The sequence below is a fragment of the Syngnathoides biaculeatus genome, chromosome 3 (genome assembly GCF_019802595.1).
Source record: "Syngnathoides biaculeatus isolate LvHL_M chromosome 3, ASM1980259v1, whole genome shotgun sequence".
NCBI lineage: Eukaryota > Metazoa > Chordata > Actinopteri > Syngnathiformes > Syngnathidae > Syngnathoides > Syngnathoides biaculeatus.
In genome coordinates this window covers 18,724,172-18,868,350 of record NC_084642.1, presented here as the reverse complement: position 1 = coordinate 18,868,350, position 144,179 = coordinate 18,724,172, and the positions used below count along the sequence as shown (strand labels likewise).

The 144,179-nt window shown below is 40.4% G+C and overlaps 1 protein-coding gene and 1 long non-coding RNA gene across 2 annotated transcripts; both read right to left on the bottom strand.

Annotated features, from left to right (window-relative positions):
- Positions 1-47,406: 47,406 nt before the first annotated feature.
- Positions 47,407-126,788, bottom strand: LOC133498142 (uncharacterized). Its single transcript, XR_009794215.1, has 3 exons — positions 126,574-126,788; positions 100,678-100,834; positions 47,407-47,761 (listed from the first exon to the last, which is right to left on the bottom strand). It is a non-coding gene; the product is annotated as an uncharacterized LOC133498142 (long non-coding RNA).
- A 12,768-nt stretch (positions 126,789-139,556) lies between these two features.
- LOC133497961 (profilin-2-like) lies at positions 139,557-140,533 on the bottom strand. The gene has a single exon (XM_061814259.1). It carries the CDS (start codon positions 140,384-140,386, stop codon positions 139,967-139,969), a length of 420 nt encoding a protein of 139 aa, XP_061670243.1. The 5' UTR covers positions 140,387-140,533; the 3' UTR covers positions 139,557-139,966.
- Positions 140,534-144,179: the final 3,646 nt, after the last annotated feature.

Below are 144,179 nucleotides of genomic sequence, written 5' to 3'. Positions count from 1 at the left end.
CAATAAAGACTGCTAAATAAAGAGTAATATAACACTTTGCAATGATTACCTGATGCATACCTGAAGCTGTTTGGCTTCTTTTGAACTACATTCCTTAAACCTGATATTCTCAAATTTAGGTCCCTAGACCCCTGGAGATATTCAAATGGTCTATTAGGTGTATACAAAATAACTTGAAATGGATTATTATGACATTTTATTTAAAATGTGCTCAGCTACACTACATATGGGACCCCATGACAATAAAACAAATTGACATGATTGCGATCTATCACATATATCTGGCATCCCTGACTGAGAAACGTAGTCTGCTTTTTTAAGAAACTGAACGTACTGTACAGCTTCATGTACGCAACTGTCTGAGAATTTTGTAGTGATTAGAGTCGGATCTCATGGCTACTCTGATGATCATCATTTAGTTCATTATTGAAGTTACAACCATTCCCAAGGATTTTGAGTAGTGCATTTCCATGTGTTTGTCCCATCACGCAACTTTCTGTTCAGTCACATTAACGTACAATGTATCTCAGACATCACTGTTACATACAAACATAGATAAATGAGGGAATAGCTAGTATTCTATGAACTGGTGGGACTCTATTCTATTTGCTCGTCACATCATGCAAGTGTCCATTCACACTACCTGTCTTAAAAGACCTTTTTGTCATTTGTTGTTATTCACTTTAGTTAAGTCCAAATTGTTCCTAAGGATCTCGCACACAGTAAGGTTCCATTTGTTTGTTGCATTGCACAACAGTCTTTCTATTCACACGAACATCTGTCAAAAATGTGTCAATGTGTCTGTGCACCAGTGCGATTTCTTTGCGTCTTAATAAAGGCGACTGTTCATAAAAGTGGCACCATTCACGCTCACTTTCTCCGTCGTCTCTGCGGCTGTGAATGCAAACCGCATGAAAATGAACTATTAATCTGTTCCCCTAAAGGAATTCCGCTCGCCACACAGAAGCTTGACAGCCGCAATTGGACGGCGCTTGTCTGGTCAACAAACAATTTCACTGGGCTTCACTGCCTTTCAAAAGCCACTGTTTTCCTTCCCCCCCCCCCTCGCTCTCTCCAAGCAGGGCCCTGATCATGTGAAAAAATGTCAAAAGCTTTTCTTCAGATGTCAGCTGGAGAGAGTTAGAATTTCCAAACATGTTAATCCGCGCCAGCGTTCAAAAAAAAATAAAAAAACTTTCAGCATGCTGAAAAGTCTGACTTTGAGTGCGGCCTGCCATAAGGTTTCCAGCACCCACAAGGCTGTAGTAGCAAATAGTTCCGTCATGACACTCATCATACAGACTATTGCTTTATGATGCAGATTAGCATTACTAGATAAATGCGTGTTTAAAAAAAAAAAAAAACTTTCATACTGTAGGTGCACCTGCATCATCTCATGAGATCCAATACAAGAGCTGCCTTTACAAAGATGGACTTGAAAGCCACTTGGAGCACAAAACTGGACTGTGGTCTTGATGTAAACACAAAGGATTTCTGGCATAGAACAGGTCAAAACAAATCTTTTTATACACAAGGTCGTGTGTGTGTGTGTGTGTGTGCATTAACTAGAAAAAGTAACAAAGGGACTCTGCCATGTTACAAGGAGGCTTTAAAAAAGGTATGACCAACACTATATTGCCCCTATCTAAGCTGCTCACAGTAACTACCTGAAAATACTACAAAACGAGGTTGTGATAAAATAAGTTAACGATGGAAAATACCAGAAAACGTAAATAACTCAGTAACTGCAAATAATGCAACCCTGCCAAGTCACAAGGAGGGTTATGAAATGCCATTAGTGTAAAATATAACTAAAACAAAATACCTGAAAGTGTATAAATTAAGAAAAAGAAATTCTAGATGCCTGCCGAGTCTCAAAGACGGTTCTAAAATAACGTAAAAGCAACTCAAAATAACTGAAAAAAAGCAACTGAAATAAGGTACTACGTGTATTGAAATAAGGTACAAAGTGTATTAATTATGGGAAATAAAAAACCCTCTGAAGGGAAGAAGCAATAATAATAAAATTATGATAAAACTCAAACCAAGGAGATACAATAATCGGTTAAAAATGATGTATGGAATAGAAAAGTGGCGGTGTGTGCCAAGTCTGGGGGGCGGGGGGGGGGGAATTATGAAATAAATTAATTGCCAAAGGGAAATACCCTTAACTGAAGCTGTCAACATTAAATATACATATTTTTTCTTTTTCCTTTTGTATTATTTTACAGGTCAGCGAGGATTAAAAAGATGGGCCACCCCTGAACACCAAACCCTTCCTCTCTCACCTCTCATACTCATAATCATCATCGGCGCTCTTTTCCTGTCATCACACTCACATTCCCTGTCACGGCGCTGGCTGACGGGTGAGGTGGCATTTGATCATGGCCATCAACTCTTTCCCTGCCATTAGATAGCTTCAGCGTTGTCTTATTACAGCGATGGTGAGTGTGGAGCGGGTGGGGGGATTACAAGACCCCGGGCAGATGGACGGCTTCCTCCCCACCCAGATATGGCCGTTCTATGAAAAACAGTACCTGGTCGCTTTTATCCATCAGATGTAGGAGAATTTCACTGACAAACTGCACTTCTGTTCTCATTGGAAAGTCACAATGAGAAATGGTTCTTGTTATATTTATGGAAATAAATGTGCTCATCACGTGCAAAGCTGTAACTTCAGCTCGCAGACCGGCCAATCACATCCGTGCACATAACGGCGGTCAGAGACTTCAAAGATGATCCATTGATACATGACTTGATGGGTGGTGACAAATGCGACCAAGACTGCAGCGTAGAACAGAATATTTGACTGACTTACTTTTTCTACTGCAGCATGTAAAAGCAGTACACCAGCGTCTCTGTACGAAACGCGAAGCACAATAATGCAATAAAAGCTTTTATATAATGTGCTTTTAATGTAAAGTGACTCGCCTCCTGAGCAGTCATACTCCCTTAACTCATTCCGTGACCCAACTATTCACCCATTTTCTAGACTGCTTCTCATCATTACGATCGCGGGTGTTCTGGAGCCCATCCGAGCTGACTTTGGGCGTGAGGCAGGATACACCCTGGACTGGTCACCAACTAATTACAGCATATGTAGACAAAGAAGTATTCACACAATCACACCTAAGGATAAATTAGTCTTCAGTTAACCTAAGACACGTTTTTGATATGTGGAGAGCGGATTTGAACCCATGACCTCTGAACTGCGACGTGGATGTGCTAACTAGTTGCCCACTGTGCCACCCCAATTTGTGACTTATTGCTTTTATTTTGTATGAAAGTTCATATTGTTCTACTGGAAAAACTAAACCACTGAGTTAAAAAAAGACTTCATCATGGTGACAGTTTAACCTGAAAACAGCCGATTTCCTGTGGGAGAATTTTTTTTTAAATCACAACCAAATAGAGGTCAACGAATGTTCTTTTTTCAGTTAGCCTATCTGCAGGCAAGCAAGTGAATTATGAGCGTTTGGGTTATCTATGATGTTTCTTCATTTTTTGTTTGCTTCCCCCCCCCACCCCCCCTTCTAAACAAATTCCAGCCAGAAGGTGAGCCACTGAAAAGCAAAAGCAAAGCATAGTGAGAGCCTTGCGTGGCTGGATAAGCGGCACACAAAAGGAAGAATGAGAATATGTGCGCTCTTAAATTGAATTATGGGATTGATGCGAGCGGGCGTCCCCTCCTCTTACAGATGGCTGGCGATCCCGCTGCCTGTATAATTGTATAGCTAATAAGGAGTAAAGCCAATTAGGCATTTAAGTGCGCTATAATCACTGGGGATTGCACAAATGAAGAAAGGAGGAAGAAAATCAGGCCAAAGGACAAATGAATAGGCTTTCCACTTGTTAGCCCCCCAAACTGGAAAAACACACACACACACACATAATTGTACATATACAACTCAAAACTCCACTATTGATGTATCTATTCATGTATTGTCCTCCGTTGCAGTGTGTAATGCTGCATAGCAGGAGCACAACACGACAGCTGTATCGAAAATAATTAAATAATAATGACATTCTTGCCTCCTTGCTTCATGGATACTGTAATCCAGTATGTAAAACAAATAGTATTTGTTTTTACCCCAAATCATACATAACAGTATTACCAGACAGAAACTGTCTGGTACTAATCCTCACTTCAAACCAAGTTTTCCTCCATTGGGGAAACATTTCACTGTAAAATCTCTTGATAATTTCCTCTTTTGATGGCATCTGTGGTACAGTCACAATATCAAGTACCGGATTTTTTCAAGTAGCCCCACAGTATTATGGATCTTCCACCATCTAAACATTCTACTTTGTCTGCATTCGCACAAATCTCTATTTTTGCTCCATCTGTCTGTAAAATGTTATCATTTGCACTTTTCTTTTAAGAAATTCCCCATTTTTTTCTCCATTCATTGTCTTGAGGAGATATTTTACATTTAGTACTTAAACTTCATGGGTGCTAATAATCATAAACACGACTGTACGAGGACAAGCATGTGTCACAGATTTCGACTCAACACCAAATGCTTCTCAATTCTCGCAGAGCAAGGATTTCCATGTACTGCATAACACCAAAACAGCATCCATCTTTTAATGAGCACAATTTGGAATATCTGCAATCGTCCCCTGCAGCTGTGAGTTTTGCTACAATTGTTTGCCAAAAGTGTGAGGAACACACAGATTCTGGAAGATGTAGCAAGCTTATTTAAAAAATGGCAAAATGTAATGCGGCTTCAATTGTTGGATCGGGCTGCGTCTGTGTAGCTACCATGTCATTAAATAAAAGAAATTAAAAAAGCTCCAGACAAGCTGTCTGTCACAACAATTGTTTGCCAGATTTTCCTTTGGGACAATAAAAGTTCATCAAACCCTCCAACTGCGCTGAAATATGTTCACTTTCAGTGGAAGGAAAAAAAAAGGACGATTGCGATGGAGATTTTCTTCAGGAGGTGAGGATATGGGCTTCCTGTTGGGGAATTATGAAGTCGTGAAAGATTGAGGAAAAAGAGAGGATAAAAAGAGTTGGTCAAAGGGGGGTAAGGATGAGGAGGAAGGGGGGGTGGGCAATCTTTAAAGAAAAAGGTCATGAGTGGCAGCCTCGGCCACCTAACAAAGCGCCTTGACATCATCAGGTATTGAAGGGAACGTAGAAGAGTTCTTTTCAAGGCGCAGGGGCCGTAATTACGTTTGCGCTAAAACATGCCCAAGTGGGCTGGGGTGGGGTAGGGTCATTCTCAGAGGTGGGGGTTGAATTAATAAGCACTGTTTGCCTGGAGAAGAAAAAACTGAGCTGAACGTATGTCCCTGAAATGCAATTTGACTCCATTTCTGTGAACAACCAAGGCTGAAACTTGTGAATTGCCTTATACATTTGATTTTGGGGTATGAGGAAGTCTGCCAATGTTCTAAACTCCAACTTCGGCTATTTTTTTGTACAGAGAATATGGGAGAAGGAAAGGTTCAAGAGCCTCTACACAGACAAATTCAAGTCCCCTGGGGCCCCACTCATCGAGCGTACTTATGCTCAGACGTTTTTGTTAAACTTGCATATAAACATTTTGATGCAAAGTATGTGATTTATGAAGTTGTGCATTAATTTACCCACAGCTCTGACCTTGCGTGGAGAAAACTTGATGGGGGGGACACAAATAAGAGTCACCAAAGGCGTCCGAGTGGGCAAGCAGCTCCTGTCGACGCTGGGGTTTTGGGCCAACGGGACACATATGCGGCATTTCACAACTAACACTAAACTCACTCAAGCCAGCAGTGTTTGATGTAAATATTACCCTGCCCCACTTTCCATCTACTTCCCATAGCGATATCACCAACAAGCTGAAATCCAAAAAGGGTTTCCCAACCTTAGTTGGTCCAATAGATTGTGCCCACATTTCAATGAAAGCACCATCACAACAATCAATTCAGCTACGTGAACACAAAAGGATTTCACTCAATGTAAAAATACTCTGTGATCCACATCATCTGGAGGAACACACAAACACGTTATTTCTTCAGAGTAGCCAAGCAACAGTTGATGAGGATGGCTAGCAGCACGTAATGACATCTCCTCAATAATGCTTGCGATATGCGTAGCCATAACTTAGCTTGTCCTTCTCCAGTTAAGCAAAAACAATCCTCATCTGTGGGTTGTGACACATTTTTGGGGGCATTTAGTTTGATGTCAAACCATTTATTTTTATTTCAGAGATGGCCCGTTTCTCTGATCATTAGAATTTGTCGCAGCGACTAAATTATAAATAAATAATTATTTTTATTTTGTTGGTAACACCTGCATTGTTTCAAAAAGTATTTTCTGATTTTCCATCTGTTCGGAGAGAGAAGTAGTCCTTTCGGGCATTTTAAAGAGATCGCCACTACCATTTATGGTCAACTGATGGGGTTTCCCAGAGAGAATAAGGCGAGACGTGTGGGAGCGTGGCAGGTGGGCAGTATCAACATGCATTACGCGTGAACAGGTTTGGTAAATTTGCTTTTTTTTTTGTGCTTAGCATATTCTAAATTTCAGTCCAAAGAACATACATAGAACCTGTTCTACGCAATCTTTGATAAATGAAGCTCAAAATGCCTGCTTCACCTGACTTTCTGGTCAATTTCAGGATTTTTTTTTTTTTTTAATTCACACAGACACATAATTTCATGTCAATGGGACAAACTGGTAAACTGTTGAAGCCCCCTCTCCAAAAAAAGGTAATACATTTGTTGAAAGAATAATAATTTAAGCTGCAAGCAGTGATGACTTCATCCTCACATCCCTGTTTTTATGGTGAATCCTCAAAATAATCATCAAAATTTGGTCCAATACTCTCTTTCAAGCAAAAAAAAAAAAAAAAAAGCTTCACAATTTAATTTTAATGTAAGTGCCCATCTGTCTCGTATACATTTCCTGTGTTTTTCTGTAAAACTGGTTGATTGTAACTCCACAGTGCATTATTGAGTGAGTTTTGGGTGGTCCTGCCAAGAGTTCTCACCAGGATACAAATGCTTGCAAAAATTGGTAAGGGTACCAGAATTGTATTCATTTGTCAGAATAAATAGCCATTCCAAGTGAGCCCTTGCCCAGTACTCAGTTCATCATGGATTTAGACTTTGCTCTTGGGATATATTATAATCAATTAATGGACCATTAACAATTCTTTCTCTTCTAGTCTATTGTGAGGAGTTGATTGTCAATTAATCACATTTTGAAACAACGGAGGCAAAATGGAGAGCTGAATCTGTTTGCACGTTCCTTTGGGAATTTGGGGTGTGTTCTCCCCCTGTGCTTGAGTGGCTTTTCTCTGGGCACTCCAGTTCCAAAAACATGGATGCCAGATTAATTAAGACTTTAAATTGCCGATAGGTAGGAATGTCCATGATTGTATGTCTATTTAAGCCCTGTGATTGATTGTCGACCAGTCTTGCCCGTGAAAAACCCAGCTCACCCAAGACTTACATGAGAAAATTGATTGATAGGAAACTGGAACAGGTGTTCAGAACATTCAGAGATTCTTTCATCCCATTACAAAACTCTTAAAATTATTTTAAAAAAACATGTTTCCCATTAAACAATGAAATATAGTTAAATGTCCATTGTCAGCACATTTTACATAAGAAATACAGGATCAACACCTCTAATAGGTCTGGTGCTTTGGAATGCAAGCATTATCACAATCTGTTTGGGAAGACTGCTCTCTTTCGCTATATTTGACAGCAACTCACACACACACCAACTCACACAAACACACCAACATGCATGCGCACATACACAGTATTACATCTCTTTGTGTAGACATGGTGCTTTGGAATTCAAGCACGACCACAATGAATCTGCTTGGGGAGACTACAACCCAAAAAAAAAAAAAAACAACAACATGACTAGCGGGATAAATAACTCTTTAGTTCTGCCTGCCTGTTCCTCGCCCATTTACAACTGCTTCAGCCCACGGCTCGGGACATCCGCAACGCTTCCACAGTTAGCTGCGCCACTTGCAGCACAGCGGAGATAAACTGCCGCAAGATTACTGACACAGAGGTTAAGCCGTGTTCTTAGAGGCGAGGCGATATAAATCACACGCTTGTAGCGGGTTTCGCGGCATGACAGGAGGGTGACAAATTCACCAGTCATATGATATTTGCTGCCTTTCGGGACGCTCCTTGACAGGCCGCAGCTCGTCGCGTTGGGTCGTCATTATCCCTGACATGAACTCTCCGTGGTCGAGGAGCGCTCAGCCAGCAAATCCAATTAGTGTTCCCACGATGACGCCGTTCTGCCGCCGCAGCCTGCGCGTGCGCATTATAATATGATGTTATTATACACACAAGATTCAGTCCATTTCCTGCGCGAGGCCTGTGTCAAGAATAGTACAGCAAAGCGTTAAGTCCTAGCTGACGGCACATTCTCTCATTTAAACTGGAGATTGGCATTTACGGACCCAGATGAGTAATTTTCAAGGAACTACGTACTTAGAACGTAATGGTCCCCATTGGATCACATACTAACTACTTGCCATTGTATTGTCCTGCTGAGGCTTTTTTTTTAAACTGGCAGAGCTGAGATAGTATTGAAAACTATTGAACACACGCAAGTATAACCTAAATTTCCCTTCTGGGGAATCGATAAATCATCTCTTATCTTATAATGATCATCCATCCATCCATCCATCCATTTTCTGAGCCACTTCTCCTCACGAGGTTCGCGGGAGTGCCGGAGCCGATCCCAGCTAGCATCGGGCAGGAGGCAGGGTACAACCTGAACTGGCACATGGAGACCACACTCACAATCAGACCTAGGGGTAATGTAGAGTCTCCAATGAATGCATGTTTTGGGGATGTGGAAGGAAACCAGAGTTCCCGGAGAACACCCACGCAGGCATAGGGAGAACATGCAAACTCCACACACGCGGGTCCGGGATTGAACCTGGGACGTCAGAACTGTGAGGCCAACGATGGGCACTGTTTCCATAAAGGAATGAAGTCTGAGCCCTTTTACCAATGCGTCTGGCAGTTTGTTCAGCCTTCACACTTCAAACTACTCACACCCTCACTTACAAGCTAACGTGCTCCCACAGCGAGCTAAACATTAGCTCGAGATCCATCAATGATTCCCCAATTGAACTGATGGATCGTCAATTTCTTTGGCTCAAGCCCATGATCTATTTTATGGACGTTCCACAGACATGGCCCGCCATCGATGGCCTCCTCGTTTTTATTTCTCCAAGGAGTGAGAACACCTGTCTGCTTTAATCCCGTAGCCGTTCCCTCCTTTCAGGAATGCTGAACGGAGCTGCTGCGTGACATTGATGGAAACGAGATGCTATAGATTGGCGTTTGGCGACTAAAGACCCGCAGAGTGAGGCACCCCCCCAACCTGATATGTGACTCACAAACACACACACACACACACATCATAAATGAGCAGGAGAGGGTGAATAGAATCATATTTTCATGAGTCATGGCACTTATGAGTGGGGGTCATACTGATGACACATGGAATTTTCCCAGAAGCTGAACTGGTCATTAACCAGCAAACTGTAATACAGTGGTACCATAGATCCTTTTGAGCATTTTTTCTTTTTTTTTGGTTGTGTGTGTGTGTGTGTGTGTGTGCATGTGTGTGTGTGAACAAAGCATTTCAACTTAGCTCTTCTGTGATTGGTGTTTTGCATTTGAGCCCATCTGTTTGACAAGAAAGGGCACAAAGTAAAGATCCAGACTGCTATGTCAGCTTCTTGGTTTGATAGAAATCTAAGCCACAATCTAAACAGCTTTTTGTGAACTTTGTGACTTTAAGTTGGATCTTTTGAGTAGTGGAATGCCTTTGAGTCCACGCATTTGTCTGCTTGCTTGATTTGACAAGGTGAATGTCAACTACAGGCTAGTCTTCTTTTGATTCAGTGGCAATGAAATGGTAGCATGTTTCTAGAAGTTTAATAAGTCAGGCGCCAACATGACCTCTTACAGTGCCTTGATGGTTCACAACATTAGACTTTCTTAAGTTTAAACCTAAAAAAATGATGAGAGTGTCAATGAGGGGTGTCAAAATGCATTGCTTAGTATTTCTGACCTTGCAGAGCAGTAACTTTGGCCACAAATTCCCAGGCTGAATATGAGACCCTGTACATCGCTGACTGCTGCATTAGCTTCTTGCACGAGTGTATGTTTCAGTACATGATCTTTTGATAACACTGTTTTTGCCATTATAGAACTGAGAATCTTTATTACATAATTAGTGGGGGGGGGCACTTTAATTTGGATCTTTTGGGATTAGTGACGCATTTGAGTCCATCTGTTATGCTATTTGATAAGAAGAAGCTGAGGATGTAAGTCAGACTAAAGTTGTACTGTAGGCTGCTGTATTAGCTTTTTGCTCAAGTAATCAGAAGTGATGCTGGGTGGGCAGTGTTTAGCACTGTTATTGTTTTTTATTTTGGCAGGTTTCTACTTCCTGGTTTTGTTCCCACTCCTGTTATTCTGATCAGAATTCAAGTCGAATGTTGTGCTCATTTTTGTGGGTAAATTACTTTCATTTTGATCTTTTGTACACCCGTTTGTGCTGTTCAAGAGAAAGGAGCATTGACTAAAGATGTGCAGTGCTACCTTAGCTTCTTGTGCTATCTGCTGCTAATTCAGCTGCCAGCTGCTTGTACTTTTGGATCTTTTGTGCATCCTGTGTTTTAACACTGGACATTACATGGTTTGATTTCATGTCTTTTCGTTAACAACACTGCATGACTCATTAATCACACACACAGTGTTGTTATTCTTTCTGTGATATGACATCACTTCAGGAAGTGACTGCCCCCTCTTACAGCCCACCTCTTTCTCATTCAAGGGAATGAATTCCCAGAGGTTAACCTTTTTTGTCCCGGCAGGACCTTGGGCAGCAATGAAACAATCTGTCAAGCAAGGTTAAACTATATGACACTTCTCCGGATAAACAAGTCTTATGGCCTAATTGAAGAGGAGCCAACTACTCAGCTAGGTCTCCATCCGTTTTTTTTTTTTCCTACTAAATGCAAATAATGAGTCAAGTTTGCTCAGCTATGAACGAATGGGTCTATCAGTTCTTCATGGAAAACAATTTGGCCTTGAACGCACAATGTTTGTACCCATGGTCTTTTATGAAAGGTCCCATTTACAATTTCACATGACCCCTCCAACCCTTCCCCTGACAATCCACCCCCACCACCTCAGTGGAAGATAAGGGCAGGAGTGTAATCAATATCTCAAAACACACACGCACAAAGCTGGAGATAGTGTGTCATTACAGTGGCCAAGTGAACATTTTCACATCATCAACAAAAATGGCCGGCATTGCTATCTGTGTTAAAGTTCACATCTTTTATGGAAATGTCAACAGTTAAAACTGACTCAACCAATACACAGTTACTCACTTTTCTTTTTTTTTTTAACCTCTGAGTGTGTCCTAGTCAAAATGTACGGATTTTAGGAGTCTTGGACATCCCATTGCTTCACCAAAAACTCACTCACAAGCACTACCTGTAAAGTTGAAAATATATTGGCCCCAACAACATTTCCTCACACGAAGTGGTCTTCCATAAAGGGATCCATGAAGAAGTCAAGAGACCCATGCAGAGACCCATGCATGGAACTGAATAGGAAGTGAGCCATCTCTGACTGAAACAAAGATTTGGGGTAAATTTCAAGGCTGGTATTCTTGCAAACGTCTACTTGGGAATTCACCCAAATCACTTCGATTTGGAAGCAGGTATCCAAAAATACCAAAAATATTTTGAGATACATCCTCTATTGAAATAAGAGTTAATGAAAGCAGAATGAGCGTATTTTTCTACCTTGTGGGAAAGTGGGAAAATGACAGCAGTTATTGAGGCCTTATAAAGCTGTGGGAAAACCTAAATGATTCAAAATTTAAGACAATGACATCATCATATCGAGTCCTGCTGAGAAGACACAATATGGACAGACTGCCTTTTAAAACTGTTATGTGTTCTGCAGTGTTGCACAATTCCGTGAATTTTCAAAGCTTATCAGCAATCCAAAAAAAAAAACCCAACAACAACGGGTTCATTGCACTTTATGTGAAAGTAATGTACAGTATTGCAATATACCAAAGTACAGCTAAATGAAAAGTCCAAGTCCACTTCTACCTGAATGACACATTTCACCATTTTGAGAAAATGGATGGCTCCTTGACCATCTCTATCTTCTTTACATGAGCTCGACTTCAAAAAGGGATTTTTGTGTCAGTGCGAGCATGTTTGTCCAGCAAACAGCTTCATCTCTGTCTCTACTGGTCACTTCTGTACTCAAATCTGCTTATAGATTTCTTTTGCTGTGTGGCCTGAAATGGGTCAGGAGGTCAGGGCCTAGCATGGCACTGTGGGAGTGATTGTTCTCCAAAGGCCTTGGGTGCTGGATTCCGATCCATCATCGTTAATGCACCAGTCCGCTCTTGTTAACCGGATGGCCAAACATGATGGAGAAGGTATGGGGAAGGCCTTTTTTTAAATTGGGGATCAAATCCTTCATTTCGTCTCATAATTGGCCTAAATGAGATGACGTGAAATGAGATTGAACTGTGCAGATTGCCAGTTTTTCACTGATATTTTTTGTGATTAAAATTAAACAGGTAAATGTTGTTGATCTGTCCAGTAAATGTGGTTCAAATTTGAATGCAACTGGGCAAACTCTCTGGGAGGACTTTTAAGGATTTGAAACAGCCAAAGATCTCCTAAAATGGTCTCTTCCAAACCAGCATGCCAAACATCCTGTGATTTTTACAGTCATGGTCTTTTTTTTGGGTGATACATGTTAATATCTTTGTGTTAAATGAAACGTGCTTCAGGGATCAGATTTTCAAAATACTTGGAGGGGCTTAACTGAGCCAATTTTGGATGAACATACCTGCCAAGTAAATGTATTTTGAGTAGGGGCAAGCCCTCAAATGGCAATTTATCAGGCCTCAGAAAAATAATTTCCATCAGACACTTAAAAAAAGGCCTATAAAATGGGTCATTTGTAAAAGAAGGACCATCTCCTGCGTGACGCCAGCATGGACCATTAGTATGGCTGCCCCACAGCTGCGCATCTTCACATTTGACGACATCAATTAAAGGCGTACGTCCATCGACATGTTTACTCAAAGATCGTGAACCTGCCCGAGATATTGCGACCCGTCGCTAACATTAGCGGTCCTTTATCAACCTGACCTATTAAAAGTGTCCACATGATATAGATGAGAGGATCCAGCTGCTAAGGTTCCACCGAAAACTGAGGTCCAAAAGCAAACAATTCCCCCTTGCCCCGCTGTTTGATCCTTGATGCGGTTTAACCTTTGAACCCGAATGAGAAGCTAACTAATGAATTCCATATTTCCCGATGGCATAGAAAACAGGATTGGCTGTTGGTGACCATCAATCAAAGGCGACAGAGTAGGATGGTCACAGGTTGAACCAAAGCACACACCCCATGTTTGAAGCCCCCCCCCCCCACACACACACACACACACAATCACAAACATGCATTGGTCATTAAGTAAACACAAAATTAAGTGTGATTTGAATTTTCTTTGGCTTCTTTTGAGATGCTAGAACAGATGGGTAAGGAAGACACACACAAGGAAAAATGCGATGAAATGGAACGTATTGTGGCATTGAGCAATTGGCCTGTGGTTCAAACCCAAAACCCTAGAACTGTCAGACAGACCTGCAAACCACTAGTCACTGTTCCATGTTACTATTAGTTTCTAGAGAGGAAAAAAAAAAGTTTTACCATCCCAACTTCATCCCTGAACTAATTATACTTCACCTTAGGGTGTTATTTTGTACTATATATAGATTTAATATTATAATATCCACCCATCCATCCATTTTTGCCAATCTGAACTGTATCCCTATACTGCCGTATTTTCTGCACTGGACCCTTATAAAGCGGAGTCTCAATTAGCAGATTTTCTTTCTGTACTTAACACATACATAATGCACACTGTATTACAGGGTGCATACTAAAATATACGGTCTACGGAATGCAAAACTGAGCTTGATTCAACTTTATTCTACTGTTTAACAAGATGGATTATTTTTTAATCAAATTTTTCTTTGTAATCTGCTGGAAGTTGCTGCACCACATTAGTCCTTGGAGAAATAAAGGTGAGTGCAGATATTTTCTCCCGGCTGTTATTTGTTCAATAATCCATTGTTCATGTATGTCTTCTAACTGTGGCCACCTCGCTTTGTTCCCACGGAAACTCTGCTTTGTCTTCTTAATTTGGCAGAGTTAATTTTCTTAATTCCTCCACTTCCGAACCGTAGATTCAATGATGTCGAATTATTTTGCGGCTGCTCTATTACCATTTGTAAGCGTGTAACTGATAGCCTTTAGTTTGTGCCTCGTAAGCATGTCTCTTCGGTGATGCCATTTTTGGGATTTTTAAGACAAAGAAATGTTGTTTTGCAGCATACCGGTATCATACCTCTCAGAGCGTGGCGGAGGTAAACATACGTTCTTGTACGCAATACAAAATGTTGCCTGATTGGTTTATCACTGCCAGCGTACGTAGTGTGCGTATTACGTCCGTGTCAGCGGAAAATGGTCCAACAGTCAAACAAGCAGAGCGCTTACAAAAGTCGGACAACAACATTTTTACATCTTTTGGAATTTAATGAACACATCAGGTGCACCGGATTTAAAGGAGCACCTTTGATTTTGATAAAATTGAAAGGCTTTTAAGTGTGCCGTATAGTGCATAAAATATGGTAATTATGTTTTTTGACCTTAGCGGTTCCTCAGTTCCTCTGTTTTGGGTCTGCCTTGAATTTGTCCAACTTTGCTTTTCATGTTTCCTTTTGATTAGGGTGTGAAACTTTAGTTTGGGCCTTTGATGAGTATTACGTAAACAGCAGAACAGGAAATAAGTTGGTGAAAGGTGACAAGTGGTCATGGGTTGCTTCGCTGAGGTGGGAATGGCAGGTGTGTGCTTTCCCTTCACAGCAACAGGCAGAAAAAAAAAATGTTCCGAAACTATTGCGGCAGATAAGGAGCGTGTGAAAAATCGATGGGGGAGCTCAGTTGCGACGTGGTGACTAACTCTTGGAGGAGCGAGATGCTGCGGGAAAGGAGGCTTTTAAAGGACGCCTACAGGAGATAAACCAGCCTTCACATGGGAACAGCAGTAGTCCCGTTTCCTAAAGTCACCAAATCTTTTTGAGTTAAGCACTTTGAACGATGGGAAAAAATAAAGAGTGTCTACTCCTAAGCCTTTGCCTATTTATCACGGAGGTAATGATAAGAATCAGATTTTGGGGGGAAAAAAGGTGAACCCTGAGATCGGGCAGAGCCTCGCGTAGGGCGGTAACACGATCTGCAGGAGACTGCTGATAACCCTGGACAATACCAGAGGGGGATGCCTGGCAGATAAATAAAACAAACAGTGCTATAAAAGTGGGAGGAGGGTGGGGGGTCCACACGTGGTGCCGGCAACATCAGTCCTAAGAATAGGAGCACAATGATGGCGAGAGGAGGAGGAAGGAGAGGGATGCTAGGGACGAGATAAAGGCAGGGGGAGGACTAATTTGGAGGAGGCCTGGAGATGGATTGGAACAAAGTGATTGACAAATAAAGTCAGCTAGCCTTCGTGGAACATGAATGGTACAAAGTGCTCTACCTACACTTTTTCCCATAGGAAATTATAGAAATAGAAAAAAATCAATTGCCAGATTTACCTGTCGCCTTTACTCACGGCACAGGCAATATTTTAAATCACATTTTATCTGGCATACAAGGGTAAAAATAAGTTAACCATGGGCAATACTCAATAAAACGGTCTTAACTGTATGGACAAATGAATTGGTCAAGGTGATCACGTTAAAAAAATGCTCTTGATTGTCATTCAACAGTAAAAAAACAAAAAAGGTTAACAGTAACACATGACAAAAGATGTGTGAAATAACATTGTCAAGTGCAAAATAAGTTACCGTGGATTCTCCTGTATGATGCACAACCTTTTATATTGATTTTGCTTCTATCCATATGATCAAAACATGAATACTTATTTCAATTTCAATGCAATGTGGATACCAGAGAGTGCCACGAGTGGTACGTCAGCACACTTAAAACATGAAATACATTCAAACATATTACAATGAACCGTGGAGCTATGCATTCAACCTGTTGAAGCTTTGTTATATGCAGTATAGATATCCATCCATTTTCTGAGACGCTCATCCTCACAAGGTTCGCGGGAGTGCTAGAAACGATCCCAGCTATCTTCAGCCAGGAGGCACGGTACACGTTGAACTGGTTGCCATCTAATCGCAGGATACATAGAAACAAACAACCATTGAAATCCACATCTTCACTCAGGGGCAATTTAAGTATTTTTTATTTTTCTATGTGGAACTTGTAAAAAGTTTGAGAATCATTTAAATAGACCTTGACGAATGACTGAATGAGTAAGGTATAATGCATGAAAGGATGATGATGATGATGATGATGAACTGTGTGCCACATTGTCATTGTAAGCGAAAACTGGTTCTCAATTGACCTACCTGGTTAAATAAAAATCGAAGTTCATATCTTGTCATGAGAAAATGACGCCTCTAAATTTTTGCAAAATGGCTTTTAACATTTGTATGAAAGCTAAGAAATGCAACAAAAAATGCTTTTTAAAATTGCTATTAAAAATTCAGCGGTGGCAACCGTTTACCCTGTGAATTTCCATTCCCCCTTTTTTCACTTTAAATACAACTCCTCAATTCTCATGAGAACGTGGCGATATGATTTCCGCATCCCAGGTTTGCCGTCTCGGGCAGACCTCGTGACCACCTGATGTCGCTCGATGGCCCTCTGGGGCCGTCTGGTGAACAACAGCTCGGACTGCTGGGGGGGATCTTCCTTCTCCCGCGCGCATGTAAGTGAAGTCATGTTTTCCAAAGACCCCATTCTCCAGTTGCCAGGCACACGCTATCAACAAGCTTTGTGAAAATACGGCCAGGCAGACACAAGAGCATCCTGTGCCATCGAGAGAGCCAACAATGGACGAAAAACAAGCCACTGATACTGTACGAGCTGGTCCCTCAGGGAGATAAAAAAGCTGCCTCCCACGTGCAAGTGGATTAATGGCGGGCGCCGCCGTGTTGAGATGACTGATGACTTTAGAGCTTTGAAAGCCCCCCTCAACCCCTCGCTGTCACTCCGCTGTCTCCGGCAGTGTCGCTGGACGGCGTCACCTCGCTCTTACAGGAGATAAAGGTGACAAGATGATGTCTCGCAGGCCCTGCTGTCAATCGATGGATCATTAAAAAACAAAGCACCTGCAGGGATTTACATTCCTTTCCCTTACAGCAAAGGGTCCCCCCCCCCCAATTTAATCAAACAAAGCCACAAAACAGGAAGTCTATCATAACATTTCTGTTTCCTGCTTTGAACAATGTCTAAAACATGAGGTACTCAATGTTCCATTGATAAATTTCACCCAAATAAAGATTACGCGTAGCACTACCAGCAGTAGGGGTGGTAGCTTGAATGGTGCCCTGTGCAAGACACCTCGATGATACACCCATCGTCTCCCTTCTCATCATTATTGCTAATGATAGTGTATGTGTGTGTGTGTGCGTGTGTGTGTGTGTGTGTGGTGCGCATGCACACACATACACTAACACACGCAACCTGGTACAATAGGAGGTACACTTTGTGAGCTTCAAAAACATACTATATTTCTGTCTATAAAAGACTAGAATGCTCAGTTTTGATTGTCACTGCAAGAGTGTGAAGCAAATAATATCCATCCATCCATCCATTTTCTTTGCCGCCTATCCTCGCGAGGGTCGCAGGGAGTGCTGGAGCCTATCCCAGCTGTTAATGGGCAGGAGGCACGGTACCCCCTGAACTGGTTGCCAGCCAATCGCAGGGCACATGGAGACAAACAGCTGCACTCACAATTACACCTAGGGGCAATTTAGAGTGTTCCATTCATGTTGGAATGCAAATTCCACAGAGGTGGGGCCGGGAATGAACCCGAGACCTCAGAAGTGTGAGGCCAACGCTTTGCCAGCTGCTTCACCGTGCCACCACAAATCACAATATGATGATGATTATTATGATGGTTTTTACTTGTGAATCAATAATGGTGTAGTGGTACATTCGCCTAAACTCTGGTGCACGCAGCGTAGGTTCCGTTCAGACTCAGTGACGGTGTCGATATGTGCCTTGTGACTGACTGGTGACCAGTTCAGGGTGCAGTTTGCCTTTTGCTCGAAATTGGCCGGGACAGGTTCCAGCACTCCCCCGGGACTTGTAAGGATAAGCGGCTTGTAAAATGGATGGATGGATGTTTTAGCTCCCACGGCAGTCTTAGTAAGAGCCCTCCTTAATATTTTGACCCTCCCCCGTCGCGACTGAGATGACTCTTCGTCCTGGTGTCATTGAAACACATAATTATGACACCACCCCGACGCGCCTGCACATGACTACAAACATTCGTATGATGATTTAGATGTGAATCATGCTACATTTATGGATTTTATTACCTGAGCCAAAGATGTTGTTTATCATTTCGGAAATGAAAAACACAGCTGACAGTCTCGCAGATTCTGGAATGAATCACCGCAGCAAATGTTCTACTGATCTTGCTGTATCATTTATATTGCTTCATAGTGGACACACTATTCATTTTGAATTATAGCAGACAGCTCTGCGATTGGCTGGCGACTAGTCGAGCGTGTATAGTGATTCTTGCCCAAAGTCACCTGGGATAGGCTCCAACTCACCCGTGACCCTAACAAGGATAAGCAGTTTAGGAAATCGATGGATAGATTATAGCGGACATAAAATGCAGACTAGATAGAATTAAGTTCAAGCGCTGGGGTCAATTCGTAATATTAGCCGCTGCTTCAACCGGTTATCATTCGGATTGCAAAACTCTTTCCAAATTTCCAAAGCTGGCAAAACTTTTCATGGGAATTAATGATTATCAAAATATAAGAGGAATTGAAATTTAAAATTTCCTCTTATTAGATTCTTAAATATCATTATGTCAAATATATATTAGGAAGAACCTGAACAACCCACACAAAAAAAGAGATGTCATGCAAGTACAGTGATACCATAATGTACACATTTTTTGAATAATGAGACGTTACCCAGTTAGATTTCTTGCTTTGTGTCGTGAGCTAAAATCCGAGGATCAAGGATTAAACATTGCAATGCTTGATCATGTTGATATTGGTGGGGATTACCTTTTTTTTTTTAAACCTAGTCAGAGAGTACTTGACGAAGATAAAAGAAAATGAAAAAAGATCTATTGAGGAAAGCCCATCTTTCATACTGTACACATTCTCTGGAAAATTAAGAATTTTATTAGGACGACGTTCCCATGAATTGGCAAGGCAATAAAAACTCAACCAGATAAAAGACAAGAAGGCGAGGATTAGGAAAGGGATAAAAGCTGTAAAGTTTTCCATATTAACTTGTGAAAAGCCGTGTTCTCTGCTCACTCCCATTACAGTTTTACCTTCATTACACTGAAGGACACAAAGAAACGTGCAGCCAAAGGGATCTTTTTCACGTTTTTGATGTTGCATTTGTGGCGAGGAAAAAGCAGTAAATTAGGGACGTTGTGTGATTCACCCTCCCTCCCCTCTGTTCTCAAAAGCCTCACCCTCTGCCTTCCCTTTTTGCGTGTCTAAGAAACTCTCCGCAGTTTGTGCAGACTCATAAAAGCGATGGCGTAGAGACGTCGACATATCTAAAGCTTGCAAAGATAAACACACTCAGGTATTCATTACACATTTTATAGGCTGGGCCAAGAAAAAAAAAAAAAAAAAAAAAAAAACATTCTATCCTCTGTAGACTTTTTTTTTTGTTTTAAAAACTTCAACTGAAGTGCTGGAGATCAATTCATGCATTAAAAAGCCAGCAAAGTTTCTTCTTATGCAGGAAGGTTACAGTATCTATCTATCTATCTATCTATCTATCTATCTATCTATCTATCTATCTATCTATCTATCTATCTATCTATCTATCTATCTATCTATCTATCTATCTATCTATCTATCTATCTATCTATCTATCTATCTATCTATCTATCTATCTATCTATCTATCTATCTATCTATCTATCTATCTATCTATCTATCTATCTATCTATCTGTCTGTCTGTCTGTCTGTCACAGTCAACTTCACTATTATAGTATAGACTATACTGTACCGATTGATCTGATCTATAACACATTGCCTGTTTTGGGGACTTAATTGTTTGCCAATTTATTGCAGTGGCTTTGTGTCATGTTACTAAATCTACTCAAAATTGCTTGTTTTTCACTCTCAGAAAGAGCTCTGTATTTTAATGCTGGTTACATATCTAACTCGTATAAACGTAAACTGACCATAGATACACAGCGCAATTTATTGTTTGACTCGCTTCCCGTCATCTGTGAGCTACATAATCATTTGTTTTTCTCATCCACAGAACGCTCTCTGGTTTTTGTGCTGCTTACATATTTAACTTGTATGAATCTATTCTTCATGACCAAAATCCAAATCTTAAACTGAGTTTACACGCTTAGAGGTTGTAAGTTTTTGAGTAAGTTTCAATCATCTTCTAAATTCACAATTGCTAGTTTTTTTTTTTTTTTTGGTCCCCAGACAGTGGTACAGTTTTTGTGTCAGTCACACTTCTTTCCTTTGCACAATTGACATTGCACTAGTCTATATAGGTCATGCACCTACGTCACCATAGTCACGTGACTGGCCATACTTCTGGGTAAGCAAAGCATTTCTCAATGCTAAGTTGGTTGGAGACGACATGAAAACATGTCTTAGAGCACGACACCCAGAGTTTTGTCCGATACAGTTAAACATTTAGAAGGTGATAATAAACAAAGGTATATGGAAAAATGAGAGACACTTGGCAAAGATGACCCATATTTAATGCCGAAGTCAATGTTTTCGCCGATAAGAAATTGGACTGTTAACCTGCTTCCGCTTGTCTTGGACAACTGGATCTACACATGGATCTGGTGAGTAAGTTGTCGAGATTTACACGGAAGAGTTTGAAAGTGTAGAAAAGTCTGGACGTATACAAATACTTTGTTGCTGGATCTGTTCTCAACGGGGAGACGGCACATGAACGCAGAAGTGGGTTCGGCTACACGTCAACCTTTGCCGAAATCCATTGATCTTTTCTCGTCTCTTCAGTTTTTGTCAATATCCTGCCGCTCCAGCACGAGCTGTGCGGGTGCCCGCGCGGGTGCGCTGATTGGGAGGTGCACACCTGCGCCTCATGCAGCCTGATTATGCTGTGGATTTATATGACCGCGATGACAACTGGCCGGCGCCAGTTCGTTTGATTGTTCTCCTGTGTACCGACTCCTGCCTGCCCGCTCACCTGCTCTCTTCGCCCGACGTCCCAACTCCCGCTGCTGCACCGGACTGCCTGCTCGATCCCCTACCTCTGCATATAATAAACATTTCTCCTTGAACTACCTTGCATCTTCCGAGTCCTGCATTTGGGTCCTACTCCCGTTCCGATTATTCTACAGAATGACCTCTTTGAATATCTGTCTTGACTGTTGTAACAACCAACACCACAACAAGTCTCAGGCATTGTGAATATTCTGCTCTGGTTCAATGTCCCCCATGCTGTGAAAATGGTAACGCCACGTGACGAACTCGGTAATGAGAATCGTGAATGTGTAAAAGCACTCTGTACAAGCTTAACACAATGTGGGACGTTAACACACTTATCTATATAGATTTTACATCTTGCATGTCTTATAAAGAATAGTTCCTATAAACACAAATGTTTCTTGTTCTTTGTTTTTGTTGCTATGTTGTTCCTTGTTCTTTGTTCTGATTCTGAGTCTAAGTTTTTTAAATGTAGTCATCACTGGCAATACCCAAAGTATGAGTGGATATTTATTTCCCGAAAAGTGAATGCAATAGCAGACCACTTGGGAATCTAAACTCACTTAGAAGTCAGACGTTCTAATGCTTTTGCTTACATGAAAAATTTGTAGTTTCAAAAAACATCATTGATAGAGTATATTCTAATTTATAAATATCCTGTAATTGGAGATGAAAGCTGAATTGTTGCTCTCTCTCCAAATGTTATTTTTGTTTATGGTAAACCCAAATGTTCTTGGTCTTCAGCCAAGTAAACGAATTGTCCTTAGTGTTTGAATAATTTTGCGGGGTAGTGTCCAGCGGAAAAAAAACAGTTAGAGAAACACTGCTGTAATGTGGAAATACAAGCCATACATATAGTCAGACACCCTCGATAAAGAGTGTATCAGTTTTATTTTTTAAGAACCATCTGTGTGCGCACGCTCTCTCCGGGCTTTGTACGCCACAGATGCTCCTTTTGTGCCTCACTCCAAATCTTAATAAGCTGTTAAAATATTTGCAGAGGCGGCTTTTCTTCACATCTCTGCCTCTCTTTTTTTATTAGTGTTATTATTATTTATACCTTTTCATGGGCAAAAAATGGAGATGTCCACTAAATGTGATTGATTGGGCTTAAAAAAAAATGGCCATTATTGCCATTAAGCGCCACATGTCAGCTGCCGCTTTTGTGGCGGCTGTATTTCTAAGCTAACCAGTGATCCATGAGCCAGGCGGGTGGAGAAGTGGGGAGGAGGAAGAATGTAACACCCTGAAAGAAAATGCCCATCTCTCTCTCTCTCTCTCTCTCTCTCTCTCTCTCTCTCTCTCTCTCTCTCTCTCTCTCTCTCTCTCTCTCTCTCTCTCGATTAAAAATACAGCTGCAGACACAAGGGTATAAAGGGGTAAAGCCAGTTGAAGAAAGAGGAATTGGAAAAAGAGGCTCAATTCTGAATTGTAGAAATGACTTTTTTCACGCCACAGAGAAGAATAAGAAAAACCAGATTGGGTTACACTGTGGACAAACTTACCAATGTTTATGTGGGACTGGAGCACAAGCCTGGTGTGAATGAGTCCACGCAAGGTCTTTTTTAGCTAGCGCTGGCAGTTAATGTTAGCAGTTGAGGGTTCTATCTGGGGACTTGGTTTTCAAGGGTAAACAAAATATAACACTACTATAAATTCAGTAACGTGAGGTTTTGTGTTCTTTCTGTAAAACCCTAAGACACCACCGAGCCGCAATGTGGGTTAAATGCCGCCTGGGGTTGACGCCAGAGGAAGCAGCCTGTTTAACTTCTCTAGATGACACGGACAAAATTCACAATCTTTGTTGATCATAGAGGAAGTTAACAGGTGATCAACTGAAGTAGGCATAGTATATCTACCTGGGTTGTACTTGAAAACTCAAACAATCAAACAGAACATCAACGGGAGACTGTATCGAGCGCTGAGCTTTAATTAGCGTGGCAATACTTTAGGGATTGTTACTTGCTAATAATGCTGGCTAATTTGACAATTGTTTAAAAAAACGTTTGTGTTGGTTGGAACGTTGGAACAACATTAGGTGTTCTTCCAATTTTACTGTAACACTGTACTGTTTAATTATTCCGCATGGAGCCATTAAATAAGAAGAAATCAAATCAAAGTAATGCTGATTTAAAGTCGGGCTGAAGCATCTGTTTTTGTGGAAAAACTACATTTCATCTGCAAAAGCTGTGCTCCTTGTCAAAATCAAGTCTTAAAACCATCACAGAAGCTACAATAAAAACAAGAGACTCCTTGTTGGAATTTGCATATCAATCAAATGTTACGACTACATCATTAAAACTTTTACTGGACACAATCAAATTGAAAAACAGGAAATTGTGTCCTCTGGCAAGCAAGATGCGTTGAGGTTTCATCAACACAATCCATTCAAGTCACAACAAATCCACAGGTCTAGGGCCAAATTGAGTGACTTCTGAGTATGCACTAGCAACGTACAGTATGTCATTCACTATTGTTCCCACTGTATGTTGATGTTGGTTGACGCCCACGTTATTTTCATTTTAAAACAACCTTTTCAATCATTTTTTTAAGGGTAACATCGTCACAAGCATAACACTTTTATTAATTGCGCAGATCATGTTTTGAAGAAGACGTATAATTGTATTCACAGTTCAAGACGTTTCCCAAGAAGACATTGTTTCGACATTATTCCATCAAAATAAAGATACAAAATTCTAGAAAATGACTTGGTTTTGGGAGGCAAATTCAAAGAACAGCTTTCATTACCCTGACAAAAGGGGCAGGGCGTAGGGGGGCACAGCTGAGACATGTGGCAATGCTAGTCTACTTTGTGTTTCCACAAAGTAATTAATTTTGCAACATTTACCAACGCTCTCGGGGGAGAAAAGTGATGAGTAACAATTGTGGTTATATCTTGTGGTGTGATTAAAGCCGACCGGAGACTGGTACTCAATCCAAAGCCACTGTAAGACATTTCCAGGTCACAGACATACAATTTGAGTAAATTCAGCCAACAGATGTGCCGTGCCTACGTGACGACCAGTTAAATGTGGCGACATTTCCAAGCGATACATTGACGTGGCAGCCATGATGGCCACTGTCGCATACAGCTCTGCACAGAGAGCACCCACATGGCTGTGGTCTTAACTGAAACAGGAAAAGGACATACGAAAGTCTCTCGAGTCAGGAACTGGCTATTTTTGTCAGGCCGTTTGTCTATGCCAGGGGTGTCAAACTCATTTTTGTCACGGGCCACATTGTAGTTACAATTTCTCTCAAAGGGCCATCATGGTCAAACCATAGAAAACCTACATTGCCTCATCATATTCAGATGTGAGATTTATGAACTAGTTCCGGAATCAGAAACCAAGGTGATGGGTTTTTCAACTATTGTTCACATTTGGTGACACAAAAAGGTTCAAGGTGCTTGCTATGTAAACATTATCATTTATAAGTAAGTAAGTATCTTTCGGCGTCGCCACAGCGTGTCATCTCAGATGAACTCACATATATGTTTGGCACAATTTTTTTTACGCCGGATGCCCTTCCTGACACAACCCTTCTCAGGGAGTGGAGGCCCCAGTGGGATACGAACCCACAACCCCTGGTTTACCAAACCAGTGCTCTTACCGCTGAGCTACAGGGCCTCAAACATTATCATTTATGATATATGAAAATGTAAAATTTTGGGACATATTTCCACAAGAACCACGGATTTTGACACCAATGATTTGCTTCTCTGGCCACATGAAATCATGTGGCAGGGCAGATCTGGCCCACGGTCCTTGAGTTTGACACCTGTCGTCTATGGCATCTAATGAACAGATTTGGAAATTGGAAGCACACAATTTCCTTGCGGCAAATGAACTCACTCATCTCGACTTACCTCGAGTCACTATGGTGACAAGGATGAGAGGGTGCTAAGTTTGAACAGTTTTTTTACTGCACAGTAATGTGGGTAGTAAAATATATTATTGTATATAATTGTAAATAACTGACGGCCTCCACACCCCATCATTCTGTTAAATCCAGGTTTCACTGTAATAAGTTTCAATATAAATAGTATATGTACTGTATCTACAAGGTTTCAAGCACTCCAGAGACCCAACTAGCTGAATGCAATAAATAAAAAAGTTATATTTCAAATTATGCCAGTTTAAGTCTCCTCTTAGCATCGATAGTTGACAATCATTACCCACTCTTTTATAAAACTAAAATAAAGCAAAATCACTCATGCTTAGGCATGAAACCTGTCGATTGATAAACCATGATAAACATTTCAGATTCAGTTTTACTGTTTCAAATTATAATTATCATTCTGTACAGGGTTAGTCTCACTGAGAGTAGGACTGCAGAAAGAACAAACTAATGAAGAACGAAATCCGAATTGGAGGGGAGAATGCACACAGTACGTTATGATGCTATTAAATATGGGGGAATATAGCCCCGATGTCAGCTTTGTTTTTCTCCGAAAAAGAAGACTACGGCTCAAGTTTCTGTGCAAGTAGCTTGTTTTGAACGGTGGACCGGTCTCACGCAAATGAAAGGGTCATTTGCTCACTTCGTACTCCTTAACTGCGGGACCAATGACAAGTACACCTTTTGTCACCATGACAACTCGGTGTGGAAGTACTTCATTGGTCTAATACAGGGGTCACCAACGCAGTGCCCGCAGGCGCACGGTTGCCCGCGAGGACACCCAAGGCGCCTGTGAAGCATGTTCTAAAAATATCACACGTCACTAATTCTCATTATGACAGTATTTATGCTTTAAAATTTGGATCTGACTTGCGTACATTTTTAAAATGTCATTTGATATAAAAATCGAAAAAATATTTTATGTATAATGAACTCTGACTGAAGTTTGCCACAAACGGAGCATGTAGCGCTTCATACGGTCGGTGCTCACGACGTAGCCCTCAACCTCATAAAGGTTGCTCACCCCTGGTCTAATAAAAGCAAGTACTAACTGCAAACTGCCCATAAAGATAGTAAAGACAAGAATATTTAAAATTTTTCCCCCATCTAAACACCAAGTAACGACATCACATATTAGAATGACGTGAGACTGGCAGAAAGAGTTTTCATGAGATGTGGGATTAATGTATAACTCATCATCATTATCATATTTTATCATTAGTCTGTGTTGATTTTTAAACATGAGAGGTGCCATACAAATAAAAAATTCATTGATTGATTGATCACTGGCAAGCAAAATAACACGCTAAAGTCATTCAAAGTTTTAAAAAAATATACATACAAATATACATACTGCACATTTCATAACACCTGATATACATTTGGATCCAGGGCTCTTGTGGGAGGCTTGTTGAGGAAGTCAGAGTCCACGGCAATGTTTCATTTCATACAGAATGCGACATTTCTGGTCGTGTCGTCTGTAAAATAATTAACATTGGTATTTATTGTCAAGAATGTGTTTACGTGCTTTGCATAAAATTTGACGTCTGCATTTAAACCCACCACAATGGAAAACACCGCTAACAAATGTTAATATCAATGCAGGATGGATCTTTTTTAAAATTTTCATTTCATGCGGTTATATGCTGACAAGAGATAATAAATGAGCCTCCTTCCTCCACCCTCAGACTTGGCCGAGAATCAATAAACTATCACACCAATAAGCCAAATCAATGATTGTGTAATCTATAAAATCTTATTAATTTGCATCCTTTGTGCTCTGAATGGGCCATTGTGTGTCACTGAATGAATAATGGATGGCCTGAAAATTCATTTGATGTGTCACCAGTTTAGCGTCGAATGCGGTTGTTTTGAAAAAGCTTAAAACACGTGTGTCCAAAGTCTGGCGACCCACAGATATTTATTTGATTTTTATTTATTTTTTTTACCCGGGCCATGGTATACTTTTAAAAATAAAATTCTATGCAGCCTACGTTAGAAAATCTCCACAGACATTCTGAACATCACACAAAATAAGAATACATACTGAGAAAAACGTTTACATCTTACATGGCACAATGATTTAATAAAAAAAAAATAAAAATCAGTAAACAGCAATGAAGGGGCCCTCTCACCCCATTTTTCATGGCAAATCCTCAGAAAGACCATAAAATTTTGATATTGTGAACCATCCACATTAAATGGTATACCTACCCTTACTAATTTAGCGTCGCCCATTTGTCTCGGGCCTCATTTGGAAAAATTCTTTAGTCGGAGCTCGGTAAAATACAAGCCTTGATGTTTTATTGGCTTGCATATAAATACTTGGCTCTGTGTATTGCATTACCAGCCATCAACTATGATATTAAATAGCCAGAAAATACTTAGTCAGATACCCATTTCAAAAACTATCTGAACGGAAACTGAGAGTTTTTGTCAAAATCAGCGCTTTCAATGTTGGATTCAAGATAACAACGGACAAGGATAATAATGAGAGCAGAGAGATATTGACTATGAGGTCACAGTCCACGCCCCTTGTGTCAAAACAGCATCTGGGGGGTTAATATGGTGGGTGACTACTTTCAATTCAAGCTGCTAAGCATCAAGTGAAAACACATTCATCATTTCAAGTAATATGCAGGTGCTGGCTATTTCCCGGTTTGAAAACGATAAGAAAAAAGCTGCCCTTGTGGAAAGTGTCTGATATCGGCTATAGGTGAGATATACACACAGTGTCATTCTTCTGCTGTGTTATTCCAAACATGACAAAATAGGTCAAATAATTGCGCGAACTCATATCCTGGTGATTTGTCAGCAGAGCTTTCTTCAGCAGAGCATCTTCGTAAACATCCCAGAATTATTGCTGATGGAGGGACACAAGCCAGAGTTTCTTTTTATCTGCTTACAATATTAAACAGATTTTTAGAATTTATGATGCCATTATTATTATAAAACTTCCATTGATTGAGCAGGAAATCGGAAAAAATAGTGTAGTAGCTAGCCAAAGTGAGAACTATAAGCTAAAATAAACTATAAATGTTGGCGATATCAATATTTTCCTTTTCAGCCATTCACCTGTAACAGTTGTACAAGCTGCTTTTCATCACTGAACAAACCACAACTGATTTCTGGTTGTCAGCAGGAATGTTATTGGTTTTAGAGTAAATAGAATTCCTACTTTGGAATTGCTTAGCTCAGTAGCTATCGTATGACTCTATTAAGCAGTCTTCTAGCTAACAGTTGTTAGATGTTCTTTTCATCGATGAATAAGTCACAACTGCTCGCCAATATCTTGAATTGCAAGAACGCTATTCGTCAGAGCTACTAGCTTCAGTCCATATTTACTTTGGCTCTTTTCAGTACTCGAGAAGCCACACTTCTTAACGATCATCTTCAAACTTTCAGAGACTTCTGTGAGTCTGACAAAATAACATTTTGATCTTAATTTTTTTGCTGTGTAATTAACTAAACTTGATTTAGCTGGAGACAAACATTTTGTCTCTGTGCTTTATGTTAATTTTGGTATGGGGGGGCATTGTTCTACAAATACTGTAGATGGAAGACCCTAAAACATTTTACAGTTTTGCACATTATCAGTAGCCAACAAAAGAATGCCATGTTACTTTTTTTCTGCCTTCGGCATGAATTCATAAACGGGTTTAACTTTTATGAGTGACGAGAAGGCTTACCACCGTGTAGTGCCACAAATCTGTCAAATTTAATCATTTCACGTTTATTTTGCCACGCAAAAAGACACCTGATAATGACAGGTGGATACTGAAAAGTGAGTCTATGGTTCTTTTAATGCGTGTGGGCAAGTTTACTAAAAACGGTGCTCCCCCTCTCCCTTATTTACATTAGGGAGTAGGGATGTTCCCTCTTAATGAAAGGCCTCTTGAACATCTGGCGTGTCACATTGATCTGACAAAAAACATACCCATATCCATAATTGTAATCAAGACTGAGGGGAATGTAAAATGCTGAGAGTACACATTCATTGGGGCCACCATTATGACACGGGTGGGTTTCAAAATGCCCACCTGGTAGGCGAGAGAGGGCTGTTTGGTTAGAGACATTAGCTTTCTCGGTGGGGCTCCTGCATTACATTCAGGCCCCACACACACACAAAGCCGGCCACGGATGCACACACAGTGTTAGCTAGCATGTGTAATGAGAGCCAAAATAAAGAGGCACTTAAGGTTTGGTCACAGCATGCACAAAGGCTTCCTCAGTGTAGCATATAACAGGGCCTGACCGTGTTACCCCCTCTTTGAGACGCCCCATTTTCCCCCCACATCTGTGTTATGAATGTACAAGTGCTATATCAACACGTATACATGTACTTCTATGCTGATAAGTGCATTCCAAAGCAGCAGGTGGCGCTATAACTTGGAAGAAAAAATTTTCACTTGAACAATTGTTATTTTTTTTGGCCAATTAATTCTCAATCCCAATTGGGCGGACCCCAGCCTGCCTAAAATCTCACCGGTTTTGAAAGGTAAGGATAAGCGAAAATGTGTGTATTTTAGCAGTCCACTTTAGTGAGTAGAAAAACAAAAGCTCCCAATACTGGTTTCTACAATTCATGAAACATAAAATTCAGTGGATGCACAAAAAAAACCCACATGCTGTGTCAGAAATCATTGACTCATTTGCTACTCCCTATGTAGGGGTGCACTGTATAGTGGACTATATTGTGAGCTCCTTTGAAACAGCTTACCAAGACTCCATTGGATTCCAATAATGACATTATAGCTGGTGCATAACAATGAAGTAAATAGGTTGATGCCATTGATGGAAGAAAAAAAAACGTGACCCTTCTGAGGATAAGCGGCTCAGAAAATTGCTGGAAAAACTTTGCTGTAGATTATTAAATGAGTAAATGTGGCTCGTTTTTTTTTTTTTTTTCTTTGTTAAAAAGTTATGAGACAAATTTACTCCCCCTGCCTGTGACACATCTGGTCGCGCCATTCTTCTACTACTTTTTCCTCTGAAGTCACAATGTATTATATAGTATGTCACGACCTGGTGAATTAATATCGGTTGGCCACTACTTCCTGCTTTACTCTGTAGGATATTTTGAGTGCACGCTATAGGGCACTGTATTTCATCGATAAGCATTCAGACACCAACATGGCATAACCATATAGTGCACTATTCCTTATTGTGGTTAGTGAGTGATTTTGGACACAAAGGATTTAGCGCCAAATTATATAGGAAGCTATTTTAGTTTGCTGCAGCCATTGTTCGTTAATTCAAGGGTTCTTACTTTTACAAACCCAAGATAAACAGTACAAAAAATAAATGGATGGCATTCGGGCATGGGTCAGAAGGTCAGAAGGAGCTACATTGTGTCTTTGCGGAGCTGGAGAAAGCCTCTGACAGAGTACCAAGAGAGGAACTGTGGTACTGCATGAGCAAGTCTGGTGTGGCGGAGAAATATGATAGAATACTACAGGGCAGCAGAACAGTGGTGAGGTGTGCCGTAGGCGTAACAGAAGAATTTAAGGAGAAGGTGGGATTGCATCAGGGATCAGCTCTGCCTTCCTGTTCGCTGTAGTAATGGATAAACTGACAGATGAGGTTAGGCTGGAATACCTTTGGACCATGATATTCGCAGATGATATTGTGATCTGCAGTGAAAGCAGGGAGCAGGCGGAGGAACAATTAGAAAGATGGAGGCACGTACTGGAAAGGAGAGGAATGAAGATCAGCCAAAGTAAAACAGAATATATGTGAGTGAATGAGAGGGGTGGAGGGGGAAGAGTGGAGATCCAGGGAGAAGAGATAGCGAGGGTGGACGACTTCAAATACTTGGGGTCAACAATCTAGAGCAATGGTGAGTGTGGTAAGTAAGTGAAGAAATGGGTCTAAGCAGGGTGGAACAGTTGGTGGAAGGTGTCTGGTGTTCTATGTGACAGAAGAGTCTCCGCTTGGATGAAGGGCAAAGTCCATTAAACAGTGGTGAGGCTGGTCATGATGTACAGATTAGAGAGGGTGGCAGTAAAGAAACAACAGGAAGCAGAACTGGAGGTAGCAGAAATAAAGATGCTAAGGTTCTCGTTCGGAGTGTGCAGGTTGGATAGGGTTAGAAACGAGCTCATTAGAGGGACAGCCAAAGTTGGATGTTTTGGAGACAAGGTTCGACAGAGCAAACTTCGATGGTTTGGACATGTTCAGAGGCGAGAGAGTATGTTGGTAGAAGGGTGCTGAGGATGGAGCTGCCAGGCAAAAAAGCGAGAGGAAGACCAAAGAAAAGGTTGATGGATATTGTGAGGGAGGACATGATGACAGTGGGTGTTAGGAGGATGCACGAGATAGACCTAGAGGGAAAAAGACACGACACGCTGTGGTGAAACCTAACGGGACAAGCCAAAAGGAAAAGAAGAAGATTAGGGCAAGGGTCGATTGTGAAGGTAGCCTTGGTAGATTTCGTGCAGGTCTTTTTTTTTTTTTTTGAGAAGTTGAATGCAGTACTATGGGGGCACAAACCAGTGTGATCTGTAGGCCGGTCCCAAGCCCGGATAAATGCAGAGGGTTGCGTCAGGAAGGGCATCCGGCGTAAAAACTGTGCCAAACAAATATGAGCGTTCATCTAAAGAATCCCATACCGGATTGGTCGTGGCCCGGGTTAACAACGCCCGCCCCCGGCACTGCTAACCTGCTAGGCGTCGGTGGAAATTCAGCTACTGTGGGTCGAAGACAAAGAAGAGGAGGAAACCGGATCCATCGTCAGAAGAAAAAGAGGAATGCACAGAGCCTACAACTGAGTGTAGGGACTTTGAATGTTGGGACTATGACAGGAAAAGCTCAGGAGTTGGTTGACATGATGATTAGGAGAAAGGTTGATATTCTGTGCATCCAAGAGAGCAGGTGGAAAGGAAGGAAGGCTAGAAGTTTAGGAGCAGTGTTTAAATTATTCTACCACAGAGTAGATGAAAAGAGAAATGGAGTAGGGGTTATTTTAAAGGAAGAGCTGGCTAAGAATGTCTTGGAGGTGGAAAGAGTATCAGATCAAGTGATGAGACTAAAATTTGAAATTGATGGTGTTATGTATAACGTGGTTAGCGGCTATGCCCCACAGGTAGGATGTGACCTAGAGTTGAAAGAGAAATTCTGGAAGGAACCAGATGAAGTAGTTCTGAGCATCCCAGACAGCGAGAGAGTTGTGATTGGTGCAGATTGTAATGGACATATTGGTAAAGGAAACAGGGGCGATGAAGAAGTGATGGGTAAGTACGGCATCCAGGAAAGGAACTTTGGAGGACAGATGGTGGTGGACTTTGCGAAAAGGATGGAGATGGCTGTAGTGAACATTTATTTCCAGAAGAGGGAGGAACATATAGTGACCTACAAGAGCGGAGGTAGAAGCACGGAGGTGGATTATATTTTGTGCAGACGATGTAATCTGAAGGAGGTTACTGACTGTAAAGTAGTGGTAGGGGAGAGTGTAGCTCGACAGCATATGATGGTCGTGTGTAGGATGACTCTGGTGGTGGGTAGGAAGATTAAGAAGACAAGGTAGAGCAGAGAACCATGTGGTGGAAGCTGAGAAAGGAAGAATGTTGTGCGGCCTTTCGGAAAGATGTGAGACAGGCTCTCGATGGAAAGCAGAAGCTCCCGGAAGACTGGACAACAACAGCCAAGGTAATCAGAGAGACAGGCAGGAGAGTACTTGGTGTGTCTTTTGGTAGGAAAGGGGAGAAGGAGACTTGGTGGTGAAACCCCAAAATACAAGGAGTCATACAAGGAAAGAGATTAGCGAAGAAGAAGTGGGATACTGAGAGGACTGAGGAGAGGCGAAAGGAGTACATCGAGATGCGACGTAGGGCAAAGGTAGAGGTGGCAAAGGCTAAACAAGACGCATATGAAGACATGTACACCAGGTTGGACACGAAAGAAGGAGAAAAGGATCTCTACAGGTTGGCCAGACAGAGGGATAGAGATGGGAAGGATGTGCAGAAGGTTAGGGTGATTAAGGATAGAGATGGAAATGTGTTGACTGGTGCCGGTAGTGTACTAAATAGATGGAAAGAATACTTTGAGAAATTGATGAATGAAGAAAATGAGAGAGAAGGAAGAGTTGAAGAGGCAAGTGTGAAGGACCAGGAAGTGGCAATGATTACCAAGGGGGAAGTCAGAAAGGCACTACAAAGGATAAAAAATGGAAAGGCAGTTGGTCCTGATGACATACCGGTAGAGGTATGGAAGCAATTTGGAGAGATGGCTGTGGAGTTTTTGACCAACTTATTCAACAGAATACTAGCGGGCGAAAAGATGCCTGAAGAATGGAGGAAAAGTGTTCTAGTTCCCATTTTTAAGAACAAAGGGGATGTTCAGAGTTGTGGGAACTATCGAGGAATAAAGTTGATAAGCCACAAAATGAAGTTATGGGAAAGAGTAGTGGAGGCTAGACTCAGGACAGAAGTAAGTATCTGCGAGCAACAGTATGGTTTCATGCCTAGAAAGAGTACCACAGATCCATTATTTGACTTGAGGATGCTAGTGGAAAAGTACAGAGAAGGTCAGAAGGAGCTACATTGTGTCTTTGTGGATCTAGAGAAGGCCTATGACAGAGTACCAAGAGAGGAACTGTGGTACTGCATGCGTAAGTCTGGTGTGGCAGAGAAGTATGTTAAATAGTACAGGACATGTATGATGGCAGCAGAACAATGGTGAGGTGTGCCTTAGGTGTGACAGAGGAATTTAAGGTGGAGGTGGGACTGCATCAGGGATCAGCTCTGAGCCCCTTCCTGTTTGCAGTGGTAATGGATAGGCTGACAGATGAGGTTAGACTGGAATCCCCTTGGACCATGATGTTCGCAGATGATATCGTGATATGGAGTGAAAGCAGGGAGCATGCAGAGGAACAATTAGAAAGATGGAGACATGCACTGGAAAGGAGAGGAATGAAGATTAGCGGAAGTAAAACAGAATATAAGTGCGTGAATGAGAAAGGTGGAGGGGGAAGAGTGAGGCTACAGGGAGAAGAGATAGCGAGGGTGGACGACTTCAAATATTTAGGGTCAACAATCTAGAGCAATGGTGAGTGTGGTAAGGAAGTGAAGGAACGGGTCCAAGCAGGTTGGAACAGCTGGCGAAAGGTGTCTGGTGTGTTATGTGACAGAAGAGTCTCTGCTAGGATGAAGGGCAAAGTTTACAAAACAGTGGTGAGGGCGGCCATGATGTACGGATTAGAGACGGTGGCACTGAAGAAACAACAGGAAGCAGAACTGGAGGTGGCAGAAATGAAGATGTTGAGGTTCTCGCTCGGAGTGAGCAGGTTGGATAGGATTAGAAATGAGCTCATTAGAGGGACAGCCAAAGTTGGATGTTTTGGAGACAAGATTTGAGAGAGCAGACTTCGATGGTTTGGACATGTTCAGAGGCGAGAGAGTGAGTATATTGATGGTAGGGTGCTGAGGATGGAGCTGCCAGGCAAAAGGGCGAGAGGAAGGCCAAAGAGAAGGTTTATGGATGTGGTGAGGGAAGACATGAGGGCAGTTGAGGTTAGAGAGGAAGATGCAGGAGATAGGCTAAGATGGCAAAAGATGACACGCTGTGGCGACCCCTAACGGGACAAGCCGAAAGGAAAAGAAGATTTTTTAGAGAAGTTGGAGATTGTGACTGGCATTGAGTGACGTCAGTGAGACAGGGAGTTTGGTGTGTGAGTGTGTGGCGTCTGTGTGAGTGTCTCTACAACTCCGCTATTTATAAAGAGATCAGATTTTTTTATGCATTGTAGCCATGTCTAATGTTTGGAACAAAATAAACTGCAGGAAAATTGTTTAAAAATTCAGCGAGTTGTGATTTTTTTTTCTGTGCGTGCTCATCCCAAAAATTTCAATCGCAATGAAGAGTGGAGGAGCACAACCCATTGCAGAACTACTGGTTCTAGACAGCAGGCACTCTTGTTTTAATTCATTTTGTTTTGTGTTCTGTTTCTATTTTCTTTTGTTTTAAACACTGATGTTTGCTTAGATATAGCCTTGGTATTCCTCATTATTACCCTTGGCGCGCTCCACCTGACAGATAAATCCGTCGTAGTGCTATAACCATTCATTGTCACACATTATGCTTGTAGTTCATGAGATGTTTTTGTTTTATCGGCCACAAAAGCACAAGGGAAGGCATTAAAATGTATCTCTCACTCGCCGTAAGTGTTCGCCATTGTCTCGCCGAGCTGGTAAGACCTGTTCTTTATTGTTTGTCATCTTTCCCGCCTGGGCCTCAATCGCTCGAATGCCGACTGGAGAAGAGCGCTGTTTGGTGTTTGATTGGCGACGCCAGGGAATAAGTGTGATGGGGAAGTGTGGATGCTCAGAGATATGGCTTCCCTGTGTCTGGAGGACAATTAGCTGCCTATCAAAGAGCCACCAGGCCATCCTCCCTGATTTGCTATCAGCGTAACAAGGGGGGACATTCGATTCTCTGAACAAACTGCCCAAGCGCAGCCTACTCGGCATGAACAAATACAAGGTTAAAGAGAGTAATACCTCAACAAGGACACCCTTTTGTCTTTAAGAGAGGGGACTCGCTTTGCATTCATTCCGGTCTCCAGTGACTCTCCAGTAGTTACAAGAGGACATCAAACAATGGCTGCATAGTTAGGATGAATAAAATTTTTAATCAGAATATTTACGCAACTGTTCATTAATTATGTTTTGAAGCAGTGCAGGCAAAACGGAATTGCAACCAGGAGACACTCCTGAATCACTCTCTACTAGTTTGCTATAATCAACCATGATGTTGAGGAATGGCACCCAAGTCCTCACCACATTATTATTATCAAATTTAGTTTGGGGACAGGGGTTCAGAGCACTGAACGAGAGATTCTCACTGGCTGTCTAAAAAGCTAAAGAAGAACCAAAACTCATGTCTGGAATTATTTGATGCTCACTGAATCGAGGTCTTAGGAGATTTGTTGACATCCCACAATGCCATGCTTGACAGCATTTTATTTTTAATTGCTTTCGAATACACTGAGAGTGGCATGTAGATGTCTGATCAGCATGTCTGCCTCACAGTTTTTAGGGCCTGGATTCAAATCAGGCCTTTCCTGAGTTGAGTTTACATGTTCTCCTCCTGCCTGTGTAGGTTTTCTCTGGGATACTCTGGTTTCCTCTCATATTCTAAAAATATGCAAGGTAGACTATAAATCAGGGGTGCTTAATGTGTCGAGTGGATCGTCTTGTGATCACATCCTAAAAAAAAAAAAAAAAAAAAACAACGTCATCATTTAGTGATTTATAGACCAGTAGCAGAAGTTTAAAATCTATTCTAAAGATGACTGGATGCCAGTGTAAAGACTTTCAGATTGGAATTATATGCTCTGATCTTTTCGTTCTGGTAAGAACCCGAGGTGCAGCATTCTGAATGAGCTGCTAAATTGTCAGCTCAGTGAAACCGAAATAGTCCGCATAAACGCATGTCATGATGTTGAATGGTCCCTGACACAAATAAGCGGTGATGGGAAGTTTGTACAACTTTTTCAAGTCAAAACTATTTTTAATACTAATTATCTTTTATTACTTTGTATTGGATATTAAATAGACCCAGGACCCTGGCAACAGGTTTTGTGGTAGTTGGTCTTACTGCTAACAAAAATAGTTCCTGTGGAAAAAGTCCATCGCAATTGGACATAATTTCCATGTTTATTGGATTTTTATTTTTACTCCGAAAAAAGGGGGACATCTGTGTCCAACGGCTCCCCCTTGAACAGTGTTCCCATGAAATATTGCCTCCATCACCACTACCCATATTAAACTGAAGATGTCAAACTGTTGAAGTTGCAATGTGTATTGAAATTAAGAAAAATGAACACTCCTTATATATATATATATATATATAAAAATATATATTTATATATAAAAGGGAAAAAAAACAACAAAATATACTGTGTATTTAAAACTTTATCATCTGTATCAACAGAAGAGTATCAGAGACTGAAAAGAAAAAAAATGCTAAACCACAAAATAAGAAAGATGTAATATCTATCCATTTATTTTTTTAGCCGCTTATCCTCACGAGTGTCACGGGAGTGCTGGAGCCTATCCTAGCTGTCAACAGGCAGGAGGCGGGATACACCCTGAACTGGTTGCCAGCCAATCGCAGGGCACATAGAGACAATCAGCCTCACAGTCACATTTCGGGGCAATTTAGGGTGTTCAATTAATGTTGCATGTTTTTGGGATGTGAGAGGAGACCGGAGTGCCAGGAGAAAACCCAAGCAGGCACGGGGAAGAACATGCAAACTCAACACAGGCGGATTCTGGGATTGAACCTGGGACCTCAGAACTGTAACGCCAACGCTTTCCAGCTGCTCTACCATGCCACTCATGGGTTTTCTCTGGGCATTCCAATTTCCTCCCAACATTCCAAAATTGTGCATGGTAGGTTAATTGAAAACTCTTAATTACCAATAGGTGTGAATTTGAGAATGTTAGTGGGAATGGTTGTTTGTTTATATGTGCCCTGTGATTGGCTGACAAACAATTCGGGGTGTCAGGATCAGACTACAAGACAAATTTGCTCTTTCACGATTGCACTACGTCAGACTACTGCAATAAAATCTTGTATTCCTATACAACCTCATCCCATTTTTTTTCCTATCAGTGGGCTTAGCTTGTTAACTCAAACGCAACTGTCTACACTCATGATCGTGGGGATGAAAACATGAGCGTATCGCGCCAACTGTATTATAAGAAGAAAATTGGGGAAAAAAAACTTGTACTGGTGGTCACCAGGGCTGAGGACAGGGGGGGGGGGGGGGGGGATTGGTCATGTAAGGCTTCTTGAGGTATGTTCACATACTTTTAACACAATACAGCCCCCAAGCAGGCAACAAGACATTACGCAGCTAAACAGGCTAGTGCTCGTGTCCATGGTTGTATGGAAACATGCTGTCATCCCTTTGAACTCATTGATCTGACCAGAGCAGCGAATTCCAACCTTTTTGGAGTCAAGGCACATCCTTTGCAAATGAAAATTTTCATGGCACACCAACAAAAACAATGTCACAAAAAGTAGATACATTAAGACTCCGTCACACCACTATGTTCTGGTCAACGTCCTCTGAACATTTCAATCGTTCTATTTTTCAGCAATGTCAAACGTGGATGACACATCTGGCATGTGATTAACGTGTGTCTAACGCATGACTTAAAGTGTGTCTAACGCACGAAAAGTGTGTCTAACGCATGGAAAGCATGTAACAGCGACCAAATAAGATACCCCTAAAAACCATTAGCGTGTGCAAACGCGTCATTGGGGCGCGACGAGCGATTTGTCAACGTAAGACAAGCATGTTGAGCGTGTGACCAATGGGTGAATAATGACAGAAAAACGTCTTTCTGGCGTGTAATTTTTACAATGGAACCGGCACTAAAACGTTGGAAAGTTCATAGTCACTTCAGTTGTTGTCGTGAGTTAGAACAGTGAGCATCATGCTGCCGAGAAGAAAAAAAGTTAGGGCGCGGACTTCAGCAACAAGTGCTGCTAGTAAGAAAGCTAAGCCTCTTTCATCATGAGCAATGTGTTTGGAGGAAAAACAACGGCAGGAGGAAGAGCACATCCGCGAAGTCACGCACCATGTGACACCCCCTGGGCACTCTAAACACCTTGCAAACCCCAGTGAGGACATTCCGACAAAGAGACAAAAGAAGCAGAGAAAGGATTGCAGGATCCTGGACCGGGCTGTTGAGGATAGTCTGGTGGAGTTTTTCCGCGAAACGAACTGCTGCTTTCTGGATCTTCCATAGTAGGTGCTCTCTACTGTAGCTTAATATTAAATGGAGCTTGCTTACAAAGCATCGGTTTATATACCAACATGCACATGACGTTCGGGAAACACACGAATGACGCTTAATGTACTCCAAACGACGTTCGTTTGACTTTAGTTGCACGTTGTGTGCGCTACGGGATTGTTCAGTGGTCGTTGACAGGTCGCCAGTGAGTCGTTCACTGCAAAGCAAACGATTAAGTAACAACCAAGTAAAGCTATAGTTATGACTGACTAACAATAGCCAAACGCGTGCAACGCTCGGCGAACCTTAGTAAAACGTTCCACGAACATTTTGAAAGTTATGCAGCGTTTAAAATTAAACGTTGATGAACGCTGGTCTCGGTGTGCATGGTCAAAACTTTTTTTCCGGACTGCCATTCTCCGCCAATTCCCAGCGATCGTTGACGTTCACTAGCATTTAAACAACGCTTTTCTGGAGCTATTCCGGCGACCATGGGCGACTACCACCGTTTCCTCAAACGCTATAGAACGCTGACCAGAACATCATGGTGTGACGGGGCCATTAATTGCTGTATGTAAGTGCCATTTAACAGAAGACCATTAGTTTGTTCTGTCTGTCACGATGGCTCACTGGCATAAATAGATGAACAAAGGTACATTTAAATTTATATTTCTTGAAGAATTAAATACACGGGTATATTCAGCAAATGAACAAGTCATTAAAAGACTCATTGATCAATTTTATGATCAGATTAGTGATTTTTTTTTTTTTTAAACTTGGTGCTCGCCACCAAAAATCCCAATCGTGGAAAGCCCATGAAAAAATTGTTGCACATAAACCTGAACATAACCATCGAACAAACATTAACATAACATGTAGGTGTGACAGAAGAATTTAGGATGGAGGTGGGACTGCATCAGGGATCAGCTCTGAGCCCCTTCCTGATTGGTGTGGTAATGGATAGGCTAACAGATGAGGTTAGACTGGAATTCCCTTTTACCATGATGTTCGCAGATGATATCGTGATAAGCAGTGAAAGCAGGGAGCAGGCGGAGGAACAATTAGAAAGATGGAGGTAAGCACTGGAAAAGAGAGGAATGAAGATTAGCCAAAGTAAAAAAGAATATATGTGCGTGAATGAGAGAGCTAGGGGAGGGGGAAGAGTGAAGATCCAGGGAGAAGAGATAGCGAGGGTCGACGACTTCAAATACTTAGGGTCAACAATCTAGAGCAATGGTGAGTGTGGTAAGGAAATGAAGAAACGTGATCAAACAGGTTGGAATAGCTAGTGGAAGGTGTCAGGTGTGTTATGTCACAGAAGAATCTCCGCTTGGATGAAGGGCAAAGTCTAAAAAACAGTAGTGAGGCCGGCCATGATGTACAGATTAGAGATGGTGGCTCTGAAGAAACAACAGGAAGCAGAAGTGGAGGTGGCAGAAATGAAGATGCTGAGGTTCTCGCTTGGAGTGAACAGGTTGGATAGGATTAGAAATTAACTCATTAGAGGGACAGCCAAAGTTGGATGTTTTGGAGACAAGGTTCAAGAGAGCAGACTTCGATGGTTTGGGCATGTCCAGAGGCGAGAGAGTGAGTATATTGGCAGAAGGGTGCTGAGGATGGAGTTGCCAGGCAAAAGAGTGAGACGAAGAATAAAGAAAAGGTTGATGGATGTTGTGAAGGAGGACATGAGGACAGTGGGTGTTAGAGAACAAGATGCACAAGATATTCTGGAAAAAGATGACACGCTGTGGCAACCCCTAACAGGACAAGCCGAAAGGAAAAGAAGAAGAAGAAGAATGACAAAGGTATGACAAAATGCCTTAATCTCTTCTGTAATCCATATGTATCACTGCTGGGATTTTTATCTGGAAAAAAAATTAAAATATATTACAAATTAAAATGAACTTTTTCTTTTTTGCTTGGGGTTGTGCAAAAGGTTGATTGCCACTCATCCCAGCTCACAATGTGGATTATTTCTCAGGTGCCACGCGAGCCCTTGACCATGTAAAACTTTCTATTCTACTTTTTATTTTGAATTTCTGGTGGAGAAGATATTTGCAAAACAATTCATACTTTATTCTGGTTGGTTCAACCCACTGTCTAAATTAATTATGGACCGATAGGTTCCTCCCTCGAAATTCTGGGCTATTTTCTTGGGGGGAAAAAAGTAAGGAAAATAAAACATCATCACAATTGATCCCAAAGAACTGCCGGACCATCAGGCGTGTGCCAGCTGTGCCCGATGGCCGGTCCACCCGAGTGGGCGCCCCAAGTATCTCACATCACTGCAACTGTAGAGCCACGCCCACACCCCGTCCCAACCCCCCAACCATTTCTTCACATGGAGGTGAGAGGCCCGTTAAAAGGTGACGAGTGCCCTCCCCACACCCTTCACTGACCGACCGGGATCATATTTCAGAGTGGTTATCAAGCGGTCCATTGCACAGAGGCCTGGTCGCAGCAGGAAGCAGCTGAACAAAGTTACTATTAGCAGTGCTGCGCTCACTCTCCCGTAATTGGCTCTGACTACATTTGTTTAAATCTAACAGTGGGATGACGAGGAGAAGGAGGAGGAAGAAAAGGAGGAGGGGAGGTGTCGCAGGGAAACCCAAGTGTGTCAGTTTGTCCAGACACTGTGGCACTGTGGGGAGGTGGGGTGAGGGGGGGGTCACATACGAGGCCTAGTCAGGCACTGACTGGAACAAGCCTCCCGCCCCTTTCCTCTCCTATACGCACCTCTGGTGGTCCCAGCTCATTTCCTCAAGTCAGCAGGGAGCATTGACACGGCGTGCACGCCGGCACTGCGCGGACACCCACATTGGGCTGCACCGTGCACACTTGTAATCCATGACCCAAGACCACTATACACCCCAATCCTCCCACTCCTGTACACACACACACATACACACAAATGCACGTACTCATACACACACACGATGCTGCAGAGTACAGGCAAGATGACATATAGTACATATTGTAGTTCTGATGAAAACAATCTAGGTCCACTTTATGGCTATTTTGGACATTTCATAACATTATGGGGGTTACAACAGTGATCAGTAATGAACAAATCTGTCTGCCACCCAGTTCAGATGTTCAAATCAGATCCAGCCTTCCCGTGTGGAATTTTTACACCGTTTTATATGCATGCTCATAATGTTAAGATAAATATATCATTGTGTAAGAATTAATACATAAAATGAGTCATAACCTTACATGAAAAAGTATGTCATTCGAATAAAATCACATTTTGATGTGAAAAAAAACAAAACTTTTTTTCATTTTTACGATCTTATAAGAGTAGTCCTTATTTTATGAGCATCCTGTCAACTTTTTAAGAGCATTAAGTCATAATTCTACATGATTAAAGTTTTAAGTTTTATTTTTGAAAAATTAAAACTTTTGTCTTGTAAATTTCTAAATATTTTTTAAAAGTATAAATAATATATATTTTAATCTTTGAATTAATTTTTAATTTACCATATTTAAATAATAAATGCGGTAATTTTTATTATATTTTTTTAGAATGAGGCTGCATTTGATGAAAAGAAAGATACTCTATCCTCTGCACATGTGAAAATCTCACGAGAAAGTAATTTTTTTCATCATCATTGTGGTAGTAGAGTTGACAGGGATTGTGCAAATGTTTGTCTGATAAGATGGACACGGATTCCAAGCTTTTGTTGGGTTTGTTGGAGCGTCAAAGTATTTTCTTTTATCCGCCTCTTGAGCACACTTTTGCTCCAAAGGTTTTCCTTGTGAACATTACCGTCGCCGTTTCCAAAAGCTTCCCCATGGAAGCGCCAGTAAATTTGGCAACAGCACGGAGATGCAAAGCCGTCCCCGTTGGCTCCAGGCACCAAATTAGACCGGCCTGTTTCTAGTTAGACAGTCATTAAGGAGATCTTACAGCCACAGCAAATGGTTTCCTGTCCTGAGTGCTTAACTCCTGTAGTAGGAAATGTCCTGGGCCGTAAAGGCTGAACCTCACTTCCTGAACAGTTTTTTTTTTTTTTTTTAAGTGACCGCACAGGGCAGGCGGCGTAGTCAGACCAGTTTGCGCAAGGCCCTATCAAATAGGAAAAGGGGGGGAGACCCAATTGACCCCAACATGGCACTGCCCGTTCCAACAGGTGGTGTCCATTTATGGTGAAGTGGAGCGACACAGGAATGAGAGGCTTATTCGGCCTGCCGGGAGAAATAACCAGGACGAAAAAGGAAAATAAATAGTAAAAGCTACATTGCTGAGAAAATATCATTTATCACAGTAGAGATGCAGAACTGACTTTTAGGTACCGAATTCCCTTAAGGGACAGACAAGAAATACAGGAACAGGGTCAAAAGTCACAATAATCATTTTGTACTACAAGGCGAATACAGAAGATGTTCATGCATTTTGGATTGGTTGTCTATATGTCCATGTCCTCCAATGTGCGACAAGACCAATTTAGCTCAATATTGAGAACAAACACAAATACACAAAGTGAAATGAACCCATCCTGTCCGAATTTAAAATAAATATAAATGTTCTCCCTGTGCCTATGTGGGTTTTCTCCAGGTAGTCCGGTTTACTCCCATATCCTAAAAACATGCATTCATTGGAGACTCTAAAATTGCCATAAAGTGTGATTGGGAGTGCGAATGGTCGTTTGTTCGTATCTGCCCTGCGATTGGCTGGAAAACAGTTCAGGGTGTACCCCGCACCTTTCATCAAAAGATAGCTGTGATAGACTCCAGCACCCACACGACATTTGTGAAGATAAGTGGAACAGAAGATGATGAATTAATATATTCCACAGAAAAGATATAAACCGCAATCTCTGCCCTGCTTCTAATCTCTCTCTCTCTCTCTCTCTCTCGATATGCACACACAAAGATATACTTTACTATAATCATATATAGTTAATTTTGTTCAAAAGATTATTAATTTAATTCATAAATTTTAAAATGTGTTTATTACAACTGTATTTTTCCTTATTAGATTACATATTTGAAGATTATTTTATTTACTTAGCTAATTAGTGAAAATTACCAGGTTAATCATGATATATTATTAACTTGCTCAATTAGGTAATATTTAAAATATGTATGTATTATTATTATTAAAATTATTGGTAGATTAGTAGTAGGAGCTGCAAAAGTAGTTTGATAGTAGTATATATTTTATACAAAATGTAGATACTATGTTAATTTAATTTTCTGATGTATTATGAATTACATTTTTTATTAATTTTGATTAAACTATGGATATTTTTTATTTAAGATTGATCGATGACTAACCACATCTTTATATTTGAATTAAAAACATTTGACAAATATATAATATCTTTTAATATATTATATAATATTATATAATATATAATGAACAAATGAGGTAATCTATCATTAAAAAATAGTACATTGTATATTTTGAAAAGTACTATTTGGCATTGGAAACCAAAAACCTTGTATTTGTATTGTATATATATATATATATTTTTTATAGATCCAAAGGAGAATAAAAAAAAATCCAGCCCATTTGGGGGCACAAGCCAGTGCAAATCGCAGGCCAGTCTCAAACTTGGAAGAATGCAGGGTGTTGGATCAGGTAGGGCATCGGGCCAAACCAAAATGAGCATTCATCCAAAGAATTCCACACCGGATCAGTTGTGGCCCGGGATAACAACTTCAGTCACCAGCATCGTTAACTTAGACATTCAGCGACTTTCAGTCGAAGACTAAAGAGACGTGGAAAGTGGGTTCATCGGCAGAAAGAGAAGAGGAACACACAGAGCCGAGAGCTGAATGTGGGGATTATGTGTGTCCGACAGCGATTGGGAGTTTGGTGAGACGGTGATACCCTGAGACCAGTTGATATATTATGTGTCCATTAGAGCAGGCGTTCATGTCATGTTTGCAGGGAGCAGCTAGAGGAACAGAATGGTGGAGACATGCAGATGAAAGGAGAGGAATGACGATTAGACAAAGCAAGACAGACTATACGTATGTGCATGAATGAGAGGGGTGGAGGGGGAACAGTGAGGCTACGGGGAGAAGAAATAGTGAGGGTGGAGGACTTTAAATTCTTGGGGTCAACAGTCCAGACCAATGTCAAGTGTGCAAAGGAAGTTTAAGAAACTGGTCCATGCAGGTTGGAAGAGCTGGTGAAATATGTCAGGTCTGTTATATGACAAAAGAGGATGAAGGGCAGAAAGGATGAAGGGCAAAGTTTATAAAACAGTGGTGAGGCCAGCCATGATGTACGGATTAGAGACGGTGGCACTGAAGAAACAACAGGAAGCAGAGCTGGAGGTAATGGAAATTAAGATGTTGAAGTTCTCCCTCAGACTCACTTGGTTGGATAGGATCAGAAAAGGGGCCATCACAGTGCATGATGATGATGAGGTTAGATGTTTTGAAGAAAAGTTAGAGAGAGCATAGTTTGATGGTTTGGACATGTACAGAGGAGAATGAGATTATTGGTTAAAATGTGATGAGGATGGAGTTGCCAGGCAAAAGAGCGAGAGGAAGACCAAAGAGAACGTTGATGGATGTAGTGAGGGATGATATGAGGGCAGCTGGGATTGGAGCGAAGGATGCAGGAGATAGGCATAGATGGAAAAAGAATGACACGCTGTAGCGAACCCTCACGGGACAAGCTGAAAGGAAGAAGAATACATACACAGAGAGAGAGAGAGAGAGAGAGAGAGGAGAGAGAGAGAGATGGGTAGTAATGCGCTACATTTCCTCTGTTCCATTTACTCAAGTAAATGTGAATTAATTCCAGGAGGTGCCAACATTCTTTGAATAATACTTTTTAATTGCTTTGAGGCAGAAATGTTTGCATCAACCAATTTTTGGTGTCAACTTTTTTACAGCCGAGTTTTCTTGCTGTTCCTCAGTCACATCAACGCAAAGGTTGCACTCAGTACAGGGAGTGGAGGTTAGTAAAACATGAATTGAAGGTATTTGCTGTTTTACAAAGTGTTTCTCCTTGTTGTCACATTAATAAAGTGAGGGGAGGAGACCAAGACAAGACTTTCAAAACCTGGCCTCTAGACCAAAAGAAACTACATACCATAAATGAACATTTCCTAGTCAATCTTTTGAACTACCGTATGTGCAGTGTCATGTGTCTTGTCGTGTGTTTTCTGGCGACTCATTTAAATGAGAAGACATTCATAGCTGTGGAGAACACCTGTCATCTTAACAATACAGGTGACTCCTTCCTCTTGTTGTTTGAACAAGAGCTTCATCTTCCCAGCGCTTTCGGTCTGGCCTTAAGTGCATGCATCATCTATTAGTCATGTGCAAACACATTCAGCATAACACTGTTTCAAGGCTGTCTTTAAGGCTCCGGCCTCGCATATGTCTCATGGTTGTTGGAAGACAAAAGACTGAAAATATGATATTACATCAACAGGCGGGAGGGCACACAGGAGTAAGTATTGTGGTGGTGGGGGCGGAGGGGTGGCTCGAGATGAGTACTTACATGACTGTTATGAATCAAAGCACTCAGGAGTGGATGAAAGTACCGTAAACGTCAGGTTAATAGCTGGCTGTGACGTGCGTATGACTTTTTAAAAGGAAGAGGCCAACAATGTGTGCGTTGTAAAAATAAGAAAAGAGGTGAGGTTACCGTTGGGTCAGATTCCTGAAGTCAAGACTTGAAGTGATCCAAATGTGAGTGGAGGTTGAACCACAAAGGTTGTGAAATTGCCAGACAAATGTTTCATTGAACTGCACCAAATTACAATCAGTAATATGAAAAGCAAGGGCGGCACGGTGGAAAACTGTTTAGAAAATTGGCTTCAACGTTCTGAGGTTCAAATCCTGGTGCCACCTGTGTGTAGTTTGCATGTTCCACTCGTGCCTGCATGGGTTTTCTCTGGGCACTCAGGTTTCCTCCCACATCCCAAAAACATGCATTAATCGGAAACTCTAAAATAGCCCCTAGGTGTTATTGTAAAAGCGCAACTATGGGTTGTTTTCACGTGACGTCACCCGTGGTGCTGCCTTTGAACGACGGCCATTTTCGATCCCTGATCTCCGTTACTCATACATAGACAAGGTGGACGACATTATGTTTCTAACTGCATTTATTGAAGACGCGACTGACAGGACTACAAGCCCGGAGTGACTATTAGGCTGCCTGGCATACACACATCATGGGACTCAGGACTTTTATTATTTTTTAATATCGAGGCAAACTCCATATATTGTTTTTTTTCAAAAAGAAAAACCTGTACATTAGTTCACCACAAGCAAAGCGAAATGTTTATTATTGGTTTAAAATCTGATGACAATGGCAGAAGGACAAAAGCATAAACAAATCTAGTATTTCACTAAATTCTCGAATCTTTCAAGTGACTAACAAAAAATGATCTTAACTGTAATGTTGGCCTTCTGAAAAGAGTATCGATTAAGCTTGTTAGTTTGGCAACACATCAGCACGATGGAGGTTGAGACCAGACGACGGGATAGCAGCGTCGGGCAATCGTCCACAAAACCAAGTCTCCGTTAAGCACAGAGCCGCAGAACATCCAAAGTCTTTCGTCCCAAGCGTTAGACGATGTCCCCACTTATGCAGTCGGACTTGTGTACTGGATCACGAGGCTTTGAAGAGCACGCCGACTAGTAACTCTGGAAAAAGCGGCAGCGAATTGGCAAGAGTTGTCGAAAAAAAGTCAGAAGAAAAGTCAGAAGAAGGCTCTCTGATGGTTAGCAAGTCCTCTCTTGTGTACTTGAGTCCTGACACGCCTGTGAAACACAAAAACACAAACAGTAACTAGAGCATTCCGCATGCTATGACACTGGTACGCATTAGGTAGAGAGGTTAAATGGCGGCACGCAGTGGTGTATGGGTACTTCAGCAAAAAATGTGATGTCAGTGAAAACAACCCATTCTTTGTCTCCATGTGCTCAGCGATTGACTGACAACCAATTCAGGGTGTACCCCGCTTTCTGCTCAATGACAGCTGGGATTGGCTCCAGCACTCGGGTGACCCTTGTGAGGATAAGTGGCTCAGAAAATGGATGGCTGTAAACTTAGATATTAGCTGCTTGCTGTAGCTGGTTTACAGACCGAATTAAATTTAGTCAAGGTACCGATGTCACTGAGAAGTCAATGTGAAGAGATTCATCTTCTCGGCACACACGATGCATACACCAATCATGAATGTTTATTGTGTTTGGGCCAAGTGTCAATAGAAGCAGATATGTAACTCGAGAGCGCTGCGTCTGTAATGATGCTGTCCACTCATCAATCATGGATTCGAGCGAAAACAGACGGTTCACTCATGGCAGAATGGTCGCTGGCCTTGAGACTGAGATTAGATGCCTAATGAAAGCAAAACAAAAGCTGGACATGTGAAATTTATTGGCACATTTAGAGAAGGAGAAAAAAAAGGAAAGGAAAAAGCCGGCAAGCCCGCAAGGACAAGTGCCGCCGCGAAATCATTTTGCAAAACTGCTGCCTGAGCGCCGCTTCCTCGGCTAATCTGAAGACGGGATATTTGTGCAGTGGCTGAACAAACACAGATTTGCTGCTATTGCCGTCATTCCCAGCAGCCGGGAGGGGAGGGGGGCTCGTTTTCAGAGGACAGACCCATCAACTCAAGATCCAAATTTACTGAAAAAAAATAAGATCAAACTGTCCTCATGCGTGACATCAGCATATTTTGTCAGACATCAGCACAGTTATTAGCCTCCAAATAAGAAATGTTTCATTGAGTTTTTTAGGGCGAATGTTATGCCAATGAAAAACCTGAATGGGGAAAAAAAAACAAAAAACAACAGACCCAGAAATTGTTTTGGTACACACAACTTTTTCCTGGTTTTCCAATACAATATAGACAAGGTTGACACGAGCAGGAACCGCCGTCCCAACATTTGTCCCCAAATCAGTTTTGTGAACTTGTAATTGTAATAATAAATGACAAAGTTGTATGGTGAGACTGTAAGTAATAACTTTCTCATATACTGACACGTTTCTGAAAAAAAAGGGGCATTCAGAACAAAAAAGTTGCATTTTTTTTAGAAACAAAGTCGGAATCTGATAAGAATAAATCTTAAAGTATTTTTGGAGAATAAAGTTATACATTTTCAAATATTGCAAGATTAAAGTTGTATTGTCTGGGGAAAAATCTCAGGGAAGAAAATGCAGCAACGAATTAGACTGATGCTGCATATTTATATAAAAATTGTAATCTAACGGTAAAAATGAATGCCTTTGTAGAATCACGTTCTAAGAAAAAAATAGAATTTTATGAGTATAAAGTAATATTTTTAGCTAACGGTCAACATTGGACCGTTATAAACTGTATGTCTGGATGTATTTGATAATAGCTCGTTTGGCTCTAAAATCAACTCAAAGTCTGTAAACCTAACGTGAGTTTGCAAGGCTAATTTGAGACTTCGCCGCCGTTCTCACTCCAAGAAGACACGTCTCAAAATAGCAACCGAGATGTCGGCCCTTGTTGCTTAATGTTAACCACGTGCGGGGAGAGCAGCGATGCAGGAAGAGGAAAGGCCACTTCAAGTCACCATTGTTGGAATTCACAGCCAATCTGGAGATAAAAATGTCACGCCCGATGGCAGACAGTCGATTCACAGATAGCTTCTTTTTTTTTCTCACGAGTTTGTTGAATCACTATCATCGGACCAAGTGGTGACCTTGCAACTGTGCTACTAGAAGTAGTAAAATGTACTCAATCTTTACATCTGCTAAATTCACAGGGCATACTTTGAACAAGTTAGTGTACTCCGAAAGATTTCACTACACTGCAATATGATGATGGCAATCAAACATGAACGATAACTTGCAGCTGGAAAGAGGTTCGACTGGAGTTTCACATTTAGCATGATTTGCTGCATAAATTTAACTTGTTGAAAATTATGCATGATAATGAATAAAAACAGATTTACACATATACATAGTAAATAAAACTCGTGAACTATTTATTAAAATAAATAAATTAAATGAGAAAATAAATAAATAAATAGTGAAAGTATCAAAAAATATACATCTAAAATAATTCAAATAAGTAAACATGAATAGGATACACAAACTACACTGTGATGCAACGGGTTAAAGCGTCAGCCTCACAGTTCTGAGAACCGGGGTTCAAATCCGAGCCCCTCCCTGTGTGGAGTTTGCGTGTTCTCCCCATGCTTGCGTGGGTTTTCTCCGGGGACTCAGCTTTCCTCCCACATCGCAAAAACATACGCGGTAAGTTGATTGAAGACTCTCAGTTGCCCGTAGGTGTGGATGTGACTGCGAATGGTCTGTATGTGCCCTGCGATTAGCTCGTGTACTCGCCAGTCATCCATCATCCCGCCACTAATTAACCTAGTTTTTCACATATATATATATATATATATATATATATATATATATATAATATATATATATATATATATATATATATATATATATATATAATTAATATTACTTAGCTTACTTGATCCTTATGTTTTGACATTTATGGTCAAACAAGTATAAAAATGTGGCGCTATTTTAAATGCAGTACCGTGTACGTATACTTGCACATTGTGCGCTTTTAACCTTGTACACGGAGCTAATGAGAGCATTCATTAGCTGCACATCGGTTGGTGCGATACACGTACCGGCTTCTCATTGTTTTCTCTCCCGGCCTGTAACCCTTTGCCATGACGACCGCTAATTAAGGATGATTCTTACGTGTGCCCTTTGCCCTTGGTGATTTGCCTTTTTTTTTTTTTTTTTTTTTTTCTTGTCGTCAACCGGTAACGCTACACCAACCACTTTAAATTATTCACATCCCTAAAATGAGCCCCAGGACGCGTATGGGCATAGAGACCTCTAACCTTTTTTGGCCACAGAAATCTATAATTTGCAATTTACTCTCATCTACACAGTTAAAACGTACTCCGGACAGTACTTGCAAACCTTTATTGAACCAAGTCAGATATTTTACATTAAAAAAAAAAAAAAATCTGACACCACGTCACCCCCCCCCAAAAAAAAAACAAAAACAAACAAAAAAAAAAACAAACAATCCAAACAAAATTCCCCAAAATATACTGTTATACAAAACAACAATTTGGGGGGGTTAAAAAAAAGCAAGGAAAACAGACCCTGTCCCAAAATATCATAGCAGTGACAAAACTAGATGGACTCTGAGGTCAAAGCATTAGGCTGCGAGTTGCTACTGGAAGTCTGGTGGACCCACAAGATCACCCATGCAGCGGGGTGCCATGTCTAATCCCCTTCCACTCACCCACACGGAACCATATGTTCCGCAAGGCCACAAATGCCCCACTGCCACATTTTTATTATAAGAGCTGACATCGAAGCCCATGTCAGTGATCGTGAGCAAAAAGCAAGCATGTCATTCTGCCTGCACTATAATTGTGGCTTAGCGCTTTGATTAATCGCTCTTTAATCTGATCACTAAATTTATGTCCCTCAGCACAGAGAAATAAGCCCGCTGCTGATTATTACTTCCCTCTCATTCTTTTGCGCTTGGATTGCAACTCAATTATCTTCACGATTATCCTGCGGGTTTTAATTTAATCAGCCCCCAGCCATATTTCAGCACAACACACTATCATAACACAACACTGTACTGCACTTAAGCCTGTTAGGGCTTCAGAGTTAATATTGAGCCACGGCCGGTGGAGAGCGAAGGGAAGGCGGTGTGGCGGGGGGAACAGATGTCATAATTATGCGGGTGTTAAACATATTTCACACTCGTCAGGCGGCCCCTCGTATTAATCTAACGGCAATATGCTTCGCTTGTGATCTGCTGCCACGCAATCTGTTCGGCTCGCCGCTTAATTGTGACACACGGCGCAAGTACAAGCGGGAGGTGGGTTAAGGAGGTTCAAGCCTCGTCACCAGATCACGCGGCATAATTGGAGCACTTGGCAGCATGAAGGAGCCATATTTCTCAACTGGAATTGCCTTTATTCCATCTTTGTTACAGAGAATGGCAAACGAAACACGAAAAGACAGGAAATAAGGTCAAGGCCTACATCTTTCTTACCCCCTTTTTTTCTTTTTTTTTTTAAACCACCAAAGGGGTACTGTCAGGCCCATCAAGACTCTCTTTTCTTGGCTAAACTGCATTCATCTATGCTTTACAAATTGGCCTCGTGGACGACATAAATGGTTAAAATTATTTTGAAAAAGGGTTCACACTGCCTTTTCGCCACCTTTCCAGTGGCCTGACACAGGTTGAATATTTCTCACATTTGCCTTGCTGCCGAATCAAAATTGCGTGCATCAAACAGCAAAAGCCCTTCCTGATCAAATTTAAAGTGAGCATACTCATTCTAGGATTAGTGGTTAAGATTTTGCTCTGTTTCGTAAAATATTTCAACCGGTATCCAGCCACTGCTTGCTTAGCAGCCAGACTTAAGTTCTTTCTCAGCTGCAGGGAAGCACTCATTGGAGAAGACAAGACCGGATGCCGGTTGGTACCAAATTGAAGCGTGCATATTTCAATCACCCACATTTGAAAAATGCACAGGTGTGGACAGTCATGCCCGCGGATATAAAGTTATCAGTGTGGTCCACCAGTCATGCTCGCAGCTATAAAGGTGTGTTTTGTTTGTAATTATGAGTGTACCCCTTTAGGAGCGGAGGGGGGCAGTGTCAGGTAAACAAGGAAGTAGAAGTAGGCTGAGCAGCAGCTCGTTGTTAGAGACCGTGTGCTTCCGTGTTAACAAAAAAAAAAAATAGATGTCAGGCTGTGGTTCACTGCACTGGATTAGTTTTCATGTGCGCTGAGTGTGCGACAATTGCACAGTGGCATCTTAGAGGGAACATTGGTAAAGACTACACAAAATAAGCCACGTCTTTCAATATCTATGTATTTCTACTTGTAACAAATTTTACGTGTGTGATTTTTCATGCTTGACTATGCAGATTTGCGAGTGCGATGGCGCGTGAGTGTATACGCGCCTGTCAAATCACAGTGACTGATATTTATGATGGCGAAGTACATTTGAATTGTCGATGGTCAATGTGTCCTGCAACTCATATCGCTTGTCACAGCTAGCTAGCTGCCTTCTTTATCCATACACAAGCCACTAATTCCACTTCCTTGTCATGCAAACTGGCGTCAGTGGCGTTGGCTTGAAGCTATTCATTTGGGGACCTGAGCCTCCTCCCTCCATGCCTCATGTTATTTAGATCCCACTTTTTCTGCTTTTGAAATATGTTACAATTATCTGACAGCCACACGAGCTGGCTAGCCAGCAGTATGTTTTTTCCTTCCTGATTGGTTTGTCAAAGCAAAACATGGCTGGAGAAATCTGCACGCATTTTACAAGTATTTATTTATGCATTGTTAGATATGTTATTGCAATATTATTAGATAAATGTTGATTCCGAACTGATCAATATGATGTGAGTGGCGTAATTGTGGGCACTATATTGGGTATACAGTATATTAACGCTCTAACCAGTTGCTCCGTCCTGCTGCATGGGGTTGGGTTTTGGGAGTTCATTTTACTCAATTTAGTCTTGGTTGTAGTAATTTATGGTCTCAGCGAAGAACAACAATATCATCACAGAAGACGTGGTTGAACTTTTATTGTGTCTCTTATCTCCTCTATTGCAATGGATTCAACCGTTCAATGTTTGGCCAAAAGAAAAATAACAATTAGTCTTGTTGATTTGCTGTACAGAAATTGATTATTGAGAAGCTTGCATACTGTCAATGAGGTTTTCTCCAAAGGATATAAAGCTAATCTTTCAATAGACCCCTCAGCATGGATTTTGTCATGCTAGTACCGTCTTTATGACCTAGGTAGCAAACTTTCTCAGAGAATTCAAGCAATCTGGCCCTTAATTGCAATCAGACAAGCAGCCGAGTATGTCTCCAAATCCAACACAGCGTGATGATGCACTAAACCCTTTGCCGGGTCGATAAAGCCGCATACTGGTACGCCTGTGCTTCCTCTTGCTAAAGAAGGGAAAATAGATTACCAATAGCTGTCCCGAGGGGGAGATGCAAACAAACATACAAATAAAGCTGCAGTCTCAGTCTCGCCGTCGATGCCCACCAGATAGGAAACGTGTGGCTAAAAATGTGGACTGCAGATCTGCTAAAGCAGCAGCGGAAGCGCCGCAGGGCAGACGCTGAGGAAACATGAGGAATCTTGAATGAGTTAGACACAAAGAAACAGAAGGGTTTGTGTGGGTCTAAATAAAATTATTCCCAAAATATTATCGGATGAATCTTGTGTAAAACACCACCTGAAGATCAAGGTCAAAGATCTTAAATGGATACTGTGCGTGGCACTCACTAAATCTGGGAAGTATTTGAAGGACTGCTTGATAATCTCTTTGCAATCTCAACGGGATATCCTGGAGACTAATTTTCAGACTAATATGAATAATGCGCGTGAGGGGCCCAGGGCCGTGTTGTACTGAACATTGTTTTTTGTAAAACGTGGGGTGGAATACACACAGTATTGTATCATTGTATTAGCGCCATGATTCAATAACTACTATGTATATGTGCAAGCCCAAAGGAGATAAAGGTAGACGTGGTTTGGGGGTTGTGATGCGTGAGTGTGTTTGTGTGTGTGTATGGGGGGCGGGGGCTGCAATCAGGGATTATTGTCAGTGACAGGGCTGCACCTTGATGGGCCAGGCGCTGCATTGTTTGTCACCTATGGAACCTCAATCAATCAATCATCTCACCCCCACCCTCCAGCAGCATATCACCAATCAATCAGATCGACGCCGAGAGTGGGGTGGAGTGGTCCAAACTCGGGTTACGCCGCCCAATCGCACATCACAGAGCGGTCGGGACAGGGTTCAATAGTCAAAACGGCAACGTGGAGCAATTTAATAGCTTAAAAGCAATTTCGAAGGTTTGTTTGATATTCATTTATTTATTTTTCTTGCCACGCAGATGAATAGTGCAGAGCCAGATGGGCAACGAAGAGGCCATTGTCCATATTGATGCGTGCTAATCAGAATTATATAACCATGTTTTTTGTGCTGACACACCGGCCTCCACTGAATCTATGCATCTTGGACTCAACGCTCACCAGAAATGTATCGTCAGCACTATTACACGTTTAATGGCTTTTTTTCTTCCAAGAGTTTGGCGATTGTAATATACAGTTTGTACTTAACAAATGTATTATACAGGCACCCGAGCTAAGGTTAATGCTCAAATGAACAGTATACAGTAAACAGTAAAATCATGTTTTTGTTTGTGCAATATTTAATACTCTTAAATGTAGAAGCTCTTTAAGTGACAAGATGTTTGTCATGCTAAAGTGTTCTTATTTTTTTTGAAGAATGTCAAATTTACTGCTGTACCCCTAAAGTTAAAAAAGGAAAGAAATCAAATTACATGTCCTCTTCAAAATACTTAAACGTGAGCTCAGAAATCACAGTAACCTTTATTAAAGGGTTTCTTGATTTTTCATTTTTATGATCTTTAAACATTGTCGCACAAACTGTATATTGTACAATACTAGTATACATTTTCTTAACTGCATCACTAAACTCTTGATTTCCTGGGACAAACAACCATTCACACTCACAATCTCGCCAATGGACAAGTGTCTGAATGAGTTTAACATTCCCGATTTTGGAAAACGAGAGAAAGCCGGGGTGCCTAGCAAAAACACGTGCAACCACAGGGAGAACATGCAAAACTCCACTCAAGAAGCCCAGAACTAAGATTCAAGCAGGTGTGCTAACCATTGTTCCGTGCTGCCTACAGCCAGCTCCATAACATCGGCGTGAAAAATCCTCACTCTCCTCAGATGGAGAGCATTACCGCCACTTACAGGACAAGGTTGTTTAAGATTGGAGGTTATTTTGTGACACCAGTCCTATAAGAACACAATCCCAAGTACCGAAGCATGCACCGTCCGTAGCGGGTGTTAATATACAGACCGAGCACCAACATCAAACTCTGTATTGACATCCTGGCAAGGTGTGTTTGATGCAACGTGCATGGTCTCTCCCTCCCTGATGTTTCTTTTCTCAGCACATTAGCTTGCCGCTGCAGGGCTCCTCTGACCGGCGGATCAATGGCTCTCACGCCGCTGTCACCCTTCATTTGGCCTGAGTGAGCTGCTTGTCTGCCGCTGGCCCTGCTTCCTCCTGGCCTCCTCATACACTCGGTGTCCACCTGAGCCTCCCCCCCCCCCACACACACACACACACGCCCCAATTCCAATGACAACCAGTGGGAATTCATATAGTGTGTACATATACTGCACTACTGAACTCCAGAACATTATTTTTAAATATTTAAGTACCATTGTCGAATCAGTACTTTCTTCAGCTTTTTTTACTATCTGTACTTCTACCCTAAATAAAGAGTGTGAGTACATTTGGCACCTCTGCTGACAGACGTCTGCCACAACCAGCAGCAGCAGACTGACGAGAAGTCCTTGGGCCCCACCAATGCGAAGAAACACTTGGGTCGAGGGCGCATCTGGATGCTGACGCCACATATGCAACACCCCCTTTATTTTGTTCTCACTACACACTCTTCCTTTTAACACCCGGCATTCTCACTCTGAGTCGAAGGGGAGCTTCATCCTCTTCCTTTAGGCTGTGGAGTCACTCAAAATGCACGCGGTGGGGGGAACTCATCTAGTCGGAGGGGAACCAGCTGCTGGCCGCAAGACACTTGAGCCGACTTGCAAGCAATACATGACAGGATGCATAGCATTAGTGCACTTAATATGTAGCACACTGGACCGCCGCCTTTTCGCAGTTCACTATTCATACGTTTAACTATTAACTTTTTTCTCCTGTGGAAAGTATCCTCAGCCATTTGGGAAAAACTCACTTATTCGTCCTCTTTTTAAGACCCCAATAAAGACCTGGCTCGTCCGAAGCTAATAATTGTTGTTAAAAGGGGAAATCCAGTGCTTTGCATGAACAGTGTATCCAATAGGTCATGTAATATGTACCCTATTCTGACAATGTGATGTTAAATCCTCTCTCATTTATAGTGTTTTGAGAAGATTTTTTATCAACAATTATGAATTTTCAGAGGCGCTGCCATTTTCGTGAGTCACATGATGTATGTGGGCGTATGTGACGTGTACCGTGCAGTTCCAAACACTGGATTACATGGGACACCATTTATGCCCAGCACTGATTTCACAGATTTATCATCTGATGAAGAAATAGCAGTATAGGTTGATCAGGAAGACGGAGGAATACTTCCATAGAGATTTGAACCTGTGGCTGTAATTTATGTTGACTATTCGGATGGTTCTCTGGGCAAAATGACGCGGAGTCTGACTACTCGGAGGCCTACGCGCTACATAAATGCGTAAACAAAGGCCGCTGGGACCTCCGGGCCGGCAGCCGTGGATGGTTCTTTTGACGGGAATGACGAGGAGTCTGACGAGCAATCTCTGGCGGTGGGCCACGAGCCGAGCTTTCAGGCTTTAAGGAAGTATGTTGTTTGATACATTGTGACCTTTGCAAAAATGTACTGTATGGTTGAGGAAAGTTTAGCCCAGATTATTAGAGGAAGTTGGTGCAAGTCTTTGTCATGTGTACATTTTTGCGCTGGTGGGTGGCTGTTAAAAAACCAAGCTAGAAAACAATAGAGCATGCTATTGTTTGACAATTCGTATTTTCCAGAGTTCTGAAGGGAAATTATTTTAGGGGAGTTATTACTTACAGTTTTCCACTGTTCGCGAAGGGTGCGGTGCCTATCCCGTGTGAAAAACAGGGTTTATGGTACTGTAATGTACCATGTAAGGCCGCCATTGGTTTAAATATTTTAGTTACCCAACAGTCATAAAATAGGAAATAGGGAGAATGAAACAATGGCTGGCAAAGGCATTGGTTTCGGTTGCAGTGACAAGCAGTGAGGTTCATGTCTTGTGAGGCATCTTCAAAAACTCACAAAAGTCTGCAAAGGTGTATCCTGGTGAAAATGTACGTATTTTGTCAGTTTTAATCACAACGGCCCAAAACTCAAGTACACTCTTGGTATGTTACAGAAAATGTAGCCGCTGACAACGGTTTCAAGGATCAAAACAAAATTGGTGGATATATTTATCACAGTGGGACGCAACCAAATGTTTCAAGAAGCACGTCTGAACTCAAAAAGAAAGTTGGCTATATTGGTTTAAAGCAGGCATTTTGGGGGGGATTCCTCGGCTTGCACTTTCGTGAACTACTAAGGAACTCACTCAAATGAGACCAAATTTTAAACATGTAGCTTGGACAGACTGGTGACATTCAATTGCCAATATTTTTCTTTATGCCAATGACATTTAGTGTGGATGGATTGAGGCATCAAGGAATCAGGAAGTTGCCATTTTCAAAAAAGTGACTGTGAGGGACAATGTATTCATCAGCAAAGCCTTTTTATTGAAAATTGCAAGGAGAAATAAAACAGTCGGAATACAGAAATGAAGTTGTGATGCCAAACTGCATTTGTGGCAATTCTGAAACTCTTTACTATTCAGGAACAACAAGCGCCCTAAACACCCCCTCCCCGCGAGTTATTGTCCCCTTGTGCCGGGGGAACATATTGCACTGTATGTAAAAAAATGAACAAACATCAGCTCGGCGTCAGCGGCCCCGCTTTTATCGCCTATACTTTATTACACTGTGCCATCTGCATGGAGGTATGTTAATAGCTCACTGCAACTATTTACACATATGAAGAAGCGCACCCATCTGCCATGCGCCGCCACTCGCGCATGAATCAGCGCCGCCTCCTGCAATGTCTACTCCGGCGCCAGCAACTGCTGTTTGTTCACAAGGTGACAGGCAGCCGCAACACCTGCGCCTCACTTCCTGCACTCAGACATATGTTGGACACCTTCACACAACTTTGTGTGTCTCAAGGTGACCCATCTCCTTCGGGGGCTACCGTTAAGATCAAACGGGCAAAAAAAAAAAAACAATCATATGGAATAAGACAAAATTGGATTATGAAGGTAATTACTTGTCTAGTTAGCCAGGTCGGCGTCCTGGCCAGATCTTGGTATAAGACAGCACCAGGTGACAAAAACGGCTGTCAGGACCAGCACACTGGAGGCCACTTCAGGGAAAACGGCGCACATCGGTAACAATTACTGCCCTCGCTGAAAATTACTGTATGCGCATCCCTTATAAAGCGACACAGGAGGCGCTAAGATGCTTTTAACAGCAGCAATAATCAAATAATATACGGTTATGCTCGCTGCCGCCCCACTCGCCGTCAAATTACAGCATCTTTTTTAGGATGGCTCTATGGGATGAATAATAATCCATATAAACTAGATATCAGAGAAAAAAATACATCTTGATTATGGGTGCAGTGCTTGCATCGGGAGCCTAAGTGTGTGGGTAAATCACTCCTGCACCCTGCAACAATAATCTCACTAATCGCCCTCTTTTGCAACAACACCGTTGTAAAAAGCAGCATTTTGAAAGAAAGCTTCATGAAGATCAAGATGTGGGACTTTGTGCTTCATTTACACAAGTACTAGCACTGGAAAATATTACTGACAACACAAGATTCTTCCTTACATTTCTGTTCCATATTTTTTCACTTTGGACACTAATACAAGAAACAACAGACAAATGGGGCATTGCACAATTTGATTTTGTTTTATACACCTCAGGAACCAAAACACATGAACAACAGTATAGTCCTGTTCATCCATTTTGTAACATTTTAATAGATCCTTTGCGAACCACTCAATTTGCTACTAAATCTGAACCACTGAAACTACACATGCACAGGTGTATACTAGATAGGGTGACATTAAAATGGGGAAAAAACAAGTTTTTGATGGTGTGTGGGAGGAGCAGATCAGGGATTTTTGATGACTCACCCTAAAACAGGAAACACTTAGTAACTTAAAGACCTATAGAGTTCGTGCACCTACGTCACCGAAATCACGTGAGTGGCCATATTGTCGGTCAAACGAAGCATTGTTCAATTGACGCGATACGAAAATACGTCTTATAGCACGACATCCAGAGTTTTGTCTGATACTGTTAAACATTTAGAAGGTGATAATAAACAAAAGGTACGTGGAAAAATGAGAGACACTTGGCATAGAGGACCCATATTTAATGCAGAAGTTGATGTTTTCGCCAATAAGAAAATGGACTGTGAACCCGCTTCCACTTGTATTGGACAACTGGATCTACACATACACAGTTTGAGAGTGTATAAAAGTCTGGACACGTACAAATACTTCGTGGCTGGATCCGTTCTCAATCAGGAATAAATCCCTCATAGTGATGGACCAACTCAGATTTTTTCAATACAAATACCAATATTTAAATAAATGACCCCTGGCTTTACACAAACTCGCATTTATTACCTATGACTGGGGGAAAAAAATAGGACAGGGAGTTGTCTCCTCAGTACACGGAAGTGTATTGCGGCCACACGTTAGCGTCCGTGAACCTCTCTTCGACAGTCGGTTTATTTATTTATTAAAATGTGTCAACTTGGCATCATCTTGGTTATTTGAGATTGAGAAGAATAATTCCTACCTGAAATGAAGTGATTGCTACACACGAGTGTGTATTTGGTTGGGCACCGTCCATCACGTTTAATTGCCAAAATCCATTGACATTTTTTGGTCTTTTCAACTGGTATGCTGTAGAATGATCTCTTTGACAACCAACAGCATAGCAAGTCTCGGGCATTGTGAATATTCTGCTCCGGTTCAATGTCTCCCACACTGTCGAGCAGCTCTGTTTGACCGGCAATATGGCGCCGTGAAAACGTTCTGCCATTAGACGCACCTCCTCTATGACAGTATATAAGTACTGCACTGAACAAAGAAGTGCATTCTATCAGTGGCTATCCAACGCAATTGTACTGTATTGTATGTATTGTAATCAATCGCATTACGTAGTAATGAAAACATGGCCTTTACTTATGTGGGTTTTCACCGGGCACTCCGGTTTCCTCCCACATCCCAGAAACATGCAACATTGATTGGACACTTTAAATTGCCCCAAGGTGTGATTGTGAGTGTGTCTGTTTGTCTCTATGTGCCCTGTGAAAGTGAACCAGTTCAGGTTGCATGCTGCCTCCTGCCCGTTGACAACTGGGATAGGCTCCAGCACTCCAGGTGACCCTTGTGAGGATAAGCAGCTAAGAAAATGGATGGATGGATGAAAACATTGCCCATTTTTACTACTACAGTGCGCAGTTATCCATCAATCTTAATATTTCAGAGCCTAGTTTGACTTTGGTGTGTGTGTGTGTGTGTGTGTCTGTGTGTGTGTGTGTGTGGGCCCCCACATTACGAAGAAACTACAACGTGGCCCGTGACAAAAAAAGGTTTGACAAGTCTGCTGTAGTGTGTCAGATTAATGACTGTGTATATAACAGAACTGTGTTTATAGCAGAAATCTTATTTACATTGTATTATTGTGAAAATACAAATTTGGCTATTTGTTTTGGAAGACGTATACAGAATAAATTCAAGGGTGCCAGTACTGTAAAAAAAAAAATCCACAACAGTGGCTGAGCAGTGACACTGGGCAGGTGAAGTACTGTACACTGTTGGAACATTCAGCATTAATCTCCACCTGACACTAATACTTGATGTATGATTGACCCCGCCCATTACAATCTGGGCCATATGGCAACACATTAGCCCTTCGAACCCTCCAGCAGGATAATCTCCCAGCACTGGCAATGCTTTTTCTTTGCAGATTTCTTTGCACAATAATTGCATGACAGTATTAACGCATCGGGACAGCTTTAGAAGGGAAGGGCCTGCGTCACTGGACAGAGGAAGGAGGATCTTTTTTATGCTACAGGAAGTCAGCAAACTTAATCTGTGATCAAGGAAGCTTTGCCAGCACACACACACACACGTACAATCACAAAGTCTGGTCATTTTAAAGACTGGTATGAATGACATTATTTGATTACGTATGATCAAAGCACCAATTGCTGTTCTGTGGTTAGAAAAGTTATAGATGTTGCATGTTACTTGCAAATATTTTAAGCAATGAATTTCTGGACATTTTAGTAATAGGCCTACATCAGAAATTTCGACATTTGGAGAGTGTTTCAGACACCTTTATTTCTAACATTTACAAACACATGAATTACTTGTTTTTTGCCTCTAAACATGTATTAATTGGAGACTCTAAATTGCCCATAGGTGTGAATGTGAGTGCACTTGGTTGTTTCTTTCTATGTGCCGTGCGATTGGCTGGCAAACAGTTAAGGTTGTACCCCGCCTCTTGCCTGCAGATAGCTGGGACAATCGTGACAATCACTCAAACTACTTCCAAAATCCCTGACAATCCCGGAAGTGGTGTCAGGAGCTAATTTTTTTTTCCCCTGGGGTGCTGCTGGATGAGTATTGGCGGGTGGCGTTTGAAATTCCTGAATTCAGATACAATCTCTCCAGGCTTCGAAACACTGGAGAATTTTATGGCATATTGAGGTCCCCAAAAAGGGCATTTTATTGGCCAGAATGATAATACTGAACATTGCAATTCCAAACAATTCTGATAACCAATTTTTATTACACGGGGACTAAAAAAAAAAAAAAAACATTTAAAATAGACTGTACAGTCAACCTTTTCATAACAAATTATCTATAAATATATATAGTATCTTGCTGCCTATTACTGGTGCTGTACAGTTTCAATAACCGCTAATCGTCTTGTAAGTCATTACTGCATTGTGATTGATTAAGTCATGTGAATTTTTCTGAACGGATGGAGGAAGAAAAAAAAAAAGCAAAGGGTGTAAAGCCAGCAGACTGTTTCCTGAATGTCATCGAGCCCTACACATGCACCACCCCACTTTAATCCCCTGGTCCTGAAATAGTAGTTGACCTACAGTAGCGAACGGGTGGACCTTAGCCTGGATGCCCCCCCCGCGCCCCTGCCAGTAATGAACAAATTCACTGCACATTACTCTGGACTTGATCTCTGGCAAAATAGTGCTGGAACAAACAATTTGGTTTGTCAACACCTTTCTCATGACTCCTCAATCAATGTCAAGGGTCCAAATTTAAACAGCAAAGTGCATTTGACTGCAGGACCGAGGGCTGATTAGACTTCCCGGCTTGGTGAATTGGTTCAGACAGCGCAGTGACTGTGATTGCCAACCCCGTCTTGAAAATAAGTCTCCACCGCCCGGGATTAGCATGAATATTTTTATATAGATCGATAAGCAATCTCCCCTCCATGAGAAATGCCAGCAGCCTTCATTTGGCTGATCAAAGGTGCATCAACCGACGGACAACAGCAAGCTATTTTTTTTCTGTTGTTTTTCTTGTTTGGGAGAATCCATGGGAGAGGGATCTACAAGCAGGGTCTCCGCTAGTCTTCTCGCCTTATCGTGGAAGCAATCATTGGTTCACAGGATCCCATCTTCCAGGAATGGACCCTCTCAAATGAGGGAGAAACAGCCAGAGACCAGAGTTCATTACACTTGTGCTTGTAAATTGTTTGGCCAGTGGGTCCTGCTGACCCGGAAGTAAAAAGGTGAGGTCAGCAATCTATTTACCTGTCTTGCACCTCAACAGAGCTCATTGGCTTTAGACTGAGGACCCATAGTGCTGTAGCAGCTGTGATGCTCCACTTATTAAATTCCTTATATTTTGGGGGGGGAGTACAAATGAAAACCTGGGCAGTTAGGCTTAGAATTCAGAGTAGAGTTAAGGTAGGGCTTAAGATAATGATAAGGCGAAAGTCAGTCAGTCAGTCGGACATACAGACTTATTGCTGGGGTATGGGCTGTGGTGAGGACTCGGGTTTAGTGTTGGTAATATTAGGCTTTGTTACCTTAACAAGCAGTTTGGGATAGAGCTCGGATCAGGACTCGTGGGTAGTGTGAGGTTTAAAGTTATAGTTAAATGTTATGGTTCTGCCACCCTCACACAAGCAGCAGCCACACTCATGTTTCGCCTTCTGGGCCAGAACTTTCCCTCGCTCCCTGCACTACATGACCCCCACTGATTTGCCAGATCCCATAAAGGAGCGCAGGTGTGACCCGGGCATTTAGCAGTTAACTGGTGTCGAGAAGGACCACACGCCACTAACTGACAGGAGGCTGCTGCCCAGGACTGGTGCCTGTAGTGGAGGCTGAGGAGGGAGCAGCACTTGCGAGAAACAGTGCACCACTTACAGAAATTGCAGGGTTAATTCATTAGGAAGTGTCACTTTATTCCAGGGAAGCCAGAGTGGGCCGATTAAAAAAAGTGCTAATCAAGATTAATTAAGGGGAATATATATGTGAGGATTAGCAGGCTTTGACCCCTGGTTCCCTTCTCTGACAGCAGGCATCTCTCGGGCTATTTGACATTCTTTGGTTCGTCTACCACCACCTTATGCGGAGATGTTAGCACGACTGCCCCCTATCGATCTTCAGTTTAAATTCAGACACAGATTCATCTGTCATTGCAAGAAGTGCAACGAAAAAATAAGGTGCAGACCATTCAATGCAAAGGCAAAGAAAAAAAATATACAAAACTCAAATCATAAAGATAAACAGAAACTTCATAGAGTGATAGACAAAAAAAAACAACATAACTTCCCATATTTTATATTTCGTTTTCTGTGCTTGACCTGATCCGAGTGTGTCGAATCACAGTCATTTCTACCGTTTTCAAATATTTAAAATGAAATTGTGGACACTCTAAAGCACGCTTACTGAGCCTAAAAATGAAAGTTTCTTTTTTATACTAGACAAGGACAATGTGTGATTTTCATGTTTATTTGTACAAAAACCATTATAATATAACTATAAAAGTCCATGGAGACAAAGTCAAATCCATTATATTTTAACTTCAAACATAGTTTCAACACATTCCTTCGCTTTTGTCAAAATCATAACGAAATTCAGCTTGGGTCCAATTTAGAATGGAGCCAAAATAGGAATGTTGGCTTTTCCTTTTTTACGTTAAAAGATTTTGTCATCTCAAATTGTTCATGCCTCTCGTTTATCATATTGTGTTTATATTATTACATGACCACGCTTCTGTTAGCATAACCTCGAGTGGCAGCAGTTCAAGAGCTATTCTGTCATTGATGCTAGGGGATGACGCATGTACGACCAAAGACCAAGACCCCAAACCCTTCATGTTCAAGGAGGGTCTTAATAAAAATAAATACTGACTTGTTTTTTGGGGGGTGGGGGGGATATGAATGAGTGTGCGGATATTGCAGCACAAGATCTAACTTTGTTGCTTTGATTGTTAAATGATGTGCAAGTGTTAAAAACGACATATTCTTACAATAGTGACTAAAACATCTTAATCTCTAACATTTGTAAGTGTAGTATAAACAGCATATTTTCATTGTACACTTTACTTTTGCATGTCCATATGGTGGACACGTCCAACAATTGGACCTCGTGCAGCACTTGAGACAGGCAATTAAGCTCTCAGCAAGCGGCTATTGCAAGTAATCAGCAGGGATACTTTATAAGACGTTCAGATATTTCCTCATGGTCCAATACTTACAAACAGTTTTTACTTCACTGTGCAATTTAATGATTTTTTTTTCCAGATCTGAATACAGGCAAGGGACTTAAATAATAGCAGGAGTGGTATTGAACCTTTTCGAGGGAGATCAAACGCAGCTTTCATTAGTTTAGTACAGCGCAGGGGCCTCATTGACGACTTGTCAGACAGTCTTGCCTTCAATACGCAGCGAGAGGCTCTAAAAATCATCCTTTTACTGAGCCCCCTCAGCTGTAAATTCCACCCCCGGCTCGATGGTGCGCCCCCCTTCCCTGCCCCGACCGCTATTATTTCTTGGCGTGGATTAACCCTACGCCAGTGATCAAAAGGAAGCCTCCTCACGTATCTGTGCCCGGCCGCCCATTAGCCACTCATAATGACGTCCTCAACTTATTATGATGGAAAAATCCATTGTTTGTCCACAGGTATTTAGTGGAAGTGCATGATCTTCAGGGGGATTAAAGTCAGGCTACTGTGGGGAGGGGTTATCTGATCGTCATTGGTAATAGAAGTGGTGGGGGTGGGAAAGGGGATTGCTTCACAATATCAAGAGTCCTGTTTTGACCAAGCAGTACACTTTACTTTAGTATAGTGTGTTTTTTCATTTTGTAGTTCTATTTGGATGTGTTGCTTTCCAACCCTCTTACCATGACCTTCCATATACGTATTATTAAAAATGGAATGGGGCATCACATTTTGGTATTATTCGGTTCTGATTCCAACCACAGTTTTACGGTACCTAAACTAAACTAACTACGGTCGACACACTTGCAATCCAATTGTTAAATCAACAGTTTGTTAATTGGTCAGCAGCATTCTTTGATGATCGGAAGTGGTCTGGAATACTAGGACCCAACTACCGCTAAGGGGGCCTCAGGACTGCAATATTCAAAACAAACTGTCAATGTAGGTTCTTCATTGTAATTCACTAGTTCTTTTTTTTACTAAGCAAGTATGGGAAGTAACGGTCCATGTTTACGAACCAATCAACTGTTTTGGAATAGAGAGCATGCACAACAGGTTTGAAAATACCAGCAGCTGAATCGAATAAATGTACGGAGAAGTTCTCAAACAAAACTCATTAAGTCTGCATGTAACTACTTTTTGCCCTTACCACACATTCACTTTGTAAATAGATATAGTACAACTCAGCGTTTGGGTAGTGGATGTCGTGGCTAGTGTGAAGCTTTGGCAGTACGTTAAACTTATCTCATTTGAAATGTCATTATTTGAATGTGAATATAGTGCAGCACACAAAAAAAAAAAAAAAAAAAAAAACTTCCAGTGGCTCTTTAGATACAGCCAAAGTAATAACAAATGCCATTGGTGTTTTTATTGCATAATAATTCACACTGTTCACATGGTTACCATTGCAGATGTCTGTATCATTTATTTTCTAAAAAGAGGTTTAGCAGTTATATATATTTACATTTTTATTATATTGTATACATTGTTTATTATTTGGTAAAATGTAATTTATTGGAGTTTCAACCGCTAGGAATTCAGTTTTGTTTCAAATCCTGAAAAGAAAATATATAAAAGCACTTCAGTATTTCAGCATTTTGTTCCTTTAGTGCCGCAAATGTGAACTGAAAATTTCTCTTCAAAACAATGTGCATGCTAAACAGAGCCAGACCATTACACCCCTACTACAGTGCCTTGTGAACGTATTCGGCCCTCTTGAACTTTTCAACCTTTCGACACATTTCAGGCTTCAAACATGAAGATATAAAATGTTCATTATTTGTCAAGAATCAACAACAAGTAGGACACAATCGTGAAGTGGAATGAAATTTATTGGATATTTTGAGTGAGTGAGAGTGCCAAGAAGAATGGCCAAGTCAAAGTCTAGACCTGAATCCAATTGAGAATCTGTGGGCAAAGCTAAAGGCTGCTGTACACAAATGATCTCCATCCAACCTCAGTGAGCTCGGGGTGTTTTTGCAAGGTAGAATGGGCAAGAATTTCAGTCCCTCGATGTGAAAAACTGATAGAGACATACCCCAAGCGACTTGCAGCTGTAATTGCAGCAAAAGGTGGCACTACAAAGTATTAATGCAAGGGTGCCGAATATTGAAAATTGTTAAAAAAGTTTAAAATATCCAATAAATTTTGTTCCACTTCACGATTGTGTCCCACTTGGCTTTGATTCTTGACAAAAATAAATAAATAAAAAATTTCTATCTTTATGTTTGAAGCCTGAAATGTGGCGAAAGGTTGAAAAGTCAAAAAGGCATTGTATTTACAAGTCAGATATGGGAAAACGGTTTCACACCACATGATTAAAAAATCAACATAATCCGCACAATATCTCTTTGTCCTAGCTTATAGCAGTGATTCACACATTGCATTTGTGTGGCGTGAAAGATAAAGAAGTGTGCGATGACAAACTATTAAATTTGACTTAATTGTTCTGGAAATTATTATTTTGAAATAAGGTTATTGGTTGATCCATCTCCTCCAATTACTCCAATTATTGAATGGCCACTACATATCAGGTTAACCTGAGTATCCACTTTTTGGAACATTTTTGTTTGGTAGTGTGCTGTGAGGTTTTTCTGTAGTAAAATATGTGTCTTGGCTCAATAAAGTTTTGGAAACACAGCCTTGAAATTGCATAGAAAAACACAGTCTGAGCCTGCGATCGTATTTACTTGTCGTCATCGCCAGTTGACCTGAGCGTGACTATTATGCCCGCTGTTTCACTTTGCATTAGCCCTTTGCCTTGGCGTTTGAAGTGTACTTACTGTAAATATGATACATACACCGGGGCTAAAAGCTTTACATAAAACTGTCTGGGTGCGGCATATTAACCCATCTTTGTTTTCAAGAGGCAGGTCTTAGAGAGCGAGAGCGAGACAAGAGGAGAGAGGAAAAAAGACAATTTAGCACAATGGTCATAAAATACTGTATTTGTCAACCACCCCCTCCATCCCTCCGCCTCATTGGCACACAAAACTGCAGACGTAACACAGACACGAGTCTAAATCACTGGGGACGGGAGCATTTAAGAAGGAGTGTCACATTTCTGTGTAATAAATAGCAGAGATTGATTTGACCTCCCAGCCTGAACCTGCAGTTTACTTATATACACACCCCATCTAAAAAAATGGGACCTCTCCGGGGGTGAAGGGTCTGAGAAAGGAAATGTGATCGGATTGGAGGGCTGCGGTGGTACCCTATAGCGTCAATAGGACTAATCCAGCGACCCGAGTGGGATGAGAGCGCGGGGAGTCTACAGCTGAACGAGAAGGTCAAAGGGTTTCTGTTACCGCTTTCTTCTGGGAGCAATCCTGTGCATTATTCACAATGCCAGGGGTGGGGAAAACTTTTGAGCTCAAGGGTCAAATTATATTTTTGAAATGCACAAATGGGCCCGGTCATTTGTAGATGAGCTCAAAGAAAAGAGGGAAAAAAAAAGTTCTGTGTCCAGGATATGTTAAATAGTATATTTTAATGATAGAACATAGTTTGCAGCTACATTGTACGTATTATTAATTTAATTTCAAAAATATTTGATTAGACATATGAAAATTGTTTTCATTTATTTACAATAAATCCTCAAATTAATTATTGACGAATTTCTTTATTCTTGACAATAACAAAAATATTTTTGAAAAATTAAATTTTTTTTTTTTCCCATTTCATCTTACATATTGATTTAATTATGACTCAACCAATTTTGCTAAAATAAAAACATGACTTAAGTTTTATGTATTGTATTATGTACAAAAAAATGTCAGCTGGAATAAACTCTAGCACTCTCGCGACCCTTTTGAGGATAAGCGGAATGGATGATACATGTATTTCAACCAACAAATTTTAGGGAAAAAAAAACACCAAAATAATGCAACCAATGAAATAGTTCATTCATTTTATAACAAAAGTCTGAATGAATTCAAATAATAAAAATGTGTGAACCTGATCAATCCGGGGAGTAGACCCCCTTTCACCGAAAATCATATGGGAAAGGTTCCAGCTGCCTTTTACCCTGAACAGGATATGCGGCAAAATGGATGGATGCATTTATCAAGCAGTGTGCGATTTTGGGCTCTCTCATGACAGCAAGCCAGGACCACTGGTAGAGCGGTCGCGTCCCAAGATGAAGGTTGTGACCTGTGACCAGGCTGACATGTCCTTGAGCATGACATTGAACCCCCAGTTGCTCCTGATTCTGCATCAGCAGGTGAACAGTTACCAATGATTAATTATGCTAATGAAATTCAATAAAATGTTCCATTTGAACAAATTATTGAAAGAAAGCGCAAATACGTAACGCAGCAGATATTACATGACTCTTGATGACGTAAACGGCCACATTCACGAATGAAGGGGGCCGTCTGTGCCCCGCAGACTATCCTTTGCCCACCCCTCCACTACACTGTCTGCCAGCGCCGCACACACCATTTAGGGAGGATGGTCTGGCGATATCTCTACCACCTCGGGAGATGCACCAGCAGGCAAGAACGCCTCTTCCGCTTGTGAAGCACATATATGCAAGCTTAAATAGGGGGGCCATGTCTCTGTAAGCATTTAGCATGACATAAGGGGAGGAAATTGTCTGAGACGCAGGGCAAATCTGCATGCACGTCTGGCACACAGCTGCAGGTCCACTCACAATCTGCCACGCACAGTACATACAGTACAACATGATGGGGTGGGCAAATTTTTGTACTCAACGGCCACATTTGATTTTTAAAATGGGCAGATCCACATCATGCGTGGTTGATGTTAAAAATAAATATATATAAATATATACGTAGTTTGACAGTTTGTATGAAATATATAAAATTGTTTATTTTTAAAATTTTTTTATTTGATTTTAATCAAACCAAATAGTACTTTTTATAATTCATGCAATATTTATTCATTTGCTCATGATTAGATTTGGTCAAATTTTTAACATTTATATTATTATTGTTTAATGACAACAAATAAAACATTAATACATTATTTGGGGCTAAATTACAGAAACAAATATAAGGGGACTCTAGCACATGTGAATGCTCGGTTGGCCAGATTAAAGTAGGCCATGTGTGTGGAGCTCGGGGTCATAATTTGCCCTTTCCTGGTGTTTTCCGTGGCATTGTGTGTAATGTGGCGATCCAACACGCTGATGTACGATTTCAGTGGCATTCATATATGATTTTCATGTAAAAGTGTATTAATGTTATTACTGTTGTTTTTAGATGTTCAGAGCTTGCTTGGTCACAATTGACCCTTGTTTGACCTCTCAGGTTTACTTTGCAACTTGCCATTAGTAGTCGTTCAAAAATCGGGTGTCAATATGAAATTTTGTTTTGTAATATAAATGCATAAATGAAGCATAGTGTTTAATACATGTCAACAAGTGTAAAATTTCATTCTCTACTCGGACCCTCCCTCGATGGAGTCCTTGGCATGCTCGCGTAGATTTTTTCTAGTTGCTTTGGTTTCGTTCCACATTCCAAACCCACACATTTTAGGTTCAGTGAGGACTCTTAAATTGTCCATAAGTGTACGCGTGAGGGTTTGAATGGTTGTTTGTCAAAAATGGCCTACATTTGAGTGTACTCTTGTCTTAGGTCAGCTGGGATTGGCTCCAGCTCACCAGCAGGCCTCAAGAGAGGAACCGGTAAAGAAAATGGGTGGATGAACTAAAACTCCTTCAATGCATTTATACACTTATATTCAACATCCCATTCCTCATGTATTGATTTGCTGATGTTGGACTAATATATTTCAAAAGGCATAACATTGGTCCGCAGACGGAAAAAAAGCTCAGAGGAAAACAGCAGTAATGACAGTTGGAGGTCATATCATTTGGGGGAAAAAAAATGTTAACATTTCAGGTGGAAAAGCTTGTAAAATTTTGCTCAAATTGTCACTTCACTGTTGTGATAGCTGCTCATATTATACTAAACTTATTGCATTTTTTGTATATCCTCTCAATATTAATTTAGTTGGGAGTATTTTTAATTTTATTCTATTATTTGTGTTTGTATAAATGACTTCATTATTGAGTGACACTAAATGATGACCTTTGTTGTAATTAAATAAAATGTAATCTTTTTTTCTCTATGTATATTTTTTTTCTTCAAATCAACTCACTCACTGACATTTTTAAACCCTCCCATGATTTCTTTACCTTGGATAAAAAAGAAATTCAGACTAAACCCCTTCCACGATATCCATAGCCACTTCCTTTTTTTTTTTTTTTGCGGATTTTGCGCGTGACCAAGATTGAAGTCTTGCTCCAATTTTGGTACATCCTCAAGCCAACTTAATGTATATGTAGGCTGAAAAAAACCAACAACACATAACAGGAGGCAACAAGAGCGGAAATCCACAGAAGCTGCTTTCCGAGCAGATGGCAACATGTGGCGGCCATAAAGCTCCGCGTCTTATTTGGGCTAATTATATCGGTGCGGCCACATGAATTGGACATGACGCAATGTGTAGTGACAATATCTTCAGCCGCAACAAGAAGCTACGGGGAGAGTGAACGCATTTACACGACTCCGCTTCCGATTGTGGGCTTGGTGAGCAGTGTGAAACGTGCTCGAGTTGTGTTTCAGGTTGGAAGCAGGGTTAAATTTGGGCAAAATTGGTCCAAATCCTCGTTTCCTTCAAAATAAAGATCTTTGTATGACTACTGTTGTTGTAAGTTTTGCGTTTTTTTTTTACATGTCCTCCCTATTAGGTGTTGTCTTGTGTGAGGCGCACTGGTTAAATGTGTTACTTTGTAGCATGATAGCATGAGTTCATACATATGTAATAATCATTTTGATTACGTACAGTAGTATGTAGCAGTCATGGGCTCCACTAGCTTTGTATTTGTCATGATATAAATATTATTGTATCTCCATGTAACAGTATATTCTAATATCTTTCTAATATATTAGAAACTTACATCTAATATAAAGGCATATCAGTATTATAAATATAATTACTAAAAATGATACATGATAAAGTGCTATTTAATTTGGAAAATCTTTAAATGTTTCGCTATTTTTTTTTCTTTAGGTTCAATTTGTTGTTCTGAATATATTTAGTCAGTTTAAAGGGTTATTTATTTATTTTTTTTTAAGTTTTGAATTTTACTCTAGCAAGGTGACCATCATCACAAGTAGAACGGTCCAGCTGTAGTAGACATAGTGCCCAAAAGAATAGAATTAACAGGATCAATAAGCATTCACTGGCATAATTCATAAATTCATATTTTGTAAATATAAAATAGATTACATAAAACACAATGTATATCAGAAATTCTCATGCAGTGGGTTGGTATTTAACGTGCATGCTTGATTTTTATTTGGTTAAAAACTTGACTGGCATGCAGGGGGCGGGTGTTTCGATATCCATTACATGGGAAGAATCCCCCCCCCTCCACCCACCTATTGACGAATGGATTTTAAACAATCAGATGTCAGATTTTGTTGGACTTTGGATCGACTAAGTGTTACATCATCACACCCCCAGCCACAACCGCTACTGCAGGAATGAGTCAGAAAGGTTATTTTACATACAGTTGTCATCTTCCTTCTATATGTATGAAGGATATTTCTGAAGAATGTTTTTCTCAACATTCATAAATGTGGGTCGCAAACAGAAAGGTTGACAATACAGTTATTAACTACAGTGAACTGTAGCCCAAGAAAAGTTAAAAAAAAAGCCAGTGAACTCTCATTTAAGCATTGTCAGATGGTTTGATGTGGGCTCTTTCAACTTGAGCGAGCACTTCACCTTTCACCATTTTGAAACGGGAATGACACAGAATTTTTTTGACACTGAAATTTGAGGTAGCTTACTGGGCTTCAGACATAGTAGTCCACCACTGAAACAAGAAATCAAGAAAGGAAATTCAGAGACTATGATGAACCTGCCCTGCCATTCATTTTCTTCCACTTATCCTAGGTCAGGACAACAATGGGGGGGGGGGGGGGGTGTTAGCTTCAGCAGGGAAGCCCAGACGCCCCTCTTCACCCAACTCTTCCAGGAGTATGGATAGTTTCTCCAGCGTGTCCTGGGTCATCCCCAGTGTCTTCCCCCGGTGGGACGTGCCCAGGAAACCTTAGCAGGGAGGAGTCCAGGAGAAAATGATTCTGACATAGGTAAGTGAGTAAGTTTCTTTCGGCTTGTCCCTATAGGGGTCGCAAAAGTGTGACATCAAGGATGAATGTTCATATTTGTTTGGCACAGTTTTTACGCCGGATACCCTTCCTGACGCAACCCCTCTTGGGGGAGTAGATTCTGACATATTGAGATTAAAAATATCATTTGGGTAAAAGCGCTTCTACCTGCTGGTGTGAATGTAAATTCGACTGTTGCTAAATCACATCAGATTGAAGTTCTAAAAAAAAAATCTATTCCTAGATGTTGATTTATTGATTTATTTTGCAAAAGACCACATTTACATGGTCAATGTGGCAGATTGTTTACCCCTGCAATACTTTTGGGTGGTAAATGTGTTTTCGTTCCAGCCTTCAGGGCACAAACTCACACAACCTGCAAATATTTCTTCACAGTTGTCTCTTTGTTTTATTGGACTAGATTTGTCACGATTCAAGTAAGTAAAATGTTTTAAATGTAAATATTTAAACTAATTTGTTTTTCACTTTGTTTACTTTTTCATTCACTAACTTGACTAAAGGTGAAACATGCTGGAAGAAGTTCAGAAAGTGTGCAGGGTGAATCAAAGGTTGTGTTACGCTTCTAGACTCTTTCTTTTGAAGTGGGGAGGGGGGGGGCGCATGCAGCCAGTGTCTAGCGAATGAAGTGCTTCCTCTCCCTAGACACGGAAAAAGCAAAACAGGCGGTGATAAACGATGTCAGTGCAGTCGATGGAGAAAACGCAAAACCCAAAACATAAACACACACCCGCTCACACAGAAAGAAAGCTCTTAATGCTGGTCCATATTGGTTGCTGACGAGCGCAAATAACAGGAGCGCAGCATTTACAGCGACCAATCATAGCGTTTGCTTCCGGGCTTCTGCCGTCATTTTTTTTTTTTTACTCTCAATAAACTGTAAATTCCGCAAGCCTATCAGGCTCCCATTATGGATGGGGGGCGGGGGGTGTGCTTTCAAAAACAAAACTGTTAATCAAGCGAGAGATATGGCACAGAAGATCAGTCATCGATTGCGGGTATTTATGACAGTTTACGCTGTCTTATATCTACAGGGGGCAGATGCCTGTCTATCAATTACCTGCTGCTGCATGCTAATTGTGCATTTTCCCCTTTAATGCATCGCCGCAGCTTTCGTAGGCTCTTAGTGAAACCCCCGACAAATCAATAAATATAAATCATAAATACAAAGATGTAAGACTGTCAACATAAAGGGTTTTATTAATTGCACGTGATTAATTTATATAGTTCAATTCTCCGGTGGCTGCAGATGGCGTCAAATATCTCAGACGATCTGCTTATTGGCATATCGGTAATAAAATCAGCCGACTGCAGCACGCCAAGCTAGGGCACTTTTTCGTTTGGATATTTGTATATATACAAAAGATTTGTGAATTATTTAAAAGGGAGCCAATTTTCAAACTATTGCAAGACTGTCGTGAGCTTTCATCTGTTGAAATTACGGTGATTAGTGTGTTCATTTTATCAGGACCTGAGCAAAAACTACATTTTTAAGTTAATGGTATTGACGTGCTTTTTTTTCTCCCTTCCGCCTCTAAAAGCAGCATCAAAGGGTAATTTCTGCGTATGTGTCTGTGTGTGTGTGTGTGTGTGTAACTGGTAATACTGTTTACGATTTAATACCTCATGGCCATTCTATTTTTTTCTCTCTAATGGGAAAAAAAAAACGGCGGTTTAGTGCTGTTAGCCTTTGTCGGTTAACAAGCAGAAAAGCTTCAGCTAAGGGTTTGAAAACTTTTGCCTCCAGTGACCACTTACGGGGAAGAATTGTATTTTTTACATAAATTAAACATAAACATTACATGTAAGTTGTCTATTTCGACATAAGGCTTTATGTTCCAGTAAGAAATTAATATTTTTAGAGAAACAAAGTTGGGATATTTTTGGAGAAATCTGGGAATTTTCAAAGTTGAAAGCTTTAAATGGTAATTAAAAGAAATAAACAGAAATCCACTGGGAATTTACAAATGTGAAAGTTAGCTTATCAAATGGAGATAAAAAAAATACAGAAATTTGGAAAATTTATATTTTTTTGGCTAAAACAATGACATTTCAGGCAAATAAAGTACCTACTCTTGTGAGCGGTCCAACTAATTAGTTAGCTCATTTTTCAAGTTCTAAACTGTCACTGCGTCGATTTGCTTCGTTTTGTGTTGCAAACCAAAATTTGAAGTATGAGGAAGCTTTGGCTACATTGTCATTTGAGTAATGTGGGGGGACTTCTATTGAGCAACTGTAATGTATTCTATTTTGCATGGATGTTTCTTAATGGCAAAAATATATATATTTATACTGGTACAGTATGTGGCACCTTCTCATTTAATTACCCTCAATTATAGTTTAGTTAATTACCCATCTATTCATTTTCTCAGCCACTTATCCTCACGAGGGTCGAACCCACGGAGTGCTGGAGCCTATCCCAGCTGTCAACGGGCAGGAGGCAAGGGTACACCCTGAATTGGTTGCCAGCCAATCACAGGGCACATGGAAACAGACATCAGTTGCACTCACAATCACACCTAGGGGCAATTTAGAGTGTCCAATTAATGTTGCATGTTTTTAGGATGTGGGGGGGGGGGGGGGAACCGTAGTGCGCAGAGAAAACCCAAGCAGACAAGGAGGGAACATGCAAACTCCACAAAGGTGGGCCCGGGATTTGAACCCCGGTCCTCAAAACAGTAAGGCCAACTGCACAACCGTGCTGCCATTAGTTGTTTTATTTTTTTAATCCGCAGTTTAACTTGGAAATCAAAATAAATGTACAAATGTAGAATTTCGAAACATGAAGTCCAAATTATTCAATAAAAAAAATGTAACTATAGACATATTTTCCTGGGGATAAAAAGTTGTAATCTTAAGACACTAAGGTAAAACTTTTACATATATTTTTTACATTGACATATTATGCTATAAAAGTTTAACAAAGGGAAGGACACTAAGAAATTACTTCAAAAATTGTATTCTTTTGTTTTACATTTTATTCTGGAAAAGATCTCTTTACTTTGAAAAATGAAGACTGAAGAATTTTCTTTAGAAAAAAAAGTTGGATTTCAATTTTTTAATGCTACATCTTTTGTTGTAAAAAAAAAAAAGAAAAAGAAAAAACTCCCTTTAACCTCATTTTACCTTGATTTTACTTTTATATCCAAAGTTTTATTATGGGGGGGCTTTGTCTTTGTTGCCATATCGTAAAGGTGTTAATACATAAACATTTTATGACACAAAAAATTTAGGGCAAAATATTTTGCGGACCCCAAACTACACATTGCAGACCCCGCAAAAGTTTGAGGTCTCCAGTTTGAGAACCACTGCTTTTGGGCACTTTAATGGGGAAGGGAAAGATCATTGTAAAAAGTACTTGTATATCTGTGTTTTCCAAATAACTTCTCCGCATCCAGGGGATGTACATGTCGACACTGTTAATGAGAGTGTTTTCAGTGTAATTAGAACAACAGGGGACTTGGCGGTATAATTACCAGATTGACATTACAGAGATACAGTAAATACATCACCATACAACGCAATGACGTTGGTTCCATTTATACAACTTGGCTATTTTAGTCCACGCTGATAGAACGAACTAATCGAGTCAAGCAGAAGTACAGGACAAACAATTTTACAGCTAATCAGCTAGCCTCGACAAAATACTATTAGCCAATAGCTAGTAGGATTGGCACTTTAGAGCACATAAATGCCACAAGGCCTGTAAACAACTGTTTCCCTTCAAATGCTAACAGTGCACTCACTTTCGGTGGTTAGAGTACAAACCAAAGACGCGAGCAGCAATGAACAAGCCCTCCTGATCCCTTTTCACAGTGAGAGAGTTTCTCAAGGTACGATCCTTAGAATTATGCCTAAATGGCTGCTGCAATTTTGGCCATGGGTCTTTAAGACTTTTTCATGGGACCTGTTGCACACACGTTAGTGACACATGGTCAAACGTGACAGTAACTGGTGAAATTGGTGTGACGCTGTGAAACTGGTCTTAGGGGCAAATTTTTCGTTTATTTTCCAGTGGCTTATCATCTCATTTTCATGTTGAATCAGCAAAAAGATGAAATTTTTATGCCATGCTCCATACACATTAGATGGCTGTTAAGCAAAAACTGTTTTCCTATTTAGTGTTACTCAATGTTCTGCTTCAGATCAGGACTTATTTGGGCAAATTCCCTAGTAGGAGTCTGTCAAAGTACACACTGTGCAATTCTTCCACAAAATGGCTGCTTGAAACCAGAATGGACAACCTTAGCATTTAAGACATTTTTGTCCATCCCAGACCTCCCCAGCCGGTTTCAGGTCAATTGTTGAAACTGGTGATGGGGATTGGCTTTTTTTCCCCCTAACTTTCCTTGGGGCACAATGAGAGAGTAACATTTTGGGGAGGGTTCGTGCTCAGGACCACTAAAATGTAAATTTTAAAGACAAAGTCATGGTCATGAGTTATCTTTTACTGGTCTTCTCGACCCGACCTCAAAGAAGTCTTTCTTTATGTTTTATGGGCTTTTGCTAATTTCATTGCACAGCTATTTAAATAAATCCAACGCAAATGCTGCAAATCATCAACAAACGCCCACACGACAACAGCGAGGGAATTCACCGACGCAGACACAATTCCTCCAAGTGCGTCTCAACTTTATCTCGGCTGTCGGAGGAGGCGAGGACTTTTAATCATGCCGATATGATTGAGTCGCTTTTAAACAATAATGATCGCGGCAGGGGCGTCGTTTGGGAGGAGGCGATCAATCAGAGGCTCATTGAGCTTTAATTCATGTAGATGCACACCTAATACTCATTACAAAGATGCAATTTCCAGCCAGTCAACATAGATTAATGGGCCCGAACGTCTCGGCACCGGTCGCTTCGCCCAGTGCCGCGCATCACGCAGGATAGATGGCGGACGTGACTGGTTATAACGTGCGCTTGTTTAGTTCACATTTATGACAAACAAGTATCAAAATGGAACCAGCCCAATGGTGTTGTGTTACAAAGTTAGAATCGATCTGGAGGCTAATGTCTCTTGCGTTGGCCAACAGAGATTGATGCAAAGCATGCGTGAATTTTCAAAGTCATTACCCGGATGAAATAGATTATCCGTCTCTTGATAACAGAACCTAATAATGCTGTATAGAAAGTAAATATTTGGTCAAAAATGCCCTATTTCTGAAAAGTGTGGGTGCCTTAGTCCCTTGCTAGCAAAATCTACTTATATGAAGTAAATTATACTCTGTATCTTTGTATCGTGTGAATTTATGCAAGTTTGCTGATTTAGCTAAAACCCCTTTCCCTTGTTAATGAAACTGAAATTGTACAGAAAATGTAGTCAATATTTCTGTAACAACCCGTGTGAAGTCTCAATTCGCTGGCGTTTTCCTGAAACAGTCGCTTAGTAGCTAGTGAAACCGAATTATTAGTACCATAAAAACGCACACAACTATACAAACAAATAGCAAAATATTGTTGCAAAGTGCATGTATTATGCAAGTACTTTTACTTAAACACCAGCCTCTTGCGCGTTCTTTGTTTGCAGGTAAATATTTCGAGCAGCAGACCTGACAATGAACTTTTTGACTCTTTTTTTTTTTTTTTTTAAATAATACTTCCAAAAGTTGTATGAATCCAGTGTAACTATAACAACTACAGCTCTGATATCAAACAAATTGTTTAGGGTACTGAACAAATGGGATCTCAGCACCGATTTTCTTTGTAAAGAATGCTCATGGTAATGTTCTGTTAAGTATAACGTCACAACACTAACATGCATGCAGAAATCAGGATTACAGCAACATTTAATTATGTTATCTAGGTCACACTTTCTTTAGTATAAGATTGAAAGACGGAATATTTTTTTCATAGCCATCTTTATGTGCATGCAGAGTTTAAACGCCACAACAACAATACAAAAGATAAGGGAAATGACATACAGCTCAGAAAACAAAATTTATTAGAGAAATGACCACATAGCATTGTTCCATTTACAGTACAGTAATTTGTATTGCCTTCTATTGCATGTTCATTTGTGCTGATAGAAAATCTGCGGCAATGTCAAGTTATTTGAAAACCAGGATGACCATTGAGTGATTTAAAATGGACAACTAGAACCGACAATATCTCCATGACATGTCCTCCCAACCCCTGTTCTTAGGCCACCGCGCTCGCTGGGTTCCACGTGGGCGTCGAGGCCGTCCGTCCCGCATTCACTGGGCCTGGTGCGGCCGCCATCCCATTCTCACGGCATCCGCAAAGACAAGCGCGTTTAGCACGACAATTATGATAATTGCTGAGGGTGGGATGTGGTGGTCGGAGGGGGATAGGCAAATCTGATTAAGGGCCCTTCTGCATGATCAAATATTAATCTGATTCCTATTCATTCTGACCTGGCTGGGAACATAAGAAGCTCTTATGGTCTTATGCATTAACAGATTTGCACGGGCTGAACTCATAGCAACTAATAACAGTGGACATGTCGGCTGTCTTAACCACGGAGAGAGCATGCTGCCGTTGCTCCCGGGCAGTTAACATCAATTTCAATCAAGAAATGAAAATAGCCAATATACTACATCTTCTTGCAGTGATTTACTGCTTTGAAACCCCATTTATCGCAGGCTATACTTTCAGGACCCAAATCCAAAGGATTATGCAAATGATTTTCACAAATAGTTGATAAATAAATGCATCTACAAGTCATCAACTGTCAGAATACAATTCAAATGTTTTTGAGGAAACTTCATAAATTAATCACACAAATGCACTTACAGCCATTGCAGATGAAAACCCCCCCGGCTCAAACAAAGTATGATCGTGCTGCTGCCGTGTTTGACCGTAGGTAATTTCTTTCCGGTCCTTTTTGGCGATGAGCAGTGTTGTGTTTGCACCAAACATATTTTTTGGATTTGTGGCCAGAAATGTCAAACCTGGATTCAACAGACCCAAACACAGTTTAAATGAAGCTTTTTCTCATAGCATTCTTTTACTGGTGATGTTAAAATTCTATTCTTGCAATGATATATTTCTAAGATTCCTAAAATGCATTGTTGCAACAAGTTTACTCCAAACATTGCAACTGTTATTGAATTCTTTGTAATTTTGCATACCTTACAACTTCAAAAATTTGCACCATTTAAACAACCTTTTTTTGCTTCGGCTCTGATTTGTGTGTCTGTGCATCCTACTTGTTTGTATGTTTTCCTTTTTTCAAATTATAAATGTTGCTGGTGTGACTGGATACCGGAAGGATTGAGTAAACAATAGAGCTCGGAAAGAAATGTAAAAATAGATTAAGTGAGCTAGCTACATTCTACGTGTAATTGGCTCAGTGGCTTCTGCTGGCTTTCGGGTCCCCCGAAGCAGACAACGACTGACTGAGTGTTTAAAGGCGATTAGAATCATATTAATGCAGCACAAATAACAACAGAAAAACAGCTTGTAAGAATCACTGGATTATGAATGTGGATTACATCTCTCTTGTCCCTCGTTGCCGGGAGACTGCGGGGACATGGACGAGGAGGGAGGAGGGTTTAAAGCCAGATGACCTAATCTACTTTACAAGGCATATTTAACTCGTTATGATTTATAAACACGATCGGGCTTATTGCAAGGTCAAATCTTAATTCAAAACATATTGCATGCTCGCTTGGGCATTAAGCGCAACAGATGTTGCCCCCCTCCTTCCACCCTGTTGCTCCTGAAATGAAAATGTGAAATTGATGGAAAGATTTTGATAAGAAACTGAAAAAAAGGTCAAGAGTTATATTTAGCTACTGTTAGTTGAAGTCAAAACTAAAATGACAATCCATGCCCCTCACAATGCTCCAATTTGTCGTGCTACGTTATAGGAATTTTATGGAACTACGTGACCAACGTGAAAGCATAATGCCATTAGACATCTTCGATTTACACGGTTTTAAAGCATGCGTGACTCAATTTATTCCATTTCTTTCTAGCCCTGGGTTCTCAAAATTGATTCTGTACTGTTTGTTCCATGCAGTAACCCAGTGACAGCGCGTGCATTTAATTTAGCACATCGCCCGGCGAAACATACGTCTAAGGTTGTTAGTGAGAATGAACCTTCGCGACTAATGTGAGATTAACCCAGAAGCTTTTCGCTGGAATAAAAAAAAAAAAAAACACTCAGGAGTGTAACACACACACACACACTCTCTCGAGGGTTCCTCAATGCAAGGTCAAACACACAAAGTGAAATTATACTCAGCTAATTATGCTTCGAACATAAGTTTTAAATTACAACGTAAACTTATTCTAAAGTGTTTCTAGAGTCTTCAAGGTTTCCAAAATATGTTAATTTGCAATAACATTTACAATTTTTCTTTGTGAAGAACTTTGGAAATGTTATGAGTGGTTATTAAGTGTTTGGATGAAGACTATGGACAATAAAAAGGAACATTTAGATTGGGAGAGGAAGCAACCTGTGCCCCGTGAGACCATTTAAATCAACCATGGAATATGTTTATAAAAAGGCTTTGCAACAAAACATTTTACAGAAAAATGTTCATGTTCATGAGTCTGTTCTATTAATGTTTTTTTTGTTAATTTTTGAATCATTATTTTTTAAACCAAGCATGGATTTGGACTTTTGTACTAAAATTAAATAGTATTTAAGTAAAAAATTCAATATTTTACTTTGAGAAGCTTAAGTATGACTGTTTGGTTATTTCTGGGGGGGAAAATTGCATAAAACTCATTTTAAAAAATGTCTTAACATCTATGAAATTTGTCTATCCAGAAGGCAAAAGTATTTTTTTTCCTTTCGTGAAATAAAGAAATTAAAGCTTTCAATCAAGATCATGAAATCACTACCTTAAATGCTTTTAGTGTGACAGTGACAATATATATTTAAAAAGAAAAAAAATTTCCCAAAATATCAATTGCAGGAAAAAAAAAATCTTGCATATCATCAATCTCCAATTTCTTGGTTTTTAAGCAGGAAAAAAAATCTATTATGAATTTTTCTTTGCTTTTCTGAAAGATAAAAGCTGTGAATTGAACTTAAATTGTCCACAGGGGACATCTATAAATGTGATGTAATCAACATTATGTGAAGGAATATATTAAATGGACTGCTCCCCTCCCGCCTTGTGGCGTATTCTTGCTAACACACTGTTCTACACACACACACACAAATATGTGAACACGCAAACATCCCTGAACACAGCACACAATTGGATTACAGCACCTACACAGGCCTAATTCAGACTTTTTTGCCAAAGATTTAATAACACGCAAGTGGAATTTGATATATAACTCAATGGAAATGCAAGCCACATGACATGTTGCTTGTGATTGCCCTGTTGAAAGGCTCATGAACTCCCTTGTCATGCATATTGATGCCCGCTATATTTCTTCATTTTTATTTTTGTTTAAAAAAAAGTGCATTTGGGAAAAATATTGATTGTAACATTTTATTTGGGAAAAAAATTATTTTTTTTTCATGTTCAAGATCTAAAAAAAACAAACTACGCTCCTACTTTATTTTGTTGTTTTACCCTGACTTTTTTTCCCTTATCTACTTCATACAGATCTTTTATCAGATGGGGTGTGATGAAAAAAATATACACCAAATTTGAAGAACAAAATTAAATTCACAATTAAGTAATATAAAACTTTATTTAAAAGTAAGAATAGTTTGAGAAAAATGTTTTGTACAAAGTCAGAATATTAAATATTTTTTAGAAAGAAAAAAATATATTTAAAAAAATAACAACAACAACCAGGTCATAATTTTGCAAGTCATAAATGTATAAGAATAAGTTACAACAGCATTCAAAAATCTAAACATATTTGTTCATTTTCTATTAAATTATATTGGATTAGAATACATCATTTTAAAATTAGAAATTTACAAGGAAAAATGGTTATTACATGAGAATGAAGTCGTATTATTAGAAGTAAAACATTCAAATTAAATATCACAGTTTCCAAAAAATTAAGTCATCATTTTTACAAGGTAATCTTTGCATCTTGTGCATATAATCTAAAAACACCAACTTTTCACAAAAAAACTTTTTTCTTATAGCAAAGTGTATTTTTCAACATCGAGGGATTTTTCTTTTTTTAAGCCCTCATATTGTTTCACACACCAATGAATAGGGCTTCCATTGGTTTAGAGTCCAGTTATGTTATTTTGTACCAATGATCAGACAGAAGAACCTTTTCACAGTGACAGTTTTGTCGTTCATGGAAATTGTGCCACTATTCAAAATGGAAGCAGGTTTTTTACAGTTGGCTGTGCATTTCTTCTGCGTTGAACGAGTGCAGGTGCATAAAAGCTGCTGTGGGGTATCAGGTAACACCACCACACACATACAGTACAGACATTCACATTCAGTATTACAGTAGTATTATACTCACATACAGTATTAAGTACTATTATACTTGTGCTGATGGAGACGGTGCTGACATCATTACGGCTATCCCGCTCGGACTTTGCCTTTGGAGTCGAGCACAACCCACGTGCACAGCTTTGAAAATATACTGCAATTCTCCTCCAACTTGGAGGTGTCGCTACAGCTGGTATTGACTAGGACGCCACAGGGTAGAGATTCCTCTGCGATGTTTGGTCATTTGCGCTAGCTGTTTTGACTTTCCTTTCCATTACAAGGAACAAAAGAACAACAATGGGGACCGTGGAACACTGTCCGATAGAACAAATGGACTTAGATGACCAGAGGATACATTTAATTATGCTGCAAAATCAATCAAGAAGGCAGCGGCCTAGGTGGTTTTTGGAGCTGGGAGGAACGGTGAGTACGTCATCACAGCATGAGACTAAACAGACCAATCACGAGCGATGATATCCCCGACATTGGACGGACAGCAACGCACCAACTGACGCAGAGGGGCGCGCGGGCCAATACGTCGGTCCCGTGATGCTGTATAAAGATGGAGTGTAAAGATGCCTTTACCCCACCTCAAACTAACCCCACCTTTATGCTTCTAATGGTGGGGGGAATGGGAATGTTACAACAACAAGTCACAGGTGTCACCCCCAAATGGAGTGGAATATCAACACAAGACTATGAGCTCAGCAAACACCCATTCCTTGTCTTTAAGCCGAAGTACTTACTTCTGTAAATGCCTCCTACCATTCCAAAAATCCCAGATCCAGAGAAGCATCTTCTCAGTGACTAAAGCCTTCAAGCCAGAGAGAGAGCGAGAGAAAGAGAGAGCAAGAGAGAGAGAGAGAGGAAAGAAGGTTCAACAAGCAGCAGGGAAGGTATCACCCAACACTATCCCTTTTCCCCCCCACAAAGGAAAACCAGGAAATCTCCACTTATTTCAACAAATATTTGCTTCAACACAGGAACTAAGTCCCAGTGTGCCCCCACCCCAACCCCCTTTCCGGAATTACAGAAGCGTTTGCAGCTCTGTGAAGAGATTGCAGCACCATCTGCTGTCTAGAGAAGACAGTCAAGGAAGGATTTCCAAGAAAACAGTAAAGCTGCAAAAGGAAATGGACTGAGCCTTGCCATGAAAAACACAATAAAATGTCTAAGCGACACCCCCACCCCAAAAAAAGTTTGTAAAGTTTGTTAACAATTCAAACTGGAAATATATGACAAACTTTGAGGCCAGAACACTTAGATATTGTTTTAAACTCGTCTTACAACAACCTAAGAACATATAAGTGAATTTGTAAATAGGCAGGGGATTACTGTATTGGTTTAAACAAGGGGTGTCAATCATACAATCCAGCAGACCAAAACCGGGGTGTGAAAAATAGCAATTTGCATGTTTTTCTTAAGAAATCTGAGGTTATTCTCAATGTTTTGTTAATAAGAAAACAAATTGAAACTGTGAGTTAGCTTCACATTAGCTTCACTCTTCATCAATACAATTTGTCACTGTTCAACTGAAAAGGAAACTGTTTTTTCTATTTAACCATAATTTCGTAATAACAACGGCGTCACCGCCCGAAATATACCGGACTACCTGTCCGACTATTTACTCAGCTGGGCCCCAGGGCCTCTCCTCCTCCTCCTCCCTCTCCTTCTCAAGCGCCGGGCCGAGAAGAGAATGGGGTCGCGAAATATTTCATTTCCCAAGTAAAACATTTCCTCTGGTCACAGTGATGGATGTGCAATCAAGCCCCTAACACTCATTATTAGCTATGACTCGGGATCCACCCGAGGAAATGAGGGTGAGGGAGAAAATAATGTTGTTTATATCTGGCACTCTGTCACTTTGTCAGACAAAGAAGACGACGCTGCGAACATTCAATCTGGGATTGCACGAGATTTATAATGGACAACGAGGGTCTCCAAAACCAAATACAGCATCGTCAAAATGAACCTGCTTGTCATTTGCTATTAACAAATGGACCTATTCCATTTTTTAATAGAATGGAATCTATCATCTGCTATTGGCTGGGGGGCAGAGAAATCACCTCTTCTCATATTTTTGTGTTTCTGTGACGCCCTTAAATGCCATAAAATGGTGTCAAAGCACTGACGAATAGGAAAGTAGTTGGTGTCAAGGAAGTATGTTGCAGTGCTACAACTTGCCTTTCTAATGCTTGATGGAAATGTGGCTTCATTCAGACAGAACTCCGCTTGATCTGGTGCTTATCTTGCCCGATATGAGCTAAAGGCACGTGACCATAGATTTGAGCGGGTAGATACGACTTGTCCCTTTTGAGCTGCGTGCCTACTGCAACACTAAACTAGGAGGGTAGAAGTCAGAGCAAGCTGTGTGTGTGGCCAGCAAGAAAACCAAAAGACCAAGGATCCCGGTACACTGTGCTACATAAATTTCCTTGATTAATACATTACTTCTGTATACACAGATTTTTGTGTTTTGTGGGAGTACGCCACAGAGGTTATTAATGCTGCACTGTACAGTGAACAACCGCATCTTACACATTGGCGCCTTCCTGGAGAATCTGATCTTTTGCTGTGGCTTCCTTCATCTGCCTTCAAAGAGTCCTAATGAGAACCCGCAAGAGCAGCAGTGCTTGCTGGGGAAATCACACCCACCCCACCACCCACCCACACACACACACACACACAAAGACAATCAATATCTGTGGTAGAAAAGGGAGTCAACAACACATAAAAGTGGCAAGAATTTGGGAAATGTTTCCAAGAAGCAACCATTTCTGGGAAGATTCATTATGAAGTTCTATTCCTGACTGGCCGTGCTAGAGATAATTTATGAGAATCTATGGACAATATGTAAATCACTAAACAAACCGCTGAATCCCACTGCAGATCCCAAAAGAATCAGCGTCTGCAACATGTAACACTTCAGGAAGCTGAGAGGAAGTGCACAGCCCGGGTGAGAAAACACCTTCATTATAAGCCATTTATGCAAAACACATTTGTGAGGTTGAAGTCTTTCTATGGGAGGAAGGTGGTAAACAACATTATGGTTTTAGGGGGAAAAAATAGAACAAAATATACTGTGTATTTAAAACTTTTTATTTTCTGGATACAAAGAAGATTATCGGGGACTGAAAAGAAAAAAAATGGTAAACCACACAATAAGAAAGTTGTAATATCCATCCATCCATTTTCTTCACTGCTGATCCTCATGAGGGTCGCGGGGAGTGCCGCAGCCTATCCCAGCTGTCAATGGGCAGGAGGCGGGGTACACCCTGAACTGGTTGCCAGGGCACATCGAGACAAACAACCAATCACACCTAGGGGCAATTGAGTGTGTCCAATTAATGTTGCATGTTTTTGGGACGTCGGAGGAAACCGAAGTGCGCAGAGAAAACCCACACAGGCACGGGGAGAACATGCAAACTCCACACAGGCGAGGGGCGGGATTGAATCCTGGACCTCAGAACTGTGAGGCCAATGCCTTACAGCTGCCCCACCATGTTTTATTTGTAATATTACGAGACAAAATATTATTACTAGAATTTATTATTTGCTAGTTATGGTATTTTGCTTGCGGTGGTGTGATAAATTTAGTTCCGATGTGACACAGTGAGTGTGTACGACATCGTCAGTAATGACCTGCCTACACGGGCAATCTTAACTTCTTCTGCTTACAGATGTAAAAGCAATTATTCCTCCTTGCCTTGACAGCCCCATCATACGGTGGCCTACATACACATTAAAACATGCGCTAGCATACATGCTATCAGTGTAACCAGCGTGTTCAATCCTACTTTGTTGGACAAAGACAATTGTGCACATAAGGCATGCTGTCCATTTTGGGAAAAAATTAAGACTTTTAAATGGATCTTATGCTTGCAATAATATGGTACATAGGATACGTAGTAATCAGATGGAGATGAAACCATATTTTTTATGAATATAGGTGCGGGTTGTAGAGAAAAAAGTAGTGTCATCATAAAAGTAGCAATCAAATAAGCACTGCTGAGGAGCTGCTCAAGTTACACTAATACAATCATCTAAGCAGAATGAATCATGGAACAAATGTTTGATATTACATGATTATTAGTCGGAGTAAAATTACAAAATGTTTCTTGCTGTATACTTATATTGCTTCTTTTCAGTGCAGTCTAAAACCTCCTCATTAGAAGTCGACTATTGATGAAGACAGATGAATTGCGACTGATAAAGCTCTATTGAATTCTTACCTCTCAGGCCTTCTCAAATGACCAGTCAGCACTAAAGGCACCCATATTGTATCTCGAAGTGCAAATTGATTGATATTGCCGCAAAGCATCAGCCAGACGCTCAAAGAAAGAGAGAGAGAGAACTAGAGAGAGTGCCATTGGAACCCGATGCCAATTATATTTGTTTGTTTCTTGGGAAATGGCCACTCAGTACATAGGATCAATATGCGCATAAAAGGTCAGAGCAACACATTTGTGCCAAGGAATTGCAATGCAGCTTTTGTTTGGTGCTTGAATTTCCTGAAGATTTATGTATTGGAAATGCAAACTTAGATTCAAAATTTATCTGTCAGAACCCGAACAGGGAAGGAAGGTAAACCGGCAGTTAACCATACACGATCCATATTGCTCACAGTTTTTTTCTAATTAATATTGAGTATTTTTGGATTGAAAGCTACGACCTGCTGAAACACTAAATGTATGGGGATATTTAAAAAAAAATATATCTTACAATAATTTAATTGTATTTTTTAGGGAAAAATTGAGACACTTCATGTGTAAAATATTTAGCAAGCGGTGAACACATTTTACAGAATAAATTTAATTTTTTTCAAAAAAATGCATTGCTATGAGAATCAAGTCGTATTTTATCCAGAAAAGCGTTTTGTGTCAAGAAGAAATATTTTTCAGAAAAAAAGGCACAATATGTGTTAAAACTTTCAGCACTGGATGGTCAGTGCAATGTGCGCAAAAAAAACGATGTAACCTCATTTGACTTGGTTTCATACCCATTATTTTCATGAAAATCTAAAAGACACAGCTTAAAATGAATAAAACGTTTTTAAAAATCGTCAATAAGTGCAACTTTCTTAACCCGTCCGGACTTCTAGTTTTATATAATTCATCAGTGACATCATGAATAAAAGGGACTGGTACACCCTAAACTTTTGACGCCAAGGTAATAGAATCTTGAAACAGATGACAATTTTTTTTTTAAAAATCTATGGAAAAAAATGTCTTCATTTCAATGTCAATTCTGTTTTTTTTTTTTTTTTTTTTACCAATTGTTTATTTCCTTTGCGAATTATTTATTTTCCACAGCAAATTTATTCAGAGTTTTAACACACTTGGATGAATTCCCATCTCAGTCGGTTTGGGATTTGAGTGTAGTATAAACGCATAACGGAGGACGGCCTACCGATATCGAGCGCCCTCCCCGCAGCTTATCGACGTTCATATGCAAATCTAATCAAAGGCCATATTAATTGCCTCGGCAGCCCCACTGCTGACAGGAAACTCCCAACACGTCTGCACGGAGGACTTCCTCCTTATGGATTGTTTTACTGTGCTTGTCTCAGAGGACCAACTCCGATCCATATTAATTTCCTCTCTGGCAGTTACGCGGGCCGGGTTATGAACTGTGCTGTTCCACTTTTAATCTGCCGGTAATTTAGTAATGTGCAAACTAATTGTGCTGCAATATTAATGTGCGAGAGGGAGCTGTTCATAAGAGGAGGGGGGTGAAATCTATGCTGGAAATGGAGTGAATTAAATTGCAATACGGCAAACGTACGTCAATTGCTTGTTATGCTACGAAATGACTGCAGTGGAAGTCAATGAACACAAAGCGGTAAGAGCAAATAGTCGGAACACTGAACTGATGAATGCTAACCCTCTGATCCTCTGTCATCATATTCAATTCATTGGACAACGGATTTCTTACAAAAGCAACATTCTCATAAGAATTTTCATCTCTCCTTGGGGCTGGGCAAAGTCAAATGGTGTAAAAAGATGTTACCGATCTTTCAGGTTTAGAAAAGTTTATCTATGCAGAATAACTGTGATACATATGACTTTAATGCAGCCTCAGCATACCTACTGAGATCGCAGTTCAAGAAAGCGTGGATTAACCCTGGACGTCTTTTTTTTATTTGGCTTTTTTAAAACATACAATTTATGTACAGTTACACCAGAATTTTGTGATTAATTTGTATTCCAAATTGCATAAAATGCGTTCAGAGAGTGCAGTGAACAGGCTGTTATGATAGTCGGATATGCTGGAGACAAACATGAGAATTTGTTTCTCAATGTCAGTATTAGGCAATGTTTTATACCATAAGCCGCTGAGAACATTGATTAAATGTGGCTGTTAAAATTCAGTTATGAGTCCAATTTCTAATTTAAGTGCAAGTTATTTTGCATTCAAAACTAACAATTGTTCTATGTTGCACACAACCGGGTAACCAACTAGAGAACACGTAGAAAATCTTAGTATTTAACATGTTGCAGTGATTTTCTTTTTTTTCCGGAAAAAAAAAATGTTCAACCAGCATCCAACTACAGTGTAGACCCTTCAGGTATTATTTTAGATTTTTAAAATGCATTCTGATTTGTGGATTCCAAGTGAATGACAGAAAAGGCTGTGTAGTACCAAGTATACTACTGGTGAAATACATGTTCATCAAAAAGACCAGTGAATAATATCGGAATTATTCAAGAAATATACTATATAAATATAATAACATACTGTATGATAATAATAATAATAATAATAATAAAATATCAAATCTGAAATAAGCAGTGTATACGGAGCTTACTGGACAGAAAATATCGACTAATTGATGCATTCTCCTCAATTCATAATCAAAATCAGGTTTATTGGCCAATTATGCTACAGGACACAAGGAATTTGTCTCTGGTAGTTTGGGCCACTCTAGGATAACAACAAACAGCCACTATGACAAAATATACATACAGGACATTAAAAAAAAGTGTGGAGAGTAATTGAACAATGAAAGTGTCCCAATTAAGAGTGGTGCCTGAAGGCATTCCTCAGTGCTGAGCAATTAGGGTTGGGCATCGAGCCATTTTGGTCCTGATTCTAGTATAGCATGACAATTTCCGGTTCCAAACAATTCTCGATTCCGATTCCTTTTGGGATCTGAATCAAAAATCTTTGCATGGTTTCAATAAAGGGTGTGCAAATTATGAGCATCCATGTGCTTAGGAGCCGGTGGCAAAGACTAAAATGAAAATGTGACTCAGTGTTCTTTATAACTAATACCAATATCAAACCTATGAACGAAAAGGCACTGCGTCTGGAACTAACCCAAATAAATTATCCATCCATCCATTTTCTTACCCGCTTATCTTCACAAGGGTCGCAGGAGTGATGGAGCCTATCCCAGCTGTCAATGGAAAGGAGGCAGGGTACACCCTGAACTGGTTTCCAGCCAATCGCAGGGCACAGAGACAAACAGCCACACACACAATCACACCTAGGGGTAATTTAGTGTGTCCAATTAGTGTTGCATGTTTTTGGGGTGTAGGAGGAAACCGGAGTGCCCAGAGAAAACCCACGCAGGCATTGGGAGAACATGCAAACTCCACAGAGCGGGGGCTGGAATTGAACCCAGGTCCTCAGAACTGTGAGACCAACGCTTTCCAGCTGCACCACCGTGCCACCCCAAATAACTTAATGTTCATTAATGAATGTTTCAGGTCAAAGTTAAATAAAGCATTGTTAAAATAGTTATGTTGGACATTTTTTATGACTTTTTATGATTCCCGTGTGAATCTGGAAATATGCAAAAGTAAGGTATTTTATCATTTTCAACCATTTCCGGGGAAAAATAAATATTTAAGTGTACCCAAAATAGAAGGTAGCTGGAACACTTGGAGAATAGCCTTGCAAACTAGAGCAGTGATTGAAACTCTGAACCTCAGAAATGTGCGGCAAATGTGGTAAAAGCTCGCCCACGATGCTGCCATGTCTGATGATAGCAAATTATGTATATTTTAGCCTGGAAACAAACATCATTTCTGATTATTATTACTGCAATGTTTGGACAAAAATTGGTAAAAAAAAATTGCTTTTGAGGCCCTGATGGCAAATATTATGGAGAGAGGCTATGACAATTAGCTTCTCGAATGCTCTAAATAAATTATTATCAAGATTACGGGCCACAAATGAAAATAAATGACTGTACACGGGAACATGACTGTTTGATCCGACTGGCGCAAAAGCCGGCGACTGAAACGCATATGAGCCCATCGTCTCTGGGAGCAATTAGGATCATGGACGCTTACGATGGATTGTCTTTGTTTACAGTGTTTAAAAAGGAGACTTGTACACACAAATAGTAAAGTAACAGCCAAACGTTACTCCGGAGCAAAGGCTACAAAACGTCAACAATCAAATTGTAATAACGTTTTCCATCTTTACCATGAAATGCTGTCCGCTTTATATGGCGACTCGTACATCTTAGCCAACTGTGACCATTACTATGCTGCAAACTCATCAACAGAGCGCTTTGGATTTCCCCAAATAACTACAAAGAAAAATGGTGAAAACAGAGATTGTATGGATTTTTAATTGGTCTAAAAGTCATGTTGAATGTTTTGAGTTGACCAGGAGAATTTCATGGGTGGAAAATGTACAATTGTAACAGAGAATACATTCTTCAACTCAACGTTCTACTGCTTCAACAGCCTTTTGCTGAAAAGAAAATTTCCAGTCTATATTTTTTGTGCTCTTTCTATAACACTAAATTGCCACGTGATGGCGTTTAAGTACTGAAAGTATGACGTAATACATCTCAACTGAAGGAGTAACATCTTTTTATGTGGAGGAGGAGTTAAATTTAGTCTGGGTTGTTAGTGAAAGTTAAGGAGAGCCTTCCCCCTATGTGCGTACACACAAGCCCTTCAAGTGGATTGTTTTTAATATCAGCTGAAAGCCGAGGAGAACAACTGTATCTCACTCCTTTCTACTAGTGCAGTGAGGACAAAGCAGAAACTAATACATGGAACTCAAACCAAAGATCACGGATATCAAAAAAATGAGCGGATAGCTTTCCATAGTTGCAGTCCGTAGATGTCAACTTTCTTTGAACCCATTTGAACTTTTATTCAATATCAATAATAACATGAAGTTCATGGTCAACATATTAGCGGGCTCCTTTTCCTCATGGGGAAAACAATTCAGTCCACAAGTGGAATGGCTAAACCAGACTATTCATCAATCAAATGATATTTGTATCGCAGCTCTCATAGCTAGAATGCAATCCAAAGAGAAAGCACTTTTAAAAGCCCTTTTTTACATTAACCACATAAGTAGTCGAAAAACTGTCTACTAACATTTTTTTCCAGTACAAGATGATATTTCTACTCATTTCTAGGACAACGGTGGCATACTAGTTGATATCAGGCATAGGGTCCTTTTTGGCCATGCAAGTAAGAAAATTCAATGCACTAGTAAAATGATTGTGATGAACTAGCAGAATGAGCTGTGTCTTAATATTTTTTTTTACACTACTGTACACATTTCTACATGCTAGTTATCCATCTTTAGCATCGAAGGACAATGACATGTCACTAGTGAGACAAAACTGTGCTTTAGTTGACTTTTATTTTTCAACTTCACATCTAGCAGTTTACTACCAATATTAGTAGTGCACAGATTCAATCAACTAGTTATGATGTCAACTTTTGCCACACAGGAAAATTGAGGTTGCACTACAGGTAGTATGCCAAAGTTTAACCTACTAGTGCATAGAAAAGTCATACACTAGTGCAAAAACATTATTAGAAAGAAAGGTTCTACAAGTGCAGCCTTGTCTTTCTCCTAATGTGCTAAAATGTCTTAGTAGTGAGGACTAGGCGTGTACTAGTACATGGACCTTGAACTGGATATTAAGGATATAGAATAAAATGCTCAAACTGCTTACCATATTACTGAAGCATATTTTCTAGAACATTTTGGCTTGATGCTGAGGTGTACATAATAAATCAAACTTGCATGTGTTGTAAAACTGAAGTCATATAGGGTAATAAGGTAATAACACAAAGTGCAGAATTCTGCATCAGGTAGCATGCCTAAGGTGTGGAAGTTGGTGTGAAACGGGAAAGTTGTGCATATGAGACATCACAGTTTTCTGTGGGAAAAAAATAAGTCACGTAAGCTACTGCATTAAAAGGTTCTGACAGCAGCGGTGGATCCCTGAGCTCTGGGTTAGAAGAGAGCCTTCCACGGTGCCCAAATGACACTAACCTCTCTGTCCCCTTCCGACAAATTGCTAGTACCACACAGCTAATTGTCTGCTGAGATGCTTTGTAGTCTGAAGGTCAGCTCGAGGTTAGGCCTTAAACTCACCGCTGAGGTCGAAGCAGGCTGATTGGGAAGGAATGAAACACTCCCGTCGATAGAGAAATACATTACGCTTTCCATTTTCGCTAATTTACTCCGTAGCCGTAGTTTGATGTGAACTGATGAGAATCAGCGGAATTTTAAGTTTAATCATATGACTCGATCATCTGAATGCGAGTAATGGTGGAGGCCAGCTGAGAGATGCTTATCTGACAAAAGTGGAACAGGACTGGAGAAGCGAGGCCAACAATTCAGATGATGTGCTGTAGATTTTTTTTTCCCCAAAAAACAAACACAAGCCATTTAGTTCATATTTTTCTGTCCTCATATCACATTTGACTGCATCATACAACATAGATACTAATAATAAGAGTTTAAGGTACACAAAAACTTTTTTTTTTTCCTCTCTTTTTGTCTTTGGAATGTTCACCATACCAGCAATAAAAAAAAAAAAAAAAACAATCTCGAGTTGGTTTGTTTTTATAGTTGTGCCATTGTTGTTCCTATAAATAGGGCCTGACCAATACAGATTTTTTTAAGGCTGATTCTGTTATTTGGCCAAAAAAAGAAAAAAAAATCCGATAAATAAGGGCGACCCAGAGGACAACTAGTGAGCACATCTGCCTCACAGTTCTAAGAACTGGGGTTCAAATCTAACCTCGCCTACTTGGAGTTCGCATGTTCTCGAGGTGCCTGTGTGGGTTTTCTCCAGGTACCCTCCTTTCCTTCCACATCCCAAAAACGTGTGGTAGGTAGACTGAACACTCTAAATTGCCTGCAGGTGTGTGTGTGAGTGCAAATGTTTTTTTCTATGTGCCCTGCGATTGGCTGGCTACCAATTCAGGGTGTGCCGCACCGCTCGTCCAAAGATGGATGGGATTGGGTCCAGCATCCCCACAACCCTAGTGAGGTTAAGGGTGACAGAAAATGGATGGATGAATAATTGGACTATTAATTTGGGGGAACTGCCCTGTAGTGCTGAGGATCAAGGTTTGAATCCGGCCTCTCCTTTGAGGAGTTTGCAGGTTCTCCTCGAATCTCCCGCATTCCAAAAACATGCATGGTCGGCGAATTGAACAATATCAATTGTCCATAGCTGTGAATGTGAGTGAGAATGGTTGTGTGTTTCTATGTGCCCTGTGATTGGCTGTCAACCACTTCAAAGTGTACCCCACTTTTCGCCCGGAGGTAGCTGAGATAAGCTCCAACACATCACTGACCCTAGATAGGATATGTTATCCCTAACATGCGTAATATATTTTAAAAATATAACAATAATAATAATAAGAGACAGCTGATAAAGCGTTGGCCTCACAGTTCTGAGGTCCCGGGTTCAATCCCGGACCCGCCTGTGTGTAGTTTGCATATTCTCCCCGTGCCTGCATGGGTTTCCTCCGGGTTCTCCGGTCTCCTCCCACATCCCAAAAACATGCAACATTTATTGTACTCTCTAAATTGCCCCAAGGTGTGATTGTGAGTCCGACTGTTGTCTCTCCATGTGCCCTGCGATTGGCTGGCAACCAGTTCGGGGTGTAACCAGCCTCTTGCGCGTTGACAGCTGGGATAGGATAAGTGGCAAAGAAAATGGATGGATGGATAACAATAATATATGGTATAATATTGCCAAATTACAACATTTTAGGAGAGGGAAAGTACAACTTTATTTTTGTCTAGGAAAAACATGCTACTTCATTTTCACAGTTTCAGACTTTTTCTTTAGCTCGTATTAATATTGTTTTTTTTGACCAGGTGTCATTTTAAAGCAGCGTGTACTTGACATCATCACGGCACAGGCCAGAAATACTTTGAATAAGAGCGCACAGTGTTTACAGTCCAGGCCAATCACAGTTAAGCTTCATAACTCCAGCCTTTTTCCGACGGCTCCTGGTCAGCCAGGGGTCACACTCACAAACAAGTGCGCGCACACACACACACACACACACACATTGCTGAATTTGTATTTTTTTTTGTATGTTAAAAAAAAGGGGGGAAGAATCAAAAAAGTCAAAGTCACATAAATGTCAGCTTTTGTGCATTACACAAGCCTCTCTCACCACCTTAACACATTTTACTTATGTTTTTCATACACATTTTCTTTCACTGGTGAAAGAGACTCACACAGAAACTTGTTGCAAGCTTAAATTTTTGCGAGTTTAAAATTGAATTATTTTAAGTGTGTCACTGTGCTACAAAATACATGCGCAATAATGCCTTGAGACACAAGTAACCCATCTTCCAAGTTTTTACAGACACGAGCCATTGGATTTTCAAACAAAAATTTTGAGATACGAGCACTGGGTAGTAGGCTTACGCTTCTTGTTAAAATGTACTTTCCAGGTACTAAACAGAGAATTATGACTTGTAAATTTAAAACAAACACATAACTATCTTTAATCGGCTAGCTAAATGCTAATACACAAAACACCATGGACAGGCTAATGAATAGCAGAGGTGTTGTGTGTTTTTCAAACGTTAAATTGATGTCCACATATTATAGACGTTATATTATTTTGGAGATGATTGATTGATCTTTTTTTACCCTTATGTAAAGAATTTTAGGCCAGTCCTTTGTGATACATCTGGAAATAAAAATAAACAATATTGAAAAATACAAATATTTTGTTTCTGCGCTCAGTCTCCTCTCGAGTAAAATGTGTTATTTCCTCGCAGTACTGTATTTTTTTCAGAACTCCTGCTCAGCATGGATAACAACATAACCTCCTTGGCAGACGTAATAACAAATATGGCCGTATGTGCTGGATATATCTCCCCAGCTTCCCTGCGAGATGTGTTGAGTGGTGTTCTAATCAAAAATCAATGCGCACATTTGAGTGGGGCCACGAGGCTTCCGCAAAGGGGTTATGTAATCTGATGATATCAATCATAACGCCGTTGGAGGCAATCCACCTGACTTTCACTGCGATGGGGGTCATCGCTTGAGTGGCGAGAGGGGAGGCCTCCATCAATTACCGCTTATTATAGAGGTGGACCAACTGTCATAGAGTTGTGTCGACCGCAGCTTCGATAAATAATATTAACGGCAGCGGACTCATCAATCAATAAGAGCAGAGTTGTGTTCCCGCAGCCTAAATGGCGGCTTCCACCGCTCACCAGCCTCGATCAATGATCCTGGCTCCTGTCGACTGAGGGGGGCTGGGGAGGGGGATCTAGCTTTGGGGGTTCTCAGTCTGCCTTGGCTTGCTACTGCACTTTTTTTTTAAATCCAATTACTAGACACTGAGTTTCTGTTGTCATCTAATGTATCCATCTACTTTATATTTATACTGGAACAATCTACAGCATCTATCCATCTACCTGTCTATCCATCTACTTACTATCAATCCATCCATCTACCTACCTACCCACCCATCCATATGAATTGAATGGACTTCTGCCAAGTCTTATGCAAATAAGTTGTGTGGTTTAATGTATTCCAACATTATGTCCCGTCTTCACACCTGATGACGGGAACAGTGGTGAATTGAGGACAGTGTTTTCAAAGTGGAGTTTTTAGTCCAATAAAATGATAAGTTTCCTTCGCAAATCTGTTGAAAACAAAGGTGGCAGTTGTCTGAACACATTCCTTTCTGATAATTATAATAATCGCTATTTGTTTTTTTAATATAATTTTGCGAGCGTTATGATTAAAAATGTCAACAGTCTGATGTCAGAAAGTTTGAAAATGTGAATAAATGTCCGTTTGTCCAGACAAAACACGTTATTTTTTTTTTTTGTAATTAGAGTTTTTCAAACAGCTAGATTTCGGTTCATCTAAAAGGCAGCAATTTACGCGCATGATAGGTGGACAATCTATAGTTGACCCTATACATCATAGGTGTCAAACTCAAGGCCTGGGGGCCGGATGCGGCCCACCACATCATTTCATATGGCCTGCGAACGCAAATCAGTGTTCGTCAACTTCTGTGATTTTTGCTAAAGTCTGTACTGAAATCCCAGATTGTCATACTAATAAACAATAATGTTGAGATACTGCATTTTATTGTTGTCAAACCCCTTTTCTACAGTAAACTATAATCCCTGTCTTCTGATTTCAAAACTAGTTATCCCTAAATGTGATACACGTACAGATAATCAACCCAAAATTTGAGCATTTAACAGAGCATTATACAATACAAAACAAGAGCGAGAACAAAGCTGCAGTCTTGATAATGTACTATCACAGAAATCTGGTTTGGCGGCGAAGACTCACTACTGTTAGTTGCGATATCGTTATGTGTACAGTGTGCTGTGATGATCCTCTTCACAGCTGCACAGTAAGCATGCCAACCAATTGAACCACAGAGAGGGCGTGTCATGGGAGAAAATGGCACAATGGCATTTTTCTGTCTCATGTAATTAGCAATCAGAATGCAAAGAAATATGAATTAGTCCCACGGTGGCCCGTCGACCTGAGATCACTCCATCCCCAGATGGATCGGCCTTGTCGTGAGTGAATCATTCACCCGGGGAACACGTTCTATTAGACCCTAGCAACCACTCAAAGGCTAAATGATTCAGGCGACCTTTGACTCTGACTCTGATGCTTTACCACCACATGTCATTGCGAGATATGAAAACACTCCCAGGTGTGGAACTGTGTTACACATGTCACCGGGCATTTATCAGAGGATAAAAACCAACTGATTGAAGCTGTTAAAGCGTCTCTCAGACAGAATGCTTTCAGTTTCAGCTCTCATTCTGGGTAGAAAATAAAAGCTTGTTCACAAAATATTGTAAAAATTGTTCAAGTGCAGTGTCACAAATCAAATGGTCTTTCCCTCACTAATTATGTGGAAAGGCAGTGCCATGCCAAGTCATAGTGCTAAAGGAATTGAGCAGCAGTATGCTGAGTAATATATCATAGCACTAAAATAAAAATAATGCCCACTTGCTGGTGTGATTCCATCGGAGCAACTGTCAATCCATTTTCTGTACCCAACCAGACCATTTTGTGAGTGATATGATCTGGAAGTACTACATGAATTAACAGCATAAGGAAAGGAAAGTGTAACAACAGTACAAGTATAACAAAAAACACCAGTACAAGAACAGTACAAATTAAACTAGTGCCAAGCCAATTAATCTGCCTTCTAATTTTATGGGCAAAGATCAGTCAGCTTTTTGTCTGTTTGTTTTTTTCTTGTATCCGATGTGACTGCAGTGTGGACACCAGGTCGCGCTCATCCAAGCCATGCAACCAATATCACAGTTGTTCAACAAGTCAGATTGTAGTGAAAAGCAATGACAGAAAAAGAAGCATAAATAGTCAGTGGAAAAGGAGATGACTGGCATTACACTTCAAACTTCAAACATGCCCTTGTGTCCATGTGTCTTTCTGTCTGTCTGTCTGTGTGTGTGACACTTCATGGACACAGACAGATAGTTCACATTGGAAGCATTTGTTTTTGTAATGTGAACAACGACAGAATAAAATCATTTTTAACAAAACCTGTGAATTAGGCGTTATATGTAGTGTGAATGTCGGTTTAGGTGTAGGGTCATCTTCGAATGTTGTGTCGATAGATCTATTTACATCCCGTGCCAACGGCTCAACTTGCGCCAAACCACATTGCTCAATTTGCGCCATGGCTTCGATATTAAATTTATTATCCCCTCGGTGATTATTGTACACTTTTATGGTGGTTATAATATCCAATTTTGCAGCTCATAGGTATCCTAACTAGTAAGTTTCTTTCGGCTTTTCCTGTTCGTGGTCACCACAGTGTGACATCTCAGATGGACGCTCATATTTGTCTGGCACAGACTTTACGCCGGATGCCCTTCCTGACGCAACCCCTCTTGGGGAGTGGAGGCCCCAGTGAGATATGAACTCATGACCCCTGGTTTACCAAAACCAATGCTCTAACCCAGTGATTTCCAACCTTTATAGAGCCAAGGCACATATTTTACAATTGAAAAATCCCACGGCACACCAACAAAAGTAAATGTGACCAAAAATGGATAGATTAATTACGCTATGAACTTCCTGCCATCTAATAGAAGAGGATTTTTTTGTTCTGTCTGTTATTTTGCCTCACTGGCATAAATAGATGAATAAAGATTCATTATTTCTTGGAAATAAATGTTTGTTTTTTTTATCAATTACATCAAATTGGATAACTTCCCATGGCACACATGAAGAGTGTTCACGGCACACAAGTGTACCCCGCCACACTGTTTGGGAATCACTGCTCTAACCACTGAGCTATGGGGGCTTCACTGATCCTAACGGATGTGTAAAAATACATAAAAATGGTGTACTTTGCTATACATACAACATTCATGAACTTTCTGACCGATTAAATTTCCTTTCATGAGTAAAAAACTTACGTGATCATCTAACCATTTTTACCAGTCTCCCCTATCTCCCAAACATGTGGTTATACAGTACCGCAGGTGTGCTTACATTAGGACTTTGAGTTGATGGTGCATCGGCTACACCTTGAAAGTGGCTCTGGAACTTCCAACAGCGGGGTAGATAGATGTGCAGAACGTCTTGCTCACATACACATCTTCAGAAGTCCACAACTCCCAAAGTGTGTTCTTGGTTGTGCACTTTCACACTGCAAGCACAAAGAGCCAAAATTCAATTGATTTGTTTTGTGTTTTCGCCTAACGGCTACCACCTAGCAGGCTGTATGTTTAATACGTTGTATAAAGACAAGGGCGAGCTGAGCGATGATACTGTTGAGGCTGCACTGTTGGTGCTATGCATCACTGAATCCAAAGACAACTTGCAAATATGATGATAACACATCCCCCACAGTGCATTTCCTCTCATTGTCTTATTGCACGTGTGGGCAATCTTGCAGATAGACTCGCATTGATTTGTTTAATGATCTTCAATCCCTCCAACGTGATTCCCTCATTCCCTAACGGTCTACCTGCAAACACTGGGTGTCTTAATGCACGAACTCCCCACCGCCTCTTTAGCACAACCTTGCCGGACACAGTAAAGCTGTTGAATATGAACATTATGAGCTTGGGCTTCAAAACGTAATGCTTCACAAATCAGCTGCTATGGATTTTCTGCTGCCCTTATCGACTGCTGCTGGAAGTGGGTGATGATTTCCAGCTTTCAGATGTACTTCCTTGCCTAATTCATATCAGTCAGATGGAGAACAAATAAAAATACAAACCTAATGGTGACTCAGACCCAGTCAAGATTTTTTTGTTTTTATCAAAAACAAGTGTAGAATTTCAAAGAAATCATAATGGAAAAACTTGTCCCAAGAAATATTCATATCTATGACACTAATAATAAGGGAACAAAGTTGTATTTTTGTATCCATACAATTACAACATAAAATGGTATAATTTCCAAGACAAATAGATATATCACAAGAAGGATATATTTAAAAAAAAGATTTTAACAGTAAGAATGAAATCCGATTTTTTTCATTACAAACTGGATTTTTTTTTCCAACAACTTTTACATTTTTTTAAGTATTTTTGAGAAAGCATAATTTTTCAATAAAATGTTACATTACAGATTAGTACTTCTGCTTGAAAAAACTCATAACAATTTGGGAATAAAGTTTTGTATTTTCAGAGAAAAACTACCGCGAGTAAATGCTAACTGCTTCTTATGTTGATGGTTTACAGTGTGATCAGCGTCTGGTCCACACGTGGCCAAAATCACTCGGGGTCCTTATCCACAGGAGAGACCTAAACATGACAGCAGAAAGAAACATTGCGTTGTTCTCCACCTCGCATGATTAATGAGTTCCAATTAGGACGTGGACGCTGAGTTTCATGGCTTTCTGCGGCCCACGCCGCCTACGAGTGGCATTAATCTTCCTCAGGAATACTTCAAACCTGCCCACTAACACCACCCAAAACCAGGAAAAGTCACTTCAATGTCCAGCTAGCTTAATGCTTGTTTTAAAGTTGATTGTTTCGCCGTGTTAATAATGTGCTTCTTTTTTTAAACTCCAAACGTTAACAATATTTACCCTGGATTTTTTTTTTTTTTTTTTTTTTTTACACATCCATTCCCTTTTTTCACTACAGACTAACCCCTGTTACTGTTTCATTCTAAAATTTCATCACGGAAATTGGAGAGTTGAACAGGGGAGGGGTGTCCAACTCTCCTGGGGCTCAAAGTAAGTGGGTAGTGGTCCCAGTTAGCGAGAGTCAGGCACACCGAGACGAGCGAAAGCCTGCCCAGATTCCACCTGCAACCACAGTACGGCTATTAATCTGAATGAAAGTAAATCGTGAACCAAAAAGGAAAAGAAATCTGGGAAAAAAGCTGCAGACACAATGTGCCAATGTGCTCTCCTTTTCAAGTGCACTCAAGTGTCCTTATTTTCGGGCATTTCAAGCAGTCTAGGCTCAAATGTTACAAAGACCAAAGGTGGCATGAATATAAGACCCACCATCAAAGAACAACAATGGATCAGAACGAGAGTCTCCTGTATTTAACTTCTTAAAATATTGAGACTCTCCCTTTGGAAAGGGAACTAAGGGCAGCAAGAAAAAGCACTGTAGCTTGCAGAGAATCTGAAGTTGCAGTCCAGTCAGTTCCCTCACAATCAGCTTTTGTGTTGCAAGGACAGAATAGGTGCTAGGGTGGGAAGTACATCATATCGTGGTCGTACTGCAGATGGTTCAGCTTGGAGAGGAAATGGGATCTTTACACCCAATTTGAGGTGAAGTGACTGAGTTTACATGTAGGTTATCCCATGACCCCGCCGTAATGACTTCCAGACTGCAGGTGGTCTGGCTCATTTGAGTTTCAAGTGACTGGCCTCCCGTTAAGAAGACAATCTGCTGACAATCTTTAAAGTCTCATTCAGATCATGAATGAAAGAGATTCTATGTTTATCAAAGAAGATCATGTTTACGTCGACATACGTATGCCTACATCGTTCATAATTAAACCATGAGATGGAAGTCGGGTGAGTGGGGAGTTCTTCTTGTACTGTCTGAAGAAGGGAGGTAAAAAACAGCTGTTCACACAGACCATGAGGACACAAAGCAATAAACCATGAGCTCATCCATCCATTCATCTATCGATACATTTTCTGTACCACTCCTCCTCAGTAGGGTCACGGACATTCTGGAGCCTAACCCAGCTATCTTCGGGCGAGAGGAGGGTTACACGAACTGGTCACTAGCCAATCGCAAACCATGAAGTCAGTCCACATTAATTCAATTACTGTATATCTAGTAGCCCAATATGCACGTCGGCTGCAGACAAATGAATGAGTAGTTATATTACACATGATAGAATTTGTCAAATACAGTATTGTTTTTTTTAAATAACTTTTTTGTTTTTGGGTGCTCTTAAAATTACAAATTAGACTCCAGCACTCCTGCAACCCTTGTGAGGATTAGCAGCTTGGAAAATGGATGGATGGAGAAAAACATAAAAGTAAAAAATGAAAAAAATTATGCTACTCCTGCTACTAGCAGAGAAAAGCAAATTTATTTATACAGCACATTTCGTACACAAGGTAACAAGTATAATTAAAACAACATCCACTGCAAGAAATACCATTTAGAATAGAAATACTCTGAAAAGCATGAAAAAAAAAATGACTTCTGTTGGCAGCATATTCTATTTGTGTGCAGCATCCATCCATTTTCCAAGCCACTTATCCTCACAGGAGTCGAGGGAGTGCTGGAGTCTATCCCAGCCTTCGGGCAAAAAGCGGACTGCATCACGTTGAACTGCACACCAGTCAATCACAGGGCACATATAGACACTGCCACCGAGTGGGCACTAAACTCACATTCTTTGCACCAAAGTCAGGTGGGTGTACCACTACACCATCAGTGGCTCGTTATTTGTATGCAGCATAATAGGATATATAACTGTGTGTCATCTGCATAACTGTGATTGTAAAAATTAAAGTTCTGTAGCATATATAGGCTGAACAAGAGAACTGACCCCTGAAGGACCCTATAGATCATTGCCATTTGGGGAAATAAAGCCCTTCCACAGGTTACATAGTAAAGTTCTTTTCCTCTAGGTAGAAATTCAACCATTTGAGGAGGATTCCATTTGGTATACATTTCCAACCTGTTCAGGAGTATATTATGATATACCACATCAAAAGCCACACTGAGATCCAACAAGACCAGTCACTCCCAGTGACAATCACTACCATGTTTACACAATCATGTGTTTAAAAGTGAAATCCGCTTGTGTCCCAAGGAAGCCACACGTTATCTGGTAGAAATCTTGGAAAATGTCTATTCTGAAGTACTTTCCTGCAGGCCCAATTTCAGTCAACTCTCCATGTTTTACCGTTTTTGAAATGGATTTGAATCATAAGTATTACAAGTTTATAAACGGGTGGTATTTGAGTGTTTTTCTTGTCTTTCAAAATAAATTGTGATGGTAAACAGTGACAAAAAAACAAAAGGGAAACACCATAGTGTCCATATTTGTAGTTACGCTTTCCTGCGACTTAGATTGATGCCCCTCGTGCTGACAGCGCTGAATCATGACTCAAGAAGCAGGCCCCACCAGCAGCTCTGGAATGTCTGATAAAATGATATTAATTCCACACATTAATGAGATTAATGAAGGTGAGCTTTTTCCCTTCCATTTTTTTTTTTTTGTCTGGCCCTGAAATAATAACACAAAGGTAATTATAGGGCATCCATCAATCTGCTGCCGGACATTCTAATTATCTGAGCGTTTTCTGAAGTGCTCTCACTTCTCCCAGAGCCCATTTGTATTGCTGTGATATGTTATTTTTTCATTAATGGAAACTCCCTGGCCGCGAGTTACAGTGGCGGTGCGATGATGGAGCGGCAAGCAGATTGAGAGATCCAAAATGTGCGTGATGGATGAAAATGTCAGGCCGCTAAGAGGTACGCATCATCGACTCGTCACCGCGCATCTTGGCGAAGCACTCCGCTACTTACGAGGGGAATAATGAGGAAGCTGACAGCACACCCCCAAGGATAATCGATAGCCTCCAAATGATTAATCAACTGTGCTAATTGAACAAAGAATATCTTCTTGATTTAGTCACTAGGTTTGACTTGAAAAGATGTCATGAGGTTCCGCATGTCATGAGGTTTCCTAATAAAAGCACCAAACCTCGTACAATGAACCCTGCACATTTATGATTCCGGATTCAAGGATCTCTCTATTCACAGATTTTTTGGGGGGTGGAGGACCTATCCGCTGTTATTTGCTGAAAAACTCACCTATGAAAACTGTATAAATTATGGCGTTGGCTCGTACTGGTGGCATTTTGGTGCAAAGCAACTATGATGAACTCAGGGGAGGACCATAATTTAGTCAGGCAATAGCTTTGGATAGACTATAACAGATTTTTAAGCAAACATTATGACTTTGAGTATCCTATAAAGGTAAGTAAGAATTTAGACTTACAGTAGAGTATCACTTTTAATTTTAGGGGAAAAAAATAGCTTCATGAATGCAGCAAATGATACAAAATAATTTGGCTTCACACACATGATTTGGTTATCTTGAATTGCTCATTTACTCTCAACACGTGTGCACTGTTTAGCAAGTATCATAAAAATATCAGCTCACACCAACATTATAACATGACAGAAATCATGGGTAAATAATTAATGATGAATTGATAAATCATTGTCTTCACACACACCAAAACCTTAAAGCATAGTTCGACAGAATGCATGCACATTTACGTACAACCGTTAGTGCTGTAGGGGCACAGGTCATAAACTGACGAAGCCTGAGATAGAGAAAATCATTTCTACACTCACATTATCACTTATGTACAATTTATATTTTGCACTGAATTTAACACACGTTTTTGGAATGTCAGGTTCAACAAATACAGGGAGAATATGCAATCTCCACGTCAAGAAGGCCGGAACTGAGATTCAAATCCCGGACCTCCTAACTGTAAGGCAGACATGCAAACCACTCGGTGCTGTGTTCAATATATCCAATGGGGAAAATGGTTTCCAAACTGCAGGTATAACCGTGTCAATGAATAATGTTCGACAATGGAGGCTTCACAAAGTATTCCCTAAATTGCTTAACAAGAATGTAGATATACACGATTTAAATCATGTGACACACAGGTTTAGAACATGGTTTCTTTGTTTGCACTATGGTCGACTCAGGTTTACATTTTGCTTTGTCCGACAAACACTCTCCCAGACTTCAAGTCATGCCACATCCTCAACTTCAACTACAAAAAACTCATTAAAATTTGAAACTAGTCGTGCCACTCCAAGTGACTTGTAAAAGGCTGTTAAAGGCCCATGTGTTTTTATAAACTCAAACTCAGCCACTTACCCAACCTGAGGTCTCTTGTCTTTGTTTTTGAATGGATTAAAAGAGAAATAAACAGCATAAAACATGATGTCAGACTGTCGGGATCCGAGGCCCTCTCGGGTGCCCGCCAAGCTCAACTATTTCCAGTCGCTCTTAATGGCTTTGAAGTTAATCAACTTTTGACTAAGACACAAGCCGTGTTGCCAAGAAGTGATTCTTTGCTTCAATGCCCAAGCCGGTCTTCAATCAGGATTTATTTATCTATAGATTAAAAACGGATATAGGTTCACTGAATGTGGTTGTGGTTTTTATCGACTTGTGTTCAGATACCTCTCTTCATTGCCCTCATATGCCCAAAAGAAAGGAAGCAAGTAACACCTTTTGAGTGATTTTATATATAATTGCAGCAGTCAAACGGAGACTGTGGACATAACATCCAAAGCTAATGCACAGCACCAGGCCAAACTAACGCGGGCATGTGTGTTTGATTTTTATATTTATAGCTGTATATCGTCCCCACTGTGGCCAAGTGGAGATGGTTTAAAATAATACACTGTAGTGCAGGAACAGAGTTAAACATGTTAGTTTGATTTTGGTATTTCTACCCACGTATCCTAAGAAGAATGGAGACCTGGTGATTTCATTCAACAGGGCGGTGAGAAAACGTATTCTTGTGGAAACTATAAAGTGCAGTAAAGGAGTGAAGCGCTCGGAGATATATGGCACAGCAACAGAGTAACTCAATGTGAGCATGCTGCTTATCCTCAAATTCTACAATGACACACCATTTCATTTAAGAGGAGCATTAGTTCAGTGAGAAAATTGAACACTTGCACCTTGGACTGGTTGCCAACCATTTCCAGGGCACAAAGAGACGGACAACAATCGCACTCACAATCACACCTAAGGGCAATTTTCAATGAATGCATGTTTTTGGGAAGTGGGAGGAAAATGGAGTGCCCGGAGAAAACCCACCCAGGCATGGGGAGATCATGCAAACTCCACACAGGCAGGGCTGGGATTTGAACCCCGGTTCTCAGAACTGTGTGGTCAACGCTCTAACCAGTTGTCAGCCAAAACCTACTTTGACAGCAAATGTATTTGAGGAAAGCAAGACAATTGACTGCTACACCCAAGTAGAGATTGTGATATTTAAGAAAGTGGAGCCAAGGTTCGGTAACAGAGTAAACTAACTTAACTATGCATGTTTCATTGTGTCATGGCCGACTGGTTAGCACATCTAAGGACCCAGCCAGCTTTAAATCTGGCCTCCCATGTGTGGAATTTGCATGTTCTCTCTGTGCCTGCATGGGTTTTTTTGTCAGTATTGTGGTTTCCTCCCGTATCCCAAAAACATGCATGGTAGACTAACTGAAGACTGAATGTGCGTGCGAATGGTTGTTTGCTTATACAGTATGTGGCCTGTGATTGGCTGCCCACATCTCACGCACGGTAGGCTAGGATGGGTTCCAGGATAGCCATTATGATTTTTTCATTTGTAGTCACTTAACTTCAAATGCTAAAAAGATACCGTAATTTTATTCCCAAGGTGATTGGGGTCAGCAGGAAACCAGATTACTACAGCCAAGTGGAGACTTGGGACCATAAGAGAGCACCATGCAGAGTGAAGTCACAGTGGCAGGATTTAAAACAAAAAATGATGTACTGATGATTTTATAATTTTGTCATTTTTAGCAGTATACCCACAAAAGTAAGAAATGAAAAAACAGCAATTTTATTTAAGAGAGCCACTGGGAAACCTGTGGCCACAGCCAAGTGGAGACTGTGGAGTAAAACATGGCAGCATCCAGAATTGCATCGCTCTTGGTTTCAGCTCCCTAATCAATCATATTTTTTCCCTTTTTGTTTCTCCAAAATAAATCAGTCTTCCTCATGAATGGTTTTGAATATAGCAACAGTAGGCCAGAGAGGAATCATACTCAAAGACATAATTCCTTTTAAAAAGGGAAAGTAATAACCCGGCACGGATGATGTCATAGTTAAGTGTTTTCGCTTGTATTTACACATGCACCCAGGTTGTCAGGCCTCCTGCTCGTGTCTGAGAAATGGAAACAACACTTCCTGACACTAATGCATCGCTGAAAATATGCGAAACAAACGGCGCTCAGCAACATTACAAACGCTCCGTTTGACACTGACACAGCATCGCCTCTTTGGCTCAATGCAAATATTCTTGATAGGAGGGGAGAATGGGCTCATGAAAAGAAAGGGACATTAATGACATTAAACACTTCATTCATCACATGTTTAATTCATAATACAGTAATGGTCCCCCCCTCCCAATCCTGTTTGAAGGAGTTTCCTTTGTGGCAAATGACCCACTCAAAATGGATTTAATCCAAATCTACGCTGTCAAAACACTGCTCTTACTGCATTGCAAACTGTTAATCGCCAAGCATTTCAATTTTGTCACATGAATAAGCCTCCATTTATCTTTTTCCTTTTTTTTCTAATTACTCTCTTAGCTAAGATTTTCCAGTTTGGTTGTAGTTGGTCGCATGACACATTTGGACACGTTGAACGTGGACACGCTTCATCAGTGCTGTGAACTTGACACGGTGCTTCCCCTCCACAAGCTGCCGACAACATTACTTCCCAGACAAGTTCAGCTGTACCAACTTTGAGCGTTCGGGCAAAGGAGGCGAATTTGCAAATGCCCGCGTCATCCACAGCATCTACAGATTTGCATCTTTCTGTAATCACGCCACAAACACCCAAAACACATCCGGTGGGTCAGAACATTAGACTACTGTGTTTAGGTACCATAAGTGTGAAAATTTGGACATTCATGCGGCACAATTACGTATATGTGTTCTTTTTTTTGGGGGGGTGGGGGTGGATTCTTCTCAGATTTGCTTTTTTTTCCTCATGAGAAAATAACTTTCTTGAAAAAAAAATGTTTATGCATGTCAAATGATGACTATTTCCCTTTCTTATTTCGTTACAGGTTATTTTCCTAAGTTTTGTGTGATTATTTTGTCACCAGCCAATCATAGGGCATCTACCTGTAAAAAAAAAACCAAAAACAATAATAATACCGTAATAATAATTCATAACATAACAACGCTTTTCTATTTCTGATGTTTCCGTTTATGTTTAGATATGGAACAAATATTTTACAAATTTCCACACTAGTTATAAAACAACAGTCTGCTCATCCAATATTAATCTTTGAGAATATGAACAGAATACAAGCACAGAAGGTTGAAAGCTGAAGAAGTCCATGTTTGTTTTTTTTTGTGTTAAAAACAAACATGCAATCAACAACGCAAACATGAACACAAAATTTTGTTCAGTCCACCAAAATGTATTACAGACAAGTACCCGAAATTATCGAGAGGTTGCCAGGGCAGCGACAAAGAGCCACTCACTTATTTTAAGCTCTTAATTTAGTATAAAATGACAAATGCACGTGTCATTTTTACATGAACCACATTGGAGAACAGTAAAGGTGTGTAAAGCGATTATTTGTCTTTATATCATCGTTCTACTACTCTGGGGCTGGAATTATCTTCAAGATTCCACAGCAATAACCTACAATTATAATCAGGAGAACCTCTATCGTAATTACACAAATAACTGATTCATGTTTGATAGGAAATTAAGCTTTATGTTTGCCCTTTTAATACCTTATTGTGTGGAGGTGAATGTGTCCAAACATCCACGTTGGTTTGTTAGTCATTCATTCTATTGCTAAAATGATCACATGTTTCTGAACTGTACAATAGCATGTGCACTAAACAAGCAATCATTAGGGTGTTTGAGCAGAGGTGGATGAGGAGGCGTGCTCTTCCTGCGCTAAAATGATGACCTCTGTTGTATTTCGCCTCCACAACAAGACAAGTCAAGAAAGGTTGGATCGTACTTGGTGCCCCATGATTGAAAATGGATTTGCTCATCAGCCGTGTTTTGAACCAAAGTGTTCCGGGGTCTCGGTTGATTATCACGACGTATTGTCATGAAATGACTGCCTTGGATCGTGACCGCTGATCTCTGAACATACGCTGACGCCGTCATAAATTACAGGGTGTGCAGCTGATCTGAGGGGGATGCAAAGAAATAGCAGGCCATCTGTGGCTGTGGACACGGCAGTGTGTTCAACATAAACATCAAACAAGCGTCTTACAGCGCACGTCATTGCCTTTTGTGCAAATGCGAGATGTAATTACGGCCCTAGCGTGCGGTGCAAAGGCTCTCTTGAAATTGCTTCGATTCTTAGTCATTAATATTGCCAATAATTGACTCATCGCACCCCCTGCCGAGAATCTTTTTTAAATTCAGCCCCCTGCAGCATGATTTATTTGGCAAATTTAAACTCGAGATTTGGCAGCCATGTCTATTACAAGTAGACCCATAAGAAATGTTGGAGAAACCCAAGTCTGCAAAGAGAAGAAGTCTCCCATTTTTTATTCGAATTGGCCGTTTTTTGCTCAGTTCAGTCATTTCCAGGACTCCTTAAAAGGTGGACTTGACCTTGAGAGATTGTCTGACTGCAACCAAATTTCAGCTGTGCGTATTAGACAGATGGAGAATTTTTTATTGTGAAAAATAAACAACTTTGATCAAAACTAAAATTATTTGCAATTTATCGCTGCCAATTTGTGGGCCTACTTATGATGATAGACATGGCTAACAAATTGTCATGTTGCTTAGTGAAACTGGGTTTGGGGCAAGATTTTTCAAAAATATAGTCCCTGTTTAAATGCAAGTTATCAAAATTTAAGTCCATGGTGCACCTACACCAAGTGACGAAACTTAAAAATAATTTTTTTAACATTGCCCAGCTAGTGAGTAGATGTCCTTTGATGGCCCAAGTAAACCTAAAATAGAAGAATTGAGGAGATTCATAGGCGCCCCCCTCCTGCCAAAAATGTATAGTAGTTTATTGTCTTAAAATAGTAGTAATAGTTGAAGTAGTGGTGTACCTTCAGTCATAAACCAAGCTCCTCCCGCATACTCGCATTGAGTAGCCAGCTACTTGTCTTGCGAACCTCCCAAATTTCCAGAGCCCCACGGGGGCCGCTCGTCGCTGGCTCCTGGCCTTAATTTATCTCACATCTGTGTGAATGCCCGACCTCATGCAATTCTAATGCACGTGATAAGGATTTCACAACAAAGTATTCCTGTCAAGAAATCCATAGCGTTGACAGTGATGCTCGCAGCTCAAAGGCCCGTTAAGAGCCTCTGCAGAGCGCAGTCGTGTAGCATTCTAAATGAGGATGCGGGGGGTATTTTGATAAATAAGAATTGAATTTAGTTCCAGCTGCGACATGTTGATTGATCAAAAAGCTCATGGCGAAGGCCTCCCTCCTCTCTAGTCTTATTTATTCTTTGTCAAATGGTTTTAAAATCAATACGAGTCTTGTGCACAACCGTTACTGCTGCAGGCATTTGGTGAAATGAAAGTAAGGAGAAGAGGGGGATGAGAAAAAGAAAAACACCTCCTCTCTTGGTGATTGTTGCTAATTTTTCCTGTCAAACATCGGAACACAGAATAATTATTTTCCTTATGGTTACAGGGCACAGCGGTTGATTGTGCAATCCATTTAGATAACTTCTCTGAGGCACCGGAAAATGAAATTGCCGCAAAGCACACAAATCACAGTGGGGAGGTGATCGATCAGATGCTCCGGCAAATAACTCACCTTAAAGACTGATGCGGTTTTCCAATGAGCCGGAATCTTTGTGTTTGGTCTCTTCACAGATCTTACAAACATCTATGTAACAAACCCTGTTACTGAAGAAATAATAATAAATAAAATAAGGGGATTCGTATTGCCTCCTTTAATCGTTTACAATATACATATATATAGTATATGAATATACCACATATTGTACTCTGACCACAAAAGATCCTGTCAATTCAAAAACAGTACCCTGAAAAATAAATGGATTACAGAGGATTTGATTTTTAAAAAATGCACTGAAATTTCACGTGCATGTGGCAAAGACACTCCATAACTTCCACTAATAATCCAGGCTAAACTAGCTTCTCCCCGATAAACAGAGGTTGTCTCTCAGTTGAGGTTGAGCACTTCAATTTACCATACACTATATTGCCAGGGCTAAACTGCCTAAAATCAAAAAGGAATTTAAGTGAGATCCCATCCTTAATCAATCAGGTGTCATATGATATCGGTCCACCCTCTGCAATCATAACATCTTAAACTCTTCTCGAAAGGCTTTCTACAAGGGTGAGGTGTATGTTTATGGATGTTTATGATCATTTTTCAAGGCATGAGGTTATACACTGTTGCTGGACAAGAAGGCCTGGCTCTCAGTCTCTGCTCTAATTAATCCTAAAGGGTCTCATAGGGTTGAGGTCAGGATTGTGCAGGCCACTCAAATTTATACACAACCCAATAGAACAACTTTGGTTTGATTTTAAGTGGACACTGAGCCAGATCTCCTCGTCCAAGATCAGTGTGCCACCTCAAAAATATGCTCCTGGAAGAAGGGGGGTAAATCCCCATAAACTCACATCTAAACCATGTTGAAAGCCTTCCCACCAAAGTTAAAGCTGTTATAGCTGCAAACGGTAGACGAGCATCATATTAAACTATATTAATTTAGAATGGGATGATCCGATGTGAGTCAAGGCTGGTATGCAAATACTACGTGTATTGGGAAAATAGTGTACCTATTCGACAACAACTGGAATACTTTCTTATTTAGACAGCCTGGCATCTAGTGCCATTTTTAGGTGCTTCAGAGAGTGGCCAGAAATCAGGAATACTTGCTAAAAAGTGTTGCTATCTGGGTAATTACTGTAAAGTACTTTATTTTGCTCTGATAGTCTTGTTGACATACAATGCTTAACAAATAATAATATTATATTTTCCACAGTAAAAGGCACACTTTAAAGCCTTTAAATTTTCTTAAAAATTTACAGTACGCCTTTTAATCCGGGGCGCTTTATGTGTACATTGAGATCCAAAATCTGTAAAAATGTTCTCTGCTGGCACAGGGACGTAATACGATATTACGTACGCTGGCACAGATAAACCAATCAGACAACATTGTATAATACATAAAGTACCTACGCTGGCAGCGATAAACCAATCAAACAACATTACATAATATGACAGTACATCAACTTTCCTCCGCCACACCTCTGGTAACTAGACTGATATGCTGCAAAACAACATTTGTTTGTCTAAAGAGCCCCGAAAAGAGCATCATAAGCATGCTTACGAGGCACAATTCAAACTATAGACTACCAGTTGCGCACTCGGTTGTAAATGCTAATAGAGCAGCCGTGAAAGAATTTAAGATCAATGAATCTATGGTTCTGAAGTGGAGGAACCAGGAAAATGAACTGTGCCAAGTTAAGAAGACAACAGAGTTTCCGCGAGAACAAAGCAAAGTGGCCACAGTTAGAAGACCAACGAGAAGACCAAATACAACAATGGATTACTGAACTAAGAACAGCTGGGAAAAGCATCTCTACACCCACCATTCGACTGAAAGCAATAACAATAGCACAAGATATGAAGATCAAACATTCATGAAACGGCCTCATCTCTCCATCTGCACAAGGACTGCGATGGTGCAGCAATTGCCAGTGGTTTACAAAGAAAATATTGATTAAAAACTTTTGCGACGGTATGGTTACACTGATTATACTCAGTTTTGCGTCCATTAGCTTTTTTTTTTGTATACCGTACGTTTTAGCATGCCCCCTATCATCATTTTCTTTTCCTTTCAGCTTGTCCTGTTAGGGGTCGCCACAGCGTGTCATCTTTTTCATCTAAGCCTATCTCATGCATCTTCCTCTCTAACACTCACTGTCCTCATGTCCTCCCTCACAACATCCATGTCCAAACCATCGAAGTTTGCTCTTTTGAACCTTGTCTCCAAAACATCCAACTTTGCCTTTCCCTCTAATGAGTTCATTTCTAATCCTATCCAACCCGTTCATACCAAGCGAGAACCTCAGCATCTTCATTTCTGTGAACTCCATTTCTGCTTCCTGTTGTTTCTTCAGTGCCACCGTCTCTAATCCGTACATCATGGCCGGCCTCACAACTGTTTATAAACTGTTTGCCCTTCATCCTAACGGAGACTCTTCTGTCACATAGAACATCAGACACCTTCTGCCAAGTGTTCCACCCCGCTTGGACCCGTTTCTTCACTTCCTGACCACACTCTCCATTGCTTTGTATTGTTGACCCCAAGAATTTGAAGTCGTCCACCCTTGCTATCTCTTCTCCGTGGAGATTCACTCTTCCTCCTCCCCCTCTCACATTCATGCATCCATTACTATCGCAAACAGGAAGGGGCTCAGGGCGGAACCCTGATGCACTCTCACCTCCACCTTAAATTCTTCTGACACACCTACGGCACATCTCACCACTGTTCTGCTGCCCTCATACATGCCCTGTACTGTTCTAACATATTTCTCCACCACACCAGACCTGCGCATGCAGTACCACAGTTCCTCTCTTGGTACTCTGTCATAGGCTTTCTCTTGGTCTATGAAGACACAATGTAGCTCTTTCTCTGTACTTTTCCACGTGCATGCCCCGTATCATACGGTGCGTAATATGTACGTGTTAAGCACAGAAATAGACCCTGTAATTGAGACTACACTTTATAATCTGTTGCGCTTTATGGTGCGGAAAATAAAGTAATGGGCCAGCACCTCATATAAGGTCCTTGCCAAAGCTGCCCTAAAGTAAAAACACAAGTAATTATCACCAAAACATTTGTTGGTTTTTTCATTTTATGCTGAAATCCTTTCTGACTTGAAATTTGGGCAATAAAAGGGAAATTCCATTAGAAATTCCTCATTCCTGTTTAAAATACACAAACAAGCAAATGAAAAATGCACAATATGACTAAGTGTGACATTTTATGGTGCGTGACAAGCATTGTACGTCATAAACAGAGGACCCCCTGTACTCGGTTTTGCAATTACTCATTCAATATTCAGTACTTCTGATGGGAATCAGGTTTAAGAATGCCTTACAAGCATTTCAATTGACGACCCTTGCTCTGTAGATGTATTGGTGTAAATGAACAGGAATGGACACATAATGTTTTGGGTTTTTAAAAGGAGACTTTTTTTTTTAAACATACTATTCACTCAGTTTTCCGTGCAGGGAGCAACCTACTTTAAATGAACAAATAGTTCAGACAATTCACAGTGCACAACTGGGAAGTCTACTCTCATATCAGATTGGTATTCCCAGTCATGTCTCCCACTCCAATTTATTCAAGGCACATCTCAAAACTCCAAAACAGCCACAAACGGTGTATTGCGACGCATTAAAGATGGACACCTCATGCGCCCAATGAATCACCGGCGTGGTGGACTGTTTGAAAAACATTATTTGCACTCATTCAGTCCTAAAGAAATTCATAAGAAGTCGCACTGGTAGTTCTGTGCAGTTCCAGCACGGGTCATGCATACATTGTTTTAATTGATTCATCTCTGAAGATGGCGACGTAAAGGCATGATGATGCGTCCCTGATCGTGCTAACCAATGAAGCAATGGCCTGCTTCCCTTCCTGCAACTACACTAACTGCTTTACATTTGTCATATTATGCTAGTCGATGAAAACAACAAACATGCAAACCTCCAAACGTGGAACACAGTCCATTCCTTCACTTATTCTGATCAGAACTAATGTTAGATGAATGAAAAATGAACTTTGACAGCATGCTCCATGCTTACTATATATACTATACATACTATTTAGTGTTGCCCATCTGTCTTTCACACATGCTTCTAAATGGGGCTCATTTGAATCACTTTAACTTACTTGTACTTCAAGTGTACAAACTCTGGAATTCACCCAAAATGGGTCCTTCAAACCAAAACGACTACTGACCTGTTCAATTCTGGCCAAGGATCATTATGATTGATATGTCCACCCAATCCTGTGCTGATTGGTAAGACTGGTGCCAAAAGGACATTTTTTTTCCCCAAAGGTTTTTATGGGGTGCTATCGATAGAGTTTTGGTGGTGTGATGAGTCTAGGACTCCTAAAATACAGTGGAACCTCGGAGTTCCAACTTAATACTTAATTTGTTCTTGTGATTTGTTCAACCTCTGAAACATTTTTTTTTTCATAGGAAATAATGTCAGAGTTTAATCCGTTCTCAACCTTCAAATAGTAAAATCCCATTTTAATTTCTATTTATATAAAAATATGTGATCCCTGATTTTAAATACTTTGAAAAAATGCATAAACCAAAAGAAATGTTGTATGTTTATCGTTTACTTTTTTTGGTCACATTGTGATGGTATCAGAGGGAAACAAAAGGGAAGAATGAAGTCCATCGACGATTTTACAAGGTAATTCTCCAGTCACATATCCATTTTTTCTAATATCTTTGGCCTTTGCTTTGTAATACTAGTCACTCCTTTGGCAATGTTATCTGCCTTTAATTACATTTTTATTCTCTAGGATGGTCACAATATTTGATTTAGGCATACGATACTAGTTAGCAAAAGCCGTGACAAAACGCATCCCATTTTTGTACTTAATGATACTGAGAATTGGGTCGAACGCCAAGGCATTTTTTAACGTGGTTTTTTTTTTGGTCCAAGTCCGATTTGAACGACCATCGAGTCATTTGAACTCTGAGGTTCCATTGTGCATACATTTTCAACAGGATACACTTGCTTGCAATAAAAAAAAGGGGGGGGGGCAATGGGTTCCATGTTGAGGCCCCTCAAAAGGCATTTGTTGAAAGAATAACCATAGTTAAACCGAGAGCAATAGATTAAAGCTGTAAGCAGCAATGAATGGGCCTTGGTGGCCCCTTTTTTCATGGTGAATCCTCAAAATGCTAAAATTGGATGCTATTGTACATGCACATTAGATACCGTCAACCAAACAGGCTCGCAGTTTAGCAGTGCTCATTGGGGTGACGCCCCAAGTAAGAGTACAAGCCCTGAAATTCACCCAAATTGGCTCTTTTAAAACAAAATGGCTGACTTTCTATACATTCCTGGGCATGGGTCCTTCAGATGTTTTTGTGACTCCTGTTACAAGTTATGAGTGAGTTCCTGTTTTACGGTCATCGCCACACTTTTACTCTTTACAGCTTTTTATTCAAATGTCATAGGTGATCTAAATTCTGTTAAATTCCGACATCCTTTGGGCGTTTGTATGAAACAGTCTGACCCATCCTTGGATATTAGTTTGAATGACCAGAGCGTGAAAACACGGGTTACAAAAAGCACATCACACTCATTTCCCCCCACAGTCAGAGTCCTTAAAAGCTGACAGGAAATCACCTTAACTGATCCTTGACTCCCGTCATAATTTGAACAGATGTTTTATTTTGACAACAAAGCGTTCGATATGTTTGTATTGACATCGTCATTTCTCCAGGCAACTCCTCGAGAAGATAGCAGATATGTCGGCAATCATGTTTCATCCATCTCCCAAGGTTTATAAGTAGATTACCTTTTGTAATTCGTTTTGTTACACCGGTCAATAAGCATCAGATGCAAATGTGGTTCATTTGTATTTGAATTGATGTCCTGTCCCCATTAACTTATGCCTCTAATGCATTCTGGTACATTAGTAAATAGACCTGCCGGATTAATCATTAGTTCATTCAGATAATTTGCCTCTCTTCTGCTTAATTGAATCTCTGACATTCGTAATAAGGGCAGACTTCACCTGCTTCCCCAGACACTCAAAAACAACGTTAGAAAAATGTTCTATTTCTTTCATATTTACTTTAACATCTTTATAAGTAGCTTGTGTTAAAGGACTGATCAATAGTTTCTCTCTCAAGTTGTGATTTATGTTGCGATTGTCTTGTGGTTTAATTGGTGTTCTATTTGTTTGGCCCATCATCAATGAAACGCTTGCTTATCTCGCCCTCTCACATTGACCTCAGTAATAAATGGCCCTCAGTGTCTCCAGAATAAAACCTGTTAAATAAGACCAGCGCACATTATTTATTCAGTTGTAATTAATCGCAAGGATACCTGGATTGAATTCAACAAAGAAGAATGGTTTTTTTTTTCTTTTTTTTTTCGTCCTGCGGGAAGGTTAGAGAAGGTAACAAAACAACCTCCTAAAGTGCTGCCTGCTGTGTTTTAAGTTCATATATTTACAGTATATCATTCACACACCTGATCCTCAATTAAAGATATTAAGCACAGTGTCTTCAACATTCAAAATGTTCCTTTCCGGTTGTAATGATGGGTAAAAAATACATTCAAAAAACTGTTAAAGATTTTCTGGCGACCAATTCAGGGTGCAGCCCGCCTCTCGCCCAGAGCCAGCGAGAACAAACTCCTGCCCGCTCGTGACCCAAGTGAGGATAAGCAGTGTGGAAAATGGATGGATGTATGGATCTCAAACTGTGTAGGAAATGCTACAATGCATAGCTGAGGACAGGAAGATGTGGGGAAAAAGACATAAATATGTAGTATTTTTCACATTTTCTTGATTTCCTATGAAAGAACTACACTGAGAAAATAATATTCTTTGCATAAAAGTCTTGTGTCTGTGTATCAATGAAATGCGGAAAGAGATTTCCATGCATTTGGGAATCTGAGCAAGCCTTCAGAAAATGTTTATTCTATCGGCGTCTCAACTAAGTTAACTTCTATGCTTTGTACATGTCAGTCTAAATGGGCATATTACAACAGTTGCCAATTGCCGAAGAGGGGGTGTGAATTTCCCACACTCGGGTGCCAGGCAAGCGCTTCAAATTAGGGGGATGGTACCACCTGCCAAAGGCGACAGGAGCATCTTCCCAGGGGGAGTTTGAAGAAATGATGAAAATACTCTTCCTGCGTTGTGGGTGAAAGGCCCACTCTTAATCCTTGCTTTGTTCTTGTACACAGACAACATGAAAGAGCACCTCTGCGAATTGCTTCTCCCGAGCGCGCCACCTTATCAATAAGTCCCGCGCTCACAACCATTGGCTTACACTACAGGAAAATATTCTGCCATTTGAGGAAAATCCATCCATCCTCTGATCCCAAAGGTGATGACACCTTTGCTTACTTGTCTAATACGATCTAGTAAGTGATTATTTTGTAAGAGGAGGGCTGTTCCATAGAGTCTATTTGATGTTTTCGATACGGGATTGATCGCGAGAGGAAAGACTCTCATTCCTGAAAGTCGGATTATTGGCTTCGTCGGCTCAAGAAGCCTTGTAAAGTGCATTGCCTTCTGGCTGCTGCTGAACTGCTTATGAACCCATCAAAAGAGCATATTAATGAAGCGTGGGGTGCTTGACAAGGGTCCTCTTCCCACACATACCTGTGCTCCACACTCTGCTCCCCACCCACAAGAGCATCACCTCTTTTCCTGGAAATCTCATCCCTTAGCATTTCCTCGGAGGAACAAACTTGCAGGATCATCCGCAACAAGGTGGAGTTGGAGGCTATCGTTAGAAAGATCAAATGCTAAAACACTTAAGCCAATGCTATGTATTTAATGTCACATGAGCCAGTTTCCTGATAATTCCTGGAGAGTTTACTTCTTGGGAGAAAGAGATATAGGTCAGAGCAGATGCTTGGAATGCAGTATCCAAGATGCCCTGTCCTACTTGTACTTAATGTTGAGCTGTGGGATCACAAGCAAACAATTTTTTGTCGGTACTTGGAGAAGGTGCACAAAACTAAAGTAAGAGATATGAACCTTACACTGCTTCAGCAAGTCTAAAGACAAAGATTGTATCATGACTAAATATTACAGTATAGTGGATTTGTTATTGGTTAATAAATGTCAATTTTCTGCCATGCAAGTTATATATTCATGGTGCTCAGACCAGGATTCTTTTTGGAAAAATAATTTGTAAATAACGAGCAATAAAAAATATATATAATTTGTGTTACGTTTAGCATTTTCCCCCCATATAGTTGCAATGTGATTGCAACCATATAATTGGATTGGCTGCAAAGGAAATGGCTGGAAGCCTTCAAAAGTTTTGAAAATACTACAGCACACTTCTCTGGAAGGAGTTGTGTCACCAACTAAATTCCTTCATATTGCTCACGGTGTAATCGACTGGCAGATGGATACTATGATGAATAGTAGTGTTTGTATAAATCTAATGTATTATTTTCCACTGAAATAAGCAAAGTTTGGCTTTTGTTTGACTCTTTGCTTGCCTTGGAAGCAAAGTGACCACAGGTGTTGACATGTTCTAGGAGGTGACTAAAAATCTGATACATATTGGATATCTGCCAAAGCAGCAAAACACAAAGATAATGTACCCCATTGATGTGATGGTGACATAATTGAAAGAGTGTACTCGACTCGAGACGTATACACATCCACGTCTGCACAAACACATTAAAGGAAACTACAAAAAAAGCATAGACACTTAAAGATGTTAATATGCTACACTCCAGGCATATCCATCATTACAAAAAGCTGTGGAGTAATCACTGAGGGGGAGGACCCAATGCAATACAACTATACAGTATCCAACGTAGATCATATGTATTATTGATGTGTTATTGCTAAGTAAGGCATGTGGAGTCATTTACATGCAATATGGATTTGTGCGTTTGGGCATTCATTTTGTTTTAATTGTTCTGTCAGTGAAACCAACCAAATCTCATGTGTCACTTGAAATGTACCGTCAAATAAATCAAGCAAATAGCAATAAAATTAGAACCAGACAGTTGGTTGTACCTGCAGTATAGTTTTAGATGGTCAGTTTGAACGTAGTGTGAGAGGTTGATGTCTTATTTTAGACAAACAAGTAGTTGTGTTCAAAATGGGATGTTGTGTTGACTCTCAGGGGCGCTGAGAGGGTTGAGGAGTTGGCGAGGAAAGCATGGGGAGGGGGCAGCATGCTTGAACTGTAATTGATAATGTAAAGGCAGATGGGGGTCTCCGGGGAGACGGAAAGAATCCGAGCAGATGGCCAAATTGCTGCTTATTTATGTGGAGCTGAGGGCTTGGCCCCTGTGGTCCACACGCTATGATGGATCATTATAGGGCTGTGTGCGTAAAGCCCAATATGCTATTAAATGTGGGGTTGGCCGACAAACAAATGTCACCCTATTTCAATGCCATTCTGAGGCTGAGGGTGCGCAACATGTGCTCCGAGGAGTCAAATTAAAAGACCTCACACCTTTCCCTGTGCTCCATCTGCACTTGCACTGCACTACATAGAACCTGAAAAGTGTAGTGTTTCTGAGGCCCGACAATTCAGACAAATCACCCCGAGATACATCTGAACAGTTGTGATGCATGGTGTCAGTTTATCAGACGATACTGAATTTTGGAACATTAAAACAGGTACCTTTAGGCGTATATCTTAATTTCCGGCCAATAAGCCGCGACTTTTTTCACACACTTTCAACCCTGCGGTTTATGCGGTCATGGAGCTAATTTGTGCATTTTTTCTGAACGGCCGCAAGGGGGCACTCGAGCGGAACAGGTAAGAGTGAGACCGGTGGAATATATGTGCCTAGGAAGTGACTTTTACCGGTACGGCCCTGTTAGCACTGTGCTGGCGTGTTACTGCAGTGTCTCAGTGATTTTTGCCAGTATGTTTTTTTTTAACCGGCCCTGTTAGCGCAGCGCTAGCGTTGAACTTTCTGTGTACCGTCTTTCTTTGTAAACATCTCGTGTTTCAATGTGGGCACTTGCGGCTTTGACATCGCTACGGCGTATGTATGTACCAAATGGCATTTCCTTTACAAATGTACTGGGTGAGGCTTATGTTGTATTTTGCTTTTACTTTGTCTTTTATCCACAAAAAAAATTTAACAAAAGATGGAACTGTGTTAGAAAGTTACACTACGTGACATCACCAATAACTCTAATTCATCAACCATTAAAGGCCACAATGTATGTTTTGCTGTCTTTACTTCTTTTTTGTGACACACCTTTCAAAAGGCAATGTCGTAGTGAAAGTCAGAATAGCTCAAGAACTCAGATATATAGCAACCATAAACGCAGTGGTTTTCAACATGGGGGGCACACCTGCTGGGGGAAGTGGGGCAAAAGCACTTTTAGCATTGTTAGCATGATTAAAAAAAAAAAAAAAAAACTTATGTTGAGGTATTTACACTGCATCGGTCAAAGACAGCGGCCATTTTCAACACTTAATGGCTAATAATTTCTTAGAATAACACACGAATGTGGGGACTCACCAATAGTACTGATTTATGGAAAAAATATGAAGTCAGCTAAATTTAGTTTCACCCAATTGCCAGCCATAAGTAAGACACCACGGAAGACAACACAATGTCACGTAAGAATTGTGGTGATTTAAGACTTCAGCCATATAGTAGCCATCAAAAGAACAACCTTGGACTTTATTTATAGTTTTGAGTTTGATTATTGTGGCTTTTGCGACACTTATTCAAAAAGATGGACTCTAATCCCAAAGTGTCATCAAATATCAAGACCTCTCCTGTATAGCAAGCATGGAATGCTGTTTATTTTTTGTTTTTGTTTTTAATTGAGCTGTCATGCCAATAGATGTCCTGCAAGACGTCAGAAGATTACAAGGCCGAGGCTTGTCTTAGTGTGCTTTTCGTAGAGCACTTGTTCAAAAAGACGACATGTTGCACATGATGTAGCCATCACTTTTTTCTTTCTTAAAACAGAGCTTCTTTATCAGAGGGTCTTTTTTCCAATTTTTCTCCTTTAGTGAAGTGATGTTAATCCTGTGGCATTAACTGAAATAAAACAAACCATTTTTTTTCCAAAAGTTGAAGTTAAAAACAATAACTTAAAAAAATGTTACAACTGTGATTAACTTCTGTTTAAGCTATTGCAATAAAAATGTCTCACAGGGCGCATCTGATAGATAAATGACTCTTTTTAAAGTACTGTCTTTGTGTTATTAAATTTTACTAGTGTTACCGATAAGCCATTTTAAGATATGTATGTTTTCAAATGTTAGTTTAGATTGACTCATAAAAGTTTTATGACAGGAGGGGCCCTGAACTGATTTTGATTCTCTTTCTGATTGGCTAAAATTAAATGTAATCAAATTATTTAAAATCAGAGAAAATTGCTTGTTGAAAAGTGAAGAATCAAGTTTTTTTGTTTTATTTTATTTAAGTTTAAAATTAGTGGTGGGTTCCACCTGTCAACACTGAAACCTGTGCAGCAAACTAAGGCACAAAACGGTCATGGAAAGAAGTAGAAGATAAAAATATCATAAGACCAGAGCAATGCCGTTGGTCAGCGCTCATCTTGCTTCGATCAGGTGTTGCTATGGCAACACAGACGAATTGGTTAATATGGTCGAATGCCAATTTAATCGCCCCGCCTCACCCTGCTCCCGGGTTAACTCCATTAATGTCACCTCCGAGCAGCCATTTCATATTTACAAAGACTCTATCATCTCCTCGTGCCATAATTGGTCCCCTAATGTGAACCGGGCGCAGTGATGGCAGGGGCCATCCATCGGACTGAAATTACACCACACGCTCGCCCTTCATCTCATAAAAGATGCTTCAATACTAATCAGCTTTGCACTGGGCCGCACAGTTTTGTAGCTCACAGCATATATTCCCTGTCAGTTGTACAAATATGGCCTGCTTTTGTGTAAAAACTAAAATAAAATCTTGGTGCCACTAAAAGTGTCATCATGGGAATTTGTGACATACAATGACAATTTAAGATCACTTTCCAGATTAAAATAAAATTCAAAGCCCCTATGAACTACATCCTCACACAGTACACAAATGAATTCTTGGGCCTCCTCGTTTTACAATAGTACCAATATTCAAATTTGTGAGGTTACAAATGGGGCACATTGAAAAAAATATTAATGTCATGCCATAATTACTTTTTTTCCTGTGATTGTTTGACAGATTTACTGTAATCATGACTTCATTACGACAGTAACGTAGTTTAGTGATAGACTGGGGCAAAGGGCACGTTACAACTGGACTTCAATGCTAGGAAAATAATAGGAACGGAACTCTGGAATAAACGAAGCCTCTCCTGTAACTCTAAAGTCAAATGCTCCAGAGACAGAACAACCCAAATTACATTATTTACAGAACGTAGAAGACTTTGGTGTTCAAACTGCCATTGATTTCAAGTTCAGAATATTAAAAGGGTGGACTTTCATTAGGCGGCAAGGTAAATCAGCTGGAAAGCATTGGCCTCACAGTTCCAACGTACCGAGTTCGATCCCGGACCTGCTTTTGTGGAGTTTGCATGTTCTCCCGGTGCCTGCATGGATTTTCTCCGGGCACTCCGGTTTCCATGCAACATTAATTGGACACTCTAAATTGCCCCTAGGTGTGTTTATGCGGCTGTTCATCTCGATGTGCCCTGCGATTGGCTGGCAACCAGTTCATGGTGTACCCCGCCTCATACCCAATGACATCTGGGATAGGCTCCAGCACGCACCGTGACCCTCGTGAGGATCAGCAGCTAAGAAAATTAATGGATGGATGAATGGTTGGATGGTTTCATGTCAGTTTAAAAAAAAACTAAACTAAAATAAATTAAGATTGTTTAGATGGCAAAAAAAAAAATAGTTTGACAAGGATCCTTTGTTAACAGTGAAGTTCTGTTCCCACTGTGGGTTAGAATCGTCTGGAGTGTACACTACCTCATTAGTTAAATCATAATGACAGACAAAGAACATTTCTAGGCCATGAAGAGAAAACAAATGAAAAACAATAAATTACGAGGGTAAGTGAGTATGCCACTTTTACGACACGCTGTTAGGCTGGTGTACAAACTAGTTCATTGCACACCATTCATAGTAAACGTCATATGTGAGGTCACTCAAACCAAGGACCTCCCGTATTAGCATTCATGCGGATTACAGATATTATTTTTGCAATATAAACCAAACAAAATGATTAGCGTCAGTGAATGAATTATTTTGAACAGAAAAACATAACGGATAAGTTGTCACTGAGTTGTCACATGACCTTTAGCAAAGGTATTTTCTTTGGACTTAGTTATAGGTGGATTGTGAGTTACTATTTCTCATATTATATTTAGTAAAGCAATTCTGGCCTATCTTCTTACGCTAATAAAAATTTAATAAATATTGGAAACGCCGTCACTATTGCAAAACCTTGTGACGACAATATTTGTTTAATATCGTATTTATGTGTATCCAAATTCAAACTTGAACTTTGCACTCAGGAAAAACCGAATCAGACGCCAAGTGTACAATGAGGTTGAATGCTGAATGAGGCATTTATGTGGCTGAAGAAAAACACAAGCATAAATGTGTCATTAAACCAGGAATGTACAACACCTCCCAGAGCCTCCCATATTTCACATTCCACACTAACACCAGTTAATATTAATATTTGCTTTTCATTTTAAGCAGGAGCGCGACTCGGCGCTAGTCAAGAAGATTGAAATGAAGTGAGCCTCAAGTGTGGTCAATGCGTGACACTGTTTGAAAACACAGCATTACTACAGCAAAGTGTTGCAGTTTACTGCTTTTGCTACTCAAATATTGAATGCACAATGTATAACACAATCATTGCCCACATAACCCAAAAAAAAAAAAAAAACCTGAATGTTAACGACGGAATCCTTCCTTAAGTACTCTGTACTTCATTCTCACAATCGTACTTTAGGAGGCAAGGTGGATGACTGGTTATAACTTGTCCCTCACAGTTCTGAGGATTAGAGTTCAGATCCCCGCCCGCCTGTGTGGCCTTTGCATGTTCTCCCCGTGCGTGCGTGGGTTTTCTCCGGACACTCTGGTTTCCTCCCACAATCCAAAAACATGCAGCATTAATTGGACACTCTAAATTCCCCCGAGGTGTGATTGTGAGTGTGACTGTTGTCTGTCTCCATGTGTCCTGCGATTGGCTGCCAACCAGTTCAGGGTGTACCCTGCCTCCTGAACATTGACAGCTGGGATAGGCTCCAGCACTCCCGCAACCCTTGTGAGGATAAGCGGCTCAGAAGATGGATGGCTATATTGCAACTATTGAAAATCAAATGATTTTTCTCATAATCGCAAAATTCATTTTCTACAGGAACTAGTTCAGAGTTCCATTCATAGTTAATAATTCAAAATTTTGAACTAAGTTCACGACTCCAAAAATTAACTAGTCCCCCCCAATGTTGCTGCGAGTTGTTGCTTACCCGAGCTATGCAGTACGAGCATTTTCCAACGTTGCCACATATTGAGTCCACACTAGCAGCCAGCTGTAGCTTTCACCATTTGGAAAAACTTGTTGCTTGAATCGTCTTTTTTTTTCTCTTTAATGAAAAATTTTAATAAAATGAAAATAATCAGGACTGTAGTCCTTAATGAACAAACAATGTGAGGTAGAAAACAAGACGTTCCTCAAAATGGAATATTCAGTGTGCAAAATATTTAAACATGATTTAGCTGTTCTTTCAGTCCATTTTGAATTTGTGGACGCAAAGGGAGTGGTTCTGCTCAAAGTGCTGCTGTGAGTCGTCTTTGATGACGCGTGCGGCTGTGCGACTGTTGGCGGCTGCGGTTGCCAAATAAGGCATTTAGCCCCCTACATATGGAGGCTTGTTTTTAGTGTGTTGACGCAGGTTTTCTCCAGAAGTCTAAGTTAACATGCACACTGCGGAACGAAAATGAACTGCCGTTAAAATATCGTTTACTGATGCCATCTTATGAGTTCACAATAATGTTTATCAGGCAGAAATACACTACGTTCAGTTCACGTTCGCCCACAAGATGAATGACTTCGTTGTCTTTTCTTCATTTAACTTGTTCCGACGCCATAATGATCACAGTTATTTGTGTCAAATTATACCTTTTTCCTCAATTTACTGCTATCAAAATATTAAATCTTGAAATCCATCCAGCTCCATAACGATTCTTATTACTTCCAACATACATATTTCTGAGGAAAATCGAGAGTAAGTTTTCCTTATTATGACTTTCCTTGTAATGGACCCACTTGTTTTCTTTCAGTATTGCAACTATTCTTGTGAATCAACATTTCAAATCATCACTGGTGGCATGACAATGTTATGGTCAGCTTGTTCACAGAGTTACTGCTATCTTAGTGATGCTAGCGCTGCCCTGCTGAAGCTGGATGTGTTCTTGGTGACTATTGTGACCACGCAATGTTTGAAATCTGAACGGCCACATTTGAAAATTGTATGGGATAATAATAGGGAGGGATGCGGCTTTGTCAGAAACTCAAGGGGGAGGGATTAGTGAAGGGAGAGTAAATTCATATCTTGATAGTCGTTTTAACACTACAAATAGAGACTTCAGAGCAAGACAATTCTTCCTCAAGATGATTCCTGTTTGTTGCATTTGGGTCCTTATTGAAGTAACGCTCATTAATCCATTTCTCGCTGTGTGTATCTTCACCAGGGTAATGGGCGTGCTGGAAACTATTTATTCTATCTGACTCTAGGCGGAAGGTGGGGTGCACCCAGAACTGGACGCCAGCCAATCACAGTGCACATACAAACAAACAAAAGTTCACACACACGTTCCCACCGATAGGCAGCTTAGCCTTCAATTAACCTGGCGTGCATGAAACAGGAGCACCCAGAGAAAACCCACACATGAGAACATGGAAACGCCACATGGGCGAGGCCGGATTTGAACTCCTGTCGTCAGAATTGCGAGGCAGACGTGGAGAACAGTTATTGACTGTGCTGGCACTGAGGTAGCATCCATCGATCCATTTCCTTTTGCCACTTATCCTCACGAGGGTCACGGGGAGTGCTGAATCCTATGCCGGGTGTCAACGAGCAGCAGGAAGTGTTTGGCAGCCAATCGCAGGGCACATGAAGACAAGAGCCGCACTCATAATCACACCCAGGGGTAATTTAGAGTGTCCAGTTAATGTTGAATGATTTTGGGATGTGGGAGGAAACCGGAGTGCCCTGAGAAAACCCACACAGGCAGGGCCGGGATCGAACCCGTGCCATCAGAACTGTGAGGACAACGCTTTACCAGCTGCTCCACCGTGCCGCCTACCTACTGAAGTAACAAACTATGATCAATTTCTTTCATTGATCTTTTTGTTACAACAGTTTACTTGTGAAGTTCCTTTTTTTTTTGTGGGAATAACATTATTTTATTTGGAATTATCATAAATTGAAACCTCTCTCATAGTCGGAACCTTTACTTTTGTAAAAGAATGACAATGACTATTTCCTCATATGACAACTTTCTCGCAATAATGTGACCATTGTTTAAAAGTCCTTTCTTCAAAATATATTTTCTTTTCCCTCCACGGTTATTCAACTGCCTCATGAATGTATAATATATGATTTTTTTTGTGAAATGGTGACTGTTCTCATCATTAATCATCATTAATAATATATATTGCCACTTACAAGCGAAACAACTTTTCAGAAGTTAAGGTGAATCCTGGGACAGTGGGCGACTGGTGAGGATATGTGCCTCGCAGTTGCGAGGACCCTGGTTCCAACCCGCCCACTCCTGTGTGGGATTTGCATAGTCTCCTCATGCTTGCATGGTTTTTCTCTGGGGAGTACAGTTTCCTTCCACATCTCAAAAATCTGCACGGTAGGTTAATTGAAGACTCTAAAGTGCCCGCAAGTGTGAATGTGAGTGAGAACGGTTGTTTGTTTACATGTGCCCTGTGATTGGCTGGCAACCAGTTCAGGGTGTATCCGTCCTCTCGCACAGAATTGGTTGGGATAACCCCAGTGAGGATAAGCAGCAAGGAAAAGGGCTGCAAAAAGATGACTCCCTTGTTGAGTGGTTGTATACATGCTAACTACAACCATGTATGATGACAATTTTTTTCCTGCTAAAAACATACATTTTGATCGTACTCCTGTGGTAAAAGGGAAATAAACCACATTTATTTCCACGCAGGGAAAATAAAGTGAAATCATGAAAAGAAAACATATGCAGGATGGAAAGCGTAGTGGTACGGTCACAGATGGTGCTCATGAAACAATAAAAAGGTAATTGGAGCAAGCGCTCGAAAGACGCCCCGGTTGCTCTTAGCATCCTAGCATCGTTATCAAGCCATTTTACGTCAATCAGAACTCCTATCTAATCTTATGTTCAGTGAAATTCCAGCCAGCCGTGTATTTTGCACAAGCAAAAAAATCAGGGGGAAAAAATAGGGGCACGATTCCGAGCAGTACTTCAAACAAGAGTGAAAATTCAGTGTCTGTTGTCAGTGTCTGCACTCAATTTGGCTAATAACTGGGCTCACAGAGAAAAGCACCAATCTGGAAGCAATTTGCCACGCTCTCACCAAGTTTTCTTTTTCCTCTTGACAAAAGTTATTTTAACTATTGACCTTTCCGGGAGTTGAATGGCATTTCTGGATGCCACCGCCACTCGCAAAACGGAACGTTTTAATTCTGCGCGTCAGCGTTGTTGTTTTAGGCCTCGTCTCCTGGGTCCGGCTCTTAGACTGCTTTACGCCACATCTTTTTTTGCACGTTATTTCCATGCAACATTGCTATGTCTTGCAGCAGTAATTCCCCAATATATTATGATTGGTGCAGTCTCCAAAAACTCACTTGAGGCGGGCTGAAATCATATAAATGTATGAAAAAAACTTCCATTTTGGTCAATTGGTGAATTTACTATTGACATCCTTCTCATATGTGCTGTGATATGTGCAGGCCCCTTCCTTTTACACTGCTGCACCCTTGTGGTCTTTTCATATGATAAGAGTCGACCAACCATAGGAAGGAGCATTTGTTTTATAATTGGCAAGAAATCTCAAAATACAGATGTTGATCACAGAGTTATCTGGAATGTGAATGGATAAATTCATAATTGTTTTTCAATGAGTCATTAACGTTATTGCTACACAGACCTCTTTCAAGCCCAACCATTCCTACTGTGATGACTAGCACCACGATAAACTTGCAGTTTGTCATACAGTAAGATTGATGTATTTTTCACAATAACTTGTAAAATAGTCTTTTGTTTTTGCACAGTTTTAACAACAAAAATGTAAAAATCTGATCGTTACAAATTTGAATGGATTCCATGGATAGTTATACACCAGCAAGAGTTGACCCTTACAAACGGATGTAACCAGTCGTAGCTTTTTTTTCTTGATTTGCCTTTTCTTTACAATTACTGTTTGATTCTCGTAAATACTTTTTTTTTTTAAAAAAAAGACTAATTGTTTCCCTCACAATTACAGTACTGTCATAAAGCTACAAAGATTCTTTCACTGTACTGGATCTACAATGAAGAAAATAAGTATTTGAACACTCTGCTATATTGCAAGTTCTCCCACTTAGAAATCATGGAGGGGTCTGAAATTTTCTACGTTGGTGCATGTCCACTGTGAGAGAGATAAGCTAAAAAGCAAAATCTAGAAATCACAATGTATTATTTTTTTTAATGATTTATTTGTGTGATACAGCTGCAAATAAGTATTTGAACACCTGAGAAAAACAATGTTAATAATTGGTACAGTAGCCTTTGTTTGCAATTACAGAGGTCCAACGTTTCCTGTAGTTCTTCACCAGGTTTGCACGCACTGCAGGAGGGATTTTGGCCACTCCTCCACACAGATCTTCTCTAGATCAGACAGGTTTCTGGGCTGTAGAAGATTTTCTATTGGGTTTAGGTCTGGAGACTGGCTAGGCCACGCCAGAACCTTGAGATGCTTCTTACGGAGCCACTCCTTAGTTTTCCTGACTGTGTGCTTCGGGTCATTGTCATGTTGAAAGACCCAGCCACGACCCATCTTCAATGCTCTGACTGAGGGAAAGAGGCTGTTCCCCAAAATCTCATAATACGTGGTCACAGTCATCCTCTCCTTAACACATTGCAGCCGTTCTGTCCCACGTGTAGAAAAACACCCCCATGCTTCACAGTAAGGATGATGTTCTAGAACCCATTATTTGTCTTCCTCCAAACATGGATAGTGGAATTATGACCAAAAAGTTCCACTTGGGTCTCATCTGACCACAAAACCTTCTCCCATGACTCGTCTATATCATCCAAATGGTCATTGACAAACTTAAGACGGGCCTTAACATGTGCTGGTTTCACCAGGGGAACCTTCCGTGCCATGCATGATTTCAAACCATGACGTCTTAGTCAGTCACCTTGTAAACGGTGGTCACACCTCTTTTCAGGTCATTGACCAAGTCCTGTCGTGTAGTCCTGGGCTGATTCCTCACCTTTCTAAGGATCATCGAGACCCCACAAGGTAAAGGCTCCGTCACACCATGACGTTCTGGTCAACGTTCTCTGAACATTTCAATCGTTCTATTTTTCAGCGTTCTCAAACGCAGATGACACATCTGGCATGTGATTAACGTGTGTCAAACGCATGACTTAACGTGTGTCTAACGCACGAGAAGCGTGTAACAGCGTCCAAATAAGATACCCCTAAAAACCATTAGCGTGTGCTAATGTGTCACTGGCGAGTGACGAGGGATTTGTCAACGTTAGACGAGCGTGTTGAGCATGTGACTAAACGGGCGAATAACGACAGAATAGCGTTTTGCTGACGTGTAATTTTTACAGTGGAACGGGAACGAAAACGTTGGAAATTTCATACTCACTTCAGTTGTTCTCGTGAGTTTGAACAATAAGCATCATGCCGCCTAGACGAAAAAAAGGTGGGGTGCGGACATCAGCAACTAGCGCTGCAAGTAAGAATGCAAAGCATTGGTTTATATACCCATATACATGGACGTTCGGGTAACCCTCGATTGACGCTCAATGGACACCAAAGGATGTTCGTTTGACTTTAGTTGCACGTTGTGTGCGCTACGGGATTGTTCAGTGGTCGTTGACAGGTCGCCAGTGAGTCGTTAACTGCAAAGCAAACGATTAAGTAACAACTAAGTAACGCTACAGTAACGACTAACGATAGCCAAACGCGTGCAACGCTCGGCGAACATTCGTAAAACGTTCCACGAACGTTCTTGAACATTCTGCAGCGTTTAAAATTAAACATTGATGAACGCTGGTCTCGGAGAGAACTTTTGTGCATGTTCAAAACTTTTTTTCCGGACCGGCGTTCTCCGTCAATTCCCAGCGATCACTGACGTCCACTAGCGTTCAAACAACGCTCTTCCGGCGCTATCGCGGCGACCATGGGCGACTAACAACGTTTCCTCAAACGCTATAGAACGCTGACCAGAACGTCATGGTGTGATGGAGCCATGATATCTTGCATGAGGCTCCACTCCGATTGAGATTGACCATCATGTTTAGCTTCTTCCATTTTCTCATGATTTCTCCGACAGTGGACCTTTTTTCACCAAGCTGCTCGGCAATTTTGCACCTACAATGAAAAATTCAGATCCCTCCATGTTTTCTAAGTGGGAGAACTTGCAATATAGCAAATACTTATTTTCTTCACTGTATAATAAAATGATTCATTTTCTGAAAATATTGAGATTGTCTATCTACAACAGCTCTCATAATAAAATATAAATAAAAATTAAAAAAATAATAATTTCATCAAATCAAATGTAAATGACTTTTCTGTAAAGTTACAACTGCGCTCATAATAGTTTAGCTTTATGTAATTTTGACCTTTAAAAGCATTTCAAAGCACTTATTGTAATATTCTGACTGTATTCTAAAAAGGTTCCTTTGATACTGTTCATTACACGTTTCACGATAGAATTATTTTCCTCAAAATATTACAACTATAATTACTCATAACTTAAAAAGCTTCATATGCATAAACAAAATTCCCAATTTTGAAATAAGTTTTGAATTTATTTTATTGTGGCACTAATAGTCTTGTAAAACATGGAAAATATTTCCATAAGTCTAATCATACGTATGTATGACTATTTTGACAATATTTTAATTTTACTATTGCTATTATGACTTTTTTGCAGGGGCAAAAACAGAAGCTCTCCTCACATCACCCTGGGAAAAAAATGATTACCCTTTTTCCTTATTATATTGATTATAATATATATTTCCAAAAGGTGGAGATAATGGTTAGAGCATTGGCCTCACAGTTCTGAGGACCAGGGTTCAAATCCCGGACCCACCTGTGTGGAGTTTGCATGTTCTCCCCGTGCCTGCGAGAGTTTTCTCTGGCCACTCCAGTTTCCTCCCGCATCCCAAAAAAATACATTCAATGGAGAGTCTAAACTGCCCGTAGGTGTAATCGTGAGTGCGACTGTTGTCTGTCTCCATGTGCCCTGCGATTGGCTGGCAACCAGTCTAGGGTGTACCCTGGATCCTGCCCATTGACAGCCGGGATAGGCTCCAGCACTCCCCGTGATCCTTGTGAGGATAAGCGGTGAAGAAAATGGATGAATGGATATATTTCCATCGAACACCTTGTTTGCCAAAATATTTTTCTCATCCGTTTTTTTTTTCTTTTGCAATGTTACATGACACACTTAGCTTGGCCCTGATACTACTAAATTTTAGTCCTCTTGTGTACAGAATATCAAAGATTTGTCGTCAATGCACAAGTCACTGAAAAGCGAAAGGAAAAATTGCAGTGCTAGGAGCAAAATAAATAATAATGGAAAATCAGTCCCACTTTAGGGCACAAAATTTTCTGGAAAAAACAGAAGCAGTTTTTGCAGTCATGCTTACAAAAAAACCATTTATGTTGGTTTCAGAGCTTGGCGTCCATCAGTCCACACTCATCTCTTTATTCTCTCCCTTTTCAATGCAATCAGACGCACGCATTAACTCCAGTGGATGGAGGTGGGGGAGCATTCCATTAATATTTCGCCTGTTTCCACGGTGTTTGCGCCATACATCAATGCCCCACCTCTCCTTTTGCAGCCATACATTACAAGTATTTTCAGAATACTTCATTGTCAGCGCATGGCAGCCTCATTACTTATTAAGATAAGAGGGAAGATGTGCTGCGGCAGTTCTAAGCTCCTCCAGCGACTGCTTTCACTGGCAACTCGGCTTGGGTAAAAATAAGTCAGCCGTTTAGTTTAGTCGATGCAAAAAAGTGCTGGTCAGTGTTTGATAAACAACCCGGAGTGTGATCTGGCAAATCCTGGCCCATTTTAATGCTGTCCACTCACTGGACACTTTATTAGGTACACCTATATCATCTATTGAGAGCCTAATGAGCTGTATCCAAAATAAATCCAGTATCCATTCATTAATTTTATATTGTGCTCGTTGTCATTTGTGTTTCAGGGGAGCTGTAGCCTACCCCTCCTGACCTTTTGTATGACTAAACTTAAATATATCGACTACATTTCTTGTGTTTGTGTGTATTGCATATAAAACATACAACAGAACCTGCAAGGTTGTTGAGCATCCCATAATGCATTGTGTTCAAATTTGGAAGAATAAATTACCATCTGAAATTGAGGAAAGAGTAATAATTTGCTTGTGGGTCCAAATTGTTACCGTCATTAACTTAACAGTAACACAGGCCCGTTTTTTTTCTGGACTTTATGAATGTAGACGTGAAAGCAATAAAACTATTTTAAATGGAAAACTGTAGTTAGCCAGGAAAATGACTTTTAAATACTCCAAATGGATTATATGTGAGTTACAATTACAAGTTAAACATGGTTAAAGGTCTAATCTGGAGGAAATTTATTTTATTTGTGTATCATACAAATGTAGCGAAAATTTCACAAAAAAATATTTTAAAAAATTCTCAACACAACAGAAATGAAATAAATTAGCACCAAAGTGCACATTTTCTTTGTAATCCGAATGCCTCCGATGTCTGTTTCAAACCGAGGCTCTGTAGAAGCTGCTGCCGTGTGACGTCACGCCAAGACAACCCCAGTAAACACAATGGCTTCCTACGCAGACAATCATACACGCTGTGAGTAGGACCTCAAGTGTAATTCAACCTTTCATGTTCGAACCGGAGTTGACAAACGCAACACAAAGACAGGATTCAGCGAGACCTGATGAAGTTCACGTAGAACTTCGCACCCAAAACACAGACTGGTAGGTGCCTCAAGAGATCTCCGTAAACCTTGTTGACGAAATAATTAATTCAAACGTGTTTAAACGTCTGATGGTGCTTGCACACAACAGTGAGTCGTTTGTTGTTGTTGTACTAGTGACTGAGTCGGCGTAAAACAAAACTCGAAACTTTTGGTATCGTTCTGCGTTTAAAGATCACATGTTTATAGTTACATGCATTTAGCCCATACTTTAAATAATGCACCAAACACCTGAGAGCACACACCGCCGTAGTCGAATTGCAGGAAGACCTCAGCATCAACAGTACACTAACTTTGTAAAGTGTCTGATTTCGTCACCTCCTGAACATCACATGAATACGGATATTAGCTGACATATCTGTATCGCTATTGTACTTACATTTAAAATGAGGTAGATACTTGTCAATACTAAACAATTGAACAAGTATGTACTTACTTGCTACCAAAGCCAAGTGAACGCTGCACCAGGTTTTCAAAGCAGTCCTCCGTGAAATGCTTGGAACATATTACTGTCCACTTTGATTTGGAAGTCCGACGCGCCAGCTTTGTCTTTTTAAACCTGGTCAATGACCTGCCCATCTGTTCATCATTCCGCCATTCATGTAAGTTGACTCCGTCAGCGTATGACGCAGAACAGCCGTATACAACACACTTCCTCGATTACCATCTTTGCTAGCTTTTTCACTGTCTGACTAAATGTTGTCTCGGTGTGACGTCACATTCCACAGAGTTATGTAACTTGCTGAATCTAAGTGACATTTCGAAACAAATCTCGAAACTGACTTTGACGCTAATTTATTTCATTTCTGTTGTCTTGAGAATTTTAAAAATATTTTTTATTGAAATTTTAGCTACATTTGGATGATAGACAAATAAAATACAATTGCTCTGAATTAGAACTTTGAAGCAAGCGGTTTTGAATGCAAACATCTACAGTAACTCCGTCTATACTGTACATTGGTCTTCTCAAAGAGGGGAAGTTGCGTGGTTTTAAAACTGCTATCAAAACTTGAAAGCACCCTCGCTTCACAAATTATTACCTGAGAGTAGCATTTCTTTTAAAAATCAAAGGAGATGTACTGTACATGAACACGGCAGCGAGACATGACTTTTGTCAATGATTATTGACCAAATGTACTACGGTCAAATACGCAGTATTTTGACAGTTTTAAACAAAAATGATTGAAAAAAATGGGGGGGGGGGGTAGATGACTAATTCCAAATTGTATGATGGGCATTCCAAGTTTTGTTTGAAATTACCCATTTAAAATGTATTTTTCAATTCTACAGAGGATATGTGGCTGCAGAAACAAGAAAAATGTCATCATGTAATAACACTAATTATGGGCCTGTCAGATTTAGACATGACAATTAGCCAGCAAGCACAAGAGCTGAACTTATAACACATGCAGTAATTGCTCATTAAGTCATCTGTGTGATTAATTACAGCAGAGTTTGCCAGCCAACACACACACAAAAAAAAAATGCCCAAATGTTGAAGGTTGCACATTTCCATGGCAACAAGCATTTACAGGATATAGTTGGCTGTATCCATATTGGTAATGGAAGCAACACTTGTAATAGAAGGTCACACAAAAGTGGAGCTCTGAAGATGTAGAGTGTTTATTTAATCTGAGTATTTTTATGATTATTACACAACAAAGAAGTCAAAAGGACGATTTGGGGACACATAATTTTGTGGGATAGCGGCATCATTATATTATCCATCAGTTTGAGGGTGCAGCTGCTTAATAGTCATCTCGTGTCGAGGTTTTGGACCCACTGAAACTTATTTTAAGACATTATAATTTTGCTTTCATTTTTCCAGCATGTGTGTCATTCTTTCCTGGAATGTTCGCCACCTCAATAAAGCTCAACATGCTTCCCAAAGTGTGCTTCATCCAGTTTGGCCTTTTAAATCACACATAAAACCAGGTTTGGAACTGTACTTCTGAAAATAGGGGTCATAGGCCTTTATTTACTCGAGTGAGGGAAAATGAATTATTATTATTATTATTATTATCTGAGAAAACATTTACCTGCTGCTGTTTTGATTAGCAAGTGTTCAAATGGACTTAGCAGTTAACTCCCAAATCTTGAATCGTATCAGTTACGCCCCTTTTTGTTCCTGATGAGGAAAAATGTGGCGTGCATTCAAGGAACATAATTATTTATCTTTAATGGTTGACACCCCCACCAATTTATTGGGGCAGCATGGCTCTCTGAGAAGAACCAGCCAATATTAGCATGAACATCTGGTTACCACAGTGTCATTTATACTTTCAAGAAGAAGAATATTTTTATGGTCATGAACATGCACACCATGCACCTACACAAAAAAAAAAAATCTTTCCATTTTTACCCATCACATCACGCTGCTTGGGGCAGCTGAACATGCTACATTTAGTGTTAATGAAAATATTAAATGAGCTTAGATTAATTGTGGGCTGTCACTTTTTTTGGCTCTTGTAAGTCTTGGTTAAGTGGCTACTTTTAATAAAAGTCATCACAAGAACAGAGGAGACTGCAGGGGGGATGTAGAAAGTCACATTCATGTTCACTTTCCATCTAGTTTAGCTGTAGCCTATTATCACTCACGTAATGCAGTATTTCTTCGTAGTGAAGGCGTTAGCTGTGAATGTTCTTGTCTGACATCAATTTACTTGAGGGAAACACATAATGAGGCCAATGTAACTGCATCTTCTACAGGGACACCACAAAACAAGTGCCCTCTACAACAGCACACAGCACAGCTCTCCAGAACTACAAGCCTAGTTTATGCGAAAAAAAACTAAAACAATTTAAAAAACAAGTCTAGTGTTTCTTTTAGAGGAATATGGACAAAGCAAGAAGAGACTATTGACTATATGAGACCAATTCTAATATTACTTAGAGAAAACCCATGAAAATGCAAAATGCAGTTTTCAAACAATTCAATTTATTAAGGCCCAAAGAAAATCCAACTTCCAATCCTACTTTAAAAACGTGTGACTGAAAAACAAATACAGTGTAGAAATGTATGCACCTTACCATCTGGTAGTAAACATTATAAACAGTCACCTTTAGAAACTGCATATACCTTATGAACTGCCAAATTTACCATAAACTAAAAAAAAAAAAAAAAAAAAAAAAATCTATTCACAAAATTAGTAACATTCGTTTGACACAGGATGGCACCTTGAAAATATAAACAATTGCGGCATCTGCCTATGACACAACTACTGTTTTTTGGGTCTCTTGCCTTTTGTTGACCTTCATTGAAAAGTCATACTATATAAAAGGTACTGAGTATTTATTCATTTAGGGATCTCTCCGTGTGGTTCACATTCTCTCTTTGGTACTTGTTTAACATCCTCTATCAAATACACTTTTGCACGTGATTGCAGCAACAACCTTGGTCTGGATATTTCTTGACTTTTAGTCACAATAACTGATAGTCGATAAATTTGATATGCTGAATGTAAGAGACTAAACGCTTTTATTTTAGACTAAGTATTTGGCACTTATGATCTGTCTTACTGTCTTTCTGGAGTGAGTTTTCTCCACACTGTGTCATAGGTTTCCCTTAGAGATAGGGTCACAACCTCGGCCATCAGGGAGGGGCTCAGAATAGTGCCGCTGCTCCTCCACAGAGACTGAGGCGGCTCGGGCATCTAATGAGGACACCTCCTTGGTGAGGTGTCCCAGGCATGTCCCACCGGGAGAAGACCTCAGGGATAACCTAGGACTCCTGGCTGGTCTGGGAACGTCTTGGGATCCCCTCCAGAAAAGATCGACGAAGTGTCTGGTGAGAGGGAGGTCAGGGCCTCAATGCTAAAGCTACATCCCCCATGAAATGACCTCCGCGAAGGGGAAGAAAATGGATGGATGGATATACAGTACTTATAACCGTCAATTAATTAAAACTTTCCAGGGCCTGATGCTGTGTATGCACACACACACCTAATCAAGTAATACTTGTGTGATTTTTTTGGGGTTCAACAAATCCATCAGGAAACAGGCCTGTGCGGGCAGTGAAAGTGAACTCAACTATCGCAAAAGAGGAAAGTCAGTCAACTCATACTGTAATTTCAAATATAGCCAGGCTTTCCACAGATTTAACGTTTGTATCAGCTTTTTCTGCACTTGATCCAAAAAAAGGAAACCAATTTTTTTTGAAAGCAGAGAAAGTATATTGTCCAACAAAATGATAGCCATTTATAAATGAGACACAATACAGAAACTGGCAAAAGAATAAGATTTTGACTGTCCAATGTCCATTGGTTTTGGGTGTGTGTGTGTGTGTGTACATGTATTATGAGAAGAGTAACATAGGCAACAGATAAGCATGCAGCTGCTCATCCAAGTTGTTGTGAAAGGTGAAAAAAGATGTGACGAGCTCCTGCTTGAAAAGTACTACAATCAAAACAAGGCAATGCGGTTCTCTAGGGGAGAGGGTACGTTGTGGGACTTGTCATGTCAGTGGGCACGAAAGAAAAATGTTCATTGGCTTTTATTTTTTTGGTCTTCATGAAGTCGTCAGCTCCTCTTGTGTATGGATCAAGGTAATGTGCTAAGATGGGTTGGGGGGGAATGAGAAGAAAAAAATACTTGCAACGAGGACAAGATGTGTTTGACAGGTCGACGCGTAGGTTGGTGGAAAAGGGCCACTTCAGTATCCAGACCTCCTCAGGTAGTCAGCCATCACATATGCTTGCTTGTTGAGCACTCCTCCATGGATACTATCTTTCCCCATAACCATAACCAATACTTTGTCAGTTCTGGCTACAGAAATATTGTATGTTGGCCCTCCGTCTTGATTCTTCGTCCGGAAGTCCATGGTCCAGTCACCATCAACGTGGAGGCTATCTCTGAGTACAGAACATTTTTTATTGCCTAAAGTCAGACCCTGGATGAAGAAAGAGTCACGTTCCTTTGCCATCATCACATCGATTTCGGCGGGCGTGATGTTGGCGAACGTTCCGCCGCTTAGTGATGCCCAGACATATTTGGCGTCACCATAACCAACAATGGCCGCATCCTGACAGGTGCCTTCTGCCATCAGTCTCTCCACGTAGCTCTGCCAGGACATATTTAATGTAGATGAGTCCAAGATGAAATGAGACAACGCTGTAGACTTCTCTTGGATTGTAGTTGCCTTCGTCAAATCCCCAGCTTTCTTGTGAACTCACCAACCAAGAGAAGGCACTGCGGCCAGACAAAGGCTTGGGTGCGGTCCTGACTAAATCACGCCGCTTTTAAAAGCATTGCTCATTGCATGCATGGTATTGTGTCACATTGTGTGACATCACCGCCTATGAGGTCACGTGGCATCGCAGGGCTGTATGTTGTCATCATATCGCTTACTTACCAGCATCGAAAGTCACGTTTTTTCCACCTAGTGTTCCAGCTTCCACAATATGCTTGATTAGGGAAACCCTAATTTGGCTTGTGTTGACTGTCGCGTGTGTAGCTGTGCGTCAGCCTGACATTATCCATACCTTTCTCTATCATAAGGCAACGCATCATTTACATTGTGCCTTAATAACACAGAAGTGACAGTTCGTTCGATCAAACAACAGAGTCCACCCAGTAAATTGTAACTGTAGAATTAATGGATCGTGGAGAGTTTCACACGGATGTACCTGTGCCGGAGTTCCCACGACAGCCCCAGGGCAGCGCATCCATCTATGTCTTTTTGCCAAATTTGATTTTAAATATTAATCACGCTGCCCATACATCTTGGCTCTGAACAAATTGCCAAGCAAAAAGCACAATTGTCTGCGAAAAGGTGCAGCAAGAAGGATGGTGGCTTGGCGGGGAACATCAATGTTTCATTTGGTGAAATGTACAAGCCATGACAGCGTTTTACAGATAATGCAAGTGTCGAACTTTTCTTCCTTATTGAGAAGAGCAGAAATGTGAACTTATGTGATGTAACTGTAATTAATGAGTTTTAATTACTAATGGTGTAAGCCATCACCGGGTTGATGTCATAATTATAGGGGTGGGAGTATAATACCAACAATCTTTTCATATCTTATGTAAATATTATAGTTGGAATTTACATATTACACAATGTTTTGCATAATCTGCCTTAATATTTGAAAATTTCTGAAAAATGTTCCCATAACTAAATTTTCAGTTGAAAATGTATTGTGCATGAATTTGATGATATAAAAGCATTGTATATAGAAATAGAAAAATTTCCAAGGTTGTCAGTATTCACGTTAAAAAAAAAAGTGGCAATGATCAGCACCTTGCTTGATGTCATTTAGAGTATTTGAACTTTAACGTCATGAAGAATTCCTTGTTCAAGAAGCTCATATTTTAAAAGCACTCCTTTTAGATTTGACATTAAATGTTGTCAAGTTCATAGCTGAATGGTAACATTTTCATTGCTGTCACTTGTAACACCAGTGGAGAGTTCTAATTAGAGGACAGCTTTACACAATAAGTTATTTTAATGTTATAAAAACAGTACAATATTTTACTACAACGTCAGCTAAATTCATAATCTAATGGCGAATTCTCCAAAGTTGTCAGCACTTGGTTTATCCAAAAAAATTAATAACGGCCCCTTTTTGGCACGTTTCTCTCCTCGACCCCCCCCCCCCCCCAGCTCATGAAGTGATAAAATAATAATTGTAAATATATTAAATTGGGCACGTTTCTTTGAGTTTCAGGGTTTCTACATGTGGTCTTTTTAGCCAAAGTGACAACTGTCAGCGCTTCACATTTAAGTTATAAAACCATTTCCTTTATATTAAATCTTAAGGGGGGTGGCCCTTGATCTATTACAAAAAAATGCGTGCAATTTCCATTCTTGATGCCACTGTAAGTCTTTTCACAAAAACGTTTGTTTGAAATGGTTCATATCCAATGCCTCGTTAGGAAAGGTAACGCATAATTTATTTTCAACGTTGGATAGCAAGAGTAGCTATCGATACCCGTTGCTGCTGTAGTGTAACATGAGAGACATCGATAGATCAAATTAGCAGAAAGATTAGATTTTAGTCTTACTGTAAAAAAAAATATATAGATATATTCATGGCTAGGTGTTTATTTTTGTAACTATGGAAAGATGGGGGGAAAAAAGAATATTTCCTAACTACGTACGGAGTCACATCTGAATGTCCATTTAAACACTGAAAGTAGAAAAATAAAAATCTATTCCTACACTGTCTCTTCTTTGCAGAACTCTGTGGAGAAAACAACTATATGTACTATATAGTAGCAAACTTATTGCAGTTCTAATCAAGACTAATGACTGATTTTTCCCAGCCAGCTAAAGATGATACATAGCTCACTTAAGGACAGGGGGCAATGTGGGGTACATTTTACCTCTGACAATTCACCACCAACAGTCAATAAATATTGTGCCACATTCCATAGCTGTGCTTCGGGGGCAGTAGAGTTACTAAGGCAGTTTCTCTACAAAAACACATTCCTGTTTACTGTACCTCTTTGTTGACTGGAGCTGAATTTGAAGTCTCCTGAAAGTTAGAGTTAAATAAAAACATAATGCAATAATCCGGACTTTCATAACTCCTCTTCTTTCGTTGTTTTTTCTTATGTTAATGAAATTTACTGTCCCCCCAAAAAATCCCCACACACAACTGGTATTTGTTGACAAATGCTACATATCAAGATCCTTTAAGACGTGTGTAATTCAAGTGTGGTTTGAATTGAAAAAAATGTGCAACAACTGAATTTTCTGAAATTATGTAATTCACTTGATATACTAACCATTGTGTTCAAGCAATGATTTTATTAACTCGCAACTTTAACTTTTTTGATGATAAAAATAAAACTATTACCTGCATCAATAAGTATATCATTTAAGTACTTTTTAAATCCATTTTAAACTTTTAAATCATGAATTGTACTGTAAGATAATTTTTAAAATGCTGTTTAATTGACTTCAGGTTGGTCGCCCATATAAAACTATTTTTTTAATACATTTTAAAAAAGTTAAAGTATACATGAAATAAAATGTGTTAATTCATAAAATGATACAGTACTTGTTACGTCTTTTACAAGAGCAACGTTAGATTATTACATGCATATTAGTACCCATGTTACATTCAAAATATAGGACCAATAATTTATAAAAATTAATTTCGGATATTGTTAGGGTATTTTCTCCCAAATTTTATCTTTTTAACATGACCACACGATGGTGGTATTATCCCGTGATACGTTTTGTTGGACTCATCAGGACCCAACCTAAGTCAAGTCCAGGCTCATTGAATGTCTGCTGCTTTTGTATGCATTTTTCAAAAGTATTTTTTTCTTTACTCATTGGAGCAATTATTTTAATTCACTTGTCAATTTAACATTTATTCTATACAGCCAAGTCCAATGAGCACGTCTTCTTTAGCCATACGTCGCCCGAGTTCCACTAGATGGCAGTAGTGCAGCATCACACCAGTGCATCTACTCTTGCCATTGTTGAAAGGGGCACAAGCTTGTCCTCATAGTTATGATTAATCACAAATCAATTATTAGAGCATGTGGCAGCCCTCTCAAGTAGACAGCTGAATTGTGAATTATCATCACTCACCGGTTTCATAATCATGTGTCAAATATGCAACTCAATTAGGCCCAGTGAAATGTGCCCATTTAGGTAAGACACTTGTACACGGCTCCCTTCATCGCCGCAGTCCATCAGTGCACGATATCATGGGGGGGTGGGGGTGGGTCACTGGCGCACCCCGAGACCTTATTTCAGACAGCATCAAAGGATTAACCCTGTTCATGTGTATTTTGCTTATCCACAGTGGTAGATAAGAGAAGAATAAGGTTGGAATCGCCTTGCATGTTTCAAGTGACCAAACTCAGATTGTTTTTACCTCAAACAGTGGGGGCTAAGTACGGAAGTA

Excerpts from the sequence above, each read along its gene's own strand:
- LOC133497961 (XM_061814259.1), bottom strand. The coding sequence starts at position 140,386 with ATGTCCTGGCAGAGCTACGTGGAGAGACTGATGGCAGAAGGCACCTGT.